We start from the raw sequence: 117,500 nt of genomic DNA, 5'->3' as shown, positions 1-117,500 counted from the left end.
AAACCACAGCACATGTCACAGCATAGACTATAGCCTGTCCCATAGTAAACCAGCACATGTCACAGCATATAGACTATAGCCTGTCCCATAGTAAACCAGCACATGTCACAGCATAGACTATAGCCTGTCCCATAGTAAACCAGAGCACATGTCACAGCATAGACTATAGCCTGTCCCATAGTAAACCAGCACATGTCACAGCATAGACTATAGCCTGTCCCATAGTAAACCACAGCACATGTCACAGCATAGACTATAGCCTGTCCCATAGTAAACCACAGCACATGTCACAGCATAGACTATAGCCTGTCCCATAGTAAACCACAGCACATGTCACAGCATAGACTATAGCCTGTCCCATAGTAAACAGCACATGTCACAGCATAGACTATAGCCTGTCCCATAGTAAACCACAGCACATGTCACAGCATAGACTATAGCCTGTCCCATAGTAAACCACAGCACATGTCACAGCATAGACTATAGCCTGTCCCATAGTAAACAGCACATGTCACAGCATAGACTATAGCCTGTCCCATAGTAAACCAGCACATGTCACAGCATAGACTATAGCCTGTCCCATAGTAAACCACAGCACATGTCACAGCATAGACTATAGCCTGTCCCATAGTAAACCACAGCACACGTCACAGCATAGACTATAGCCTGTCCCATAGTAAACCACAGCACACGTCACAGCATAGACTATAGCCTGTCCCATAGTAAACCACAGCACACGTCACAGCATAGACTATAGCCTGTCCCATAGTAAACCACAGCACATGTCACAGCATAGACTATAGCCTGTCCCATAGTAAACCACAGCACATGTCACAGCATAGACTATAGCCTGTCCCATAGTAAACCAGAGCACATGTCACAGCATAGACTATAGCCTGTCCCATAGTAAACCACAGCACACGTCACAGCATAGACTATAGCCTGTCCCATAGTAAACCTGCACTACCGCCACGGCCCACCAGTGGGCCGCGGCCCACACTTTGGGAATCACTGCATGAGACAAAAAGAACGTCAGCGACATACCAAACAGCATGAAGCCATTTTGATGATTTACAATAACACTAATATGCCTAAAGTGTTGGTTTGAAGCCTGGGGCTGATCACCGACACTGATCTGTTCATAGAAAAACAAGGATATGTGCAAAGCTAACATAAGCTGTGGGTCCCCATGTTCATTCTATTATAGTATTATTGTGTTTAAAAATAATATCCGTCAATCAAGATTACTCCAATTGCTGCTGTTAAATTCAAATCAAGCATTGATAGCACGATGTGAATCTCTGTCTATATCTCTGGCATCTGGCTTAACCAAATGGCCTGTCTCTGAGAGGAACATGTCTGTGTCCTTATCAGTGTTATTGCATTTATTAGATTGGCCACGCACGACGCACCTCCCTTCACACTTTACTTCTCGCTCATACCAAAGACCTAAGTGTTTCTGCTGGTGGTTCAGCTGTGTTGAGTCACTGATGCATGCTGGGGGAATTGGAATGCCATGGGGCATACCTGCACATTGACTCACTTGCCTCTGTCTACATGCAAGGCACTGAGCCGTATGCCGTAATGTGAGGGAGTTGTTGGTTCCACGCCCCTGCCTGTCTGAGCCATATCTTCCCCTGTCCTCCCTTCCTCCGCTCTCCTCCTTAACCACACAGCTTTCTGGATACTGGCACCACAGACCCCTACTAAGGTCATATTCAGGATAAGCATTATATTGTAATCGCAAATGTTCAAGAATGTACACACAGAACCAAGTTCAATGTCGATGCTTAATGTATATAGGACTGTGCAAGATGCTAAGGGGAATGTAAGTGGAATGTATATAGAGTGTACACAGAACAAACCTGACACTAGACACTTTTTACACTTTTTATTTTTATTTTTATTTTTATTTTTATTTTAATTTTATTACCTCATACTGTGATACACTAGACACTTTTACCCCTTATTACCTCGGTACTTGTATACCATTATCTTTATTACCTAACTTATTGTCTTGTCTAAACGCACATAGGGGATTGTTTCAATTTGGTTGTTCTTAAAACTTGTTTTTGTGACAATGACAAATAAAGCTCATTCATTCATTCATTCATTCATTCATTCACAAATACTTCATGTACCAAGTGACATGTCCCCAGCTGTCCTGAAAATACCTGAAAATGTCATTTAGAGTTACAACCCACATTGTGACCCTTTAACTGCTGTCCCAACTAACAATGATATATCTCAAAAGAGATACTGTCGATTAGATGTGTCGATAAAGTTCTAAGTCCGCATATTTTTAGAGACCATTTCCTAGCAGAGACCTCCATGACTCCCTGGGGCATGTCAGGTGCTAAGCAGAGCATAACGTAATGTGCACACTGATATGAAAACACTCAGGCACACTGATGTGAAAACACTCAGGCACACTGATGTGAAAACACTCAGGCACACTGATGTGAGAACACTCAGGCACACTGATGTGAAAACACTCAGGCACACTGATATGAAAACACTCAGACACACTGATGTGAGAACACTCAGACACACTGATGTGAAAACACTCAGGCACACTGATATGAAAACACTCAGACACACTGATGTGAGAACACTCATGCACACTGATGTGAGAACACTCAGGCACACTGATATGAAAACACTCAGGCACACTGATATGAAAACACTTAGGCACACTGATATGAAAACACTCAGGCACACTGATATGAAAACACTCAGGCACACTGATGTGAAAACACTCAGGCACACTGATATGAAAACACTCAGACACACTGATGTGAGAACACTCAGGCACACTGATATGAAAACACTCAGGCACACTGATATGAAAACACTCAGGCACACTGATATGAAAACACTCAGGCACACTGATGTGAGAACACTCAGGCACACTGATGTGAAAACACTCAGGCACACTGATATGAAAACACTCAGACACACTGATGTGAAAACACTCAGACACACTGATGTGAAAACACTCAGGCACACTGATGTGAGAACACTCAGGCACACTGATATGAAAACACTCAGACACACTGATATGAAAACACTTAGGCACACTGATATGAAAACACTCAGGCACACTGATATGAAAACACTCAGGCACACTGATGTGAAAACACTCAGGCACACTGATGTGAAAACACTCAGGCACACTGATATGAAAACACTCAGGCACACTGATGTGAAAACACTCAGGCACACTGATGTGAGAACACTCAGGCACACTGATGTGAAAACACTCAGGCACACTGATGTGAGAACACTCAGACACACTGATGTGAAAACACTCAGACACACTGATGTGAAAACACTCAGGCACACTGATGTGAGAACACTCAGGCACACTGATATGAAAACACTCAGACACACTGATATGAAAACACTCAGACACACTGATGTGAGAACACTCAGACACACTGACATGAAAACACTCAGACACACTGATATGAAAACACTCAGGCACACTGACATGAAAACACTCAGACACACTGATGTGAAAACACTCAGGCACACTGATATGAAAACACTCAGGCACACTGATATGAAAACACTCAGGCACACTGATGTGAAAACACTCAGGCACACTGATGTGAAAACACTCAGGCACACTGATATGAAAACACTCAGGCACACTGATGTGAAAACACTCAGACACACTGATGTGAAAACACTCAGACACACTGACATGAAAACACTCAGACACACTGATATGAAAACACTCAGGCACACTGATATGAAAACACTCAGGCACACTGATATGAAAACACTCAGGCACACTGATATGAAAACACTCAGGCACACTGATGTGAAAACACTCAGGCACACTGATATGAAAACACTCAGACACACTGATGTGAGAACACTCAGGCACACTGATATGAAAACACTCAGGCACACTGATATGAAAACACTCAGGCACACTGATATGAAAACACTCAGGCACACTGATGTGAGAACACTCAGGCACACTGATATGAAAACACTCAGGCACACTGATATGAAAACACTCAGACACACTGATGTGAAAACACTCAGGCACACTGATATGAAAACACTCAGACACACTGACATGAAAACACTCAGACACACTGATGTGAAAACACTCAGGCACACTGATATGAAAACACTCAGGCACACTGATATGAAAACACTCAGGCACACTGATGTGAAAACACTCAGACACACTGATGTGAAAACACTCAGACACACTGATGTGAAAACACTCAGGCACACTGATGTGAAAACACTCAGGCACACTGATATGAAAACACTCAGGCACTGATATGAAAACACTCAGGCACACTGATATGAAAACACTCAGGCACACTGATGTGAAAACACTCAGACACACTGATGTGAAAACACTCAGACACACTGATGTGAAAACACTCAGGCACACTGATATGAAAACACTCAGGCACACTGATATGAAAACACTCAGACATACTGATATGAAAACACTCAGACACACTGATGTGAAAACACTCAGGCACACTGATGTGAAAACACTCAGGCACACTGATATGAAAACACTCAGACATACTGATATGAAAACACTCAGGCACACTGAAATAACAATACGATTGAAAGTCTGACAAAAGCAAATGAAGGCTTCATGTTGACTGTGATGATTATCTCTCTGTGGGGAAGTGGTTTTTCATAATGGACAAGAATGAAGCAGCACATGGCTTCTTCTGAAGGGAGGAAAACAAACCCGATCTCCAACTATGACTGTGTTCAGACAGCAGCAAGAAGAATGTGAAGGAAACTAGACAATACAAACACCGGTATAATCCTTTAAAGGGGCATTAACCAATTTGTGACTTTTCACATTTTCACAATAATTAAGCTAATTAAAATTAAGCTTGCTAATTAGAGGTAGAAACCTAGTGAAAAGATTTGATGCTTATTTTGTGCTGTGGGACAGTAAATCGTATACTCAACGCACCTTTAGCTCAACCACTGCAACAAGATATGTATTTACATGCAACACGAAACAATACTACTACAGTATCCAGAATCACTTTAGAGTCATATGCATGACAACTCTCCGACAACAACAAAACGCTGCAGTACAATCACCCGAGGTGGAACAGTAGCACTAGATATTTTTCGTCAGTGCAAGTGCTATAATTATGGTTGTGGTTAAATCTGGTTTGGAAGCTGAGAACTGGCTGGAGATCAAATCTGAAGAAGTTGTTCACTGACAGACAGGCTAATGGGCTGCTGGCACATCTATCTGTGAGCACGTTTGATCTGACACTGGAGGGCAAACTGGTCCAGCACTGTGTGTGTGTGTCCTGTCGCTACATGTAACATCATCATCATCATCATAATAATAATAATAATAATAATAATAATAATAATAATAATAATAATAAAGGTAATAATAATAATAATAATAATAATAATAATAATAATATTAACTGCACTTCTCACTGAATCTCAAACAGAAGGGGGGAACATAACTGGTAAATAAAACAAATAAATAAAAAGAGTCCAAGGTAAGAATCCAATCCAGACTGTTTCATTAATGTGATAATCACACCTGATTTCCATATCAGTCACCTATAGGCTGCTTATAAAATCACATGTGATAATCACACCTGATTTCCATATCAGTCACCTATAGGCTGCTTATAAAATCACATGTGATAATCACACCTGATTTCCATATCAGTCACCTATAGGCTGCTTATAAAATCACATGTGATAATCACACCTGATTTCCATATCAGTCACCTATAGGCTGCTTATAAAATCACATGTGATAATCACACCTGATTTCCATATCAGTCACCTATAGGCTGCTTATAAAATCACATGTGATAATCACACCTGATTTCCATATCAGTCACCTATAGGCTGCTTAGAAAGTCCCGCCTTCCTCCATTGTGTTTGTGTAAACATGTGGAGGACGAGCAGCAGCAGGAGGAGGAGAGTGGTCCTCATTGGATGGGAGCCAGAGGTGGCTGCCCTGCAGGGATCAAAGTTTATTTAAGTCGGGTTACACCCATTTGCAACAACTTCTTTCTTCCTTCTGTCTTTCTCTCTCTCTCTCTCTCTCTCACACACACACACACACACACACACAAACACACACACGCACGCGCACGCAAACACACACGCACGCACGCACGCACACACACACACACACACACACACACACACACACACACACACACACACACACACACACTTGTCACTCCCTCTGACATGCATCCATAGCTCTCCACATACCTGCATCTGCAACATGCACAGACACACACACACACACACACACACACACACACGCATCTGCGCACACGCACACACACACACACACACACATTGGGACATGATGTGCAGGCATGGCGGTTCGTGTCTGTTTAGCATTCTCATATCATGAGCAGCATCTTTAATCTCCTGCTGTGTGTGTGTGTGTGTGTGTGTGTGTGTGTGTGTGTGTGTGTGTGTGTGTGTGTGTGTGTGTGTAGCCCTGCGAGGCGAAGCTAACAGGCTGTGGGATTACTGCCTTGTCTTCTTATCACACATGCCAGCAGCACGGCACACAGCAGCACTATCTGTCTCTGTCCTCACACAGCAGCACTATCTGTCTCTGTCCTCACACAGCAGCACTATCTGTCTCTGTCCTCACACAGCAGCACTATCTGTCTCTGTCCTCACACAGCAGCACTATCTGTCTCTGTCCTCACACAGCAGCACTGCTCCCTCTCTCTATCTGTCCTCACACAGCAGCACTATCTGTCTCTGTCCTCACACAGCAGCACTATCTGTCTCTGTCCTCACACAGCAGCACTATCTGTCTCTGTCCTCACACAGCAGCACTATCTGTCTCTGTCCTCACACAGCAGCACTATCTGTCTCTGTCCTCACACAGCAGCACTATCTGTCTCTGTCATCACACAGCAGCACTATCTGTCTCTGTCCTCACACAGCAGCACTATCTGTCTCTGTCCTCACACAGCAGCACTATCTGTCTCTGTCATCACACAGCAGCACTATCTGTCTCTGTTCACACACAGCAGCACTATCTGTCTCTTCCTCACACAGCAGCACTATCTGTCTCTGTCCTCACACAGCAGCACTATCTGTCTCTGTCCTCACACAGCAGCACTATCTGTCTCTGTCATCACACAGCAGCACTGCTCTCTCTATCTGTCATCACACAGCAGCACTGCTCTCTCTCTATCTGTCATCACACAGCAGCACTATCTGTCTCTGTCCTCACACAGCAGCACTATCTGTCTCTGTCCTCACACAGCAGCACTATCTGTCTCTGTCCTCACACAGCAGCACTGCTCTCTCTCTCTCTCTATCTGTCCTCACACAGCAGCACTATCTGTCTCTGTCCTCACACAGCAGCACTGCTCTCTCTCTCTCTATCTGTCCTCACACAGCAGCACTGCTCTCTCTCTCTATCTGTCCTCACACAGCAGCACTATCTGTCTCTGTCCTCACACAGCAGCACTGCTCTCTCTATCTGTCATCACACAGCAGCACTATCTGTCTCTGTCCTCACACAGCAGCACTGCTCTCTCTCTCTATCTGTCCTCACACAGCAGCACTATCTGTCTCTGTCCTCACACAGCAGCACTGCTCTCTCTCTCTCTATCTGTCCTCACACAGCAGCACTATCTGTCTCTGTCCTCACACAGCAGCACTGCTCTCTCTATCTGTCCTCACACAGCAGCACTATCTGTCTCTGTCCTCACACAGCAGCACTATCTGTCTCTGTCATCACACAGCACTATCTGTCTCTGTCCTCACACAGCAGCACTATCTGTCTCTGTCCTCACACAGCAGCACTGCTCTCTCTCTCTATCTGTCATCACACAGCAGCACTGCTCTCTCTATCTGCTCTCTCTCTCTATCTGTCTCTGTCCTCACACAGCAGCACTGCTCTCTCTCTATCTGTCTCTGTCCTCACACAGCAGCACTGGTCTCTCTCTCTATCTGTCTCTGTCCTCACACAGCAGCACTGCTCTCTCTCTCTCTCTATCTGTCTGTCTCTCTCTCTCTCTCTCTCTCTCTCTCTGTCTGTCTCTGTCCTCACTCTGCCTCTAGTCTTTCATCACTGTGCAAACAAATGACGCAAATAAGAAACTACTACAGCTAAACTGTGCAAAACACCTGTGTGTTATATTTGTGAAACTGCACACATACGCACATGTACACACACTGTACAGACAATGGGTGCGGGTGTACATGCATACCCACATACACACGCATGCATGCATGCGCGGGCGCACACACACACACACGCACACACACGCACGCACACACACACACACACGCACACACGCACACATTACACATACACACATTAGTTGTTTCAGACTTGGGATGTTTCCTTTTTTTCGGCCTCTGTGTTGCATAAAACAGTGCGTTGAGACAAAGAGGGATCGGATGTGCGGAGGAGTGCGTCCATCAAATCCAATCGCGCGCCGCTACAAAAGCAGCTAGCTGGCGGGAGGTAACCCACACCACTGTCCTCACCGCTCCCTCACAGCCCTCACAGCCCTAAGTCAGCATTATCAGCCTGACGCGGTGTGGTCATGCGCTCCTCTGCGTGTAATGAAGCCAGCCTGTCTGAAGCCTGGCATGCTGCAGCACAAATGATTAACCGGTGGCAAACAGACCTGATTAAGGAGATAAAGCTTGGCACACCATGGCCTCGGCGCTACACGTGTACCTGCACAACCAGAGCTTCCTCACGCAAGGGCATGATTCATCGCTATCTCTCTCCCCCATCGCTATCAGCGATAGAGATGAACTACAGAGGGAGGAACAGCTGTATAAACCTCTATTAGAGAGAGAGAGGCTGGCGGAATTGACACGCCGAGTCTGTCAAACGTCTTGTTTTGTTTTGTGACCTTACAACTCCACAGCACTAAGTGGCGCTCTATACAATTATAGCAATTAAAAGGTGGATTTTTTGGATCAGGTTCAAGGTAAATAAAACGAGTGAAAAGGACTGAAGGGCAGGAGAGCAGTCAAAGCCATCGGAAAAGTCGAAACAGGAGGAGCAGCGGAGCACGCGGTCGGGTCCTCCTACAAGGAGAGTTGACTTCAGACTATTCAGCCGCTCAGAGATGCCTGCAGGTCACTGAGGGCACTCCTGCATGCTGTTGATGGGAGAGCCAGGAACACTGGAGCCCCTATAGACGGTTTTCACCAGCTGCAACCCCACAGCACTTCCTTTTTCTCAGCTTCTTCTTCTGTGTTTTATGGCGGTTGGCATCCTTAAATGTTGCATTACCGCCAGCTGAATTGTATCATCTTCACAGTGCTAACTATTTACAGTGTCCACTTTCTCAGCTGTTCAGGGTAAAACACTGACATAGCCTACATTTCTATTTCTTATTTTTGCTCTACGTTTAAATGTAAAGATAGGCCTATGCGTGCAATAACGTACTGATAGTCAGCTTACTCTGTAACATGTAGCTTTTATTAGCCTCTCAGGCTAGCTCCGGACCAGACAACAACGCTTCCTACTACCCAGCGTGTGCACGTCTTTCCCACAGGGGTGGTTGTTATGGCAACTATCAACAACAACAACAACAGCTACTACTACTAACTACTACAAGACATAAAGACCGAAATAGGCTACGTTGTTACTGTGTCTGTCGGAGACACGGCCTAACGTTAACATTTAATATGAGCCGAATATCAGCCTTCGCTCAGCTATGTATACAGGAAGTAAACCGGATATTCAGGTGGGTTGTGGCGGTTGTTATTGTTGTCAAGTTAAAACCGTCTATAACGCATGTGAGGGACCCTGACACAATACGCTATGAAAGCAGATGACACATTCTTCAGGACAACCCTGCTTCAAAGTCATGCAGTTATGAACATTCAGACCTGGATGGCAATCCTCCACTGTTGTGACTCTGAGCAGCTCGGGAATGTCCTCAAGGCATGTGTGTATCAGCGTTAAATGTCCAATAATATATACGAGGGGCAAAACAAATGACCAACAGCATTCAAATCTGCAAAAACTTTATATTTATTGAAATCTGGTGATCTGTATGTCAACGTTACATAACGTTATAGAGCCCAAAGAATGCTTGAGCCCAAAGAATGCTGAGAATGCTTGTTGACCCCGGTCCTCAAAAATCAGATTTTGAAACAGGCGTTAGTTTGACAAACTGACCTCATAGCGGGAATCTATATTGTTACGTGTGTCTACTAAAATGATGAAAAGATCATAAAGATGCTGTTTCTGATCGTTTGCTAGGGCTCCCGCTGATTGCTAATGTTGCTAAGCTAGGCGTAGCAGTGGTACTATCGTCCCTTGGGTGATGCTACCCAAATCGTCCTGGAGGACGAGCCCGGGGGCGTGCTTGACCTTTGAACCCACAGCTGCGTGCTGCTCTACGGAGCGCGTTTCACAAAACACTCCAGGCTTCCCAACGCGTTAAGATGTTGCAAATACTGTACTGACAATTTGGGTCAGGAGCCCTTGGTTTCACTTCATAACGCATATGGGGTTATTGGGGTTATTGGTGTACCAGCCCCCTTTTTCATCCTTTTTCAACACCACTGGGATTCAAAGTGCCTGTATCATTTCCTGGATGATGCGTACAGACAGAGGGATGCTTCAGCCCCTATAGCAGAGGAGAGGAAAGCTGAAACAATATGCTGCTCAAGCTGATGCTCGCACTGTCCGGTGTGGGTTACACTCCTGGTGCTGGATTTCACTTGGACACCTCTGTGTTGTTGGCTCTAACACCATGGGACACTGCTGAGTCAACGTGGAGTCAGATAGACAGTGCGTGGAGTCATAGCAGGTTCATGGTGTCAGTGTTTCATGTGCCTGTATGTACAGTGGAGCCCGGAAACTGTCAACAAGTTGCAGCATCATTGTTTCCAAGACAGATTCTATAGTTATTACTCTTTGTGATTAAAAGTGATTGTGATTCTCACAAGGAAATAATTGAATGAGTAATAACTTCGCATCACGGAGGACATCACTGTCACTGATGATGTCACAATGACTATGACATCATCAGTGCCTATGACATCATCAGTCAGTGCTTTATGTTGACGATTTTCTTTTCAATTAATAATTGTTTTTGCTTGTGTTTGTTTTAAGTATATGTGTGGTTTAGAATTATTTTTCAACTAATCAGTTTATTGCATTATTTTTATTACCTTTTTCCACTAACATTGTAGAAGATTGTTTTCTGTCAAACTGAACATTAGAAAGCTGTTTTTGGCAAGTTTATTTTCTGTGTAATGTTTCTGGTTATTGTTGTATTACCGTATTTGATTTCATTATGTATTTTAATTTTAATTTTTTTGTTTCTTGAATTTTATATTGTAATTTCAGACCCCAGGAAGAATAATCGCTGCTTGAGGCAGTGGTTAATGGGGATCTTAAATAAATAAATAAATAAATCAGTGATGTCATAAGATGATTTTGGTCAATAATGATGTCACTGATGACATCACGGATGATGTCGTAGACCAGGGGTGCCCAATACGTCGGTCGATCGCGAAGGTAGTGTGGTCGATCGCATGGCATTGAGATTTTTTTTTTTTTTTTTTTACTGTTTTTCCACTGTTTCCACTGTTTTTCCACTGTTTTTCCACTGTTTCCACTGTTTTTCCACTGTTTTTCCACTGTTCCACTGTTTTCCACTGTATACTCAGTGTATATATATATAAATAAATATGTTTGGTAGATCACTTTGACTTGGTCATTTTAAAAGTAGCTCCCAAGCTGAAAAAGTGTGGGCACCCCTGTCGTAGACATTGTGACCTCATCATCAACAATTGGAACAGATATTGCCCACTTGCTCCCTTTTATATAAGGATGTTTAAAATAAGGTCTGTGGTTAACAAAGGTTTATGAAAATGTGACCTTTGTGTTCAGATCATCATCACAAATGAACACCGCTTTTCTGATTTTTGAAGCATTTTCTGATTTCTGAGCTTTTTGGCGATCACATGAGACTACTTGCACAGCTCCACTAGTTCCTGGAATGAGTAGGGCATCTTGGTTTCCTGTCCTACACTATTGGATGAACTGATTAATGTCAGGTGTGCCTGATCATCACTGTTGTTGTGACTGCAGCAGTCAGGCACACCTGACATTAATCAGTTCATCCAATAGTGTAGGACAGGAAACCAAGATGCCCTACTCATTTCAGGAAGTAGTGGAGTTGTGCAAGTAGAGCCTGCTGAACACAAAGGTCACAGTTTAATCAACTTTTGTTAACCACAGACCTTATTTCATGCATTGAGCCGAGCTAGCATGACTAGCTGAGTTAGCCTACAAAAACATCCCTGCCATCCTCTATAAACCTCTTTGTATTTTTATCTGACCTGCATATTAGGCCTGTCATTTTTTCTTCTCTTTTTTCTTTGTTATTATCAATATTGTATTACTTTTTTATCGCTTCTGCTCTATGTTTGAACTAAACTGACTCAATCACCCACACACACACATTTTAATTTCTTTATTGGATTTTCGATTAGAGACATTAATCGTATCAAAACCCAATAGTAGCAAGAGTCAATGCAATACAATACAAGATCATGCTCACAATGTTATCTGTAGGCTATAGACATGGGCAGATCAAAAAAGAAACATGAGGCTCTATGGGTATAAGTGACAGCGTCTTTTCCAAATGAAATGACTGCCAATGATGGCAGACACAGAGCAGTACTTGGCCAACTGTTTTGCAGCTTTTTTTGCCAGTCCAGCAAGTTGGAGTCCTCGCACACACATTTTATGAACATGCCCCAGACTACCAAATATCAAGACTATAATTTTACAATTATACCCACATGCAGAGATGGCATTTGCAAGTGTTTGATATTTTAGCCATTTATAACTGAAGCATGTATCCATGTACAAATCAAAGGAACATCCAATTTCACACACACACACACACACACACACACACACACACACACACGCACGCACGCACACACACACACACACACACACACACACACACACACACAGATTTTGGTTACTGTATGGTTATGTCTGCATACAAGCTCTCTCTCTCGCTCTCGCTCTCTCTGTCACCTGACAGCGCTGTCAGGTGGTGTGGGTTACACTCGTGGTTTTACATTTCCTCTGTGTTGTGGCACCTGACACCATGCTGAGTCACCATGCTGACACCATGCTGACACCATGCTGAGTCACCATGCTGACACCATGCTGACACCATGCTGAGTCACCATGCTGACACCATGCTGACACCATGCTGAGTCACCATGCTGACACCATGCTGACACCATGCTGAGTCAATGGAGAGTCGTGTCTAATGTGATGTCCATAGTATGTTCTGCAATGACCCTTTGCCCTTCTGCTTCATATGTACTGCCTGTATGTACTGTACTGCCTGTATGTACTGTACTGCCTGTATGTACTGTACTGCCTGTATGTACTGTACTGCCTGTATGTACTGTACTGCCTGTATGTACTGTACAGTCTGTATGTACTGTACTGCCTGTATGTACTGTACAGTCTGTATGTACTGTACTGCCTGTATGTACTGTACTGCCTGTATGTACTGTACAGTCTGTATGTACTGTACTGCCTGTATGTACTGTACTGCCTGTATGTACTGTACAGTCTGTATGTACTGTACTGCCTGTATGTACTGTACAGTCTGTATGTACTGTACTGCCTGTATGTACTGTACTGCCTGTATGTACTGTACAGTCTGTATGTACTGTACTGCCTGTATGTACTGTACTGCCTGTATGTACTGTACAGTCTGTATGTACTGTACTGCCTGTATGTACTGTACAGTCTGTATGTACTGTACTGCCTGTATGTACTGTACAGTCTGTATGTACTGTACAGTCTGTATGTACTGTACAGTCTGTATGTACTGTACAGTCTGTATGTACTGTACTGCCTGTATGTACTGTACTGCCTGTATGTACTGTACTGCCTGTATGTACTGTACAGTCTGTATGTACTGTACAGTCTGTATGTACTGTACTGCCTGTATGTACTGTACTGCCTGTATGCACTGTACAGTCTGTATGTACTGTACTGCCTGTATGTACTGTACAGTCTGTATGTACTGTACTGCCTGTATGTACTGTACTGCCTGTATGTACTGTACTGCCTGTATGTACTGTACAGTCTGTATGTACTGTACTGCCTGTATGTACTGTACTGCCTGTATGTACTGTACTGCCTGTATGTACTGTACAGTCTGTATGTACTGTACTGCCTGTATGTACTGTACAGCCTGTATGTACTGTACTGCCTGTATGCACTGTACAGTCTGTATGTACTGTACTGCCTGTATGTACTGTACAGTCTGTATGTACTGTACTGCCTGTATGTACTGTACTGCCTGTATGTACTGTACTGCCTGTATGTACTGTACAGTCTGTATGTACTGTACTGCCTGTATGTACTGTACTGCCTGTATGTACTGTACTGCCTGTATGTACTGTACAGTCTGTATGTACTGTACTGCCTGTATGTACTGTACAGCCTGTATGTACTGTACAGTCTGTATGTACTGTACAGTCTGTATGTACTGTACAGTCTGTATGTACTGTACAGTCTGTATGTACTGTACTGCCTGTATGTACTGTACAGTCTGTATGTACTGTACAGTCTGTATGTACTGTACAGTCTGTATGTACTGTACAGTCTGTATGTACTGTACAGTCTGTATGTACTGTACAGTCTGTATGTACTGTACTGCCTGTATGTACTGTACAGCCTGTATGTACTGTACTGCCTGTATGTACTGTACAGCCTGTATGTACTGTACAGCCTGTATGTACTGTACTGCCTGTATGTACTGTACTGCCTGTATGTACTGTACTGCCTGTATGTACTGTACAGTCTGTATGTACTGTACTGCCTGTATGTACTGTACTGCCTGTATGTACTGTACTGCCTGTATGTACTGTACAGTCTGTATGTACTGTACTGCCTGTATGTACTGTACAGCCTGTATGTACTGTACAGTCTGTATGTACTGTACAGTCTGTATGTACTGTACAGTCTGTATGTACTGTACAGTCTGTATGTACTGTACTGCCTGTATGTACTGTACAGTCTGTATGTACTGTACAGTCTGTATGTACTGTACAGTCTGTATACACTGTACAGTCTGTATGTACTGTACTGCCTGTATGTACTGTACTGCCTGTATGTACTGTACAGTCTGTATGTACTGTACAGTCTGTATACACTGTACAGTCTGTATGTACTGTACTGCCTGTATGTACTGTACTGCCTGTATGTACTGTACTGTACTGCCTGTATGTACTGTACAGTCTGTATGTACTGTACAGTCTGTATGTACTGTACAGTCTGTATGTACTGTACTGCCTGTATGTACTGTACAGTCTGTATGTACTGTACAGTCTGTATGTACTGTACTGTCTGTATGTACTGTACAGCCTGTATGTACTGTACAGTCTGTCTGTATGTACTGTACAGTCTGTATGTACTGTACTGTCTGTATGTACTGTACTGTCTGTATGTACTGTACAGCCTGTATGTACTGTACAGCCTGTATGTACTGTACAGCCTGTATGTACTGTACAGTCTGTATGTACTGTACAGTCTGTATGTACTGTACTGCCTGTATGTACTGTACAGTCTGTATGTACTGTACTGTCTGTATGTACTGTACAGTCTGTATGTACTGTACAGTCTGTATGTACTGTACTGCCTGTATGTACTGTACAGTCTGTATGTATGTACTGTACTGCCTGTATGTACTGTACTGCCTGTATGTACTGTACAGCCTGTATGTACTGTACTGCCTGTATGTACTGTACGGCCTGTATGTACTGTACTGCCTGTATGCACTTTGCAGTGGAAACTGTCAGATTCATTACTCTTGGTGATTAAAGTGATTGTGATTCTAATTTGCAGATTTTCATCCTTTGTGACACAAATTTTCATTTCAAACATCTGCCTTGATTTCTTTTTCTTTTCTTTTGTTTATGACTAATGACTAATTGTATGATGTCTTTATAAGCCCTTTCTGTTCCTATCTGACCCGCATCAATATTGTAAGGCTGTTTTATCACTTCTGCTCTATACGTTTGAACTAAACTGACCCACTCACACCTATAACTAACTGATATGCAGAGATGTATACAGATGTTGGTTACTGTACAGTTATTGCCTGCACGCAAGCTCTCTGCCTGTCTCTCTCTCTCTCCCTCTCTCTCTCTCTCCCTCTCTCTCAGACACACACACACACACACACACACACACACACACACACACACACACACACACACACACACACGCATACCAAAGCCCAGTAGCGAGTTGAGTGGGACATCCTGTCTCTGGAGGGTGAGGGTATTGTTATGCTTGAACTTGGTTAGGTCGATTACTCAACAGTGCCTTGGGGAGAGGCCTTCTGCAGTGTCCAAAAGAAACACTGCATGCTGCAGATAGATTCCTAGCCACAACACACACTCCTCCACAACACACACACACACACTCCTCCACAACACACACACACACACGCACGCATGCACGCATACACTCCTCCACAGCACACACTCATACAAAACACACACACTCCATCGAGGGATGTCACGCTACTAGAATGTCTCAATTCAATAGCGATACCCAGGGAACTATCGATACCCAGGGAACTATCGATACCCAGGGAACTATCGATACCCAGGGAACTATCGATACCCAGGGAACTATCGATACCCAGGGAACTATCGATACGCAATCCCACCATCAAGAGGCATACAAATAAAGGAAGACAGACAGACACACTTCTCCATAATCTAGGCCCGATAAAACTCATTAAAAACTTTGCACTTACACAGCAGATTAGCCCTGCTCTATCATCAGCCTATCACAACACAGCAGATCAGCCCTGCTCTATCATCAGCCTATCACAACACAGTAGATCAGCCCTGCTCTATCATCAGCCTATCACAACACAGCAGATTAGCCCTGCTCTATCATCAGCCTATCACAACACAGCAGATTAGCCCTGCTCTATCTTCAGCCTATCACAACACAGCAGATTAGCCCTGCTCTAGTCATCAGCCTATCACAACACAGCAGATCAGCCCTGCTCTAGTCATCAGCCTATCACAACACAGCAGATCAGCCCTGCTCTATCATCAGCCTATCACAACACAGCAGATTAGCCCTGCTCTAGTCATCAGCCTATCACAACACAGCAGATTAGCCCTGCTCTATCATCAGCCTATCACAACACAGCAGATTAGCTCTGCTCTATCATCAGCCTATCACAACACATTTAGCTTGTTGAAGCAACAGATACCCACCAAATGATAGGAAGGGGAAAATCACTATGTTTGATTTTTCATTAAGAAGCACTGCTGGTATCCATTCTGTTGCAAATGAGTCATGTATTGATTGTGTCAACCTATACTACTGTACAGAGCAAAATACCAACAGGCAGGAGGCTAAATGTGAGGAAGGAAACAGAGGGTTTTTCCATCCAAGTTCCCCCTGTGTCTCGACAAATATGTGTTGGAACAGAGGTGGACTCCAGATCGTTAAAGCGCCATTTATTGGTGTCATTTTTGTTGTAAAAATGAACGCTAAACCCTCTGCACCTTATTATGCATCCAACAATGTAGGCTACCGGTAGTTTCAAAATAGCCTACCTCAGAGGTTTTCAATGTCTGACACGGCGGGCCTCCCCTTGGCCCTCGGACAAGCCTGGAAGCCCCCCCCCCCACACACACACACTGTTAGATGATGTCATACCTACATCTCCCCATGAGTACGAACTGTTGGATGATGTCATGACTACATCACTATCTGACTACGTTACTGGACGCTGTTAGGTTGTCATCATTGGGATGTCGACAGTGATGATGTCATAATTCATGATCATGTCGTCTCTGATGGCCTCACTGATGATGTCACGATGCAGTGTGATGTCATAGTCGGGACCTATAAGGGTGTGCTCTGCTAGTCCTCTGTAGTTGTTCATAGATACTCAAATCAACTCTCAATAACTGTCAAACTAGATGACGGTTTTGAAGTCATTCATCTAGTTTGACAGTTATTGAGAGTTGATTTGAGTTAATGAGTTATTAATTTGAGTTAGTGTGGACCAGTGATGTCACTGGTCCACACTTTAACACTCAATAACTGTCAAATTAAGTGACAGACTTCAAAACAGTTTACAGTTTTCTCATATACTACTGATGTTCTAATGATACAAAGCTGGTTGAAAATGGGCGGAGTGTTCCTTTAAGTATCCGCACGTAAATCCACCAGTCTCACAGCACGCTTAACACACACACACACACCCCGCAGTTTACTTGTTTAGTTTTGCTTAATTCCTAGATGCCTATGGGATGGTGATTATGTTATTTGATCCCATAGCCACTCAATAATTGAGCCAAAATAGCCTGATATTGCTGTTTGACTTCAGACGACAAACTACATTTGACTTCAGACTACATCAAATACATAAAAAGGCATTTATTTATTTATTTATGTCTGACTCTGACTCATCTCCTTTTGTAATAACTAAAGTAATAGCCTATTTATTCACTTCCATTCACTGCGCCTCCCCTGAAACTGTTTGGAGCCCCCCTGGGGAGGCCCACCAACCACTTTGAAAACCTCCTGATGTGATTCTCTTTGCTGCTGCACTGCAAGATAACCTAACAGTGAATATAGAGAACAATGCACACGTGTCAATGTGTTCAATTCTATTGATTTTCCTATAGTCTAATTATAGTCTACTTTGCTCAGAGCATGATATTTCAACTTTTGTGTCCTTCTAAAAAAAGTCTAAAAGGATTCGTTTTTGTAGGCCAAGACAGTAGTTTTCACTTCTAGCCTATAGCCTACTCATCTGGTTTGAAGCAGTGTCGTGCGTGTTGGCAACTGTCACAAAAGTTTGACACAAGTTAGCGTGCTTTCTAAAAAAACCCGAGCGGTGATTGTTTTGATAGAAAAGGGTGACCGATGCCTCCCTCGGCTCTTTCTGTACACAACCTCCCGACCCTTGGCTCTGTCCGAGCAAACACAGTCTGCACGCAATGCACAATGATTAACCCGCAGATCGTCTATTGAGGCGAGGGATCACTCAACAGCTGGCTCTTGCAGTCTCCAGAAGTAGGCGTGAATAACAAACGGGCAACATGAACATGCGGATTACAGAGAAATTTGAATGAAAAAAATCCTTTCAGAATGATGCGCATGAGGAGGGGAGGAGACAAGAGAGCCCTGTTGCTTTGCTTGTAATTGAAGTTTGAGCAGTTAGAGACGTTTCTGCGCGCCACCAGCATATGATGTATATTGTTGTTTATGTAGCCTAGCCTATGATTTTACACAATTTGTTTTGATATAGCATAAATTCAGTCGTTATGCTAATGAGCCTTTTTCACAGCCGCCATTTTGTGTCTAAAAGGCAGGGTAAACACAGGTGCAACCAACTCACTAAGGGTCCTAGCACTGGAACACCTAAAGACTGGAAGTCGGACACCCTAATTAATGTTTTGGTGCACCTGTGCTACTTCCTGCCTTTTAGACACAAAATGGCTGCTGTGAAAAAGGCCTATTGTAGACTATTGTAATTTAAATCCGACATCCTGCATTTGGTTTACTATATTTTTGCCACAACTTGACATCTTGGGTTACCTTAGCCATAGCCACGTCATACCTTGCTAGTCTTATTGTTTTTCTCTTTTCCATACTTCAGGCATGCTTGGTCTTCTTGTGCAGCTGTGAGGATCCAGGATCCATGGCAAGGACAAAACTGATTTCTCACTTGGCTATAGCCTACCCATTAGGCCTATGTTATTTATTTATTTATTTATTTATTTATTTATTTATTTATTTATTTATTTATTTGTTTGTTTATTTGTTTATTTATTTATGTAAATGTGTGTTTTTGTAATTTGGCCTAAATTGTCTATTGAGAGCGGACCCTGGTTCGCTCTTTGTGGTTCCTGGAAATAGGAGCAGAGTGAGAGCTCTTTACTTTGTCACCCTCTCTGGATTAACCCGTAGATAATAGACCAGTTGACCGGCCCCATTGGCTTGCACCGCAGAAAGAATGAAGGTTGTGGCGTGTGTGTGTGTGTGTGTGTGTGTGTGTGTGTGTGTGTGTGTGTGTGTGTGTGTGTGTGTGTGTGTGTGTGTGTGTGTGTGTGCGTGTGTGTGTGTGTGTGTGTGTGTGTGTGTGTGTGTGCGTGTGTGAGGGGGCAGAAGAGGTTAATTTGTCTCATGCATGACTTGTTGTGCGTGCCAAGCTTATCCATATCTTCTTTCCTCAGAAAGTAAAGATATAGGCTACTGGGAGGTTTCTATAGAATGTCTCAGCAAAACTCCTATATATAAACATGCCAGGGATTGTATTATTGGGGTATTATTGTGATGCCATAAGCCTCTTATAATATAATACCCATACCGCAATAATAGCCATTTATTGTTTAGTTGCTAAACAATAAGGTCGCTAATCGCTATTAAATTATCTCACTATAATAAAATAAGTTCACCCAAAAATGAAAATGATGTCACCCCCATGCTGGTGGAAGGATGCATGAGTGGAGTATGAGAGCAAAACGCTGTTGCAGATTTGTCCTAAACAATTGAAGTGGACAGTGACCAACTTTCAAACATAAAAAAAGCCTCCATACTGGTCCCCTGGTGTAATCCAAGTCTCCAGAATATTTCCGCCTAAACAGGGTGTAAATCATATCTTTTCAAGTCAACTTGGCATCTCAGGGCTTGTGGAGACTTGGATTATACCAGATGGTTAGTAGGCTATGGGTTTTTTTTTTTTTTTTTTAAGTTGGTCACCATGCACTTCAAGTGTTCAGGAGAATGCTGCAACAGTGTTTTGCTGTGAAACTCCTGTTTTTTGGTCTAAAAAACGTCACCTGTCCTTCCATCGGCATGGGGATGAGTACATATTACATAATGACTCAATTTTCATTTTTGGGTGAACATTATCCTTGAAGTCCTTATAGGAATAGCCTATTACAGATATAGAGCATTTTTGTTAACACCCACCCCCATAAAAAAATAAATAAAATAAATAAAAATAAATAAATAAATAAATAAATAAATAAATAAATAAATAAATAAATAAATAAATAAATAAATAAATAAATAAATAAACGGGGCTACCTCTCACAGGCTATAGTAGCCTACTTAGCAGAATTAGGAACATGGACACACAAACACCTACTGATAACATTCACAGATAATAATATTCTGAGATACTAAATGATGTTACTATGTTGGACATGCATGCAGATAGTCTATGTTGTCAACTGCCCAAATATGCCTTGCATAAGGAGGGGGCGGATGACAGCGACCTTGAGAGCAGATGGGACACTGCCCATGTGAAGGGAGAGGTTGGCGGCTTGGGTGATCCAGGGGCTGAGAATGGGGGTGTATAACTTGAGTAACGCAGTGGGAATGGGGTCCAGCAGGGCACAGGTGCAGGGTTGAATTTTTCTGAGGAGTTCCTCAATGTGGCTCTGCTGAACACCAGTGAACTATGGGAGGGATGGCAAAGCTCCCAGACAGGGGGTCAATGGCAGGAGGACACAGAGAGGAAGAGCTGGACATCAGATAGTGGATGTTATTGACCCTGGCTCTGAAAAAGCCCATGAAGCCGTTACATTGCTCCTCTCTAGCCTCGGTTGGGGAAGATAATGGTGGTTTCAGGAGGTGCTTTATAGTAGAAAAAAAGATAGTTAGAGTTGCCAGGGTTGTTATTGATCAGGTTGGAGTAGAACTGTGATGGAGCATCTTTAAGGGACTTGTGGCTCATTTCCACCACATACAACAGCACAGTACAGCTCTACTCGACCTGGTCTTACTCGTCTCTACTTGATATAGACTCTGTTTCCATAGCAAGTTTACTCACCTCCGCCCACACCTGGTCGTCATAGCGACCCCATATCTGTCCTCCGCCCATAGCCGAAGTAGGCTATAACGTATAACGTTCAAATTAAATCCATACACGGAACTTTTAAACTGGTTATGAAATACTGGTGCCTCTAATGACCTACAGTGTACATGGGCAAATGTGACAATCGGCCCGGAGAATGGATATCACTTTGTTGTTACTTAAACTCACATGCATGCACTGCGCGGGGGACGGGAGTTGCGCTACAGGGAGAAGGGAAGCCTCTACCCCGGCGGCAACTCACCAGGCAAGACCACGGCTTCGCTAAACCCCCGCCTCCGGCCTAGCGGAGCTGACGTTACACACAACTACAAAGGGCTTCCAGAGGAGCGGACTTTATCTCTATCAAAACAATTGAAAACCACCGTCATGTTAAAGCTGAGCAAGGACATCGATTTTATTTCACCAGAGCCGAAGGGCAGGCAGCAACACAAAATAAATAACTTCTGGAAATAACAGAAAGAAGGTAAGCCCCACTAAACTGGTATCCAGCATTGACAGTAGATGCCTACAGTAAACACGATTCTGCCTGACCAATCAGTCGTCTGCAGTGTTTTCACGTCACCGTATGGTACCGGGTCCACAGCCCTAGAACCTCAACAGAGCAGGGACCAAAAGCAGCACGACTCAACCCCGACTCAACCCGGGCTGTCCACATTTTTGATCGGTGGAATGAGACAAAAAAGCGAGACGAGCTGTGCAGGGCAGTACGGAAGGCCAGTTTATGGACAGTGAGCCCAGTGTGCCTGGTGCATCATTCCAGGACACGCCCAGCTGTTTTTCTCTTCCGTAGATCATGTGTGAACCAACAGGGGGCAGAGCGTGAGAAACTGACCTCACCTGTCTTGACAGGGGCATGGAGGTCAAAGACACTGCTCAGAGGTGTGTTATAGTGCTCCACTAGTTCATCCATCCACATAATAGATACAGAGGCTGGGCAGGTGATGTACTGGAGGTCCCTAGTCATGGAGATACAGAGGCTGGGCAGGTGATGTACTGGAGGTCCCTAGTCATGGAGATACAGAGGCTGGGCAGGTGATGTACTGGTGGTCCCTAGTCATGGAGATACAGAGGCTGGGCAGGTGATGTATACTGGAGGTCCCTTGTCATGGCGGTTGGGTCAATGTTTTTCCAGTTCCAGAAAAACATTTGACGCTTAGGTCTAGTAGGTGGTGACAGGAATGTCAAGACCATTGAGACCACCTTGTGGTCAGAAAACACCTAGGTCAGAGACCTGTAGGTTGTTCATTGGGGCAGAGTCAGTGATGACCCGAGTTTTACCAGAGTTTTACCGCTCTCCCCATAGGAAACAACAGCACAGAGCTGTTTTAGCACGGATCATGTGTGGGGGGCTTAAGACACCTTCGTGCCCGACAGACAGAGGGAGAGCGAGAGATGTGACAGAAAGATGGATGACCGAGATATTTCTGCACGCAACTATTGTTAACTGCTGCCGAGCGCAAATAGTGGCTTGCATAAGGCCTGGAGTTTAGTGAGAGGGAGGGGAGAGCATTAGCTCAGTTACTAATATGGTATTCATGCCAGGTCAGGAGGAGACGATGATCCAATAACCCCCACTACCCCCCACCCCACCCCACCCTACACACACACACACACACACACACACACACACACACACATGTACACACACACACACACACACACACACACACACACACACACACACACACACACGCACACGCACACACACACGACAAAAGCATCTAGACCTTCGTGGGAGACTCTAACTCTCCACTGAAAGCTAATGAGATTGTTTCAGGTTGGATAGCTGCCTCGCCAAAAGTGGGGTGGAGAAAAAGTGGGGAACTCCGATACACACGCACCATTGACACGCACACACACACAGACACGCACGCACGCACACACACACACACACACACACACAGACACGCACGCACACACACACAGAGACACACACACACACACACACACACACACACACACACGCACACACGCACACACACACACACACACACGCACGCACACACACACACACACACACACACACACGCCATCCAATTCCTCCTTCTCTCTCCACCAAGCCTATTCAAGCAAATTGCACATTTTTCACAACATGATATTGAGTTATATTGTGGGCTGTGCAAGCAGGAGGAGACGGTTGCGGAATCCAACGGGATTTGCACACAACTGAACTATTGACATGATGCTAACTGAGCATGCAGCTAATACACATGTTGCCTGTTGAGCTTGCTTCACAGGTCTGAACCAATGACCTCAAAAATATGGACAGAGCTATCCCATTGATTTTGGGCTCCCGTTTTGAGTTGATTCGTTGGCCGTCGCCATCTTGATTTTTCGTCAGCAGAGTGGGAGGGAATGGGTTGAGTCCTCGCGCAGCTCACGTGAGATGGGGGTTTCCCAGAGCCGCAGCTCCGCCTGCTATTGGTCCGTGATCGGCAAGCTGCGTGATCGCTGGACAGGCGACCTGTCAATCAACCCCTTTTCTATTGTCTGTTTTACTCCAAACGGGCGAGTTATATAAAAAATTACCCCCCCTACAGTTGTTATGAAAAGGTGAAATGAGCTACAGTATATAGACCAAAACCATGTTAAGGTCCAGGCTGCAAAGATGCGTAATCACTGTTACAAAGTAGGGCATTTTAACATGGGGGGTGAACGGGAACGACGCGACTTCTGAGCCCTGCCTCAAGTGGCCATTCGAGGAATTACAGCTTTCAGGGTTACTTCCTGGTCCTCGTGGGGGAAAAAGTCGTGCCTTGCCCACTGGTCTGAACTAACCTGGAAACTACGGCAACTCACAAGATACGCGAGGCCCGCTAACTCTGCCTCTTAAAGGGCCGCGGTGGCAACTAGGTGAATGTCTCTGTTAGTCTCTGGTAATATCATATATCTGATAAGACATAGGCTATATGAGATATGGCTTTTCAATTCAAAAGTATTTTTTGTGTGTGTGTTGTGTGCGTGTGGCAAATGTACCAGTGCTGGTTGTTCAGCTGATCTTGGAGCCTGTGCTGAGCCATTGACCCTGTTATCTATATGATTCCCACTCTGTTTTGACCTTTGACCTGTTATCTATGGATTCACGCTCTGTTTTGACCTCAACTGACGACACTTTCGTTTGACCCTTCCCTCTAAAATAGTCACCTGTTGCCCCAGCCTGGATCTTTTGATCGACTATGGCCTCGACTATCTGTTTGTTTGTTTTTGGCTGGAACGCAAAAATGCGAATGTCTATCAGTGAGTGACTGACTGACTGACCCTTGTTTCATGTGTCCTCGGCGTTTGACCCATCCTGGCTCGTCCTCCTCCATGCTCAGGCCAGGAGCATCGATTGGGCAGCTGCAGTGAAGCACCAACCTTTTGGGGATTCATATTGATGTTATGGAGGAAACCCTTACCCTTATGGACTTAACAGCAATGTAGAGGTAAATAGAAAAAGTTGAGTGAACTACGACCTCCAGTAAGTGACTATACTGTATGATGAGGCAATCAACCACAGATTTAACCAAAACTCAATTATATTTTCAGAAAAGCATGAATTTATTATGTAATTTAATTTCTTGTACATATCTTAAACAATGGGTTGCATACTTGTTTTGTTTTTTGTTTATATACCATAAATAAAACATATCTAAATGAAGTCAACATTATGCCCCATATTACTTCATTTTGATATTATAATGAATGAGATATGATGTAAGTTTATCTTAGGTCACAGGCAACATTCATGTGAGGTGTCATGACCTGCAGTCTAAGATAATCCTATTAAGCTTTGCCCGATAGAGCACACGCAAGGCCAGGAGCCTGTGCACTGATGTACTACTGGTCAAGGCATTCCTCCCTTCAGCCAGGAGCCTGTGCACTGATGTACTACTGATCAAGGCATTCCTCCCTTCAGCCAGGAGCCTGTGCACTGATGTACTACTGGTCAAGGCATTCCTCCCTTCAGCCAGGAGCCTGTGCACTGATGTACTACTGGTCAAGGCATTCCTCCCTTCAGCCAGGAGCCTGTTCACTGATGGACTACTGGTCAAGGCATTCCTCCCTTCAGCCAGGAGCCTGTGCACTGATGTACTACTGGTCAAGGCATTCCTCCCTTCAGCCAGGAGCCTGTTCACTGATGTACTACTGGTCAAGGCATTCCTCCCTTCAGTCAGGAGCCTGTGCACTGATGTACTACTGGTCAAGGCATTCCTCCCTTCAGCCAGGAGCCTGTGCACTGATGTACTACTGGTCAAGGCATTCCTCCCTTCAGCCAGGAGCCTGTGCACTGATGTACTACTGGTCAAGGCATTCCTCCTCTGTCTTGCAGTTGCTGAGTAACAGAGAATAATTTCAGGTAGGAAAACCTGCCTCCATCAGTTCACTGTGCCTGGTCCAGACCTTATAATCCGCCCAGTCCACTGACTGACTGACTGACTGACTGACTGACTGACTGACTGACTGACTGACTGCCTGCCTGCCTGCCTGCCTGGGTCTAGACCAGGGGTGTCCACACCTTTTTGAATGGGGGCCAGTTTAGATCATGTGAAATTATCAGGGCCAGCTGCTTCTCGCATCATATGGGTTATTTAAAAAAGAAATCACATACAATACAATAACAATTGTACTGTAAGGATTTTGTTTACCATCTGAAAACATTAGTTCCATCTGCGTAGTTCCTACTTGGTGCTTGTCTACAAACTGTATGATAGTGCTGTCATCGTTAGGTGAATGGAAGAAACGCAAAGTGAACTTGCTTGATTAACCAATACTGAGGAGCCACATATAGTCTATTTTGAGAGACAAGCCGAGGGCCGTTCAAAATCGGTCCGCGGGCCGCAATTGGCCCCCGGGCCGGACTTTGGACATGCCTGGGTCTCTAGACCTTCCAATCCGCCCAGTCCACCCAGCTTTGGGTGCTTCTAGAAGATGGAAATGGAGTGTAACGAGTTGACAGTTCAGTCTGATATCATGGCAGTTCACTAATATAGCATAACAATAGCCAACCAAAGCAAGCAAGAATAAGCATGCACAGCCACATATACATTGAATATATGAACACACACACACACACACACACACACACACACTCAGGAGACAGCAGCACACACCTGCTCTGGAGGTGTGTGCGTGACAGGCCTTTGCGTGAGTTCAAGCTGGCTGCCTTCACAGTCATTAGACCTGCTTTCATCTCAGACGATGGGATTCTTTAGGAAGGCTGATGGCTGTGGGCAAAACACTTTTTCTGTCTCTTTTTTCCCTCCCTTCCTGGTCTGTGAAATGGACACCGACGACATAACACAGGCAGAATAACACCAAATATGTCCTGTGCGTGCGTTCTGTCACTTAGCTTTCCCTTTAAATATGCTTTCTCACTGCAGTCTTGCGCAGCAGAGCTACTCACCACTTTCCCAGTAGTAGTATGGTGAAATCCACTACGGGAATCTGTTGAATCCCCTGAAGAAGCACCTCACGTCACCCTCTGCGTGATCACTGGATCCCCTCCGTGCTCACCACATCCTCTCTCTCTCCTCTGCTTTTAGCTTTCAGTCTTTCTCACACGAATCTTCAGCCTGGCACTCCGGCCTGCTGTCCTGACAGTGATGCAAGAATTTAAGCTTATTCTGTTGTTGTATCTGTTGGTACATTAATTAAGGGTTAGTTAGCTTAATAATAAACATGAATTAAGCCTTAATTATGCATTACCCCAGTTTACATTGATTGATTGATTGATTGATTGATTGATTGATTGATTGATTGATTGATTGATTGATTGAAGTTTATTTCAAATATGCAACAACAACAAACAATAAGTACAGATATAGCCTTAATCCATTAAAATATATAAATGTATGAAAGAAACACAAAGATTAAACTCAATTTTGTCATTACATAATTTGAAAAGGAGTGGGAAGAAGTACACACTATTTATTATTATTATTTAATCCCACCCCTTTTTCTCAAATCATAATTTACTAATTTCAAAACTACCTGTTCCCTTTATGGTCAGACTTATAATGAATAATAAAAATGAACTTAGTTAACAAAACATTTTTGATTAATTCCTTATTAGTAATTGCTGCTCTTGTAAACAACTCATAGATCTCAAACCCCCTCTTCATCTCTATACCTCTGGAAAACCATTTGACTCTATTTTATTTTAAATACATGATTATTGTATTGTATTGTGCAAGACTAATCACATTATTGCTTATTGCTTATTGTTTACTGTTGACTTAATCTTGTTGCCTTACTATTATTATTTTGTATTTGGCTTGCTATTATTATTGTTTTTTTACTTAATTTGATCATTAATAATAATGCTGCTATGTCGAGGAGCCAAAACACAAGAGTTTGACTCTTGTGTACTTGTACGTAACAATAAAGAACCTTGAACCTTGAATTAACAGTGAGCTAATGTGTCTAGTAATCAAATGGTGTTCATGTTAATAAGCTACTAATTAAGACATGATTTCATGGTTAGGGTTAACTAAGCCAAGGGTTAGTTCAGTCAAGAGAGACAGTGAATCCTTTAAGTCAAATGATGTTTTAATATGTAGATGATATAATCAAATGCAGATGATATAATGCAATTTAATTATGCTCAACAAAGTGTTTGGCGCTCAGACTCTGCAGGGAGATTCTGTAATGGGAGACCATGGCCCTCAGCAGCATCTAGAGAGATATCCCCCGTAGAGTCTAGAGTAGACCCTGGTGCTGCTGATGGCTGATGGCTCTGCTGTGACTGATGAAGCTGGTGAATCTGCCAGGGTGGAGGGGAAGACTGGGTGGAGACAAGGAGGTGGAGAGGAAGACTGGGTGGAGATGGGGAGGTGGAGAGGAAGACTGGGTGGAGATGGGGAGGTGGAGGGGAAGACTGGGTGGAGATGGGGAGGTGGAGGGGTGCGCCTCGACAGCGGCATGAAGATTGAGCAGACTAGAGACACATTTAAACATCACACCCAGGTGTTCAGCTAAGCCGTGCAGTTTTGCGCATAATCCGACCTATGCGTGCGTCAGTGCGCACGCTCATCCATGCTGTGCGTTCATGCGTACGTGTGTGTGTGTGTGCATGTGTGTGTGTGTGCATGTGTGTGTGTGCATGTGCGTGCATTACTGGCTTGTGTGTGTTTCTTTTTTTGATTATAATTATTTTTATTTTTTATTTTCGACATTTATTGCGACATGACTCGTCTGTCTCTACGCCTGCCCTGTGCCTCTGTCTGTCTGTGCCCTCTGTGCAGACCGGGGGGCTGGGGTCAGGGGGGCCACACCCCCTTCCCTGTTGCCTCGAGCCTATAGTACCTGGAGTCAGTCTTCCCATCATCAGCCTACCATGGAGGTGTGCAATGGAGGTGTGTCGCTATGCTATTAGATAGAAGTGAGCAGCTGATGTGAGCAGCTGATGTCTCAATAGACGCCCCGGGAAATGACAGCAAGGAAATGATGAATGATGGATGATATGAGAAGTGAATATAGCATAACATGCAAAATATTGTCTCCCTGTCTGAACTTCCGCTAGAGCTTCATTTAATAAGCATTAACTGGAACAGTTAATGCTGCAGCCTGAACGCTCACCTGTTGTGACCTGACCACACACACACTCCTGTAGCCTGAACGCTCACCTGTTGTGACCTGACCACACACACACTCCTGCAGCCTGAACGCTCACCTGTTGTGACCTGACCACACACACACTCCTGCAGCCTGAACGCTCACCTGTTGTGACCTGACCACACACACACTCCTGCAGCCTGAACGCTCACCTGTTGTGACCTGACCACACACACACTCCTGCAGCCTGAACGCTCACCTGTTGTGACCTGACCACACACACACTCCTGCAGCCTGAACGCTCACCTGTTGTGACCTGACCACACACACACTCCTGCAGCCTGAACGCTCACCTGTTGTGACCTGACCACACACACACTCCTGCAGCCTGAACGCTCACCTGTTGTGACCTGACCACACACACTCCTGCAGCCTGAACGCTCACCTGTTGTGACCTGACCACACACACTCCTGCAGCCTGAACGCTCACCTGTTGTGACCTGACCACACACACTCCTGCAGCCTGGACGCTCACCTGTTGTGACCTGACCACACACACACTCCTGCAGCCTGAACGCTCACCTGTTGTGACCTGACCACACACACTCCTGCAGCCTGAACACTCACCTGTTGTGACGTGACCACACACACACTCCTGCAGCCTGAACACTCACCTGTTGTGACCTGACCACACACACACTCCTGCAGCCTGAACGCTCACCTGTTGTGACCTGACCACACACACACTCCTGCAGCCTGAACACTCACCTGTTGTGACCTGACCACACACACACTCCTGCAGCCTGAACGCTCACCTGTTGTGACCTGACCACACACACACTCCTGCAGCCTGAACACTCACCTGTTGTGACCTGACCACACACACACTCCTGCAGCCTGAACGCTCACCTGTTGTGACCTGACCACACACACTCCTGCAGCCTGAACACTCACCTGTTGTGACCTGACCACACACACACTCCTGCAGCCTGAACGCTCACCTGTTGTGACCTGACCACACACACTCCTGCAGCCTGAACGCTCACTGAGAATGCTGGTCTCACCTCGGCCTTTCCACAATCACACAGGAACTTTAATCTATGAATCAGGTTCACTTGCAGCATGAGGATCACTCCAATCATGAATGTTTCAACTTTCCACGTTGAAGATCACACTGATCACCACTCTGATTGCTGAATACACAAGAATCTGTCTTGGAGACACGGCTGCAGTTTCAAATTCATTCAGGTTTTCGATGCTTGATGCTCAAATTAGTGTGTACTGCCAAGTGTAATAGTGCAAGTCATGTTTTGTTGAAAATGTACTGATGATACCAAGACACCCCTCCCCCCCTCCCCCTCCATGCCCCCTGCACAACAACTAGCCCCCCCCCACATGGACATCATCCCATGGACACTTACATGACTTTTACTTGGTATCTTACATGACTTTTACTTAGTATCTTACATGGACACTATAGACCCCCCCCCCCCCCATTATATATCACTTAAAGGGTTTTTACTGGGACATTTACATGGACATTGTCCTACCCCCACCCCCATTATGTTGCTTCAAAAGCTTTTCATATTCTGCTATTGATGTGATCACCGCACTGCATACTCATTCTCTCTCACACACACACACACACACACACACCATCTCATGGACACACGTGTGTGTGTGTGTGTGTGTGTGTGTGTGTGTGAGAATGTTGTGAGCACTGTACGTCAGGTTAGAGGTTTTTCCCACATCACACCAACACACAGAGGCAGGTCATTGCAGTAATGGTTCAATTTAATCAGGGGTTGTTTAACAAAAGCGGGGGGGGGGGGGGGGGGGGGGAATAGTGCAACTGAAAGGTGAATTCCCTCCTTTTCCGTCTTCTTAGTTAAGAGGTTTAAGTCCACTGGGTTCTTCCTCTTCTTTCAGGAAGATACAAAATAAGTCATCAGATTGCCTACAGAGGACAAACAGGCAGTTAGTCTTTAGCTTCAACATCAATATATTGAGGAAAGAGTGGAGGGTCTAACTTACCGCCCGACCAGGTGCTTCGCTGAGGAGAGTGAGCCAGAGTGTGGGGGAGATGCCGCCCGGCTTTTATACCTGCCGGCAGCTGTATAACAAGCCAACACAGGTGTGGGTAATGCAAGCTGATTAGTGACACAGACTGGTACGTACCTCCCTTCAATCAGCTGTCCCAGAGGCTCACTGTGAGGCCGGCAATTCTCCCCTCTCCTAATCTCACCTTGTCGGGACGTAGACCCTCCACACATCTCCCCCCTAAGCTCCTCGCTAGGAGCAGGAGCTTCATGGCCAGGCACTCTTTTCCACCGTGGAGTAGTTCCGCTCGTGTTTCTGCAACTTCCTGCTGATGTATGTCACAGGGTGTTCCTCCCCCTCTGTTACCTGGGCTAAGACTGCTCCAATGCCGGTTCCGGAGGCATCGGTCTGAAGGAGGAAGGGCTGTGTGAAGTCAGGGGCAACCAGGACCGGTTCTTCACACAACGACAGCTTTAGCGTCTGGAAAGACTTCTCCGTCTCTTCTGTCCATCTCACGTGGTGTGGTAGGCTTTTCCGTGTCAGGTCATGTAGAGGGGCTGCAATAGTGGCAAAGTTCTGTATAAATTTATGATAATATGACACCAAGCCTATGAATGACTTTACCTGCCTTTTTGTGACCGGTCTGGGCCAGTTCCGTATCCGATCCAGCTTGCATGTCTGGGGCTTCACACAGCCTCTGCCGATCGTATGCCCCAAATAGTCTGTTTCCCTCAGCCCTAGACGGCACTTCTTTGGATTCGCGGTCAGCCCAGCCTGGCGAAGGGCCTCCAGAATGGTCTCCAGATGCCTCAGGTGGTCCCTCCATGTCGTGCTATGAATGACAATGTCATCTAAATAGGCCGCGGCGAAGGCACGGTGGGGCCGGAGGATCCTGTCCATCATTCTCTGGAATGTGGCAGGGGCTCCATGGACACCAAAGGGAAGGACCGTATATTGGTAGAGCCCGTCTGGAGTGGCAAAGGCGGTCTTCGGCTTTGTCTGCTCTGTTAGTGGCACCTGCCAGTATCCCTTGGTCAGGTCCAGGGTACTCACAAAGCGTGCCTTTCCCATCCTCTCAATCAGTTCATCTACGCGGGGCATTGGGTAGGCGTCGAAGCGGGCCACCTCATTCAGCTTTCTAAAGTCATTACAGAAGCGGAGGGTTCCGTCGGGTTTGGGCACGAGGACGATGGGGCTAGACCAGGGGCTGTAGGACTCTTCAATGATTCCCAGTTCTAACATTTTCTTCACCTCCTCCTGTACAGCCTTCCTCCTCGCCTCGGGGATGCGGTACGGCCTCTGTCTCACCACCTTTCCTGGCTCAGTTTGGATGTCGTGAGTGATCACGTGGGTCCGGCCAGGCAGGTCAGAGAAGACGTCCTGTGAGCGGTCGACAAGCTCCTTCAGGTCCTGGACCTGGGACGGGCCGAGTTCGGGGTCAATGGGCACAGGAGGAGAACTCTGGGGAGAGACAACAGTTAGCAGAGCCTGGCGAGGGAGTTCCTCCGCATCATGCCACTTCTTTAGGAGATTAATATGGTACAACTGGTAGCCTTTCCGCCGGCCCGGCTGCCTTACCCGGTAGTTTACCGCCCCCACTTTCTCTACCACCTCATAGGGTCCATGCCACTCAACTGGTGAATATCGAGACGTGTATGGAAGCTCTGCACAGCAGAGTGCACCATATCTGCATGAAGGCAACGGAGGACGACAAGGTTGATAGGAGTTGTAGACCCAGGCATGATATCGCTGGGCTCGAGCGGGGAGGCTGAACCCCTGTCGCGTCAGGATAGCTGCTTTTACTTTGGCATATACTGTAGCATCGGCCACAGACAAGTCACGGCACGCACGCTGGGCGTCGCCGCTCAGAAATGGTGCGAGGATACCAGCCCACTCAGCTGGTGGCCACCCCTCCCTCGTTGCGGTGCGCTCAAACAGTTCCAGGTATGCCTCGATGTCATCAGCTACCGTAAGCTTGGTCAGGCAGTCTCCAGGGCTTCGCGATATTGTCGCATCCTTCACGACTTTTTCACAAAGTTCTCTCACTGCTCTCTGCAATTCGGCCTGACTAACTAACAGGGCTGCGACCGCTTGCTCCATGTCAGTGTGTTTGGGAAAAACTCAAAGCGATCAGTGCTGTGCCTGCATTCTCCACCACTTGTGAGCACTGAACGTCAGGTTCGAGGTTTTTCCCACATCACACCAACACACAGAGGCAGGTCATTGCAGTAATGGTTCAATTTAATCAGGGGTTGTTTAACAAAAGCGGGGGGGGGGGGGGGGGGGGGGAATAGTGCAACTGAAAGGTGAATTCCCTCCTTTTCCGTCTTCTTAGTTAAGAGGTTTAAGTCCACTGGGTTCTTCCTCTTCTTTCAGGAAGATACAAAATAAGTCATCAGATTGCCTACAGAGGACAAACAGGCAGTTAGTCTTTAGCTTCAACATCAATATATTGAGGAAAGAGTGGAGGGTCTAACTTACCGCCCGACCAGGTGCTTCGCTGAGGAGAGTGAGCCAGAGTGTGGGGGAGATGCCGCCCGGCTTTTATACCTGCCGGCAGCTGTATAACAAGCCAACACAGGTGTGGGTAATGCAAGCTGATTAGTGACACAGACTGGTACGTACCTCCCTTCAATCAGCTGTCCCAGAGGCTCACTGTGAGGCCGGCAATTCTCCCCTCTGCACTCTCCTCTCCTAATCTCACCTTGTCGGGACGTAGACCCTCCACAATGTGAACAGGGCACTCCTGAAAAAGAGAGCATTGCTCTCAGTGAGCCCCCCCACCCCCCTGTATAAATAAAGGTAAAAAAAAAATACTGCACTAAGTCAAATTGTAATATGATTATTCAAATGAATCTTGAATATTTTAAGATATCCATGTCTGATTAAAACATATCATTTATCATCTTTATAGACCAGACCACAACCTCCTACAGTATAGCTGCTGCCTGATCAGATCTGTTTCCCTGCAAGTTGTTTGTTGTTTGATCTGGTACAGAAATGAGAGTGATGCTGAAGCCATCACTCAAAATAGCAAGCAGCCCCATATCAATCTCTCACTGTCTTCACAATGAATAGTGAAATTAACTCAACTGAAACCTCCTTGAGGAGGTTGACAAGTTGACAAGTTCGCTTTGTTATAAGCTCTAAACTTTTGTCTTTCTTTTATTTATTTTTTATTTTTTTTGCGTAGGCTACTTCACGAGCTGGTATTGTCACGACCCGTTCGATGGATTTCAGCTCGTAAGCTATACTCCGTGACGTGTTGCATGCCTGCATGAATGAAGCCTGAGTCAGTGGCAGATTGCATGACTCCAAAGCCCCAAGATCCTCGCATTTACACAGAAGCTATAGCGCGCAAATACGTGCGCCAGCAGCACCTCCGTGCGCAAGGAGGAGGTCTCACGACCTGCCTGCGGCTCTTTGTTCTGTGAGTTTAAGACCCTTGTGTCTTTTCCAGCGGCTGCAGCCTTCGCGTGACTTGACCAAGCAGATTTAGGATTGTCCAGAAGACCGAGACCCTCCCCTCTGGACGGCATGCTTCGCTTCTCACGCAACCTGCTGCACCAGAGGCGCAGCGCGCACCCACCGTGCGCCCGGCCACAGTCCCCGGAGAGCACAGCGCACACAACCCGGCCGGGTGCATCCACTGACTGCATATTATGAGCGCGCCTCTCGGGGATAATAAAGATAACATTGAGCAACGAGGATGAGGCAAAATACACAAACACATACATTTTAAGAGACAGGAGACAGTTGGTCTTCTCTTGACTCTAGCTTACTGGTTGGATGTGTTTAATTATAAAACGTGATTCGTTGAAAGAACTGCTGCCTGAAATTCATGAATGGATATTTCTGAAACACTTTCTCAATATAGCCAATAAAGAAGAATAGCAGCCAACCTCGTAGCCTATAGTGCCATATAGCCTAGCCCCATGGATTCATTTTGAGGGATGTCATCAAGGATCAGAAAAGAAAATATCTAATTTTGGAAACAAAAACTGTAGTTGGTTGATTTTCAAAAAAGACGAATCAATTCTCTCCACACATGACAAGAGAAACATTGTGGACAGTGGCAGTGGAAACACAAGCACTAGCCTATGTTCATTGTAACTCACATGTATGATAAAACAGAATAAAGGGGATTTGAGTATTGAATAAATCATAGAGAATGATATTCTAGTCTGGGTAACATTTTAAAAGTTAGACGAGGCAATTTCTTTCAGTTTATGCCTCCAACATACATCTTTGATTGTATGCATTATTAAGGAGGCCAAAGGCCAAACAGGAAGCACAAGTCCATGTTCTGTGAATTTTGTTCCACAAAAAAATGACAGAAATGTATAGAGTGATGTATTGAGTGGTGGATATATATATATATATATACATACAGTGTATATATATATATATATATATACATACATATATATATATATATATATATACATACACTGTATGTATATACTGTATATATATATATATATATATATATGTGTACACACACACACACACACACACACACACACACACACACACACACACACACACACACACACACACACACACACACACACACATCCTACACATACATAGCCTACATACATACACACACACACACACACACACACACACACACACACACACACACACACACACACACACACACACACACACACACACACACACACACACACACACACACACACACACACACACATACAGTACATACATACATACATACATACATAGGCTACATACAAAATCAGTCAGAGCAATTTATTGTAGCCTACTCCAGTAGTCTGTTCTTCTGCTCTTCTTAATCAGACCGATTCGATTTTTTTGGGGTAAAACAAACAAAAAACAAAACAAAAAACAACATTGATTGTTTTTGTTTTTGTTTTACACAAAAAGATAGACTGCGATCTGATTAAGAAAACAGCAGACTCTGGAGCAGGCTATAAATGACTGACCATGCCCCAAAAACTACTCCGCTTCACGTTCACATTTACCCTTCATTTACATGCGTTTCTCCACGATATTGACCCGCAAATGGCACGCATCATCTTTACACCACCTTTACAGGTATAGCTGCAATCAATTCCCTTGATCAACAAAGGCAGAAGAAGCAGAGAGGAGGAAGTGTATTGTACCCTGCCTGCACTCCAGCAGTGCTGACTGAGGACCCTCCCCTCCCTCCCCCCCCCTCTTCAAAGGGGAGGTGAGGTTTGATCACTGTGCGCTCTCACGCAACTGGTCAATCTTTAACTGCCGTGTGGAGCTAACAGGTACAAGGCACGCAATGGCATTTATTTGACTGTTGAATCAGGACTTATCTGCCTGGGTGGCTGTCACCCCGAACATTGATGTTATTATAGGAGGCAAACAGTTGAGGTGATTAACTACGTTAGTCGAGTAGAAAGTTATAGCAGTGCGTGCTTCAGCATATGCGTAAAGCACGCACCGATTATTTTTTATATTTTAGGTAGCCTATAGCCAGGCCTATATTTTCTATTTCCTTCAGTAGCAAATAAATATCCCTGCTATTCCAAATGACACTTGCATAATAATGCTACTTCTAAAATGTATTGATCTTGTTGCCTTTGGCCAATTAAACACCATTTCCCTTTATCACACTGACAACCAATAAGCTTCCCGCTTCCCCGATAGACCTGATGGACAGCCGATTAAAATGATCATATCATTGTGTCAAAGGATTAGATTGCACATCGTTTCTTTTGTGACATTGACGCTTGATTAGGCTACGCGTGATTAAGATCACAGCTTTTCGCTCTTTGTGTCACAGATTGATCAATAAAGGCAGATTAAATATGTTGTTTGCAATGAGTGTTGGAAATGGTGAACTCCAGTTCGAGGTAATTACATCACATAGGGAAAAAGGCAATACTTTTTGTCATTCAGTTCAAATGCACCTATAGGCTATAGGCTATATGCATACAATTGAACTGTCCGGTAGGCTACTCTGCACCATAATAGAGAAAGGTATTTATGGGTTAGTCTATTCACAGGTGGCTTTTGGCTATAGCCTATAGGCGTCATAAACTAATGAAACATAAAACGCAATTAGCCTATAGGCAATTAAAGTTAAACTACAAAAGGTTAAAAAAGCTTGAAACTTATAATCGAATAGCCATAGCCTATATTGTGGTTTTAAACAGATTGCAATATGGTCAGTTTAATTATTAATATTTCGTGCGCTGGATATTTTGTCCGATAGACACACGCCTAAACTTTATTGATGTCGAGCAAAGAGGGAGGGAGGGAGACGGTGAGAGAGAGAGAGAGAGAGAGAGAGAGAGAACGAGCGAGGGGGGGGGATTACGTCATGAACAGCAACCAATGAAGCTGTTGAGCGCACTATAAAGCAAGTGCCCATTCTGTCTTTTGGGTAGACTAAACTAAGGCAGCAAAGTCGCACAGTAACGATACTATATTTTTTTAAATCACTTTCAAAGTAGGCTATACTTTGGATCGCAGAAGAGCAGCAGACTGTTTCCTTGCACTGCAACACAGGTAAGCTTCATTTATGGGACTGTCACTGAATGATTGATAACTTAGCAGCAGAGTGGTGAGTGGAGATTATTCTGCAAACACCATTCTGCCTTTTGCAGGTAGGACTTGTATCTTTGCAGCTGCAGCTTAAAAAAAAAGTTGTCCCTGTCACCATTGTGTTTTATTCATGGATGTTCTAACTGCAATGCTTTGCATTTGAAGTTAAAGTTACCAAGTAGCCTCAACATGAAACACATGCTGTTATACAGTCCTAAACAAATCACTCCAGGCTATTGTGCATGTATTCAACATGTTGCACAACCGTTCTCCTCCCTCTCTTCACAACTCTAACGCTCCTCCTATTTCATTTCCAGGTTGTGTAGAAGCCAGGGGGGGAGAAAAAAAAAAAAGCAGTTGTCATGATGGCGCTAATGATACTACCCTTCATTGGCTCCGTGTCGGTATCTGAGAGTTTGGTTGCCATGGCGACGGTGTGTCTGGTCTACCTGCTGCTCAAGTTTCTGCACAGCACCGAGATCCCCGAGGGGCTGCGTCGCCTGCCGGGCCCCAAGCCCCTGCCCATCATCGGCAACGTGCTGGAGGTGGGCAGCAAGCCCTACCTGAGCCTGAGCGCCATGAGCCAGCGCTACGGCCCCGTGTTCCAGATCCAGATCGGCATGCGGCCCGTGGTGGTGCTGAGCGGCAACGACATCATCCGCCAGGCGCTCATCAAGCAAGGCGAGGAGTTCGCCGGCAGGCCCGACCTGTACAGCTTCCAGTTCATCAACGACGGCAAGAGTCTGGCGTTCAGCACGGACCAGGCCGGCGTGTGGCGCGCCCGCCGCAAGCTGGCGCTGAGCGCCCTGCGCTCCTTCTCCAGCCTGGAGGGCACCACCCCCGAGTACTCGTGCGTGCTGGAGGAGCACATCTGCAAAGAGGGGGACTACCTGATCAAGCAGCTGCAGAGCGTGATGGAGGCCGACGGCAGCTTCGACCCGTTCCGCCACATCGTGGTGTCCGTGGCCAACGTCATCTGCGGCATGTGCTTCGGCCGGCGCTACGACCACGACGACCAGGAGCTGATCAGCCTGGTGAACCTCAGCGACGATTTCGGCCAGGTGGTGGGGGCCGGGAACCCGGCGGACTTCATCCCCCTGCTTCGTTTCCTGCCCAGTGTCTCCATGAAGAAGTTCCTGGCCATCAACGAACGCTTCACCGCGTTCATCCAGAAGATCGTCAGCGAACACTACGCCACTTACGACAAGGTAAACCCGCACGGCGGATCATTTCTGACATCTCGTTCGAGTCGATTCTCCGGCCACGTTTTCCACCAACGATTAGAAACGTCATACTGAACGGCAAAGTATATCTGAAAGGTTCTTTCACTGAGATTTGTCCAATGATCTCTTTTCAGGACAATATTCGTGACATCACTGACTCCCTCATTGATCACTGTGAGGACAGGAAGTTGGATGAGAACTCCAATGTCCAGATGTCAGATGAGAAGATTGTGGGCATTGTCAATGACCTGTTTGGAGCTGGTAAGTTGAATTTCTCCACTCGTGAATGATCATATACATGAACATATAGCATAAACACATTCAATACAATGACAAGCGCTGTAACGGGGGTTATGATTATGTCCCAGGTTTTGACACCGTCAGCACCGCCCTGTCCTGGTCTGTGATGTACTTGGTCGCTTACCCAGAGATCCAGGAAAGGCTTTACCATGAACTGAGTAAGTAATGTAATGTAATGTAATGTAATGTAATGTAATGTAACTACGTGCTGCTGACTCTTTATTTTACTAGACTGAAATAAAACATTGGCTGCCTGCCTGTAGAGCTGGAAAGAGTACTGACAAATCCTACTCAAGTACAAGTTACTTTAGTACTTTAGTTACTTAAGTGAATGAAAGAAACTGAGATTTCTGAACTAATGTGACAATGGGGATCATTACAAATGTGTAGGTAGTCTACACCCGTCTAATTATGACACATTTGTGGAGAGTCTATGCCTGCCTGTCTAATTCAATTGGCCAGTCTTGAGCGCAACTGAATTTCATTGGCCGCTGCACTAACGAGCCACCAGTTTGGGTGCCCTATATGCGGAAGGGATTCTGGACCTGTTAGCGAGCAGGTCCAATGCTACGATGCTGTTTTCATAGTGTGGTGTGCAAAACAAAAATGTGAATTTACTCAGTAGTGAAGTGTAGAATGTCCATTAGTTATCTCAGCTGGCTTTAGGCTCAGAAGGATCCATTTATTTCCATTGAATTGTGTTTTACATGAGATCTCTCGTTATAAACACATCTGACAGGAGCAATACTCAGATAGCTGCAGGAACTCTGGATAGAAAGGGGTCATTTTTCACACTTTTTTGGTGGAAAACTTTGCAGATATGTCAATTAAAAGCTCTATTTTCATTCATGAAATCCTGACTATTTAGTCAAATACAATATCTGTGGCCTGAGAATCTATCATGGCCACAATGCAACGCTGCAATGCACCTGACTGCTGTGTTAACATGGAGCCTTTGTTTCCTACCAGAGGACCAAGTGGGACTGAAGCGCAGTCCTCTTCTCGCTGATAAACCCAAGCTACCTCTTCTGGACGCCTTCATCTTGGAGATCTTCCGTCACTCTTCGTTCCTGCCGTTCACCATCCCACACTGGTGAGAATCATCTGGAGGAGAAACACACACAACACGTGACATTTTGTGGATGCTGTGCTGTATAAGTGCCTTATATAACCAGAAGTATATACATTGTTATCTTATATAACCAGAAATACATACATTGTTGCAGGGAATAGCACGCACAACTCCTGGTTTTGAAGCAGCTTAATTGGTGCAGGTTGCAGGGAGATCACAGGAACAGGTAGGCAACAGCGCTCACGTTAGAAGTAGTTCTTGGGGTTTTAATAGGGGCAAAAACAGAGGCGTTTCAGCCTTAAACCATCATCAGTGTAAAACCACTAAATCAGTGTAAATACACTGATGATGGCTTAAGGCTGAAACCAGACTGACTCCTCTTTTTGCCCCTATTAAAACTTCAAGAACTACTTCTAATGTGAGTGCTGTTGCTCTGTTCCTGTATATACATTGTTACCTTATACAATCAGAAGTATAGACATTGTTACCTTATACAATCAGAAGTATATACATTATTAGCATGTGTGGCCCCAGTGGCAGTGTTAGTGGATCAGAAGAACATGTGTGAGTCATACAAATATGCAATGGACTGACTCTTCGACTGGTGTCTCTTTTTCAGCACCTCAAAAGACACATCTCTAGATGGCTACTTCATCCCCAAAAACACCTGCGTCTTCATCAATCAGTGGCAGAGCAACCATGACCCGTAAGTAGGATGTCTACAATGGCTTTTCCTTCCCCTTTTTCATCTTCATTTATGCAGAGGACGTTTCCAAACCCAAACACATTGACTCCTGGGAGCGGCCCAATACAACCACAATCAGTGGTCAGTGGAAGGTCAAGTCCCCTGTTCACGGGTGCTCCAGCTGGTAGAGAAGGAGAGGATAGCAGTCCTTATCATCCTGATTGATCATGGGATCAATTCTCTAATCATCGCTGGTGTATTTGTGCAGCTTATTTTATTCCTTGATTGTTTATTGTTTATTGTTGATTGTGGATCCCCATTAGTCTACACCAAGGGTGAGCCTACTCTTCCTGGGGTCCAAACACGTAAAATACAAACGTAAAAATCCAAAAGCATTGGAGTAAAAACAACACAACAAAAATAAATAAAAACAAACAAAAACAAAAACAAGTGAGTCAAGGCTCACTTAATATTCATGTCAGTCAAATATCAACCGTGTCAACTCTGCTCATAAACAAAAAGAAATGTCTCGGCCTTCCTGAGTAACAACTTATACTGACCTTGTGTTTACCATACTCACATTAGACCATCATATTATAATTGAAATACTTGATTACAATATATAATACATACTACATAATAATATAATACCGTAATACAAATGACTTCCATGTTACACAATTAACAAATCAATAAATCAAAGACCCAAATCTATCTTATTATTCATAACTGCAAGTTTTAACTTTTATTTTTTGAAACATTCTCCACACTTTGCAGTGAGCTGTGGAAAGACCCGAATTCCTTCATCCCAGAGCGTTTCCTGAGCGCCGACGGCGCCGAGCTCAACAGGTCAGAAGGCGAGAAGGTCATGGTCTTCGGCATGGGGAAGCGACGCTGCATCGGCGAGCTCATTGCACGAAATGAAGTCTACCTCTTCTTGGCGATCCTCGTCCAGAGGGTTCGCTTCCACGCCATGCCCGGCGAGCCGCTGGACATGACCCCAGAGTACGGCCTCACCATGAAGCACAAACGATGCCAGCTGAAAGCCACCATGCGGGCGAGGAACGAGGAGGAGTGAAAGAAGCACTGTAGATGGCACAGACTGACTTTCCAATGCTATGAGTCACGGTCAGATTAAAAGCCACAGGCCAGTGAAAGAGGATGCATCCTTCTCAGAACAGAAGACACTGGATGCTGAATTTGATCCACAGAATAGTGGCATTGAAGCAAATAACTGAAACACGTTTGTTGTCGCAAACTGTCAGACAATGAAATGTTGAGGTTTGATTGAACGCATCTTTTGCAACCTTGATGTTTTATGGTTTGCTAAGAGATTTGCATGTCTCTACAGGTAGTCGGTGTTTCTCTTTGAAGTATAGGAGAGACTAGATTAGGATCTACCTTATTGTCTGCTAGTAGACTAAACTGCTCCCATCCAGATGCTATAAAACTCTAGCCTGATAAAACACAGCACCTCATCCCTGGGGGGGCTGAGTTGACTTGGTTCCGCTTGGGGATATACATGTTATTGAATAGGCATTATTATATATGCCACCAAATGTTTTACGTGGATGACTTATACTAACAGAGATGTGCATCAAATTCTCTTTCACGTGATCACAGAACTCTGAACTGAACCGATAAAAAAGAATCTTACCTTATTGATACCATTTACACTTGTAAGCTAACTATTTTTATTCCATTATACTGTGGATAAGACACTGAAGCTATATTTGTATCCCAAAATGTGATTTTGTGTGTATATCAAGTACTTTTGTAAAGTCATTTTTATGTGCCTAAAATGTGTATATAGTTTTGCTGTGTGTGCAGTTATATCAGGATACCAAAAGACTTTCATTGATTCTTTGAATACATTAGTAAACAATTTTGTATTCCGATCTCTTGTGTAGCGATGATTTTGTAACATGCAACGAAGGATTTGTGTACAGTGCATCGTTTCATCTGTCACAGAAATAAAAGTCAAGAAAGATGTTATGATCACCTTGTCCTTATTTGTTCGCTTCATTTGAAAGATCTCTCTCATTCATTCTCTCATTCTCTCTCACAAACACGCACACACACACACGCAAAAACACACACACACACACACACACACACACACACACACACACACACACACACACACACACACACACACACACACACACACACACACACACACACGCACACACACACACACACACTGCTGCTGGTGTGTGTGTGTGTGTGTGTGTGTTTTATTTTATTTGATTTAACCTTTATTTATTGACGCTAACCTGGATAAATAAAGCTTAAATAAAATAAAATAAATAAAAACACACACACACACACACACACACACACACACACACAGACACACACACGCACGCACGCACACACGCACACACGCACGTACACACTGCTGCTGCTGGTGTGTGTGTGTGTGTGTGTGTGTGTTTTATTTATTTTATTTTATTTAACCTATATTTATTGACGCTAACCTGGATAAATAAAGCTTAAATAAAATAAAATAAATAAAAACACACACACACACACACACACACACACACACACACACACCCGCACGCACGCACACACACGCACACAAGCACACACACACTGCTGCTGCTGGTGTGTGTGTGTGTGTGTGTGTGTGTGTGTGTTTTATTTATTTTATTTTATTTAACCTATATTTATTGACGCTAACCTGGATAAATAAAGCTTAAATAAAGCTTAAATAAATAAACACACACACACACACACACACGCACGCACGCACGCGCACGCACACACACACACACACACACACACACACACACACACACACACACACACACACACACACACACGCACGCACACACACACACACGCACACACACACACGCACACACACACTAGCAGCAGCAGACCCACGTGGGAGGTAAAGGAAGTGACGTAGTGAAATAACCCGGAAAACAACACAAACAAACAGCTAGAGAGTTGGAGCAATAAACGTCAAATTGTAGCAAGCGATAGTTTGTCGGTTGGTTTGGGCTTTGACTTCGTCCCAAGATTGAACGACATCAACACGGTGGCGTCTCTTCATCTGTGCACGGCTCAGCTCCAGCGTGCTTTGCTGAAACAGTGAGCGCTTACCACAGGTTTGCAACAGTTCACCTACAAGTACCAATTAGCCAGCTAAGCTAACGTTAGCTGACAAGCTATCGCAGCTACTAGCGTTAATTGTGAGAATGATGGCAACGTTAAATGTACTTCGGGTTATTTTGGGAAATAATGTATCCCACCGTTTTCTGAATACTGCCGTCATATTGATATATCATTATGTTATCTTATTCTGGCCAGGTGTTAGCTAACGTTATTTGCCAGCTAACTGTTTACATTTTAAAAACTGCGACAGGTCACACAACTTTAACACGAGATGCATATATTATACATCAAACTCTTGCGCTACTTCTGCTCTCACTCAGAATGTCAAAATATAAGCGATGTCATGGATAGTTTTTTTGAGATATTAACGTTTGTTTGGCACAACTCATACTATTCCCTGCTGCGTTGTTCGCATTTCTGGGTGTCAAATGACGTCACGCTGATTCGTCCTATAGGATCCAGTCTTCAATTGGGCATACACTCAATACAATAATAAAATGTCTACTTTTAGCATAGCCCTCACTCTCTTTCCATCGTGATCTCAAGACTTCACTAATGATAGCCCCATATGTTCCGCTGTTCTCCGTTCCTCTGTGATGCCCTCTGAACCAGCGTCACACAGCATTCCATAATGAAATTGGGGGGGGGGGTCGAGCGTTCAAAACGCTCTCCTACCCGCCTCCGACGTCTGATTGCAGATCCGAAGATATAATAATCTCCCTACGGAAGCCAGTAGTTTAGGCGGGGGTGTTAAAATGATATTCCTGCGTGAAACAATCATTGAAAAGCAGTCTTTCCACTTACCCCGCTAGCCGGGCGCTTCTGGCTCATACTGAGCACATTAGCGCCCGGCGAACGTCACGCATTTCCCATTTTACACTGTGCCATTTTCACGTCTAGGTCTAAAAGCCGGGTCCTACCTGAGTCTTCACGTGAAGTAAAGACTCTATCCGATGCATAACATCCTCTTCTTTTAATGACACCTAGTTGTTGCATCCAAATTGTTGCATAAAATCCACTTTTCTGTCTTTCAAAAACCGAAAAGCATTTATCTGGAGCACCGCTTCTTCTTCTTCTCTGATCTCGAGGTGCTGCAGATAAATGCTTTTCGGTTTTTGAAAGACAGAAAAGTGGATTTTATGCAACAATTTGGATGCAACTACTAGGTGTCATTAAAAGAAGAGGATGTTTTGCATCGGATAGCGTCTTCACTTCACGTGAAGACTCAGGTAGGACCCGGCTTTTAGACCTAGACGTGAAAATGGCACAGTGTAAAATGGGAAATGCGTGACGTTCGCCGGGCGCTAATGTGCTCAGTATGAGCGAGAAGCGCCCGGCTAGCGGGGTAATCTTTCCACAGCTTGTGCCGAATTTACAGCAGGGTCAGGTGTGTTTGATCTCACTATCATGGCGCACCGCAAGCGAGCAAACAGCAGAATATATCTGACCTGAAGTAAGAATCTATGTGAAGGCTAACTTGATGCTGTTTCTAATATTGTTGATGTGAACTGTAGGAGCAGTGAGAGCAGAATGGCCACAGACTGGTTGGGGAGTGTTGTGTCTATAAACTGCGGGCTGGGCCTGGGAGTTTACCAGGGAGAGGTGGCGTCAGTGGATCAGGCCCGCCAGACCATCTCTCTGAGACAGCCCTACCACAACGGCATCAGGTTCCCTGTTCCGGAAGTGACTTTCAAGTAAGAAAGCTTTCAGATGATCGCTGATCATCGACGTGAATGTTTACCGCCTCACTAGTTGTTGAATGTGTATATTTCCCCGTGTTCCCCGCAGCATTTGATTGTAGCCACAAATCTTGGTTTGTTATTTGGTTTACCGAAGGAAAAAAGCTTTTGCACACCTGGGCTCAACAGGTGCGTCGGAGAAGGGCAAAACCCGACACAGTACAAGAATAAACTCCCGCACACTGTCTCCCCACGTGCAATCAAAAGTTTAATAAGAAAAAGAATAACGTTTCGGTCGTGAGACCTTCATCAGATTCTCTCAGATAAGACAATCTGATGAAGGTCTCACGACCGAAATGTTATTCTTTTTCTTATTAAACTTTTGATTGCATGTGGAGACAGTGTGCGGGAGTTTATTCTTGTATTATTTGGTTTACTATAATATGATTAGGAGGGGGGAGTGGACATGATTTTACGATTTTAACATTTACAGCAGTGATTATTCCAGGGCATCACCGTCATGCAGTTTCAGCTGGAGTTATGTCTGTTTTTTTGTCTCCCGCCCCCGTAGTGCCACAGACATCAAGGAGTTGAAGTTCGTAGACATCCAGGATAGTGCCAACAAGACCAGTGTTGGTCAAGGGGCTGTCACAGAACCCAGCTCCATGCCCTCAGGACACAGTGGGCAGAGTAACAAGAGCGCTCACCCTCATTCAACAAGCAACAGCACTGCTCCAGTGACCATCTTACGCAGAGGTAGGTAGATGGGTGATTTATTAGGGTGCAATCACACCTACAGTTATTTTTTCTTAGGTCCGAACCATAGTGGAAGTGCTTAGTTTGTTTACAGGTTCACACTGTCCAATTACAAGGTAACCTGGGCTTATAAACATTAGCCACGTGGGCTTCCAAATGCTTATTTATTGGATTCAAGAAAAAAACACAAGCAGCAGGAGAAACCGGACTGTGCGGGAAACTGACATTAGTTGGGTTTCCATCGAAATGTATCACACATTTTAACAAAACTTTAAAAAAATCTGCAAAAGAAAATGTGAAATTATGCGCGTTTCCACGTGTGTAAAAACCACGTGTGGTTCACGGAGATTCCAGGCGGACAGGCAGCACTCATGCATCGGATTGTCCGCTCCGCTCAACACAGAAGCAGCTGGCTGCCTGGTACTCTGCGGATCCCACTCGCGTAGCACCACAACACGCTGAATCCCACTCGATTTGAGGGCAGATTGGCCAAAGCCAAATCCAGTCCCCAAAATTGTCAAATCAAATCATCGACATGCTACTATGGCCCGCCTCTCAACCTTTCAACCATCTCAGGCAAGTTTTTTTTTTCAGTCTGAAACGTGACTCTGACCCACGCGCGATTTGGGCTCCGTTGGGTTCATCTCATCTTTAAAGCCGACACTAGAGCAGGCTCCGAGCAGTCTCCATCCATATTAGCTCATGCGAGAGGCACGCTACATGACGCTTCACATACACTGGGCATGCGCATGTCTCAATGTGTAGTACTGGAGTCCACAAGTCGAGAGGGCAGCAACTACGCCTACGGTCAAGGCAAAGAAGAAGAAGATAGCGGCAACGTAATTTAGCAAACTATCAGAAAACAGCGTTACCATTATGATCTTTTATAATGTTAGTAGACACGTAACTGTATAGATCCCCGTTATGAGTTCAGTCGATCAAAATGACGCCCGTTTCGAAATCGGATTTTTAAGGACAGGGGGTCCAGCCAGCACAGCGACCGTGCCAGCTGATGGAAGCCGACTTCAGAGCTGCTCGCCTGGACACATACGTTTGTGATACCGGGCGAAATGGCCTGATGAAGTGGTCTGTGGTGATTAGCTAATGTCTTTGTAGCATTTTGATTATTATTGAATTCATTATGGAAGATAAAATAGATGAAAAACATGAAAATAACAATTCCTTACATACATGTTAAGTGATGCTTATAATATGGGCAGACCATTTGGGCTCTATAACATTATGTAACGTGACATAAGATCACATTTCAATAAAAAAAAGTATGTATTTGCAGATTTGAATGCTGCTGGTCGTTTGTTTAATTTGCTCTTCTGTATGTTATTGGACATTTAAAGCTGATACACAATTGTCTTGAGGTAATTCCGCCAAGCTCAGTAAAAAATATGGCAATTTAATGTGTCATGATTATTGGAAAACATACTTTATCCATAGAACTCAACATAGCCTGATCTTGCACAAATAGGTCTTCTGGTAAATTGGGCATATATCCACCTAGCCCCTCCATCACTCTTGCAGGTAAACGACGTTCTCATCTCCACTCTGTAGGCGACATGATCAAATAGTAATCAGTCAAGCAATCAACCGCTGCAGGCAGTCTAAACCTTCAAATTGTGCCTAAATATGTGCTGCTTATTTACTGTACCTTACAACAGTATTTAGTGTAAGTGTATACCAACATGTAGAGTTCATCCTACTGATTCGTAACAAGCTTTGGCCATGTTGTTTTACGGTTGTGAGGTGTTTACTTTTGCCAGTACGCAAGACGACATGAAACTGTGCTTAAATGAGTGTTTGGTTAACCGAGACAAACGGAAGACTCGCTCAATCTCCACTGCACTTATTCACATTTACTGTTGATCAATAAACCCAACGTTTCCACCTCCCCAAACGTCAAAGCTTTTCTTTACGATACATTTTTTTCTCTCTCAGCGTTTCCACTCAGGTATTTTAATGCACAAAAATGTGGATGGACCCCACCTATACCTATTTAATCCAACCAAGAGACGACAACTGAATATAATTTAAAGAGTACATGGATGTACAGGTGAATGCTAGCATTTTGACATTTTTTTTCAAATGTTCTAAAAATACTTGGTTTGTAAAAAAAATGTATAGGTGAGGAAAGGCCTGTGTGTTGGAGGCTTGTGTTTCTCCACTGTGAAACAAGCATTTCCTAGTTATCATCAGTGTTGGGGGTAACTCATTACAAAAGTAACATATGTAATATATTCCTTTTAGCAGTAACTTAGTAATATAACTTATTACTTTTAGGATTTCAGTAATATTATATAGGCTACCAGTTACTTTGTCAAGTAACTCAAGTTACAAATTGAGTTAAAAAAAATGTAATCAAGGCACATATTTAAATAAAGATAGAATAATTTCCTAATCAAATTGTCTGTTTTTATGCCAATAACCACTATAGATGACGATAACAAAAGAAAAGAATAACATTTAGAATTTTGGATTGTTTACACTGACTTCAAGGCGGTTGACATTATTTTTCGGAATGGTTCAGGAGCAGCGATGTCATTCTGCTGCTGCTGTTGTTTTCGTGAAAGTAATGCAAAAGTAGTGTGATAAGTAATGAGTTACTCTAAACAGACAGTAATATTGTAAAGTAACTTATTACTTTGAAATGAGAGTAACTAGTAATATGTAGTATATATTACATTTTGAAAGTAACTTGCCCAACACTGGTTATCATAAAGAACAAGACTATTGTCTAAAGCCCTTTTCCCACATGCGCTTTGTACCGCAAAATGACCGGTACGTGGTCTAATGCCTGCATGTGAGAAAGACGCCGTGCCGGTATAAGCGCGACCCCGTCGTCCCCGACATTTCACCAGTTTCGTGCCAGTCAGAAGAGCGGTATGCTCTTAAGGAGACGCAAGTGGAAACGGTTCCAGTCATTTTCCGCGACAGCGGTCCTTCAATCATGGGCGAGGAGTAGCCTACACACGTTGCTTAATGTTCCAGCGGGCATAATCTAATCATTCGCGCACATTAAAGCAAACTGGCGAAATGATCTTGTGATAGCCTAATAAGAGCAGTATGTCAGCTTGCTGATTTCCGAAGGCAACCCCGGACACATCAAACAAAGCCAGTCTGTAAAAAGTGCTTCAACGCGACGCAGGTGAACGGATAAACATCGAACCAGCAACTATTTCTCTCAGACACGGATCCCAACTTCTTCAAAGTGCATCAACTAATCATTCGCGCACATCAAAGCAAACTACTTCCACATTTCGCTTGTGCATTTGCTGTGTCATTCGCTGTGTCTGTCCGTGGCTGCTGCTCTCGAGCAGAGAGGGGAGGGGGAAATCGGCTGTGTTGATTACGCTGGCGGCTTGACGCTGCTCTTAAGTCAAACGAGTGTGATTTATTGTGTGACAACTGACAAGCGAACTTATTTCGAGTTTTGCCGACCCCCCAAATAAGCTCCCCCCTCCCCCCGCCCCCCCAACATACAGGAAAATTCGCTGATAGATTCCCACATGCGCGAGCCGAAGTGTGAAGGGAAATGTCCGATATTGACTTACAGGTAATTTTCCGGTACGCATGTGGGAAAAGGGCTTAAGAGTATTGGGGGTTTTGCACTACAGGCAAGAATTGAGCACAGTCATGGCTATACAGTGCTCTTTTAGCACAGTCATGCTATACAGTGCTCTTCTGTTTGAAGAACAGAACATGGATATTGTTCATCGACTGAAGGAAATGCGACACACTTGTCACATTGTCACATTGCCTAACTCACCTCCTAATCCCTGGGCAGTTGCCACCGAAGATGAGCCAAAAGACGAGTCACTCAGCTCCACCGTTTTAGTAACACTGGTGTGTTGTAGCCTAGAATACAAATTGCAAGTCACTGTTCACTGAAGATCAAATGAAGTCATTCCAAAATGATCTGTATATATTATGCAATTTGTGGGGGAAAAGTTACCTAGTGTGCTCATTCCTAGATGTTCCTGAAATCGGATGATTGCACGCTCTAAAATGTTGCCGTGTTTGTTAAAGATATCAAATGATAACATGTCATTATGAATATTAAACACTTAGTTTTACTTTCATGCCATCAATCATTTGAGCATCAGATGATATGAACGGGGGAATTGGATACGTTTTGTCCTTTTGGACGGACCTCTCCATAACAGTCACATTCCCCGGCCCGGGCGTACAGTAATGAGCTGTGGAAGCACACTGATTGTGAAGAATGTATGTGCATTCTGCTGCTGTCCCAGGCTGTTGCTGCTGTGAATCAAGAATGTGTTCTTAGGTCAACTCTCCTGATTAGATAAGTCTTTAGTGAATCTCTGAGCAGGAAGTGCGCCGGGCGGCCCGGGACAGCTCCTGGGTCTCGTCCCACAGCAGAACGAGGCAGCTCACTTTCACACTCGGGATCGCCAAACAATGAGAAGGTCAGAGGTCAATAGAATTGTAATGACTATTGGACAATGTGTAATGTTCTCCACGCTGCTTTCTAAGAATTGCCGCTGCTACCTCTCTTTTTTTCGGTGCTTCTGTGATTTAGGACAGTGGTTCTCAAATGGGGGTCCGGGGACCCCCAGGGGTCCGTGGCACTTTGCCAGGGGGTCCGCGGAAAGTTTTCAGGAAAATACAAATAAATACTTTTTTGTTGTTGCAAAAGCTTCATAGTTCAACGAAAATATTTTATGCTTTAAATCTAAAATGGTTCATGGATTACATTCTCATCTAACAAACCTATCAATTTAAAAGTCAAGCATGTTACAGTGGAAACAATTAAGCTTAGCCCAAAATCACAAATCAGAATGAGGGGGTCCCCGGTATATATATATTTTTTTTATTTTCTATCTTGTAAGGGGTCCTTGGCTGAAAAACATTTGAGAACCTCTGATTTAGGATACAACCTGCGCAGTGGGATATCACTCATGTTTTTCTTTTCTTTTGTTTTTAGCCCAAATCTGTCACCTACGAGTAATAATGTGTGACTTTAGGCTCTTTCACACACAGATCGCGCAAAAATTGCCGTTTATGAGTCCCGCGAAGCCAGCAGCCTCGCCACAGAAATTGCTTTCACACAGAGCCAAGCAGCACGGCCACATTCCCGTGCTGCTGTGTACTTTCAGGTGAAATCCCAGGGCCGGCGCCAGGATGAAATGACTGAGGGGGCTGTTATAACTGGTGAGGGGGCTGATTTTTTTTTTTTCCGATTTATTTTTTATATTTTTTTTATATGATATTTTTATATCATAAAACATAGGTTATATACCCGCTATGCCTATTTCTGGACTTTTTAACCATAATAACCTCTGAAAAGCGCAATAACACAAGAAAGACTACTATTCAAAATCAATTAAAACATTTACCGTAAATTCCGGACTATAAGCCGCGGCTTTTTTCCCGTTTTTTGGCCCCTGCGGCTTATATAACGGTGCGTCTTATCTATGGATTTTTTCAGAAAAAAAAAAAAAAAAAAAAAAAAATCTCTCTTTTTTAGCACTCTTTCTAACTATAAATCCACTTCTGTTTTAATTTCCTCTCTTGCCCTCTTTTCACCACACCGCGGACACTGTGTGCACTGTAAAAATAAACAACGGTGGTGTTGTGTTATGTTGTTTTGTTGAAATGTTACGGTAATACGGTAAATGGGAGCTTCCTCAAACAGCCATCTCTTTCCCGACAATCCCCTCTGTGCGTGACCACTTACATATGGTAATTACGGTAAGCAAACGGCCACAAGCCCATCAACTCCCTCCCCCGACTACCAGGAGAAAATCACAAACTTCGGCGAATTCACACAAAGGAAGATCAAGGAATATTCCATCGAACCGGAGCAGATCATAAATATGGATGAAGTGCCTTTGACGTTCGACCTGCCACTCACTCGGACTGTTAACAAGAAGCGCCCTGGAGGATTCTTTCACCAAAAAAAAGCTTTGCTCGTTCTCGACAGCATGAGAACGAGCAGTAGATGATCATGAGGTGGTTTTTCAGACGTGTCGATATAGCAGTTTATCGCAAAAGTGTAATGGAAACACATTTTTCGCATTTGCACGTCATGTGACCCATATTATCCCTTGGAAAAGGAGCGGAAAATAAGTTTGGTAAGTAAGGTTCGATAGCCGTGTCAAAACCTCCGCAGCAAGTGGAAAACTTTGAAGCAACGCTACCTAGCAGAAAGACGAGTGTTGTGCAAAAGCGTAGCCGGGCAAATTAGATAATGTTTAATGGCAGAAATCGGTCCATGGTGACAGCAGGCTGCCTGTGTGCGCGCATTTGGCACAGCGGCGAGATGAGAGGATGAAAAGCACACACTGGTGCGGTGGTGCTGTCTGAAGTGAATACAGTGACTGTGAGTAGGCTAATACATTGCACACGTTTCAGGTGCAATTATAGAACCAAATCAGCCTTTTCCCCCCTCCATCTCTAAATCGGACCAGTTGTAGGCTATTAGGCTACCTTTTTTCCTCTGCCTGTCGCGCTGACTGCATTCACGCAGCCAGCAACATTTTGCGACTCATTTTCTTTTGAATTGATAATCAGGCTCGTTTATATGCATTGTAACTTCATGTTGGGATTTCCATTGACCATTGGTTGGATTTGAGCATGCAGGGGACGGGATATGGGGCAGATCCCCGTGCGTAATCACTGTGGCAGCTGCTGCAACGGGGAATCACTCAAACGCAACTTCAATGGAAACGCCTACAAGTCGCAATTGTACATTGTCGAAGTTGTAGAAATATCGCAATTCTTTTGCGAAAAACTGTAATGGAAACACAGCTATAGATGAAGAGGAGTTCGTTGGTTTTGAGTGACAATGAAGGAGAGAGGAGAGTGGTTGACGAAGCCACCCTGAACCTGTTCGTTTCCGACACTGAAGATGAGGACTTTGGTGGTTTCAGTACGCAGGAAGAAGAGGAAGACGAGCATTAGTGACTTGACTTCTCTGGTTACAGGTTTGCTGCACATATAGCCTATTGTTGTGTGATTTTGTCTGGGGATTAGTGACCTGACTTTTGTTTTGTTTTGTTGAAATGTTAATAAATGGGAGCTTCCCCAAACAGCCATCGCTTTCCCGACATTCCTCTCTGTGCACGAACCCTTTCATATGGTAATTAAACATCAAAACACCCGCGGCTTATAGACCGGTGCGGCTTATAGAAGAAAAAAATAGTCAATTTTGGTCCCGCGGCTTATACACCGGTGCGTCTTATAGTCCGGAATTTACGGTATTTCACAGCAGCAGATTAAGGCATTAATAGAGGTTCAAGGGTTCATAGGTTCAAATTTAATAAATAGCTACATCTCTGACACCTTGTGACAACCAAAGCACAGCAAATAGCGCTTCCCTGCCAATTCTGAAACAACAGAGCTATGTTTACAGGGGGTAGCCTACATCAACTTAAACTGATCAAATTTGATGAAGACTGCAGAAACAGCAGCCTAAACATGTCAGGTACAAACATTACCTAACTGGCCTTTATAGATGAACTATTCTTTATTTTTATTTTTTTAATTTATTTTTATTTTTCAAGTGAGGGGGGCGAAAATTGAACTGAGGGGGCTAAGCCCCCTGAGGCCCCCTCGTGGCGCCGGGCCTGGATCCCCTGCTCCCGGATTGAAAAGCGAGCGGAGGGATTTCCAGCTCCTCCTAGCCCAAATTAATATTTTCATAGGTTGGTGTAGCCTAGGCTACTGTATGATGAACGAATTCATTCAACAACAAGACTTCCCTCCTTCTCCTATGTCCGCTGAGCAGGGAGATAGGTGCACTCGCATGGTGGGCGGGCAGATCGATATGGTGTCCTACTAAAATTGGAACGATACACGACCGCCCGCATATCAAACAGCTGCAGTCTGCATAACGTTCGTCGGGGGAATAGTATAGGCTATAGATGCACATGACTACTTAACGTTAGTAGTTTTTGTAAGGGAATGCACAGAGCTGATTTTGAGAGGGAATAACCTCAGACCAACTCGCCACATACAGCTATAGCCCTCTGAAGCTTATTATTATATCCGTTAATTTTACCTACTAATGTCAACATCGTTTGAGCATAAAGCCTAACTGCACGGAGCATTCCTCCTGGCGTCCCTGCAGTCATGATTGTATAGGCTACTTTTTTTTACTTTCACTCGTGCACTTTCTTGATATGAGGTGATTTCCCCTGTAATTTTTTTATGAATGAGCTGACCATTCCCACCTTTTCCGGCTCGCTGCGACGACCTTTCAAATGGAGGCGGGTTGCCAGGTAACCCGGCGCTGTTACTACCTACCGTCGCGGGACAAAAGGCGTAAAAACAATTATCCACCAAATCGCGTTCACGACTTTCACATCGGAGGCGCGAATCCTATTTTCCGTGCATTTTTCGGCTTTCAAGGCCGGTGTGAAAGAGCCTTGTGTCACTAGCCTGAGAGCATGGGACCAGGCACTGTTTTGGCTGCTACTCAAGACTCCCATAGCGTGCTAACGGCTTGTAGCAAAGTTCCTCTTTACAATATGTGTGTGACTAAAGCTGCAAAAGAGGAGGTTCTTTTGTTTTTACCCCAAATCTGTCACCTAGGAGTAATAACGTGTGACTGTGTCACTAGCCCGAGCATGGGACCAGGCATTGTTTGGCTACTACTCCCTCAAGATTCCCATAGCGTGCTAACGGCTTGTAGCAAAGTTCCTCTTTACAATATGTGTGTGACTAAGATCAATAAACATCCCCCTCCCTCCCTCCCTCACCGTGTGTCTGCTGCTAAAGAGGAGGTTATGCAAAGGCTTGGCTTACGTGCCTCAGTGCCCTCTCGTCCTCCCTCACCCCGTCTCCTCCTCCCTCCGCTGCTCCCGCTCGGCACAGGAAACCAGCCCTCCCCAGACAGGAAGTAATGTTGTCCCCGGGTGCTCGGGAAAGGCCGACGCGACCTCAATTGTGGAAGCACTGTTTACCTTTGACTTTTTATTTTAATCTCCAGCTCTTTGGGCCGGTGGCCAGTGGAGCTAATGCCCAAATTCGCACGGGACCAAAGCGCTGAGTGGCTTGGGGCAGGGACCGACCCTTTCACACGCAATAATGCCATGGTCCCCCCGAAAAGCCTCCGCCCGGCCACAAAGGAGGGTCCACTGCTGCTTATACAAGATCACACACACTGCTGCTTATACAAGATCACACACACTGCTGCTTATACAAGATCACACACACTGCTGCTTATACAAGATCACACACACACTGCTGCTTATACAAGATCACACACACACTGCTGCTTATACAAGATCACACACACACTGCTGCTTATACAAGATCACACACACACTGCTGCTTATACAAGATCACACACACTGCTGCTTATACAAGATCATACACACTGCTGCTTATACAAGATCATACACACTGCAGCTTATACAAGATCATACACACTGCTGCTTATACAAGATCATACACACTGCAGCTTATACAAGATCACACACACTGCTGCTTATACAAGATCACACACACTGCTGCTTATACAAGATCACACACACACTGCTGCTTATACAAGATCACACACACTGCTGCTTATACAAGATCACACACACTGCTGCTTATACAAAATCACACACACACTGCTGCTTATACAAGATCACACACACTGCTGCTTATACAAGATCACACACACACTGCTGCTTATACAAGATCACACACACTGCTGCTTATACAAGATCACACACACTGCTGCTTATACAAGATCACACACACTGCTGCTTATACAAGATCACACACACTGCTGCTTATACAAGATCACACACACTGCTGCTTATACAAGATCACACACACTGCTGCTTATACAAGATCACACACACACTGCTGCTTATACAAGATCACACACACTGCTGCTTATACAAGATCACACACACTGCAGAAATGTGTTGTGAACGTTCTGCTGTTCATGGTTCTGGGAGAGGAGACTGGCTGCTTTTCTGGATGATGCATGGATGGACCTCCCGAATTGGAGCCCAATTAATCAGACCAAAACGGAGCCCATTAAGCGCGTCCTGGTGGCTCACCTGGTAGCACGCGTACCACGAAGGCTTGGTCCTTTGTACGGCTGACCCGGGTTCGAATCCGACCCACGGTCCTTTGCAGCATGTCATCCCCTCTCTCTCTCTCCCCACGTTTCCTGTCTGCCTACTGTCCTATCTAAATCAAAAATAAAGGCAAAATGTCCAAGAAATAATCTAAAAAACAAACGAAAAAAAACGAGCCCATTAACACGTTCACTGCCAATGACGAGATATCTCGTCTTACAGAATCCAACCGTTGACTGCCAAAGACGAGATATCTCGTCTTAAAAAAACTTTTTTTTTTTTGACGGTCGGGCGTGGATCAACGCTCCCCCCGTCTCCTATAAAAATATTGGAGTCAGCGAACGTGTACAACCCATTCCACGGACCCACTAAGTGGCGACAGTGCTCTCCACACTAGGAAAAGCAGAGCCAAAACTGTAGGGTAACGCGCGAGGAAACCATTCTCTACTGTAAAATGGATTGGCGAAAACGCTTTCACTTTAGCGCATTATCGCGCTGGGAGCTGGCGGTGGGGGATTCCAAAAATAGACTGGGTGGAAAACACAGTTTGAAACACGCAGCATAAAGCCTAGAATCGCACAAAGCTTCATCAAAGCTCTCAAACCCAAGAAACAAGTGAGCCCTATCCACACTCGCTGCCAGGGAGGGAGGCTGCTCAAACTCGCAGCAGCAGCAGCAGCAGCAGCAGAACACTCGCTTGTGACAAACGCAGGCTGAAAGCCACCAGACACGCCCACGGAGGGAGGAGTTTGAAGGAGAGGGCGTTCAGAACTATATTGTTTAGATGTCTGATCTCTCACTGATGCCAAAAATAAATGGTTAAAGTGACTGTTCTGCCTGTTTGATTGAATTTCACAAAACTGCGATTATCTCAGCTTTCACTCTCAGACGCTGAAACCATGCTGTACTCAACGGCTAATATCTACATAACTACTAACTCTACAAACTAACTCTTTTAGACAGAGAAAGCACACATTCTATTAGTACTTTTGTGAACTTTGTGTTCACAAACTCCAAGCAGAAAATAATCCTCGGCTCTTGTAAAATGAGCCAGAATCCTCAAAAAAACCCTCTGGCAGAACCTACCTACAGTAAAAAAAAAAAAGGCTGGCAGTGAATGTGTTAAAAGGGCATTTTTGAAGAAGAGCTCCTCCTATGAAACAATTCCAGAAACTCTTCCCATAAGAAGAGCTCTTCCTATGAAACGATCGCAGAAACGCTTCCCATAGGGGGGGCATGGTGGCGCAGTGGTAAGCGCTGTCGCCTCACAGCTAGAAGGTCCTGGGTTCGATTCCCACCTGGGACGCTGTGAGCGCTGAAGGAATGCGTGCCCGTCCGCATGTCCTCGAGTGCCCACCGCCCGGGTGGGGTCGTCAAAAGGGCCTTTCTGTGTGGAGTTTGCATGTTCTCCCCGTGCCCCCTGGGGGTTTCCTTCATATAGGAGCCCCCTTCACCAAAACATGCAATATCCTGGTTGCTGATGTGGTGCCTCCTCTGGTCGCGTTAGGGGGGCCTGTTCAGAGGGAGGGGAACTGGTTGGAATAGTGTGATCCTCCCACGTGCTATGTCCTACCGGTGAAGCTTCCTCTGTCAGGTGAAAAGAAGCGGCTGGCTAACTGCCCATGTCTCGGAGGAAGCATGGAGCCAGTTTCGGCTCTCCCCAGATCCGCAGAGGGTGGAGCAGCAACCAGGATAAATAAATTAAAATTTAGCACTAATGGGGGATAAAAATGGGATAAATAAATTAAAATTTAGCACTAATGGGGGATAAAAATGGGATAAATAAATTAAAATTTAGCACTAACGGGGGATAAAAATGGGGATAAAAAAATCTGGAAAAGAATAAAAAAAAAGAAAAAAGAATCGCTTCCCAGAAGAAGAGCTCCTCCCATGAAACGATCCCAGAAACGCTTCCCATAATCGGCATGCTACCGCAGTGTAATAGATTTGTGCACTCCCTACTCCCTAGGAGTTTCCCCCCTATACCACTGTCTCAGAATAGTTTTAAACCTGTATCTAGTGAAGGTTTTTGCTGGGCATACTTGACCTTTTTCAGCACGGCCATCTCATGCAGTTACACACATTCAGAATGTACCTGCGACATTGCTCAGAGGTCGCCGAGTGCCTTGCTGAAGGGCACTTGCAAGTAAAGCTCCTGTTTATCATCACCTCCTTCTGAACTCATTTATCATTTCTTGAAAGTGTTGGTCAACAGTAACGCTACAGGATTCAGGAATACATTGGAAACTATCCCAAACGAGATTTGGAAGGGTCATGGAAATGTGTTCCATATCAAATGTTTATCGAATGACAAGCGTATCTGATAGGAGATGTCGTCACTCTGAATAAATTATAACTGGCACATTTTCTGATCACATGGTTTGTCACCGTTTTATAGTTGTTTGTTTATTTAGCGTGTGTAATTTGAAGATGACTCATTCTGTCATTTGAAATGTATCCGGCCGGTGCCTCTCTGCTAATTTGTTGCCTGTAGGTTTGTCTCAGCTGAAATGAGTGAAGTGCAGCGTCTCCGTGTATCTCTATCTTGTTATTCATTAGCCTGCTTTGTTTGGAAACCTGCCCAGTTCATTCACACTTCTGACTCCCTGCATGACAAAACGCTTCCTTGTGAATAATGACATCGTAGTTATGCTAAAGGCTCTAACCTTTCATCCCTGACTTGTCCACACACAGTTTAACATGGTGCTAATTTGCAGGTGAATTGTAGCACTGGACTTATTCATGTTTTGAATGGGACGTTCTTAGTGCTGGTAACACTCGGAACGAGTGCAGAGGAAGCGCGGCTCAATCATCAGCGCTGTCTGTCACCTCGGGCTAGTTGTAAGGCCGTATATTGTGACATTGTGAGGTAGGTCTCCGAATCAGCTCGCGATTGGTTAGTTGCCTTTGTGTCAACAGCAGTGTACTGTGACCGAGGCTCGTGATTGGTTGGCGCCTTTGTATCAACAGCAGTGTACTGTGACGGAGTGTCCCGGTGTCTTGCGTGAGAGAGTCCAGAGCACCTTAGCTTGTCACACTGACATGAGCGTGCGACTGTGCCTCTCTTGTCTCCCTGGTTAGCGTGAGAGCTCTGCATGGTTGTGGTTGAAGGCCAGGTTTTTCCAGTTCTTTCCTTCTCATCTTGGTTCATTTTGTTTTTTTTTGTTTGTGCAGCATGCATGGATGTAAACTTTGTGGAGTACCGTGCACTCATTCATTGTATATTTTCTGTGTCAAGTGGTGTCATTTAGCCTAGTTTGTTTTGCTCTCATGGGGGTAATACTTGCTACTTGCTAATACTTGGTGCTTATTGTGTATGGATCACACTGTGACAGAGGGATGAAATTATTACAGGTTTAATGATAAACTGTGATCAAAGTCTTGATGGTTCGTGTTGCCATTTAAAAATTGTAATGTGTTTTATTATAGTGCTTTGGAAGAACACAGTAAATACTGTGCATCGTCAACCAAAGTTAGCAACAGTTTCCCAGAGTTTTCAATATAACTCAGTGAAATGATTTGAGTGAGTGTATCAGTACTTTTTGGATCTGGAGTTTTCAATAGAAAACCTAATGAAATTATTTCAGTGTGTATCAGTGCTTTTTGAAAAATGTCAGCACATTTGAACAATAACGCGATAACACTGATATAATAACCGTGATAATTTTGGTCACTATAATCGTGATGTGAAATTTCACCTCCAGACAGAACCCATAGCTTATTTGAGTGCTGATCCTGCAAAGAGAAGATTGCTGAGGAAAGTAGAGCTGATAGATAGGTGGCAATGGCATTCTGGGAAATGTATCCAGTGTACTTTGCTCTTGAGGCGAAAGCCAAGATTGGCCTGTGGTCGCCCCAAAGCAGTACTTTCCAAAGTAGGGACCTTGATTTCATCAGTATCAGGGGTGAAATTCAAGTGAAATAAGGAATAGTTAAACTGACATTTCTTCGTTTGCTAGAAGTGATCCCTTGGGAGAAAGTAATATAAGAATGAATATTATTATTATGATCAGAGGCTTCACTCTCTTCACTGTTATCTATACTAAATCACATCCAACAGCAAACAATCTCTTCAATGGCAGTGGGACAACATCTTGCAACAGAATTGTACCAAATAGGTAAACAGGCAGTGAACTCCTGAACATATCCAGACTTCACTCGAATGGCCTGCATGTTTATTAGCACCAAATGTTGTGAGCGCGCCCCCGCAAACACTCTGCCCACCCAAGCCCCAAGTGCCATGTCCATGTGGCTCGCAGAGCAGCTCTTGTTTAGCAGCTATCATGTTTAGCAGCTATCATGTTTAGCAGCTATCATGTTTAGCACCTAGCTATCATGTTTAGCACCTAGCTATCATGTTTAGCAGCTATCATGTTTAGCACCTAGCTATCATGTGTAGCAGCTATCATGTTTAGCACCTAGCTATCAGGTTTAGCAGCTATCATGTTTAGCAGCTATCATGTTTAGCACCTAGCTATCATGTTTAGCACCTAGCTATCATGTTTAGCAGCTATCATGTTTAGCAGCTATCATGTTTAGCAGCTATCATGTTTAGCAGCTATCATGTTTAGCAGCTATCATGTTTAGCAGCTATCATGTTTAGCAGCTATCATGTTTAGCAGCTGCGATCATGTTTAGCAGCAGCTATCATGTTTAGCAGCTATCAGGTTTAGCAGCTATCATGTTTAGCAGCTGCGATCATGTTTAGCAGCAGCTATCATGTTTAGCAGCTGCGATCATGTTTAGCAGCAGCTATCATGTTTAGCAGCTGCGATCATGTTTAGCAGCAGCTATCATGTTTAGCAGCTGCGATCATGTTTAGCAGCAGCTATCATGTTTAGCAGCTGCGATCATGTTTAGCAGCAGCTATCATGTTTAGCAGCTATCAGGTTTAGCAGCTATCATGTTTAGCAGCTATCATGTTTAGCAGCTATCAGGCTCATGTCCAGAGCGAGCGAGTGGGCGTGTGCTTACAAGCAAACGATTTGTACCACTTTTGACAACCAGTTTCTAAACATGAGGGAGAAGCTCTGTGGTTCAGCTCAGAACGAAAATGTGTTTCTGCTGAACGAATTTCCACTTTAAAGAGCATGCGCTCTGTAAGTTGATGGTAGCAGCTAGGGCAGTACACCAGACAGCTCCTCTGTACCTGCAATCTATGGTCAGGTTCCAAACCTCTCACCGCTCCCTTCGCTCCTCCACTAGCGCAGGTCGCCTCGCCCCTCACTCGCTACAGGGGCTAAAAAGTCGCTCATCCCGATCGTGACTCTTCTCGTCCCTGGCACCTCAATGGTGGAATGAGCTTCCACCTTCAGTCAGGACGGCTGAATCACTGCCGATCTTTCGGAAAAGACTAAAGACACACCTTTTCAGGCTCCATCTGGGCCCTTCTTGAACCAACTTCTTTCTCTCTCTTTAAAAAAAAATAAAAAAAAATAAAAAAATAACTTAACTTTACCACTATTCCTTCAGATGTTGTAGTTGTCATAGACTGTGTTGCATAGTTGATCGCTCTATTGCTGACAAAATGTGTTATTGTAAGTCGCTTTGGATAAAAGCGTCTGCCAAATGACGTAATGTAATGTAATGTAATGTAAAGTTCAGTCGTCCCCGTCCGTGGAGAGAGAGAGTGTGTGGTTTCTCTCCTCTCTCCCACCTGGCTGTGGCCGTCCTGCAGTGTCCTCACTCGCTGATCATGAGTTTGCTGTTTCATTCATTGATATGCCGAACGATTAATTAATATACATGAACTAGTGATGCGCTGGTCAGGGTTTTTTAACGCTCGCACTAGAGATGCGCGGATGAGCTTTTATGCCATCCTAATCCGTGTGTATGCATGAACCGTCCGCCCGCCATAAATCCGCGCAAATTATTTCATACTATTTATAGATCTGCGCCCGCCATGCACCCGACGCTATAAACGCTATAAAACGCTATAAAAGGAGAGAACTTACGGTTTCTGCTGCCGTTGGTGCGATCGCTGCAGTCCAAGACTCCAAATAAACTTCCATGCTGTATTATGTCCAGTCCACCACTTGCCCTCATGTAGCTTACTCGGCTAACGCTATAGCTTTAAGTTTAGTTTACTTGATTGCCTCATTGTATGGGAAAATACGAACGCGTCTTCTCTTCAAACACGTCTTCAGCGGAGATTCCTTTTTGAGGGTGACATCATTGACCATATATGGACGAAAAGTGTAGCCTTGCGACCTAGCACATGGCTATTGTTGTGTTTACGGCCGTGGGTCCTTTGGGGGGGATCTACAATAGGCGACTAAGAATGTGCCTGATGAAAAATGTAGCTTAAAATACGTTCATAGACTAGAGAACGTAATTAATATTTTTTTTCCTCATTAACTCATTCTCTGCCAGGGTCATTTCGGTCTGTGTGCTCCCAGTGCCAGGATTTTGAGCATATTTCCTGATCTTCCAGGACCCACAGAATATTCTGTGCTAGGAATAAAATTACACAACATATCTCACAATAAAGCAGAGACTCTCTTCTTACCCCTTGTAAAAAACTGAAACTCGACCATGTTTCCTTGTTTAGTTACAAGCAGTGGAAGTTAGCTTGTTTTCACGAAAAATGCCCTCCTTGGGACATAAATGGGAGAAAAAGAGGTTTTTAGTGAAGGGCACCGTTTCAAGCAGAACTCTCTTTTGAGCCTTTTATTTTTTGCCTCAGTGACACATCAGACATATACAGTATTTGTTTTCCCAAATAAATAAATAAAAAATAAAAAATAAGAGAATGTATTTGAGGGAGCTGTGTCGGTCTTAGCTTGATAAAAGCAGAAACAAATGGAACGAACCCTTATGTGGTCACACTCACACACTCTCTCTCTCTCACACTCTCACTCACACACACACACACACACACACACACACACACACAGGAATAACGAGTGCTGTAACGTTACCTGCTGTCACGTTACCTCTCATAACTAACGTTAGCACAGAAGATCACACAATAGCTACGTTAGTGCTGTAAACTTTGAAATGTTTATGTGACACATGTTTCGCCTTGGTTGCTGGGGACGGGTGTGTGACGCGGTTTGACGCGTTTGACGTATCCATGTGATTCCCCCTCCCTTGAGTGTGACAGAGAGCTCCCCTTGAGAGGGAGATCTGGCAAGAGGAAACGTGAAGCGAGTCATGCCGGCGGCATAAGTTATAAACAATGCGTGACAATTATACTCGAATGTTGTGTGTGTGATCATTTCATCTCAAACGCGATACAAAAAATAGGCTACTTTTTACCATCGTCATCGCTCTCTCCAAGTGGCACCCATTTCTCCTCCTCCGATTCATCTGTGTCACAGAACGCTGTGAAGGGGAGCCTTCGTCGCCATGGCGCTCCGTCGTGGAGCAATAACAAAAACGCTGGCGTCTTCCTCGCCATCGTCGCCAGCCGAGAACTCTGGATCGGACTCTGTTTCGACCACAGGCTCCACCCATAAATACTAAACTAGCGGGTTCCTTTTATCAGTTTGACTTGAAACAATGTCACAGGCTGGGAAAGTGTCTGATGTAATGTAAACAGCCAAAACATGAAAGTACGTCCGAGTACGTCTTTGGCACAGAACGCCATTGTAAAAAGTACGTCCGAGTACGTCTTTGGCAGAGAATGAGTTAATGATACATCGTTTCAACGGCCCGCTACCCATCCGCGATTAATCAGAATGTTTATTTTTATGATCTGGCCCGCCCGTGGAGCGGGATATCCGCGGTCAGCGCGGGTATAACTGCGGCCCGCGCATCACTAGCCCGCACCCAACCCAACCTGTCATTGGAGCCAGTCCGCACCAGCCGGCCCGTTAAAATATGTGAAAATGCTGAACCCAACCCAACCCAGCAGCCCGCAAACGGCCAATTATACAGTATGTCTCCGGACTCAAGATGAGCGCAGCAGAGCTCTCCAAGGTCTCTCCAAAACACACACATGCGTGTCGGTGCGCGATGACAGTTTTACTGCTCTGCTGTTGCTCTGCTGTCTTCATGTCATTGAGTTCTTTCTGCTTCGTCGGCGTTACAAACTCAGCTCTTATTATCGCTCTTTCTTCAATTAATCCAAGGTCTTCAAATGGAGGTAGCAGGTGGAGGTAGCAGGTGGAGGTAGGTTACAGAAACACTTCTTATTCTTTCTCATTTCTTTTCATTACCTCATGTTCTCGCAATTGGTCACGTTGTTGCACAAATAGATCACAGTCGAATCCACAACAGAAAATCTGCGGTGGGATTAGTTTTATGCACACTTCAAATCATTACAGCGAATAATGCTTCCAAAATGTTTGTTTTGAGAGCACATAGGCTAGCTCATTTGAAGCGTTTCTTTACTCCACCATGTAGGCTATAGTAGAGAGTGCAGCAGGTGCAGACGGCTTCAGACTCGCTGTCTTGACTGTGTGTGAGAGAGTCTTAATAAAGGGTTATTCTGCGTATTTCACTGCTCTTAACTAAATGATTTCATAATGTTGCTTTGTCACGTTCTGAGCCTGCCCCGCCCGCACCCGCCATATTTTCATCATTTGCCAACCCAGACCGCCTGCGGGGCGGGGCCACCTCGCGGGACCCGGCGATTTTTTTATTTTTTTTTATTTTTTTTTACGAAATCTAGATGGAAAAATGAATGGCAGATGAAATCCCTTGTTTCGTCTGCTGAACACGGAAGAGGGTGTGACTTTGGCTTGGGATAAATAAACAAATATTAAAGTATGCATATTGGCTATACAGTTCCTATACTATATAGCTATACAGGCGGAGCGCACTGTTGCAAGGGAAAGGTGTACGCTGGATTTACAACACAAGACAAAATGATCAGATGCTGAGTGGGAATGCGCCTGCAATGGAGTAGCATTTACTCATTGTAAAATAGCAGATAAATACTCACCAGTGACAGTATAACCACTGACTCAAAGCGCTACCATTATTACTAGCACTATATTGCTTTATGGAATCCCATTCAGTTAGAATTATTTTCAAATCATTACTGATAATAAATAAAACCATTCTTGAACATTTAAATTATTTTGTTAATCTCAATCATGTGTTATGTGTTGTGCCTAACAAAGCCTCTTGCGGCTGTTTCAGAAATAACTTAACGCATATAGACACTGCGTAACGCGTCATCATTCAGAAACCACGCCCAAGATGGGGGAAAACAGAACCCCCCCCTCCAATCCTGGCGTTCTCCTATGTCACGTGCATGGTTGCGTGTTGCACAAAAAGATCGTATATACGGAAGATGAAGACTCCAACTTACTTCCTTGACAGCTAGATCCACATTTTTCTTCTTGCCAATTATCAATGGCTTCCTTGTTATGCTAAAAACTTTAACTGGCGATTTTTTACATTTGTTGTCTGCGCAGCCCACCACACAACAGCTTTTAGCTATGTTTAATTCAAGGAAAATGATGCTGGTGTGTGGAAATGAACGGAGCCCGTGATGGGCGTGGCCTATTTCATGCAGTGTCTCTATAGCTTCATTTTGCTTTCTTTGGTGTTGAACGTCTTAACTCCTCCATTCTCCCTTGTCCCGCTCTGTGTTAACCCAGCACCCGCAGGTGTGTCGAGCAGCAGGGGGCCGACACAGCAGGGGGCCACAGCCAAGAAAGCGTCTGTGAGGAACGGCGGTGCTGCAGGAGGCATGAGGGTCAAGGATGACGAGTGCTTCGGAGACGGGACGGACGACAGCCTGGACACCGACTTTGACTTCGAGGGGAACCTGGCTCTGTTCGACAAGGCCGCCGTCTTCTCCCAGATCGACGGGGGCAGTCGCCACGGCAACAGGGCACAGCGCCCCCGCAGCACGCCCAACGAAAGGACGCCTTCGCGCTACCGCCACGACGAGAACATCCTGGAGGGCAAGCCTGTGGTGTATCGGCAGATAAAGGTGCCCCAGCATGGGGGCCAAGAGTATTGTACCGGTGAGACTTGGGCACACACACACACACACACACACACACACACACACACACCTACACACACACACACACACACACACACACACACACACACACACACACACACACACACACACACACACACACACACACACACACACACACACACACACACATATTCACATATGCTTGGAGAGCTGGGGCCTCATTATATAACTGTTATCTCTGGCCTTCTGCCTACAGCCTTGTCTGACCAGACATTGTAGGACCGACCCAAACATAGGCCTAAAAACAAACAGAGCAAGAAGCCATATCGCTCCCGGCTTCTAAGAGTGTGGATGTTGTTGTTGTTGTTGTTGTTGTTGTTGTTGTTGTTGTTGTTGTTGTTGTTGTTGTTGGGGGGGGGGGGGCAGTGCAAAGCAGGGGAGAAGTGACTGCCTCTCTCCCTGCCTCTCCCTGTCACCCCTCAGGACGGACACACCCATCCATGTACTCATACACATACATGTACATACTCTCTCCATTCATGCTGAGTTGTCCTCTTCACTACCCCTCCACCACTGGTACCAGCGCTGGAGGGGTAGAGGGTCACTTTTTTGGTTTGTTCCCAGTTAAGGTTATTGTGCTGGTTGTTGTGCTAAAGTGATTTGCATTATTTACCAGGATTTGAAAATATTTATTTCAAACAGTTAAAACAATACATACAAAACAAATAAAAAACAGGAACAAAACCAATAACAACCAAGAAGACTTCATCAAACATAAGTAAACTCCAGCAGAAAACAGTTTGAAAAGGGGTCGGAAGAAGCCGAGGCTTATCGAGTCCTGCTCCCAAACCATCCATATCTATCATCATATATCCACATCCACATGTGTTTACACACACACACACACACACACACACACACACACACACACACACACACACACACACACACACACACACACATATATCTATATATATATATATATATATATATATATATATATGTGTACAGATCCTTTCCAAAAAATTTGAATATCATGGAAATAACATTGGTGACGATGATTCAAAAATTTGGCGGAGATTCAGAGGGAGTGGACTGAGGCTGGAGTCAGTCATAACTGAGAAGTAACTGCTGATTTTCTTCACACTATAATAATTTCTTGAAATACTGTATTTGGGGTTTTCTGGAGCTGTAGGCCAAAATCATGAAAAATGAAACAAATAAAGGCTAGAAATATTTCGCTTTGTGCGTAATGAATCTATAATCTAGGAAAATTTCACTTTGAAAGGAATTATGGAAAAAACGAACTTCCATGATATTCTAATTTTTTGCAAAGGATTTGTCACAATGTTATGTCACAAATGTTATATGGTCTCCCCTGATTCTAAGGGTGCTTTGCTTTCTCACTGGCGCCCCGGTACCGTTCCCAAGCGCACTTTTTTTTTTTTGACCCCAGTTTCGGAACGTTTGATGAGTGTGAACGTGGTGTTGCGTTCTGTTCCGTTCCGCCCGGGCGCGCAACGTGGAACCGTGACAGGATCCACTTGAAAAGGTGGTCTGGGGAATGCTTTGGCGTGCCCGGGAACGGAACACTTGCGAATGTGAACGCCATCCGTTCCAAACCACACAGACAACACACGGGAAGCATTTTACACCAGGTCTCTGGAAAGATTAATTGCGGACAAGGAGAGGGGGTGACTTTGGCACTCTACTGACGTTCACAGACCCAGACTACGTTAGCCACATTAGCTTAGCTTCCCGAACCAAGCTGAGATGGCCCATGGAACAATAGACAGATTGTCAGCTTTTCTTCATGCAGTAACGAGCCTTGAAACCTTTTCCTTGTGGCTGTAAGTGTTGATGTAATGTTGACACCGTTTCTACCGTTTCTATCATGCAGCTGCTGGGTGCTGCTGTCGCTAAATGCTGCTTGCGTGAGTGCGTGCGTGCGTGAGTGAGTGCGTGCGTGCGCACTGCGTAGTGTGCAGCCAGCGGCTACGGCAACGTCACATGGACAAACTTGCTGCTCTTAAAGACACAGGCGCCAGTAAAAACAATGGAAAACGTACTTTTTAAGACAAGATTGTCAACAAACGATTTTCGAAATTGGTTGCCCCATCCCTACTACAAAGAGGATCACAGTGGATACAAGCTGTTTCATCCCTACTACAAAGAGGATCACAGTGGATACAAGCTGTTTCATCCCTACTACAAAGAGGATCACAGTGGATACAAGCTGTTTCATCCCTACTACAAAGAGGATCACAGTGGATACAAGCTGTTTCATCCCTACTACAAAGAGGTTCACAGTGGATACAAGCTGTTTCATCCCTACTACAAAGAGGTTCACAGTGGATACAAGCTGTTTCTTCCATAGGGCGGAGGACAGGCTGCCTGCGATCATATCCTCCTGGTTACTGTTTAGCATGGAGGTGACCTTTGCCCCCCCCCCCCCCCCCCCCCCCCTCCCTCACACTATGCAGCAACAGGCGTGTGAACATGATGACACTTCAGCAGCACACTGTCTGAATGTGTAGGTCGCTGTGCGTTACATAACTGATAAGGACATGGCATGCTAGTCCAAGGTGTGAGTGGAATGACTTGGTCTTACTATGACTCCACTCGTCCAGATGAACTGAAGCAATACGGCTGTGGGGCTGGAGGTGACCTTTGACCCCCCCCCCCCCTGTGGGGCTGGAGGTGACCTTTGACCCCCCCCCCCCCCTGTGGGGCTGGAGGTGCTGAGATAAGTGGCTCATGCAAACCAATCAAATCTGCTTTCACTTTTATGTTGACAGCAAAGATAAGGCTGAATCGTCGCCAAGTGGACACATGCAAAACTCATTTCTCCATCAACTATTAACAATATATGAACTCCCTTGATTTCATATGAACTGTCACCAAGACACATTCACATGTGCTTGGTGCATCTCTGTGAGCATTAGCATCTACTCTTTCTTTGTCCTTATCATTAATTCAGCCCAATAGAAAAGCAGCATGCATTCTAGGCTGACTGTGGACAGCACAGCCTACATCTTCCAACATCAGCCATTGGTTTGGGTGTCTGCAAGGTGACAGACCAGGTGTAGTGGTGACAGTGCATCTAGCATGTAAGATGACAGGCCAGGTGTAGTGGTGTCAGTGCATCTAGCATGTAAGATGACAGGCCAGGTGTAGTGGTGTCAGTGCATCTAGCATGTAAGATGACAGGTCAGGTGTAGTGGTGTCAGTGCATCTAGCATGTAAGGTGACAGGTCAGGTGTAGTGGTGACAGTGCATCTAGCATGTAAGGTGACAGGTCAGGTGTAGTGGTGTCAGTGCATCTAGCATGTAAGGTGACAGGCCAGGTGTATTGGTGACAGTGCATCTAGCATGCAAGGTGACAGACCAGTAGAGCTGGGTATTGGTTCAAATTTCAAGAATCGATTCGATTCCGATTCACAAGGTTGCGAATCGATTAATTTCGATTCGATTCGATTCGATTCGATTCGATTCCGATTCGATCGATTTTCAATATTGATTTGGTTAGTGATACCAAAACGTGGTTTTTGAGCTGTACCCTGAATTACATGACTGTCCAGTTATGTAACACAGGGGTTTCCAACCAGCCAAGTAGATACATGGGGAAAAAAAGTTGCAGACCTGTTGTCAATTTTAATGTTTTTAGTTACACATATATTTACTCACCAGGTGGTGACAAAGGGTAAATAACAGCCTTTTAATCTGTCAATAAAGACACTTTCACAATTATGCACAGTGATTTGATTTCAGCCTATATAATTTCTAAAAGTAGATATTAATAATGATCAAACATTTCCATTCATGTAGCCTACAGTATTTATGTTTTTGTTTCAACTACAAACATAATTAAACGTCAACTTGAAACTATGTTTCAACTACCACACACAGCATAATATTTTAGCCTGTTTATAAATTTTTTTTTTTTTTTTTTTTTTTTTTTTTTAATAAAAATAATAATCGATCTCTGGACATATGAATCGATAATCGAGGATTAAAATGAAAATCGATTAAAAATCGGAGAATCGATTTTTTGAACCCAGCCCTACAGACCAGGTGTAGTGGTGACAGTGCATCTAGCATGTAAGGTGACAGACCAGGTGTAGTGGTGACAGTGCATCTAGCATGTAAGGTGACAGGTCAGGTGTAGTGGTGACAGTGCATCTAGCATGCAAGGTGACAGACCAGGTGTAGTGGTGACAGTGCATCTAGCATGTAAGGTGACAGACCAGGTGTAGTGGTGACAGTGCATCTAGCATGCAAGGTGACAGACCAGGTGTAGTGGTGACAGTGCATCTAGCATGTAAGGTGACAGACCAGGTGTAGTGGTGACAGTGCATCTAGCATGCAAGGTGACAGACCAGGTGTAGTGGTGACAGTGCATCTAGCATGCAAGGTGACAGGCCAGGTGTAGTGGTGACAGTGCATCTAGCATGTAAGGTGACAGGCCAGGTGTAGTGGTGACAGTGCATCTAGCATGTAAGGTGACAGGCCAGGTGTAGTGGTGTCAGTGCATCTAGCATGCAAGATGACAGGTCAGGTGTAGTGGTGTCAGTGCATCTAGCATGCAAGATGACAGACCAGGTGTAGTGGTGACAGTGCATCTAGCATGCAAGGTGACAGACCAGGTGTAGTGGTGACAGTGCATCTAGCATGTAAGGTGACAGACCAGGTGTAGTGGTGACAGTGCATCTAGCATGTAAGGTGACAGGCCAGGTGTAGTGGTGTCAGTGCATCTAGCATGTAAGGTGACAGGCCAGGTGTAGTGGTGTCAGTGCATCTAGCATGTAAGGTGACAGGCCAGGTGTAGTGGTGTCAGTGCATCTAGCATGCAAGATGACAGGTCAGGTGTAGTGGTGTCAGTGCATCTAGCATGCAAGATGACAGACCAGGTGTAGTGGTGACAGTGCATCTAGCATGCAAGGTGACAGACCAGGTGTAGTGGTGACAGTGCATCTAGCATGCAAGGTGACAGGTCAGGTGTAGTGGTGACAGTGCATCTAGCATGCAAGGTGACAGGTCAGGTGTAGTGGTGACAGTGCATGGAGCATTGCCAACAACAGGCCAGTCTTGGTGACTGGCAGAACACGTAACCTGTCTGCCTTTCGGAAGCTGTGTCGAGCCTCCTCCTCTTACGGGACGGGCAGATCTGCTTCCCAGGCCTGTCATCTTAATCCCCATCCTCTGTACTCTGTCATTAAAGTGCCGCCCTGCAGCCTTTACATAAACAGCACCTCTCAGTGCTGTTGACCTGGAATCTGTGCCCGTAAACACATAAATCAACAATACCAGAGACAAGAATGAGGCAAGAAAAACAAACGTGCCCAGCTGTACGGATGCAATCGTCCCAATAATCCACTTGTGGAGGAGAGGAGGCGTTAGACAGACCTGTTTCTATAGAGGCCATTGTTTATTCTACAGGTTAGTCCTTGTAAGTTTAGTTCTGCCGTTGTCTCGCCTTCATGTGGTGTGATTGGCACCAGCAGTGCACTCAAATCTCTGCAGTGTAAACAAACCAAGCCACAGCACAGATCCTAGCCAAGGCAACTGTCAGTAGTTGCTTTTCCTCCCAGGTTTTCTTCTATTTTCTTTTACGATCTATCAAATTGGAGAAAAATGGAAACGGCAAAATTCAATAACATTTTGTAAATATAAAAAAAGTTTGCTTGCGGGGGGGCGGGGGGGGGGGCGGTGGGGGGGTCTTTGTCAAGTGAAGCGATACATAGTGAATGGTTCAGGTTCATTGTTGAAATGAACTCGAGAAACTCGAGCTTTATCAACATAAAATCCAAGGAAAACGGTTTCAGAGTACTGGACACTGTTTGAGTGAGCGGTACTCTCTCTGTGGGAAGAGCAGTGCACAAACACCCCAGCAATGAGCGCTGAGCAACAAACATGTTGCCACAATCACACTGGAAAAAGATTTTGCAGTTCACCGCAGTATTCTTTATTGAGAGATGGTGTAGTGGTCCATTGCACAGCACAACAGTTCAGTACAGTATTCTTTATTGAGAGATGGTGCAGTGGTCCATTGCACAGCACAACAGTTCAGTACAGTATTCTTTATTGAGAGATGGTGTAGTGGTCCATTGCACAGCACAATACAGTTCACCACAGTATTCTTTATTGAGAGATGGTGTAGTGGTCCATTGCACAGCACAATACAGTTCACCACAGTATTCTTTATTGAGAGATGGTGCAGTGGTCCATTGCACAGCACAATACAGTTCAGTACAGTATTCTTTATTGAGAGATGGTGTAGTGGTCCATTGCACAGCACAACAGTTCAGTACAGTATTCTTTATTGAGAGATGGTGCAGTGGTCCATTGCACAGCACAACAGTTCAGTACAGTATTCTTTATTGAGAGATGGTGTAGTGGTCCATTGCACAGCACAATACAGTTCACCACAGTATTCTTTATTGAGAGATGGTGTAGTGGTCCATTGCACAGCACAATACAGTTCACCACAGTATTCTTTATTGAGAGATGGTGCAGTGGTCCATTGCACAGCACAATACAGTTCAGTACAGTATTCTTTATTGAGAGATGGTGTAGTGGTCCATTGCACAGCACAACAGTTCAGTACAGTATTCTTTATTGAGAGATGGTGTAGTGGTCCATTGCACAGCACAATACAGTTCACCACAGTATTCTTTATTGAGAGATGGTGCAGTGGTCCATTGCACAGCACAATACAGTTCAGTACAGTATTCTTTATTGAGAGATGGTGTAGTGGTCCATTGAACAGCACAACAGTTCAGTACAGTATTCTTTATTGAGAGATGGTGTAGTGGTCCATTGCACAGCACAATACAGTTCACCACAGTATTCTTTATTGAGAGATGGTGCAGTGGTCCATTGCACAGCACAACAGTTCACCACAGTATTCTTTATTGAGAGATGGTGCAGTGGTCCATTGCACAGCACAACAGTTCACCACAGTATTCTTTATTGAGAGATGGTGCAGTGGTCCATTGCACAGCACAACAGTTCAGTACAGTATTCTTTATTGAGAGATGGTGTAGTGGTCCATTGCACAGCACAATACAGTTCACCACAGTATTCTTTATTGAGAGATTGTGCAGTGGTCCATTGCACAGCACAATACAGTTCACCACAGTATTCTTTATTGAGAGATGGTGTAGTGGTCCATTGCACAGCACAATACAGTTCACCACAGTATTCTTTATTGAGAGATGGTGTAGTGGTCCATTGCACAGCACAATACAGTTCACCACAGTATTCTTTATTGAGAGATGGTGCAGTGGTCCATTGCACAGCACAACAGTTCACCACAGTATCCTTTATTGAGAGATGGTGCAGTGGTCCATTGCACAGCACAACAGTTCAGTACAGTATTCTTTATTGAGAGATGGTGTAGTGGTCCATTGCACAGCACAATACAGTTCACCACAGTATTCTTTATTGAGAGATGGTGCAGTGGTCCATTGCACAGCACAATACAGTTCACCACAGTATTCTTTATTGAGAGATGGTGCAGTGGTCCATTGCACAGCACAATACAGTTCACCACAGTATTCTTTATTGAGAGATGGTGCAGTGGTCCATTGCACAGCACAATACAGTTCACCACAGTATTCTTTATTGAGAGATGGTGCAGTGGTCCATTGCACAGCACAATACACTTCACCACAGTATTCGTTATTGAGAGATGGTGCAGTGGTCCATTGCACAGCACAATACAGTTCACCACAGTATTCTTTATTGAGAGATGGTGCAGTGGTCCATTGCACAGCACAATACAGTTCACCACAGTATTCTTTATTGAGAGATGGTGCAGTGGTCCATTGCACAGCACAATACAGTTCAGTACAGTATTCTTTATTGAGAGATGGTGTAGTGGTCCATTGCACAGCACAACAGTTCAGTACAGTATTCTTTATTGAGAGATGGTGTAGTGGTCCATTGCACAGCACAATACAGTTCACCACAGTATTCTTTATTGAGAGATGGTGCAGTGGTCCATTGCACAGCACAATACAGTTCACCACAGTATTCTTTATTGAGAGATGGTGCAGTGGTCCATTGCACAGCACAATACAGTTCACCGCAGTATTCTTTATTGAGAGATGGTGCAGTGGTCCATTGCACAGCACAACAGTTCACCACACAACTTGGGGGAAGAACAGCTTTGTGTAACCCGTGCCTCCCTGCCTAGAACCCCCCCTCTCCTCTCCCACATCCCAGCACCAGTCTTAATCACACATGGCCCGCATCCAACCAGCGTGCCGTGTATTGCTTTCAGTCCCGTCATTCCTCTTGTCATGCTTGAAGGATTGCTTCCAGCTCAGTTTATTTTACTGCTGCGTGCAGCGTGCTCCTGGGTCCTGGCTACCCAGTTGAGCAGGTTGAGTGTTGCGTGTGTTTGCACCACAGCGTGGAGTGGGTGTGTGTGTGTGTGCGTGTGTGTGTGTGTGTGTGTGTGTGTGTGTGTGTGTGCGTGTGTGTGTGTATGCGTGATTGCATGTGTGTGTGAGAGAGAGTGAATAGTGACGAGGTGGGGCCAGAGGAGATGGAGAGGCGGTGGTGGAGGTGGTAGCAAAAACAATGGGATATGAAAGCAAGACACTTCAACTTCAAGTCACTTCCTGTATTTGTGTCACGTGGGTTTTGCCCGTGGTTTTTCGTGGACACGCCCACTTAGGAGACTTTCGGGCAGGTCTGAGTCTATCGGAGTCAATGGGAGAAGTGAACGTGATCTCAGATTATGACAGATTCTTTCGCCCCCATAGTCATCAAAGTAAATATTCGACCCATTTTCCGAAGCCACATATCTTCTGAACATTCTGACACTAAAATTGCATTTTTCAGACACACAGATCAGGAGAAAATGTAATTTGTCCATGACCTGTCTCTATCTCAGCGATACACTCTCGCCAGATTTGGCAACAGGAAATCATGTTAGCAGTGAGCGATTAGCTAAAGCTACATCTGGAGTTCGTTGATATAGTAGCTAAATCTGTGGTTGGATTTTTTTTTTTTTTTTTTTATATCTTAGTTACAACTATATTGAGGTTTGTGTTTCTATGTCTGGTTTGTTTGGAGTTTGGGAACTCACGATCTCTAGTTTAAGTTAGCTTGCTAGGTCTGCACTAACCCCGTGTCACCAGGCTCTCTCTCTCTCTCACAACACTTAAGGGGAGAAGTAACCACGTGACCATTTAGGAGACTTGCTCGTACCATTTCTTACAATTGGCGGAGCCTGTGGTGCCATATCTCTAGTAATATGGAAAATCTCTGGTGGTAGCGCTAATTTCAGCAGCCAGGGACTTACTTCGGCCTTGTTCAGACTGCCAGCCCAAATCTGTTTTTGGCATTCCAGATTGTATCCAGATTGACTTGAGAATGTCTGGACAGCATGATGGAATGCCATTTTTGTAAATTGGCTCCAAACCACATTTGGAGGTTGTTTGAAATGCGATGATAATCGTATTACTTCAGATGTGTCTCAGTTCGACTTCGAACGCTCTGGTCGCTCAAATAGAGTCCAAAGAGTCCAAAGTCCCTCCCCTTCCTGTCGGGCCCTATGCCCCTCCCCTTCCTGTCGGGCCCTATGCCAACCAGCTGCGGGAAAAATATGAATATGGTGGCTTAGAATACTAATAACAGTACAGACAGTCTGTCTTAAACATTTCCCTGCAGGTGTGAAAAAGCGCACCTGGTTGGGATGGTTGAGAAGCAGTTAATACATACTGTTTAGTAGTGTGTCCTCCCACTTCCTCTCAGCAGCAGCACTTTGCATGACAAGAGGCAGTTGACTTTTCTTGCTCTTATCACTGGCATGAGGATTATCACCTTGTGGATTCTTCTGGTAACACATGACCTGTCTTTGTGCTGCTGTGCCAATCAAAGAAGAGTGGGAGGAGCCCAGGCAGCCAGAAGATAAGCCAGCATTTCAGTCATGCAGGCACGCCATCATCAGTTACTAGCTGCGTTTACCTGCACACTTTTTACTCAATCTGATTGAAATCAATCTGATTGAAATCAATCGCTTTGAAGATTTCAGGTCAACTGTTTACATGGGATGTGATTTAATAGGATCTGGTGTTTACATGGGATGTGATTTAATATGATCTGGTGTTTGTTTACATGGGATGTGATTTAATAGGATCTGGTGTTTACATGGGATGTGATTTAATAGGATCTGGTGTTTACATGGGATGTGATTTAATAGGATCTGGTGTTTACATGCGCCCCAGAGCATGCATCGATATAAGTGAACAGCTGTGCGACGTGCACAAAATTGAATACAAGTTGACAGGTCTGCAAAGTGCAAGCTCTCGCGTTGACCGTGAGACTCGAGCAGTTGACACTTGTCACATACTGTAGGCCTACTTCTTCTCACACACTTCTTCAAGTAGGCTCCATTGTCTCACAGTGAAAAATCAATTCATATTGTAATCATACCGGTAGCCTAAAGCGTGAATTATGCCAGACACATGATGGACTGTCACACGGAAATGAGAGACACGGAATCTTGACGAGAAAACGTTTGGCGCTTAGCCTACTCCGTGCGGGTTTCCCCTCGCCGGGGTGTTGAAAATCTCCACTTTGTCCGCGTTGTAGAAGGTAACCAAAGAGCTCTCTGGCAGCCGCTCCTCTCCTCTCCTCTCCTGCTGCAGCAGGCAGGAGAGACAGAGGGTATCATGCTGCTGCAGCAGGTAGGAGAGACAGAGGGTATCATGCTGCTGCAGCAGGTAGGAGAGACAGAGGGTATCATGCTGCTGCAGCAGGTAGGAGAGACAGAGGGTATCATGCTGCTGCAGCAGGCAGGAGAGACAGAGGGTATCATGCTGCTGCAGCAGGTAGGAGAGACAGAGGGTATCATGCTGCTGCAGCAGGAGAGGAGAGACAGAGGGTATCATGCTGCTGCAGCAGGTAGGAGAGACAGAGGGTATCATGCTGCTGCAGCAGGTAGGAGAGACAGAGGGTATCATGCTGCTGCAGCAGGTAGGAGAGACAGAGGGTATCATGCTGCTGCAGCAGGCAGGAGAGGAGAGACAGAGGGTATCATGCTGCTGCAGCAGGCAGGAGAGACAGAGGGTATCATGCTGCTGCAGCAGACAGGAGAGACAGAGGGTATCATGCTGCTGCAGCAGACAGGAGAGACAGAGGGTATCATGCTGCTGCAGCAGGCAGGAGAGACAGAGGGTATCATGCTGCTGCAGCAGACAGGAGAGACAGAGGGTATCATGCTGCTGCAGCAGACAGGAGAGACAGAGGGTATCATGCTGCTGCAGCAGGTAGGAGAGACAGAGGGTATCATGCTGCTGCAGCAGACAGGAGAGACAGAGGGTATCATGCTGCTGCAGCAGACAGGAGAGACAGAGGGTATCATGCTGCTGCAGCAGACAGGAGAGACAGAGGGTATCATGCTGCTGCAGCAGACAGGAGAGACAGAGGGTATCATGCTGCTGCAGCAGACAGGAGAGACAGAGGGTATCATGCTGCTGCAGCAGACAGGAGAGACAGAGGGTATCATGCTGCTGCAGCAGGCAGGAGAGACAGAGGGTATCATGCTGCTGCAGCAGGCAGGAGAGACAGAGGGTATCATGCTGCTGCAGCAGGTAGGAGAGACAGAGGGTATCATGCTGCTGCAGCAGGTAGGAGAGACAGAGGGTATCATGCTGCTGCAGCAGACAGGAGAGACAGAGGGTATCATGCTGCTGCAGCAGACAGGAGAGACAGAGGGTATCATGCTGCTGCAGCAGGCAGGAGAGGAGAGACAGAGGGTATCATGCTGCTGCAGCAGGCAGGAGAGACAGAGGGTATCATGCTGCTGCAGCAGGCAGGAGAGACGGAGGGTATCATGCTGCTGCAGCAGGTAGGAGAGACAGAGGGTATCATGCTGCTGCAGCAGGTAGGAGAGACAGAGGGTATCATGCTGCTGCAGCAGACAGGAGAGACAGAGGGTATCATGCTGCTGCAGCAGGCAGGAGAGACAGAGGGTATCATGCTGCTGCAGCAGGCAGGAGAGACAGAGGGTATCATGCTGCTGCAGCAGACAGGAGAGACAGAGGGTATCATGCTGCTGCAGCAGGCAGGAGAGACGGAGGGTATCATGCTGCTGCAGCAGACAGGAGAGACAGAGGGTATCATGCTGCTGCAGCAGGCAGGAGAGACGGAGGGTATCATGCTGCTGCAGCAGACAGGAGAGACAGAGGGTATCATGCTGCTGCAGCAGGTAGGAGAGACAGAGGGTATCATGCTGCTGCAGCAGACAGGAGAGACAGAGGGTATCATGCTGCTGCAGCAGGCAGGAGAGACAGAGGGTATCATGCTGCTGCAGCAGACAGGAGAGACAGAGGGTATCATGCTGCTGCAGCAGGTAGGAGAGACAGAGGGTATCATGCTGCTGCAGCAGACAGGAGAGACAGAGGGTATCATGCTGCTGCAGCAGGCAGGAGAGACGGAGGGTATCATGCTGCTGCAGCAGGTAGGAGAGACAGAGGGTATCATGCTGCAGCAGCAGGTAGGAGAGACAGAGGGTATCATGCTGCTGCAGCAGGCAGGAGAGACAGAGGGTATCATGCTGCTGCAGCAGGTAGGAGAGACAGAGGGTATCATGCTGCTGCAGCAGGCAGGAGAGACAGAGGGTATCATGCTGCTGCAGCAGGCAGGAGAGACGGAGGGTATCATGCTGCTGCAGCAGGCAGGAGAGACAGAGGGTAGCATGCTGCTGCAGCAGGTAGGAGAGACAGAGGGTATCATGCTGCAGCAGGCAGAAGAGACAGAGGGTATCATGCTGCTGCAGCAGACAGGAGAGACAGAGGGTATCATGCTGCTGCAGCAGGTAGGAGAGACAGAGGGTATCATGCTGCTGCAGCAGGCAGGAGAGACAGAGGGTATCATGCTGCTGCAGCAGGTAGGAGAGACAGAGGGTATCATGCTGCTGCAGCAGGTAGGAGAGACAGAGGGTATCATGCTGCTGCAGCAGGAGAGACAGAGGGTATCATGCTGCTGCAGCAGACAGGAGAGACAGAGGGTAGCATGCTGCTGCAGCAGGTAGGAGAGACAGAGGGTATCATGCTGCAGCAGGCAGGAGAGACAGAGGGTATCATGCTGCTGCAGGCAGGAGAGACGGAGGGTATCATGCTGCTGCAGCAGGCAGGAGAGACGGAGGGTATCATGCTGCTGCAGCAGGCAGGAGAGACGGAGGGTATCATGCTGCTGCAGCAGGCAGGAGAGACAGAGGGTATCATGCTGCTGCAGCAGGTAGGAGAGACAGAGGGTATCATGCTGCTGCAGCAGGTAGGAGAGACAGAGGGTATCATGCTGCTGCAGCAGGTAGGAGAGACAGGGTATCATGCTGCTGCAGCAGGTAGGAGAGACAGAGGGTATCATGCTGCTGCAGCAGGCAGGAGAGACAGAGGGTATCATGCTGCAGCAGCAGGCAGGAGAGACAGAGGGTATCATGCTGCTGCAGCAGGCAGGAGAGACAGAGGGTATCATGCTGCTGCAGCAGACAGGAGAGACAGAGGGTATCATGCTGCTGCAGCAGGTAGGAGAGACAGAGGGTATCATGCTGCTGCAGCAGGTAGGAGAGACAGAGGGTATCATGCTGCTGCAGCAGGTAGGAGAGACAGAGGGTATCATGCTGCTGCAGCAGGTAGGAGAGACAGAGGGTATCATGCTGCTGCAGCAGGCAGGAGAGACAGAGGGTATCATGCTGCAGCAGCAGGAGAGACAGAGGGTATCATGCTGCTGCAGCAGACAGGAGAGACAGAGGGTATCATGCTGCTGCAGCAGGCAGGAGAGGAGAGACAGAGGGTATCATGCTGCTGCAGCAGGCAGGAGAGACAGAGGGTATCATGCTGCTGCAGCAGGCAGGAGAGACGGAGGGTATCATGCTGCTGCAGCAGGTAGGAGAGACAGAGGGTATCATGCTGCTGCAGCAGACAGGAGAGACAGAGGGTATCATGCTGCTGCAGCAGGCAGGAGAGACGGAGGGTATCATGCTGCTGCAGCAGGTAGGAGAGACAGAGGGTATCATGCTGCAGCAGCAGGTAGGAGAGACAGAGGGTATCATGCTGCTGCAGCAGGCAGGAGAGACAGAGGGTATCATGCTGCTGCAGCAGGTAGGAGAGACAGAGGGTATCATGCTGCTGCAGCAGGCAGGAGAGACAGAGGGTATCATGCTGCTGCAGCAGGTAGGAGAGACAGAGGGTATCATGCTGCTGCAGCAGGTAGGAGAGACAGAGGGTATCATGCTGCTGCAGCAGGCAGAAGAGACAGAGGGTATCATGCTGCTGCAGCAGACAGGAGAGACAGAGGGTATCATGCTGCTGCAGCAGGTAGGAGAGACAGAGGGTATCATGCTGCTGCAGCAGGCAGGAGAGACAGAGGGTATCATGCTGCTGCAGCAGGTAGGAGAGACAGAGGGTATCATGCTGCTGCAGCAGGTAGGAGAGACAGAGGGTATCATGCTGCTGCAGCAGGAGAGACAGAGGGTATCATGCTGCTGCAGCAGACAGGAGAGACAGAGGGTAGCATGCTGCTGCAGCAGGTAGGAGAGACAGAGGGTATCATGCTGCAGCAGGCAGGAGAGACAGAGGGTATCATGCTGCTGCAGGCAGGAGAGACGGAGGGTATCATGCTGCTGCAGCAGGCAGGAGAGACGGAGGGTATCATGCTGCTGCAGCAGGCAGGAGAGACGGAGGGTATCATGCTGCTGCAGCAGGCAGGAGAGACAGAGGGTATCATGCTGCTGCAGCAGGTAGGAGAGACAGAGGGTATCATGCTGCTGCAGCAGGTAGGAGAGACAGAGGGTATCATGCTGCTGCAGCAGGTAGGAGAGACAGAGGGTATCATGCTGCTGCAGCAGGTAGGAGAGACAGAGGGTATCATGCTGCTGCAGCAGGCAGGAGAGACAGAGGGTATCATGCTGCAGCAGCAGGCAGGAGAGACAGAGGGTATCATGCTGCTGCAGCAGGCAGGAGAGACAGAGGGTATCATGCTGCTGCAGCAGACAGGAGAGACAGAGGGTATCATGCTGCTGCAGCAGGTAGGAGAGACAGAGGGTATCATGCTGCTGCAGCAGGTAGGAGAGACAGAGGGTATCATGCTGCTGCAGCAGGTAGGAGAGACAGAGGGTATCATGCTGCTGCAGCAGGTAGGAGAGACAGAGGGTATCATGCTGCTGCAGCAGGCAGGAGAGACAGAGGGTATCATGCTGCAGCAGCAGGAGAGACAGAGGGTATCATGCTGCTGCAGCAGGCAGGAGAGACAGAGGGTATCATGCTGCTGCAGCAGACAGGAGAGACAGAGGGTATCATGCTGCTGCAGCAGGCAGGAGAGACAGAGGGTATCATGCTGCTGCAGCAGACAGGAGAGACAGAGGGTATCATGCTGCTGCAGCAGGTAGGAGAGACAGAGGGTATCATGCTGCTGCAGCAGACAGGAGAGACAGAGGGTATCATGCTGCTGCAGCAGGCAGGAGAGACAGAGGGTATCATGCTGCTGCAGCAGGTAGGAGAGACAGAGGGTATCATGCTGCTGCAGCAGACAGGAGAGACAGAGGGTATCATGCTGCTGCAGCAGGTAGGAGAGACAGAGGGTATCATGCTGCTGCAGCAGGCAGGAGAGACAGAGGGTAGCATGCTGCTGCAGCAGACAGGAGAGACAGAGGGTATCATGTGCAGCATGTGCAGAAAGAACACAGCCAGAGAGTGATCACTTTCATCAGTTTACATGAGGAACATTTTCCTTTTGATGAAAAAGGTTGAAACTACCCCCCTCGGCAACTGATTGAAATTGCAATCCGTTTGGGCCTGTTTCAGCTGATTGAGGTGTTGTTTATCGAGCATTTTTAATCGGTTTGAGCTTTTAAACCTATTTCAAGCCAATTACTACGGTTCATGTAAATGTGCCTACTGTCTGTGTTTACATCAGTTGCCGTGTGTGTGTGTGTGTGTGTGTGTGTGTGTGTGTGGGGGGGGGGGGGGGGGGGGGGGGGGGGGGGGGGGGGTTGTGTGTGGTCATGCGTGCCACCTTGTGTGTGTTGCATGCTCAGGTGTGTGAGTGAACCAGCATGTGTGTGTTGTGGGCTGAGGTATGTGCTAATTTGTGTGTGTGTGTGTGTGTGAGGCCACCAAAGTCCTCAGCTGCCAGGCCAGAGATCTGTAGGAGTCCATTAAGGACTTAAGTGCCTCCCAGCAGCTTTCTCTATCAAAGACATCCTGAGCTGAGCAGTTCAGTTCAGTTCCCCCTCAGCTTCACTTTGATGAGCTCCTCTAATGGGCCACAGGCAATAGACAGGTTGGGATTAGCACAGGCTCTTTAAAGGTTCCACGCACTTTAGTTTTATTTACTTTGCACAGAGCATTGAAATGAAGTGCTAAAAAAATGTCTGTGATTTACAAATAAATCTCCCCAAAGATGCGCAAGTTGGTTGGTTTGATTTAAAAAAAAAAAGGAAAATAATGAGCTCATAAAAGATCTTCCCCCAGAAGAAACAAGATGACAAGCATAAGCTTTCACACCGGCCTTGAAAGCGGTAAATGTTAGGGAATATGCAGTCTCTCTGGCCAGCCTCCTCTCCCTTCAGTCTCGCTGGCCAGCCTCCTCTCCCTTCAGCCTCCTCTCCCTTCAGCCTCCTCTCCCTTCAGCCTCCTCTCCCTTCAGCCTCCTCTCCCTTCAGCCTCCTCTCCCTTCAGTCTCGCTGGCCAGCCTCCTCTCCCTTCAGCCTCCTCTCCCTTCAGTCTCGCTGGCCAACCTCCTCTCCCTTCCGTCCGAGGAGTCTGGCGCCGCAGGTCTCCATAACTGGGATAAACCCTCCCCTGCTCTACTCTGCTCTCCCATTGGAGGCGTCGGTTTCAGACGCTGCCGGATTTCCGCTCCCCCCCCCGCCGCTTAAGAAGCTCTGTCATTGGCTCCGACCATGTCAATCAGAGCGGCTTCTGCTCCCTCCTCCCTGTGTGTCGCTGTAAATAGTGCCCTGCCGCCTCAGTGAAAACAACAACGCTAACTAGCTAGCAAGCTAACGGCAGAAACCTACACGCTAGCTCGTTGCTACACGCTGAAAACGGCAAGTTGGATTGTTTGAAACTATTTTCCAAGGGCACTGCCGCTAAGCGCCGCCCATCGCAATCCCACTATGGAGACCTGCGGCGCCACACTCCTCGGACGGAAGGAGTCTCTCGCTGGCCAGCGAGACTAGGTAATTATGTGATCCGCGTCTCCCATGTGAAAGTGATGAAAGCAGAGTCGTGGATAATTGTGTTATGTCTTTCGTTACGCCAGTGGAGGTACTCATAGCGCCGGGTCAGCCTCCACCTGAAAGGGTAGGAGCTGCAACACGGAACAGCCTACTAGAGAACCAAAGCATATCTGCAGTCTGTCTCGCCTGTTGTGCGTTAAATAGACTCCTCGGTTATAATAATAATCTCTCTGGCAATAGGTGCGCACAGAGAAATCCATCTGCAGCTGCTTTATGCACAGCTGCAAGATTATCTTCAACTCCCCAGAATATATTCATGCATCCGCACGCAGTACGTCCTCTCGTAATAATGCAGCTGGAATATGAAGATTTTTCGCTTTACATTAAACGATCGCTTAACACTTTAAATGATGACCAGTTTCTGCGTTGTTTGCATATTTGGCTGAGCTTACGGTTGTTGTCTGCAGACTCTGGCCTGGTGGTTCCCAGCGTGTCCTATGAGCTCCACCAGAGGCTGCTGGCAGCTGCAGAGCGGCAGGGCCTCTCTCTGGAGCGCAGGCTGGAGATGATCGGGGTTTGTTCCAGTCAGATGGCTCTCACTCTCCTGGGCGGCCCCAACAGGTGAGCACCGCCTCTAATACTGGAGCTATCCAATGATGTATCTGCATTTTGATCAAATGAGTTGTAATGTAGTATAATGTTCTACCACCAGGGCTTTTCAAAGTCTGAGACTAGAGCCCGACCGATTTATCCGCACACCGATATATCGGTACCGATATTGCCCTCATTTGGCGTTAAACGTCATATCTGTATCGGCTTAAATGTTTGCTGATATGCGGCGATATATATATTTTTTTTACTGAATATATATAATGCAGAAAATGTGCTTGGATCGAGCAGAGCGGCCTCTGGCATTGTTTACAATACTTTCAACACTGCAGCACAGATCTGGTTTAGCCAGCTATACTTTGTCACTTGGTCGGGGGGAGTCCGTGGGGGAAGTCCCTTGATAACGTCCATATTAATTAGCCATGTGCTTCAGCTGCGCTCACACTGGACATCAACACTAGCGGGAGACTTCTCCCACTCCCGCAAACATACACAGTAATGTTATGCGTAACGTTAACATGGACATATAACATCTTACCGAGAGGGAGAGACATCACTAACAGCTAAGCTAAGTAACTAGCCGATCAGAAAAGCATGTAAACAGCCGTGGGATTCGTGAGAAACTCTGTAAAAGAAGGAGAGAGAGCTGTGAGTGCTTGTGCAGAACTAGTCCACGTTTAAGTGTACAGCGGGTAATGAGCCGCTGTGATGAAGAATCTAGCGAGATGAACGGGGTTGAGGCAGACGATACACTATTGCAGATGCAGCAGCCATATCCTCCAGACTCCAGTAAGTAGCCTGCCTCCTGCACATATCCTCCAGACTCCAGTAAATAGCCTGCCTCCTGCACATATCCTCCAGACTCCAGTAAATAGCCTGCCTCCTGCACATATCCTCCAGACTCCAGTAAATAGCCTGCCTCCTGCACATATCCTCCAGACTCCAGTAAGTAGCCTGCCTCCTGCACATATCCTCCAGACTCCAGTAAATAGCCTGCCTCCTGCACATATCCTCCAGACTCCAGTAAATAGCCTGCCTCCTGCACATATCCTCCAGACTCCAGTAAATAGCCTGCCTCCTGCACATATCCTCCAGACTCCAGTAAATAGCCTGCCTCCTGCACATGACGCCTTCATGGTGCCTCGGTAAAGTCTGCACATGAGTGCAACCTTGCGTCCCAGCATGCTCTCGCTAAAAAAACAAAACAAGGGAGAAGGATCACGTGAGTGTGGCGTTTAAGGACATCTGTAAAATAAATAAATTGGGTGTGTATTACTCATTGTGTCACTGGACAGACATGCACGTAACTAACTTTGCAGTCTGAGCCATCTTAACCCTTGTACCCTCCTTATATTTTTTGCCTGTTGCACTCCCTCATCCAGCAGCTGGATATTGATAGTCAATAGTTATTTGTTATATTCATAATAATTATTATAATTATTATTATGATTTTTTTTATTGATTCTTATCCATTGGTAACTTCATCCCTCATACCTCATATCAACATGTCATGCTTACTCAGAATTTTAACCCCTCAAATGCCAGTTTACTGTACTTACTGTACAATCAAATTTACAGTAGAAAAGACAAAATATGATTTTTTTTGCATACCCATCAATGCCACCTGGATATCCCCCTGTGGGATTATTTTAGCCTGGGATTTCTCACATTTTTCGCGGAGGAATTATTTTCTTACCTTTTTCATCTGTTGAGAATTGCAATCCTTATCATCCATCCATATTTTTGCCTATCTGGCTGCTTGCCAGATATTGATCGATACACGACGAAACTGGCCGGCTCTATGACACGGAAGTCCACAGAAAGTATCTGGGAGACGACCCGGATGTTGTTCATGAGCGATCTTTGCCATCCGGGTGACTGGCCTGTGGTGACCTGCTCGCAGAGTAGCAGGGGGGAGCGAAGAAAGGCAGACCTCCAGGGAGACATCCACACCGAGGCGTCCAGCAACATTAGCCGAAAAAGAGCCTCGTTTCACGGCTTTGGATTTACTGTGCATCGGTGCTTTGAGCGCACCTCAAACGGGGAGCGATAGAAAGCTGCTACAACCACAAAACACGACGATGTTAGAGATCTATGGTCAAATTTCGACGGCGATTCCAGAAATGCTATCGGCGAGTCGCTACGATGAACGAGCGCGGAGATACCGACGTATTGTCAATGAAGGTGAGTTTCATAAAAAATCATGAAACTGCTAATTTTCGACTGCCAGCTAATTTTCACAAAAAACATAAGATAGCTTCATTGATCCATCAATCTTGGTCTAAAGGCTTCAAATCAGTAGTTTGCACTGGAAAATCCGGGTTCCCAGGTCATGTGACATGTTACCATGACAATCACTGTACTGTATATTTAATATCAAACTGCATGCAATTGGTTGCTGTGCCAACACTGATCAAATAGGGGGGTGGGGCCAAACACAATAGAAGCTACAAATTTGATGTATTGACTCTAGCTGAGAGGTGTAAGATCAGAAAAATAATTATTTTTGGGGAAAGTACGTGGGAGTCCAAAAAAAAATGTTTTTTTTTTGCTAAATTAACATTGAAATCAATGGGAAAAATATGCAATGGATTTTGAATGGTTGTAACTCCACCAAATGTTCAACCAACTCCAAGGTTAGATATTAAGGTCAAATTTAAAGGTGTTTGGTCCAGGATGCCCGCTGAAAAAAATAAAATAGATTAATTTTGTAAAAATTTCCTGGAGGTCTCAAAAAAGTGGTTTTAATGGTTTTAATACGATCCAGCTGCTGGATGATGGGGGTTAACGTGATTATAGCACTTACTTTTTGCCAGGAACACTTTTTTAGCATGGCGGAAGGGTGAATTACCATGATAAATCAAAAAAACATGATTTGGAAAGTTTCAGCCCTGAACTCCCAAAACTTTTTTTTCCACAGAAAAAAAAAATCACAAAATCCACCTTACGATCCATCTGCTGGATGAGGGGGGTACAAGGTTAAATAGCCTATGTGCTGTACCACAGTGCTGCAGTTTCTATTTTCCTTTTTCTATGTTTGAGACAGGCAAAGTAAACATAGACTGATATCACAGGATATTGTGAAGAGTACATGGCTATATAATTTGTAAAGATTTTACAGCATTATAAAAAATATATGTGCTGTATTCTGCTCTTAAAATGTTTTATATTTCTGAAAGATTATTTTATTTCAAATTGTTTTATTATTATTATTTTTAAACATATTTCATTAAATATTTCTTTAATAAGTGTATTTGCTTAAGAAAGCAGTCTTCTGAGTAGGCTACCCCTGCATGGTCATATTCACAGTGATTATATATAGATTATACCTGATTAGAACACGGCTCTCTCGAATACTCGATTCTGATTGGTCAATCAACAATATTCACCGGTCATTATTTCTCGACAACCGACCGCTGCTCTGCCACACCTGGATTAATCAGTTGATAAGAGCTTTTTGTCAGCAAGACACTACTAATTAGGCCAACCAGTTGCAGCTGTGGTGTCTTGTGTGCCAATTACGAATGAAACCGCTTTGTCGTTGAAAACGCTATTAAAAAATCTATTTGAATAATTATTTTTGTCAGATTATTGAATGATTTAGTTGTAGGCCGTGTTCTAAGCGGGATAATGTATATTGAGGCGGTGATTACTGGGAAATAATGACCTTCAGGTGAACGATTAAGCCCTCCGCTGGCGCGTCGGGCTCAATCCACCTGTCGGTCATTATTTCCCCCGTAATCACCGCCTCAATATACATTATCCCTTACGTAATGCACAGCCATGTTTTTAGTTGGACTAGCCCCAGAGTCGGCACCATGCAAATGTAGCTATTGTGAAGAACTGTTATCATGCAGTCTATTCATTTGCAAGCATGTACCGGTATTCAATATTCGCCCAGAAGGGCAATTTGTGTGCAAGCAGATATAAAAACATACAGAAATACATGTAAAACAAAACACGGACAAGTGAAACAACATGGAGCATCATCATTGCATGCATTTGTTCCACAAACAGACTTTTTGTTCGAGTTGTTCTGTCAATTTTTTGGTTGTTTTCTGGTTGTGTTTATTCCGTTTCCGTGGCGACCATCTTTACTACTGTGTTTCTACATGTGTGAGATGCTGTTAACCTTGACCCCACCTGTGGGCTTCCCCCCCCCCCTCTGTTAAGCACAACCCTTCTCACGGCAAGAACATCCAAACATTTCCTCTTTTCTATATTGCCTTAGGCTGTTTTTCTAAGTAGTTTTGCAGCACTAAAGGGTTTTTCCGCACACTCACTATACATTTTCATTGATGTAAGGCTTAATCCATGTAATACTCACAGAGCACAGAGTGCTGCTGCAGGCAGCCCTGTTTGCCATTGTTTAACCTGGGCCTTTATGAGCCGTGTAGTTCTTTTCAGATCAAAGACGCACAGCGCCGGGTCTCGTATAACAAACGGGTTTATTGTCTTCACAGATCCTTTTATCAATGCAGCACTGTAATACTTGTGTGTCTCAAATCTTCAGACTGGAGCTGCCGTGAGCTCAGATCAACTTCTATTTTGTTATGTGACACCAGGGTTGTTCACACTAGATGCCAGACTGGAGTTTCACTGTCTTTACCAGTGATGGGCAACAGGGCGGTCTGTGGACCACACCAGGTCCCTGCACTTAAAGCACTTAAATAAAATAAAGCCCCCAAATCAATTTCTTGTTCAGATATACATATATATATATATATATATATATATGTATATTTATACTGTAAGTTGAACACACCATGGACACGACAACTTTAAGTGGAGCATTGGCAACTTCATCGACATGTTCAGGTATTCAATTAGCGAGTTGGTTATGTTGTGGGAGATATTTTGGGGCATCACTGATGATGTCACAGTGACATCACAATTGCTCGAGCGACCATCACTGATGACATCATAGACATTGTGACATCACTGATGCATCGGTGACATCACAAATCGTACAATGTGCGCCAAAAACGTGACCGAAATCGCAGACAGAGCCACTTACTCCCTTTTTTTGTATATAAAAAGGATAAAGGAAGGGTTATTTAATACTTTATTTTATTAATTTATTTTTTATTGAATTAATATACGATGCTCTGCCAAGTACCAACTTCTGCATCACCAAAGTCCCCATAATACTACCATGCGCCTCTTCAACAAGATGTGAGAACCCTCACAAATAAGGACTTCATTTGATAAAGTTTTTGATAGTTTTTAAAGATGCCAGCATCAGAAATCATACATTACCTAGTCTCGCTGGCCAGACTCCTCTCCCTTCCGTCCGAGGAATCTGGCGCCGCAGGTCTCCATAGTGGGATTGCGATGGGCGGCGCTTAGCGGCAGTGCCCTTGGAAAATAGTTTCAAACAATCCAACTTGCCGTTTTCAGCGTGTAGCAACGAGCTAGCGTGTAGGTTTCTGCCGTTAGCTTGCTAGCTAGTTAGCGTTGTTGTTTTCCCTGAGGCGGCAGGGCACTATTTACAGCAACACACAGGGAGGAGGGAGCGGAAGCCCCTCTGATTGACATGGTCGGAGCCAATGACAGAGCTTCTTAACCGACGCCTCCAATGGGAGAGCAGAGTAGAGCAGGGGAGGGTTTATCCCAGTTATGGAGACCTGCGGCGCCAGACTCCTCGGACGGAAGGGAGAGGAGGCTGGCCAGCGAGACTATACATTACCACACTCCCAAGGACTTACTGAATATTATTGAAGCTATTTATGGGAATTATTATTCTCTTTTAGGAAAAGGCACTTTCCCAAGATGGTCTTTTCCCTCCTAAATGTGCTGTTTGATGATTTGGCATTGGTACAGTATCTATCAAATCTAATACAGATGATATGAAACGAGGGTTCAGGTAGCCATTGTACTGTATGACATGTTTATTGACGTCAATTCCCAGGCTCACGCCGAAGAACGTCCACCAGAGGCCCACGGTGGCCCTGCTGTGCGGGCCCCACGTGCAGGGCGCCCAGGGCATCAGCTGTGGCCGCCACCTGGCCAACCGCGAGGTGGAGGTCATCCTGTTCCTGCCCAACTTCGTCAAGATGCAGGAGTCCGTCACCAACGAGCTCAACATCTACAGCAAGACCAACAGCAAGCAGGTGGCCTGCATCAAAGGTAGCCCTCACAGACCAACAGCAAGCAGGTGGCCTGCATCAAAGGTAGCCCTCACAGACCAACAGCAAGCAGGTGGCCTGCATCAAAGGTAGCCCTCACAGACCAACAGCAAGCAGGTGGCCTGCATCAAAGGTAGCCCTCACAGACCAACAGCAAGCAGGTGGCCTGCATCAAAGGTAGCCCTCACAGACCAACAGCAAGCAGGTGGCCTGCATCAAAGGTAGCCCTCACAGACCAACAGCAAGCAGGTGGCCTGCATCAAAGGTAGCCCTCACAGACCAACAGCAAGCAGGTGGCCTGCATCAAAGGTAGCCCTCACAGACCAACAGCAAGCAGGTGGCCTGCATCAAAGGTAGCCCTCACAGACCAACAGCAAGCAGGTGGCCTGCATCAAAGGTAGCCCTCACAGACCAACATCAAGCAGGTGGCCTGCATCAAAGGTAGCCCTCACAGACCAACAGCAAGCAGGTGGCCTGCATCAAAGGTAGCCCTCACAGACCAACAGCAAGCAGGTGGCCTGCATCAAAGGTAGCCCTCACAGACCAACAGAAAGCAGTTGGCCTGCATCAAAGGTAGCCCTCACAGACCAACAGCAAGCAGGTGGCCTGCATCAAAGGTAGCCCTCACAGACCAACAGCAAGCAGGTGGCCTGCATCAAAGGTAGCCCTCACAGACCAACAGCAAGCAGGTGGCCTGCATCAAAGGTAGCACTCACAGACCAACAGCAAGCAGGTGGCCTGCATCAAAGGTAGCCCTCACAGACCAACAGCAAGCAGGTGGCCTGCATCAAAGGTAGCACTCACCAACAGAGATCATAGTTACATTTCCAAGTTTTACTTTTCCTCTGCCATCTCTGGCTGCATTTTTGAAATTTGAATTTATTTATTTATAAATACCTCACATTTTTAGCTTTGTGGAGCATTGAAAATCTGATCTGATTTGTATATAATCAGTTAAAAAGTTTTTTTTTTGCTACCAAATGTTTTTATTGAACAACAAAGTATACAACAGCTATTACAGTAATCGAAATACAAAACAAAACAAGTCAGACCATTCTATCTGGAAATAACATCCAAATACAGAAATCTAAAAGAACCCAAAGGCAAATTAACAAATAATACAATACAAAGAAAAGAAAAGAAAAGAAAAGAAAAGAAAACATTGTGACATTGCACACCATATTTCTGAAAGTTACATCTCAGTAATTTTAGGCAATAATATCACAATAGATTTACATTATCTTAGATAATGTAAATTATACATTATCTAAGATAATGTAAATTATCTTACATTATCTATTTAATTATCTAAGATAATGTAAATCGGTGCAAGGATCAGTCAGTGTCCTGTTGGAACAGACCCACACTGAGACGATGCTGCCCTCTAGTGGAGTTGCACCATGTAAAATCAGCCTGGCTTGCACCTGAAAACTCAAACTCTCAATGTTTCAAAATCACTCTAGCTCTGAGCATTTAGCAGTTTCATTCCTGTGAAATTCCAGGGAAATGAACCAAATGTGAGCCACAGCACTCCCAAACATGTGCCATGGAGAAATGTGTGCCATGGAGGCCACAAGTGTGCAGGGTTTCCTTCCAACCAAACATCAGTGCAGCTCCCTTCTACATGTAGCAGAAAGGGAGCAACTAACCAGTGAAAACAGCTGGTGTAATCTCTGTCTCACCTGGTGTAGTTTCACCTGGTGTAGTTTCACCTGGTGTAAAACACGATTTTAGACGGACAAGCCCGTCTTTATTGTCACACGGTTACACATCAACACATGCACGGACGGCCACAAACACACACATGCTGACGGTGGCCGGTGAAATTTGTCCTCTGCATTTAACCCATCCTGGCTTTGTCCTTTCCTCCGGGGGGCAGGCCAGGAGCAGTGGTCGCTTTCTCGTACAGCGCCCGGGGACCGACTTCGGATGTTGTCGTCACTGGTCGGATGACGATGACGATCTGATCTTCTGCATGTTTTTAATGGGGGGGGGGGGTTATGTACGGAGGAACCCCCCTGGGGGAGCACGGGGAGAACATGCAAACTCCACACAGACAGAAAGGCCCTTACGACGAGATACCCCACCTGGGCAGTAGGCACTGAAGATATGGGGGGAACACAACCACAGCGCCCGCAGTGTCCCAGGCGAGAATCGAACTCAGGACCTTCTGACTGCGAGGCGACAGCTCTACCACTGAGCCACCGTGTAGTCTCACCTGGTGTAGTTTCACCTGGTGTAGTCTCACCTGGTGTAGTTTCACCTGGTGTAGTCTCACCTGGTGTCGTCTTTGATTGAGGGGGGGAAATGTATATACACATTATTCCAATTGCTCACTATTTAGCACATGTCTGTGAAGTCTGGAGTCATAGGGATTATGTGTTACACCTTTTACTATGTTTTTACTACACACTAGCTGCCGGCTATTTAGTAGGTAGTATGTTTAGTATGTACTCTAAGTTTTCAGACAGCGCCTGCCTAGCCCAGGGTAGTACCAGCCCTAGTAAGGTCCTGGGTTCCATTTCCACTAGGGGTGTCAAAAATAATCGATTATAAGATACATCGCGATGCGGACGTGCACGATTCTGCATCGATTCACAAATGTCAAAAATCGATTATTAAAAAAAAAAATAATAATAATAATTTTAATCAAATAAAATATAATGGAAGTACATGCAGTTGTTTATTTTAATTATGGATCATAATACAATGCAATTCCAAATGCACTTTTATTTTAAAAGTAGCCACACAGTGAGAAAAAAGAAAGTGAGAAAAAATAAATCATGTATTGCGGAAAAAAGTGATGCATCGATTTAAGATGCATCGAGATGCATCGATAATCGTACTCGAATCGAATCGTAGCCCTCTGAATCGTAATCGAATCGTGAGGCCAGTGAAGATTCACAGCCCTAATTTCCACCCAGATCAATTCCACCAAATATGTCTCCACTTGTGGCATAATCGGCCAACTTTGGATCAGTGTGTTGTTCTTGTCTTCCTGTGTCTCAGACCTGCCTGCCAGCCCCGTCGACCTGGTCATCAACTGCCTGGACTGCCACGAGAACCCGCTGCTGAGAGAGCAGGCCTGGTACCAGTCAGCCGCCGACTGGGCCAACCAGAACCGCGCCCCGGTCCTCAGCATCGACCCTCCGGTCAGCGGGCAGCACCAGGCCATCGAGGCCAAGTGGACCCTCTCTCTAGGCCTGCCCCTGCCTCTGGCCGAGAGCGAGGCCCGGGTCTACCTATGTGACATTGGCATCCCCAAGCTGGTGTTCCAACAAGTCGGAATCAGCTACCACTCACCCTTTGGATGTAAATTTGTCATCCCTCTCCACTCGGCGTAGCAGGGCACCCCACAGGCTCCACGGGCCCCAGAGCAGGGGCCAGTTGGGACTGCACCGCAGCACAATAGGACAATAGGAGGGATTGCTATGTTTCCCCACAAGGGGGATCAGGCGCCATTGTGTCAGTGGCAACAGTGTGAGAGTGACAGCGAGGCCAACACAACACTCTGCTCCTCTATGTGTTGCATAATGTTTTTGAAAGGGAAAGGTTTCCTGTTCTTCTGGCTGTTTTGATAAAGAGCTCCGTGTTGCTCTTTGCTCACCCGGCGTGAATATGTTTACAAAATGCTGACCACTCGGAGTCTCTATCTTTGACCCCTGACCCCCCCGTGGCCAGTCAGAGGGCCACACAGACACACTTCCTGTTTCCTCCTTTGGATCGCGTGTGGATACTGGTCCTGAGCCAGCGACCCTGCCTGAGTGCCAATACAAGTCTGTCATTCATCTGCCCCCATGTCCAGTGTCTTTCAATGTAATGCGATTGTCTTAACTACCCCAAAGCGCTGCCTTTTGGCTAGTAATGGTTGTCGCGATTTTCGCTGAAAAAGTGACATTATCATTAAGTATATAATACTGTTTCCCCCCCCCCCCCCCCAATACGCCTCAGGAAAAATGTGTGAATTTGTCTTTTGAAGAAAAAATGGGAAAACATTCGATTTACAATTCTGCACTGAAACTGAGAACAACTTTGTGTAGCTCCTCTGGAAGGTGCTGCCGAGAACAACTAGGAGCACAGAAGATCTTGGTGCATGTTCATATCCAGTGATCTTAAATCTAATTCACTTCAACATAGATCCATGTTCATATCCAGTGATCTTAAATCTAATTCACTTCAACATAGATCCATGTTCATATCCAGTGATCTTAAATCTAATTCACTTCAACATAGATCCATGTTCATATCCAGTGATCTTAAATCTAATTCACTTCAACATAGATCCATGTTCATATCCAGTGATCTTAAATCTAATTCACTTCAACATAGATCCATGTTCATATCCAGTGATCTTAACACATTGACTGCCAGACGTTTTTCTTTGCTGTAGTTAGCTTCTGCCAAGCCGTTTTTTGAGGATTATGGCTCATTTTATAAGAGCCGAGGATTCGTTTCAGCTTGGAGTTTGTGAACATACAATATCTCAAAAGTACTAATAGAATGTGTACTTTCTCTGTCTAAAAGAGTTAGTTTGTAGAGTTAGTAGTTATGTAAGCATTAGCAGTTGAATACAGCATGGTTTTAGCGTGAAAAATAATATTCAGAGATAAACGGCTTTTTGTGAAATTGGATGGAAGGGTCACTTTAACCATTCATTTTTGGCTCTCTCTCTCTCTCTCTCCCTCCCCCTCTCGCTCTCTCTCTCTCTCTCCCTCCCTCTCGCTCTCCCTCCCTCTCTCTCTCTCTCTCTCTCTCTCTCTCTCTCCCTCCCTCTCGAGTTGCTTCAACTCCGCCCTCCGTGGGCGGACAAGCTTGTCACCAGTCAGTGCTTTGCTGTGCCTGCATGTCTGGGCCGCTGTTTGAGGAAGTCGGGAGGGACTCGCTCGTTTGGAGTTTTGGTTGAGAGAAGCTTTTGCGATTCTGGTCATATTTATGCTGCGTGTTTCAAAGTGTGTTCCTGCACCTGTAATCTATCACCCGATCATAGTAGATCGGCTGAATCTATTATGTAAATTTGCAATCCCGCATCGCCAGCAATCAGCGCGAAAAGGAGAATGGCTGGGCTGAGAATGGCTTGACAAGTTAAAAAAATGCTTTCCTTCCTCTAGCAAGGAGAGCACTGTTGCCACTTAGTGGGTCGGTGGAATGGGTTGTAAACGTTCGGTGGCTCCAATAATTATATAAGAGATGTAAAAGGCTTAGATGCACAACCCACCGTCAAAAAAAAAAAATCGATGCCAAAAACGTGTAAACACGTTGTTGGCAGGGAACAGCTGGATTCTGAAAACGTGTTCATACGTTGTTGGCAGTGAATGAGTTAAATCTAATTCACTTCAACATAGATCCATGTTCATATCCAGTGATCTTAAATCTAGTTCACTTCAACATAGATCCCATTCAGCCACTCACTTTGTTCAGCATAGGGATCTGTTCAGTGATCTGTTCTGATTTGTTCAGCATCGTGATCTTGTTGCATGACAACGTTCCATCAGTGAACAGGAAGTTAAAATACAGATTAGCAACTATGCATTTGTGAAATGATACAAGGCGTTTTCAAAGGATCGTTAAACCCAAGGGGCATACAGTTCTTTCAACCTCCAGAGCAGGAGAGGGATGGGCAACTTTGATGATAGAGAGGGCCACAGTGTTTACTCCCAGAGGGCCAGATGAATGTGACCGTGCACTTCCACCAGTAGGATGCGGTGTAACCACATTACCCCATTATAGCTACTACAGTCATTAGATGAAAAGAACACAATACTGCTAATCACAGTTTATTATACCAACATTTATTTTCTTTTGCCCATATTCAAATGCATTTAGTAAGGGTTCAAGTAAAAACATGAATATTTAGCGACTGTGGCAAACATGACAGCTTTGATTGAGTGTGCAGTTTGCAGGCTTCTTATTTCAGTCATCAGTCATTTGTGGTCTGAGCTCAAGCACTCTGATTACAGTAAGACGTGCCATTTCCTGGGAAATCAGGGTGGTCTTGAGAATTGGATCCTCAAAAGGTACCTCACCCAACAGCATTCTGTAAACAAAATGTACCTCACCCAACAGCATTCTGTAAACAAAATGTACCTCACCCAACAGCATTCTGTAAACAAAATACCTCATCCAACAGCATTCTGTAAACGCTAAACACATCAAAATGTACCTCACCCAACAGCATTCTGTAAACACTAAACACATCAAAATGTACCTCACCCAACAGCATTCTGTAAACGCTAAACACATCAAAATGTACCTCACCCAACAGCATTCTGTAAACAAAATGTACCTCACCCAACAGCATTCTGTAAACAAAATGTACCTCATCCAACAGCATTCTGTAAACGCTAAACACATCAAAATGTACCTCACCCAACAGCATTCTGTAAACGCTAAACACATCAAAATGTACCTCACCCAACAGCATTCTGTAAACGCTAAACACATCAAAATGTACCTCATCCAACAGCATTCTGTAAACAAAATGTACCTCACCCAACAGCATTCTGTAAACAAAATGTACCTCACCCAACAGCATTCTGTAAACAAAATGTACCTCACCCAACAGCATTCTGTAAACCAAATGTACCTTATCCAACAGCATTCTGTAAACGCTAAACACATCAAAATGTACCTCACCCAACAGCATTCTGTAAACACTAAACACATCAAAATGTACCTCACCCAACAACAGCATTCTGTAAACAAAATGTACCTCACCCAACAGCATTCTGTAAACACTAAACACATCAAAATGTACCTCACCCAACAGCATTCTGTAAACAAAATGTACCTCACCCAACAGCATTCTGTAAACGCTAAACACATCAAAATGTACCTCACCCAACAGCATTCTGTAAACAAAATGTACCTCATCCAACAGCATTCTGTAAACGCTAAACACATCCGCGATTGCAAGTCCTTTTGCTCATGAGCTACCCACAATGTCTGCAATGAATTGGGTTTGAAAATTAACAGATTACTTCCAAACATGCTTGTCAGTCTTGGCTTCAGTCATGGCCTGGGTCAGACATCGCATGAAGGGAGTTTTGGGGTTGGGTGTTCCTCTTTCAGCCCCATTCTCCCAGAGCGTACTGCCTATTCTGAGCTCTTAAGGTCCTTACACATCAAGAGCGATGCGAATATACAGCATGAAATACATACATGAAATTGCCATGCGAGTTTTGACCCACCTGTCAATCACAGATGTGTACACGTCGGAAGCGAATTTCTGACGCCGCAATGACGCTCAGCGAAACTTCGCCGTTGGTACGCACGGTTGCATTGACTGATATAGGTTCGGAAAATATGATTGACGTGCAAATTAATCGCACGAAAAAAACGCTCCCGATGTGTAAGGTCCTTTACAATGAGCAAAGGAATGATTTTAGAGGATGTAATCATTATAACATTGAGCAATTATGATATTTGCTGGATGCTTTTCTACACACTACTAGCACCATGAGTTCATAGGTGAGCCCAGTGAGAGGTGAGCACCTTACTGTGTTCTCTTATCGCCATGCTTTCCCTATTGAGACACACTGGGCTGTAATGTTTGATGCCTCCATTTGTGGGTTCATCATCTTTGTTCTCATCATCTCTGTTCTATAGAGCTGAACAGTCACGTGACATGTCTTGTCCCGGAAGAGAGTTCCCCATTCATTTCTCCATAGACAAAACAAAAGTTCGAATGCTCGAACTGAAATGTTTTATGGTCACTCACGATTCAGTAGGTCACGGGTTAGCTTGGTTCCAGCCTTAAAACTCATAAGGATTTTTCGAAATGTCTATGGAGAAATGAATGGGGAAGTCTCTTCCGGGTCAATAAATGTCACGTGATTGTTCAGCTCGATGAGATGTGGATTCATCATCTCTACAATCTGTGTGAGTGCTGCTCGACACTGCTGTCATTTGATGACCTTTTTACACTTTTCTCCATACTTTTTTTTTGGTTGCTCACGTTATTGGCCAAGGTTTAATGGTCGGTCTGTCAAAATTCAAATTCAAATTCAAATGGCTTTATTAGCATGACGTAACACTGTACATATTGCCAAAGCAAGCGATTAGACATGAACAGCTAAACATTCATTAGAAAACTCACTATATCAAACTAACATACTACAAGACTAACGAATGATCTGTTGTCCGATATAGTAGCAACATCAAATAACAAGCTTTGAATAGCAAAGAAACTACAAGAAAAAATGATGTGTTGTCAGATATAGCAGCAACGTCCTTTGAATAGCAAAGAAACTACAAGACAAATGAATGATGTGTTGTCAGATATAGCAGCAACATCCTTTGAATAGCAAAGAAACTACAAGACAAATGAATGATGTGTTGTCATATAGGCTATAGAGAGCTGTCGCTCTCTCTCTAGCTACCACTTACTACATGTTTGCTGTCCATAGTGAGCATGCATGCCATGTGTGCTGTGCCTTCATTGGACGAGGACCTGATCAGTTTAATTGGATGAGGACCTGATCAGTTTAATTGGATGATCAGTTAGTGTCACATGAGTTCATGAGATTTTGTGAAAACTAAAGTTGTCTGTATCCGAGATGTTCTCATTCCTCTGTGTTACACATCACATCTGTTACAATGCAAACTATATTGTTCATGTGCAGCAACTGCACAATGGAATATTCTGTACACAGAGGGCGGCTGCTGATGGCAACACTATTTCCAAAGGTTGTCCACCAGGTGGCACTGTGGGGCGACTTGTGGATGTAAATCATATCATGGAAGTGGTACAAATCTTCTGTATCTGTAAATGACTGCAAAGTTACTGAGAAATGACCTTTACATGCTCCTTAATCTGTTACATTTTGCGTTATATTTGATTTTTCTTTGTATTTGTTTTTCCCGGGACTTTCTGTTAATGGATGACATTATGAACAATAGAGCACTTAATATGATGACATGAAAAATAGAGCACTTAATTTTCAGCTGAGGCCAGAGGCTTCCTCAGGGTTGATGAACCTGTGAATTATCCAGCTATGAGAAGCGTACCTGGTGAGTGTATGTTTACACTTCATTGTAGCACAAAACCAAGCAGGTTTATAAGCTGTAAGTAACTAAGGTATTAAAACATTTGCAAGAGTATGATTTACTTGTTTTTTTCTTCCCAAATGAACCTGACATGAGCATTTCTTCCATCAGCAGCTTGGAGCTAAAATCTGATTGACTTTGTTTGCTAACCGAATGAATGAGTCCCGAGTGGTATTTACGAGTGAGTATGCTGTTGATTAAACTCATCCCCCGCAGCTCGGCTGCTGTGTGGCCTCACCAGTCGAGTGACATCACTGATGATGTCATAGACATTGTGACATCATCAGTGACATCACAATTGCTCATCACTGATGACGTGATCGAATGCTCAAGTGACATCACTGATGATGTCATAGACATTGTGACATCAGTGACATCACAATTTGCCATCACGCATGACAATCGAATGCTCAAGTGACATCACTGATGATGTCATTGACATTGTGACATCATCAGTGACATCATTACTGACAAAAATCATCACAAATCTCACAATGTGGGACCAGAAGCGCAGACAGAAAGACACCACGTTGGCAATTTTATACTACCATAGGTTATTGGCCTTTGGGGCCGAAACCCTAGGCTCACCCGCTACGCTGCGCGGGCTCGCCTGGTCGATTTGAAAATGGCCCCTCCTCTCGTCGCTGCCGTCCATTGCTTATCACCTTGCAAAGCATGCTGGGATACCTGGCGTCAGGACAAGATGAGAAGAGGGGACAAATTTAAAATAGACCAACTGAAGATGGAAATACAGCAAGGGAGGCAGCCAAGCTGCAGCAGCGGCCCGGGGCAGGGCTTGACAATGACGGGGCGAAGGTTAGACGATCGCGCTGTATCACTTTTGGTGGGCAGGAACCCTGACAGTTCACGTCCACCGAAAGCAGCAGCGCGACAGAGCTGGCAGGGCGAAGGCGAGTACATCGCCCTCTATCGCTTTCGGTGGGCATGGGTTCTCTGCTCGCATCCTACTCGCTGCTCGCCTCTCTGCGCATGCGTGTTCCCGAGCGATTTCCTCCAGGCAGCTAGCAGGCCTCCCTGCGCTCCTCGGAGAGCTGCTTTAACACACACACACACACGCACACACACACATAACAGACACAGGACAGCATATTATGGCCGTGCGTCTAAAAGCCTTCTTTAGGACTGTCTGATCTCTGGATGCCCCCCTGAGGCCACAGGAGTTCATCCTCATGGACCTGCAGCGCTAATTTACAACAACAACTCCTGCTCGACACGAAGCGTCTCTTTACGGTGAGTTGTTGCCACAGCAGCCAGTGTTTTGTCTCGCGCTGCTGCAGCGTGTTGGTTAGCACGGACAGCTTCAGGGTAACGGAGGGGACATGTCATCTCTTCTGCTGTTTATTTGGCTACGTCACACTCTACACGCATCGCATGCCTGTGTCAGTTGAGAGGTAACTATATTAAACACACACACACGGTTTTAATTGTGCGGAGCTGAAGTGAACATGAGAGCGTTCTAAGCGTTAGCTAGCTGCTAGTTAAAGTGCATTGTGACAACACGAGATCCATTCTCGGACACAAGTCATGCTAGCTCCGGGGGGAGATTTCAGCCTTCCCTTAGTCACTTTTCTCAGTAAAAGCAGCAAACAAATCACCGCTAACAACAAGGCCGTTCATGTTACCAAGGGCCATGTTTTAATGTGATGGACGAGTTATGCTGCGACGCAGAACACCTCAGATAACCCCTACAACTAGTTCCATAACCGGACAGCCTGTTTAGTTGTTGTTCCCGTTGTTGTTTTGGCCTTTTCCTTGGAATCACTTCAAAAAAAATTCCCCACATTTGCTGACGAGACGTGTTGCAGTGCCCACGCGCCACGGCCATGCACGGCCACGGTTCTTCAGAATCAGCAGCCTGGCTGCTGGGAAACAAGGCTCCGTCCAGCGCGAGCTTGGCGGATGTGCCTTTTGAAGCAAGCAGAGATGAAACTGACTAACTTACTTTACTCGTGGAGATTAATGGAACGTTACGAAATTTGCAAGATGCTTTTGCAACCTTGTAACGTTACAAATATCTGTGTGTGTGTGTGTGTGTGTGTGTGTGTGTGTGTGTGTGTGTGTGTGTGTGTGTGTGTGTGTGTGTGTGCGCGCGCGCTAGGGGGGGATTGGTCATCCTCCATGTTTTGCGGGAAAGGGAGCACATCAGACGGGGATCTGTCCGATAATGGAGGCATTGTTAGCCACCAGGTTCAGCCCAATGCACTGATGAAACATGGCTCTGCTGTCATTATTCAGTGTTTTTCGTCTGTTTTCCTCCGGTTCATAATTGCGCAGAACGAATTAGTGCTTTAAATGTAAATGACTTGTCCTGTAAATAATGTCAGCAGATAATGGAAATAATAATAACGATAGGCAAATGAAATGTCTTTCTCTGGAGTCTGGCCCCCTCCCCTCCACAGGGTTGTGCAGTGCTCCTGTATCAGGTGGTGTTGTGCAGTGCTGCTGCATCAGGTGGTGTTGTGGGTTGTGCAGTGCTCCTCCTGCATCAGGTGGTGTTGTGCAGTGCTCCTGTATCAGGTGGTGTTGTGCAGTGCTGCTGCATCAGGTGGTGTTGTGCAGTGCTGCTGCATCAGGTGGTGTTGTGGGTTGTGCAGTGCTGCTGCATCAGGTGGTGTTGTGCAGTGCTGCTGTATCAGGTGGTGTTGTGCAGTGCTCCTCCTGCATCAGGTGGTGTTGTGCAGTGCTCCTGTATCAGGTGGTGTTGTGCAGTGCTGCTGCATCAGGTGGTGTTGTGGGTTGTGCAGTGCTCCTCCTGCATCAGGTGGTGTTGTGCAGTGCTGCTGTATCAGGTGGTGTTGTGCAGTGCTGCTGCATCAGGTGGTGTTGTGCAGTGCTCCTGCATCAGGTGGTGTTGTGCAGTGCTCCTGCATCAGCTGGTGTTGTGCAGTGCTCCTGCATCAGCTGGTGTTGTGCAGTGCTCCTGCATCAGCTGGTGTTGTGCAGTGCTGCTGCATCAGGTGGTGTTGTGCAGTGCTCCTGCATCAGGTGGTGTTGTGCAGTGCTGCTGCATCAGGTGGTGTTGTGCAGTGCTGCTGCATCAGGTGGTGTTGTGCAGTGCTCCTGCATCAGGTGGTGTTGTGCAGTGCTGCTGCATCAGGTGGTGTTGTGCAGTGCTGCTGTATCAGTTGGTGTTGTGCAGTGCTGCTGTATCAGGTGGTGTTGTGCAGTGCTGCTGTATCAGGTGGTGTTGTGCAGTGCTGCTGTATCAGGTGGTGTTGTGCAGTGCTCCTGCATCAGGTGGTGTTGTGCAGTGCTCCTCCTGCATCAGGTGGTGTTGTGCAGTGCTGCTGCATCAGGTGGTGTTGTGCAGTGCTCCTCCTGCATCAGGTGGTGTTGTGCAGTGCTGCTGCATCAGGTGGTGTTGTGCAGTGCTCCTCCTGCATCAGGTGGTGTTGTGCAGTGCTCCTCCTGCATCAGGTGGTGGGGGTGTTGTGCAGTGCTCCTGCATCAGGTGGTGTTGTGCAGTGCTCCTGCATCAGGTGGTGTTGTGCAGTGCTGCTGTATCAGGTGGTGTTGTGCAGTGCTCCTCCTGCATCAGGTGGTGTTGTGCAGTGCTGCTGTATCAGGTGGTGTTGTGCAGTGCTCCTCCTGCATCAGGTGGTGTTGTGCAGTGCTGCTGTATCAGGTGGTGTTGTGCAGTGCTCCTGCATCAGGTGGTGTTGTGCAGTGCTGCTGTATCAGGTGGTGTTGTGCAGTGCTCCTCCTGCATCAGGTGGTGTTGTGCAGTGCTCCTGTATCAGGTGGTGTTGTGCAGTGCTCCTACTGCATCAGGTGGTGTTGTGCAGTGCTCCTGTATCAGGTGGTGTTGTGCAGTGCTCCTGTATCAGGTGGTGTTGTGCAGTGCTCCTACTGCATCAGGTGGTGTTGTGCAGTGCTCCTGCATCAGGTGGTGTTGTGCAGTGCTGCTGCATCAGGTGGTGTTGTGCAGTGCTGCTGCATCAGGTGGTGTTGTTGGTATAGAGAGGCAAAGTGAACGTCACTTCCTGCTTCTGTACCAGAGATTTTCATCCACCATTTATTTTCCCATAGACATTTAGTAAAATCCGTATAAAAATAGTTTTACTTACTGACAAAAATGTTGAGCTATACGTTTTCATGCTGCGGCACGACGTCCTCTTATCTCTTCTGATTAGCACACTCTCTCGCTGCTTATCTGTATTATTGTCTCCAAATCTGAAGTTTCATTCATCCACATCTTTTTGAACCATTTTTATGAATGGATTGTCTCTACTAGGTTTCAGGCTGTTGGTGATTTCCCCTCTGCCTTATCATTTGGATAGAGGCATTGAAAGAGGACTATTATACTTCGTGCTTTATGTTTGTCTGCCAAATGTCCTTTCTTGGATTGTTCTCTAAATGAAATTAGAGATGCTGCGATCCGATCATGTGATCGGATATCGGCGCGATATCAGCCAAAAAACATGGATCGGATCGGATCGGATTCCAGCGAAAATGACCGATCCAAGGCTCCGATATAAGCACTCCATTCCATGACTCCGCTCCAGGATTTCTATCCAGCATGCAGCAGCAGCAGCAGCTGGGTTAGCCTAGGATGGCCAGGGCCAAAACGTCAGACACACCCGTCCTTAACCTATGTGCGATTCGAAATCACGCGTCCGCACCAGTTTGACAGTTTCAAATTATAACAAAACAACCACTATTGCAATTTGCAATACATGTCCCGCAAGGTTTCTGAGATTAGGGGAAAGTCTGAGCTGGCGTTACGCTAAACCAAACGTGGGGATGAGGCAGCGGATTTGTTTTGGCGTTAACGTTAGCTGTTGTGATGATGGCTAACGTTAGCTAGCTGGTTAGGCTATCTATTGCAGGGCAGCGCTCCACAAGCTTGTTGTGACCAAAACCCCCGCATTTAAAGCATTTCATACTCCCAGAGCTGGCGTAAACCATAGAGAACCTCATGCATTAGCCTACTCAAAATGAAACGTCCAGGGTTTGTGTCTCCAAAATCAACTAACGCTAAACGTTACATGCAAGCTAACATAGCTAGCTGCGGAGCACTCATGATCTATAAGGAAAACGAATGCGCACATAGCCTACATAATTGTCAACATCATATACATGTATTTTCTTTAATCTAGACTACAGGCATCATTTTTCAGTCAAAAGTGAAACGACACAGATATGATGGCGTATAGTGAGGCTTTCCATGCCTCACTATAGAACTGGCCCCATGCAAAATTCAGACCGCTTATATGTTGCCGTCATGCCAATAAGAGTCTAAATGTAATTTTTTATGTTTTATCTGCAGACTAAGCAGCTAGGCTTTCGGTTCTATAAAAGCCATTATTTTTTGTATTGACTATTGAGTGATACACTTTACTAAAAAAAATATTATATCACAATAGTGATGTCAGATTTGCTTAGGTCAGAGCTATGGAATATTAAATCATCCATCTCGCCCAGCCCTAATTTGATTGTTATGTTTTAGTTTTACATCAAATGAATTAGATGAACTAAATCGTTTACATACTATATTACCAAAGCACACACATACATACCTAACCCTAAAAATGTTTGTTGCCTGCTAGCTATCAGACAGCATAGAGAGACTTAAATATGTGCTGTATCGGTATCGGATCGAAATCGGTATCGAATCGGGTATCGAAATTTGATCGGAATCGGATCGGTTTTGAGCTAAAATATCGAAATCGGATCGGAATTGAAAAATCTCGATCGCAGCATCTCTAAATGAAATGTGAATGGAAGGCAGCACATTTACAGCTTGATTCTGAAACACTATCTATTTAGAATCTTAGAAATAGAGTGCATCAGGGAATACGATGTAAAGTCCTTGAAATTGCTGCTACTTTGCCAGCAAAGGTCTTAAAGATGCCCCCTCCTAACTTGTAATATGCCAGCAATTATTTAGTAAGAGTGGCTGTATTTTTTTCAAATGGTTGATATCTCGTTTTGATGCCCGGCTGTCTGACTGACTGACTGACTGTCTGACTGACTGTCTGTCTGACTGACTGACTGACTGACTGACTGACTGCAGTGAGTGCAGCCAGGTCATCAAGCAGCATGCCGGTTTTGGGTGGGAGGTGGGAGTTAGACTGGGTGGGAGGTGGGTGTTAGACTGGGCGGGAGGTGGGAGTTAGACTGGGCGGGAGGTGGGTGTTAGACTGGGCGGGAGGTGGGAGTTAGACTGGGCTGGAGGTGGGAGTTAGACTGGGTGGGAGGTGGGAGTTAGACTGGGCTGGAGGTGGGAGTTAGACTGGGCGGGAGGTGGGAGTTAGACTGGGCGGGAGGTGGGAGTTAGACTGGGCTGGAGGTGGGAGTTAGACTGGGCTGGAGGTGGGTGTTAGACTGGGCGGGAGGTGGGAGTTAGACTGGGCTGGAGGTGGGAGTTAGACTGGGCTGGAGGTGGGTGTTAGACTGGGCGGGAGGTGGGAGTTAGACTGGGCTGGAGGTGGGAGTTAGACTGGACGGGAGGTGGGAGTTAGACTGGGCTGGAGGTGGGAGTTAGACTGGGCTGGAGGTGGGTGTTAGACTGGGCGGGAGGTGGGAGTTAGACTGGGCTGGAGGTGGGAGTTAGACTGGGTGGGAGGTGGGTGTTAGACTGGGCGGGAGGTGGGAGTTAGACTGGGCTGGAGGTGGGAGTTAGACTGGGCGGGAGGTGGGAGTTAGGCTGGGCTGGAGGTGGGTGTTAGACTGTCCATTATCTCCAGAGGTATTTGGTAAACCAGACTGCAACATGTTTGTATGTTGTGTCTGTCTGTCTGTGTGTCTGTCTGTCTGTGTGTCTGTCTGTCTGTCTGTCTGTCTGTCTGTTTGTCTGCCTGTCTGTCTGTCTGTCTGTCTGTCTGTCTGTCTGGGCTCACCTTGTCCAAGATCGTCCAACATGGTGCCTCCGGTGTCTGCAGGGCTCATTCCACATGACAAAATCTGCCGTGCCGTCACCTTGGAAGAACATGAAGAACATGAAGAACATGAAGAACATGAAGAACATGAAGAACATGGCTTATTTTGAATTCAGACTGGTGTTTCTCTTCCATGGCATGAAGGCAGTTTGCTGTGGCAATATTCCTCAACACATCGGCATGAATCAGCCTGGGACTGAGTGGTGGGACAGACAGCACAGCCATGGCTCCCTCTCTCACCCTGTGACGGCAGACTCAGCTAGTAGCTGAAGGTTGGCGAGTGGAAAAAGACCACACTAAGTCCTTCCCTCCCCTGTCTTCTCTTGGTCAATAGCTCTCTCTCTCTCTCTCTGTCCGTCACATTGATTGATCATTGACTGACTGATGGCTGGATTGGAATAGTCTCGTTGTGGTGCAGCTTGAAGAGGACTAGAGGTGACAGGCCGAGCCTAGAAGCCTAGCTGCATGTCGGCTAAGAGTTAAGAGGGCTCTCTGCTTAGAGCCGTGACAAACTGTTACTGGGCTGTAGCACTGTCTTCTAAGTTAAGCTCTGAGCTCGGCTTACTCTGAGTCCTGAGAGCCATGAAGAACTGTTACTGGGCTGTAGCGCTGTAGTATGTTAAAGGAACAGCTCACCCTAAAATCCAAAATATATATTTTCCCTCTCACCTGTAGTGCTATTTATCCATCTATATCGTTTTTGCCTGAGTTTTGGAGATATCTGCTGCAGAGTTTCTGCCTTCTCTCCAATACAATGGAACTGGATGGCACTCGGCTTGTGGTGCTCAAAGTGCCAAAGAAATACATTTGATGAACTCAACAGCAACGTCTCTTTCCAGAAATCATAACCCCGTTACTCAAGATAATCCACAGACCTCGTTATGAGCAGTTTCATGTAGGAACTATTTTCTTTTGACCGAACTACACCCGCTAGCTGCTAGCTAGTTCCTACAAAAGAAAATAGTTCCTACATGAAACTGCTCACAACAAGGTCTGTGGATTATCTTGAGTAGCCGGGTCATGATTTCTGGAAAGAGACATTGCTGTTGAGTTTTTCCAAATCTATTTCTTTGGCACTTTGAGCACCACAAGCCGAGTGCCGTCCATTTCCATTGTATTGGACAGAAGCCAGAAACTCTGCAGCAGATATCTCCAAAACTCAGGCAAAAACGATATAGATGGATAAATAGCACTACAGGTGAGAGGGAAAATATGTATTTAGGATTTTAGGGCGAGCTGTCCCTTTAAGCTCTGAGCTGGGCTTAGCGCTCAGCAGGGTTGTAATGGCTCCTCTGTCTGTACACTGACCATCTCATTGCACATTTGAAGCGTGTCCAAGAGCCCCTGCTGACCTGAACACAATGCCAAGCCTCTCCTCTCCTCTTCAATGTCCACTGTTCTTTTCATCACAATCAATCACTTTTATTACCAAATCACTGAAGAGGAGTTTGTCTTGGTGAATTTGGTGCAGCGTGCAGACATAGTGACAATGTGCAGAGTTGAACAGGATGCTACTATTGCATTTTACTATCGTCATTAGGGATGCACGATAATTATCGGACCGATAAATTATCGGCCAATATGGCCATTTGCGTTATTATTTATTATTCCGATAATGGCCTTTTTCCGATAAATTATCATCCGATAATAATCATGCTTTATTTTTTGCCTCGGAAGCGAAGCCTTTGTTGTCGCACACCCGTGACATCACAGCTGCGACGCAAACATGGCTGCTGCCAGTGTGTTGCTGTTTTTCAGTTTCACAATGATCAGAAAGCTACTGTAATTTGCAATCCATGTCCCACACAGGTTCCGAGAGGAGGGGAAACCTCTAAGCTGGCATTACGTTAAACCAAAGCTGGCGATGATGCAGCGGATATGTTTGTTGTTTTTGTTAGCGAGTTTTGTAGCTCGTAGCGCGGCCTACCCTGCAGGCTCGTCCGCTTGGCAGACAAACTGACATTTACAGTCTGTGGCTTGTGATCAAACAGTCCCACAAAAGCACTTAATACACAGAGCTGGCGTACACTTATAGAAACTAATGGAAACCCCTTTACCCGAAATGAAACATCCAGGGATTGTGTATTTAACTCTAAAAAACCACTCGCTAACGTTAAGCTAACCGCGCTAGTTAGCGTTAGCTACTGGACAGAGCCATCTAATAGCCAATAATGAAAACAAAGGCGCAGTAGTGCACATTAGGCTACATAAAAAGCATCAGTCAGTCAACATCACATACGTGTCTTTTCTTTAATCTGGTGGCAGCATTTTTCAGTCAAAAGTGAAACGACACAGATGGTTTATAGTGCCTGCCCCATTCATTGGGCTTCACTGAGAACTGGAACCAATGCAAAACAGATCAGTAACATGACAATAAGAGTCTAAATTACTATGCCTTTTGTCATTGTGTTTTATCTGCAGACTAAGCAGCTTGGCTTTCCGTTCTATAAAAGCCTTTATTTTTGTATTGACTATAATTGAGTGAGTACACTTTATTAAAACAATCATATTATATCAGAGGTTTTCTTTGTTTTGCGTTCACAGTGATGTCAGTTAGATTTGGTTAGGTCAGAGCTATGCTCGCTACATCCATACATCTACCCTAACCCTTTTTTAACCCCAGGTGTGCATAAAATACAGGTTAAAAACTAAAAAAAAATATATATATCTATTTTTATTATAATAATTATCGGTTATCGGCAGGAGAAGCAGATATTTATCGGTTATCGTATCGGCTGAAAAAATCCATATCGTGCATCCCTAATTGTCATGTAATGTGTAATGTGCTTGAACCCCAGGAAGACTAGACTGACGGCTCCTTTTAATAAACAAAACAAATCAATATACCAAACATAGGCAACAAGACCCACAGATGGTGTTGGAGTCGACATATTCTGCACCGTCAGTCAACCGTTTATAACACTCGACATCGATGCATTTAACATGATGTGCTACACGGCTGTCTGTCTGCATGAGTAGCCTTTTATGACAGTATGTTCGTAGCAGTGCAGTAAGTGACCAGTAGTGCATTCAGTGTACCAAGAGGACATAACACTGACTAGAATGTGAACGCACAACATATAGGATGTGTGTTGCTACAGTTCCATGCCTTAGAACAGGGGTTCCCAAACCTTTTCATCTTGGGACCCACAAGAAAAATTTTGCGTCTCCGTGGACCCAAACTCACAAAAAACATAATTATGGTAATGAGTTGCCATGACGACCAGTTGTCCAGACATTGCAATTAGGGATGCACGATATTGGATTTTTTTCAGCCGATACGATAACCGATAAATATCTGTTTCTTCTGGCCGATAACCGATAAATATCTGTTTCTTCTGGCCGATAACCGATAAATATCTGTTTCTTCTGGCCGATAACCGATACGATAACGATAAATATCTGTTTCTCCTGGCCGATAACCGATACGATAACGATAAACATCTGTTTCTCCTGGCCGATAACCGATAAATATCTGTTTCTTCTGGCCGATAACCGATACGATAACGATAAATATCTGTTTCTCCTGGCCGATAACCGATAAATATCTGTTTCTTCTGGCCGATAACCGATACGATAACGATAAATATCTGTTTCTCCTGGCCGATAACCGATACGATAACGATAAATATCTGTTTCTTCTGGCCGATAACCGATACGATAACGATAAATATCTGTTTCTCCTGGCCGATAACCGATAAATATCTGTTTCTTCTGGCGGATAACTGATACGATAACGATAAATATCTGTTTCTCTTGGCCGATAACCGATACGATAACGATAAACATCTGTTTCTCCTGGCCGATAACCGATAAATATCTGTTTCTTCTGGCCGATAACCGATATGATAACGATAAATATCTGTTTCTCCTGGCCGATAACCGATAAATATCTGTTTCTTCTGGCGGATAACTGATACGATAACGATAAATATCTGTTTCTCTTGGCCGATAACCGATACGATAACGATAAACATCTGTTTCTCCTGGCCGATAACCGATAAATATCTGTTTCTTCTGGCCGATAACCGATACGATAACGATAAATATCTGTTTCTCCTGGCCGATAACCGATAAATATCTGTTTCTTCTGGCCGATAACCGATACGATAATGATAAATATCTGTTTCTCAGGGGCACGGTGGCTCAGTGGTAGAGCTGTCGCCTCACAGCTAGAAGGTCCTGGGTTCGATTCCCCCCTGGGACACTGTGAGCGCTGAAGGAATGCGTGCCCGTCCGCATGTCCTCGAATGCCCACCGCCCGGGTGGGGTCGTCAAAATGGCCTTTCTGTGTGGAGTTTGCATGTTCTCCCCGTGCCTCCCGGGGGTTTCCTTCATATAGGAACCCCCTTCACCAAAACATGCAATATCCTGGTTGCTGATGTGGTGCCTCCTCTGGTCGTTAGGGGCGCGTTAGGGGCGCCTGTTCAGAGGGAGGGGAACTCGTTGGAATAGCGTGAACCTCCCACGTGCTATGTCCTACCAGGTGAAGCTTCCCCTGTCAGGTGAAAAGAAGCGGCTGGCTAACTGCATAATCACAATCAGTGGTTTATGCAAAACAAAGGAAGAGAGGGTCAGCAGCCCTGTCTTCTCCCTCTGTCACTCACATGGTGTCTTCTCCCTCTGTCACTCACATGGTGTCTTCTCCCTCTGTCACTCACATGGTGTCTTCTCCCTCTGTCACTCACATGGTGTCTTCTCCCTCTGTCACTCACATGGTGTCTTCTCCCTCTGTCACTCACATGGTGTCTTCTCCGTCCAGCAGCTGCTGGGCTGAGATGGAGGCAGCTCAGTAGAATAGCAGCATTGTGTGGTTTCAGTCTGAGGCACAAACACAGCGAGGCGTCTCTCTCCATCTGGCCAGCGGACGGTCGAGCAGGCAGCTCCTTGAACTGCCCCCCCCCCCCCCCCCACTGCACTGCCACGCCTGTTGGACAGCTACACGGTGGAGGGCAATGAGCAGTGCTGCGGCCCCGACACATGATGCCGCCCTCAGTGTCTTTCACTGTGCCACAGGCTCCAGAGACTCCCTACTGGGAAGCGTTTCACACCGAGCTAATAATGCTTATCGTGCATTCCTTTATAACTGGGGACTGGTAATCTTACGACTTCAAAGGTCATGAGCTGGGCGGTGACGTCATCAGAGCTGGTATGTCCCATTCCAAACTCGTAGGAGTCTCAGCAGCCCCAACCTCAAAAATCCAAGATGGCTGCGCCGCGCAACAACAGTAGTAGTATAATCGTAGTAATGTTGTTTAGCACTTCTGTTTTGTTTGTGTCTCATTAAATCAGCTGTACACACAGCACTGCCTAACTTCTATCTGTGTGGACATGAGGCTGCAGTGTTTGTATGCGCAAATTGCCGCGAAATGCCATGTTGTCAATTTTATTGCTAACAATGGCTAACAATGGCTAGCCTGGCTAGCGACTGGATGTGACCAATGAACAGTGAACTTCCCAGCTCAAGTTTTCTGCAAATGGAACGCTAACAAAACGGATGTGATGTCATTTAGCCTCCACATCCCAGTTATTTTGCGATAAAGGAACGCACCATTAGCCCTCGAGAAAATAGCAATGTAGCTATTTAGAATATCAAGAAGCGAGGTAGTGAAAGTACGTCCAATTTCTACTGCTGTGATGGCTGCCCTGCATACTGCACAAAGACAAGGTCCTCGTTTGTAATCTGATTACTCACACTATGGCTTTAAAAGTATCTTGAATCTTGAATCTCCCAAGAGGCATAACAATACAAAGAGAATTGGGCAGAATTGGTCCTACTGTAGTTGTTTTATGGAACAGGAACAGCAACTCAGTGTATAGGTACAGGATAGGAATGGGCATTTCTAGCAAGAACACTAGTCAAAAGTTGCTGGGCCAAAGTCGACTTTTAGTCGAAATTCTATGGAAAAGGAATGGTGGATGAAATCCCATGACAGGAAGAGGGGGTGACTTTGGCACTGTTCTTGTCAGCAGAGGGCGCTGCAGCACCCCCACCTCCGGCTGGCTCCAGTGCGCACTGTGCAGCCCTGGAGCGCAGCTCCTACGGAATGTCACATCGACAAACGGAGTCATACTCAAAGAGACAGGCACGGGTAAAACATCTTTTTTATAAATAATAAATGATTTTTTACTTTCAATACTAAAAGTTGATCTTGATGATAAAAACGATTATTCGGAAATTTGTTGCCCATTCCTAATACAGGATCATACACATCAACTCAGAGTATATATATTTGTAATAATGACTAGGGCTGGGTTCAAAAAATCGATTCTCAGATTTTTTATCGATTTTTATTTTAATCCTTTGATATCAATTCATATGTCCAGAGATCGATTTTTTTATTTTTTATTTTATTTTATTTTTTAATAAACAGGCTAAAATAATATGCTGTGTGTGGTAGTTAAACATAGTTTCAAGTTGACGATTATTTATGTTTGTAGTTTAAACAAAAACATAAATACTGTAGGCTACATAAATGGAAATGTTTCATCATTAATATCTACTTTTAGAAATTATATAGGCTGAAATCAAATCACTGTACATAATTGTGAAAGTGTCTTTATTGACAGATGAAAAGGCTGTTATTTACCCTTTGTCACCACCTGGTGAGTAAATATATGTGCAACTAAAACCATTAAAATTGACAACCGGTCCGCAACTTTTTTCCCCATCTATCTACTTGGCGCAAAAAAGGTTGGGAACCCCTGTGTTACATAACTGGACAGACATGTAATTCAGGTTACAGCTCAAAAAACACATTTTGGTATCACTAACCAAATCGACATTGAAATTAATCTAATCGGAATTGAATCGAATCGGGATTAATCGATTCGCAACCTTGTGAATCGGAATCAAATCGATTCTTGAAATTTGAACCAATACCCAGCTCTAATAATGACCACATACTGTATATTATACAGCCATTTCTGCTGACACTGGCCATGTTTTTACCAAGTTGGCACAGAAAATGACCCAGGCGGCTACAACGCAGAAAGAACCCTGCAACGGGTTACCGCCGTCCTCCTCTGCTTCTGCCGGGAAGTCGTCACTTGGCCTCTGGAGGCGGACTGCCTTTGTACGCGGAGTGTGCCACTTCACTTCCTGGTTTCTGTACGCGGAGTGTGCCACTTCACTTCCTGGTTTCTGTACGCGGAGTGTGCCACTTCACTTCCTGGTTTCTGTACGCGGAGTGTGCCACTTCACTTCCTGGTTTCTGTACGCGGAGTGTGCCACTTCACTTCCTGGTTTCTGTACGCGGAGTGTGCCACTTCACTTCCTGGTTTCTGTACGCGGAGTGTGCCACTTCACTTCCTGGTTTCTGTACACGGAGTGTGCCACTTCACTTCCTGGTTTCTGTACGCGGAGTGTGCCACTTCACTTCCTGGTTTCTGTACGCGGAGTGTGCCACTTCACTTCCTGGTTTCTGTACGCGGAGTTTGCCACTTCACTTCCTGGTTTCTGTACGCAGTGTGCCACTTCACTTCCTGGTTTCTGTACGCAGTGTGCCACTTCACTTCCTGGTTTCTGTACGCAGTGTGCCACTTCACTTCCTGGTTTCTGTACGCAGTGTGCCACTTCACTTCCTGGTTTCTGTACGCAGTGTGCCACTTCACTTCCTGGTTTCTGTACGCGGAGTGTGCCACTTCACTTCCTGGTTTCTGTACGCAGTGGGCCACTTCACTTCCTGGTTTCTGTATGCGGAGTGTGCCACTTCACTTCCTGGTTTCTGTACGCGGAGTGTGCCACTTCACTTCCTGGTTTCTGTACGCGGAGTGTGCCACTTCACTTCCTGGTTTCTAAACATAGCGCCAGTCGATTGAGGAAATGGTATTACTGCAGTCGAGTGTGTGTTTGTAGTCCACCGCTGCTGCCCAGAAGTGACCCGTACACTCTCTCTCTCTCATTCCACTTGGTCTCGCTCGCTCGCTCACACACACACACACACACACACACACACACACACACACACATACAGTCACACACGCACACACGCACACACACACACACACACACACACACACACATACAGTCACGCACGCACGCACACACACACACACACACACATACAGTCACACACACACGCACACACACACACACACACACACACTCTGTTGTGCTGACGTTGTGGGTAGACGGTGGGGTCAGTGCTGGAGGAAAATGAAGCCAGCCCTATCAGGTTTCAGAGAGCTCCTTCTTCAGTCTCCTGGGAGTGTAAGAATGTAGCAGCCATTTTGGATACGCTGACCCCTCCCAAGCAATTCTCTCAATTTGTCTCCGGCATGAACCTCATTGTGTCAAGCCGGGGTAGAGCTGGGATGAAATGTTTGGGCTGTAGATTGTTGTTGTAGTTGTTGACGAAATAGTGGTCACGCGAAAGGCGATTTTACGGCCAGGTTGACGACATGTCTCTCTGCCCCGTTTTCAATGCATTTCTCCAGACAAAAGTGATCTCTCAAATATATATAATGCAACACTTATCATCTTGTTGCGTTTTCACAAAACGAGACACACGGACAGGTAGACCAGCGGGAGGAAAAGGAAATAATCCAGCCACGTAACTATGTCCATTCATGAAATTAAATGGCACGAGAACATTAATGGTTTCATCATAATAATATGATGATAATAATATTTCATAATAATCGTTCATTAAAGTCGAGCTGAACCCAATAATGACTTTTCTTTTCTTTTAGTTCAAATACCTGGGTATGCAGTGCACCTATTTAATAATGTATGCAAAACAAATCACAAAAATCAAATTTCTTTAGTTTTTCACACTTTTTCACATCAAAAGTTCATTTTTCAAGATTTCATTGATAACAGTAATCTACAGTTTGCTGACGTCACCTAGTACTATCAAATTTCTACCCCATATCAACCAATCATATCACGACATGCAGCTGTCAATCAAATCTTAATTTCAGGATAATTTTCTCTTCCAAATGAAGGGGAAAATGGCGCCTAGTGCCTGTCATCTGGCAGAGTTTCTAGCCCATAAACTAACTACTAACTTGAGCAATTATGCAAACTAAATCAAACGGTAATATCTAAGAATGCAAAGAAATGTAACTGGCTCGTTAAAACACGCATTCCAGGAATATTATTTACATTTATAACGATAATGGCGCGCGCCTCCGAGCCTGACAGCCTCCCTGGCTGTCAGGGGTCGTCTCTCGGAGATTCCAGGCGGGCGGGCAGCACCCATGCATCGGATTGTCCGCTCGTTCCGCACAAAGCCGGTGGCTCCCTGGTACTCCGGGGATCCCACTCACGTAGCACGACAACACGCTGAATCCCACCCGATTTGGGGGTGGAACACGCCAGGATTGACCGATGCCAAAGCCAGTGCTCAGAATTGTCAAATCAAATAATCGACACCGTATATGGCCCGCCTCTCAATTTGTTTTCAGTCTGAAACGGACTCAGATGCACGTGACCAACGGGTTCACCTCCACTTTAAGGTCCTTACACACTTTTTATGCCTCCGCCGGCGAAGCCAGGCCGAAGGCATTATGGATCCGGGTTGTCCGTCCGTACGGCCGTACGGATGTCCGTACGGATGTCCGTCCGTACGGATGTTTGTTAACGCCATATCTGAGGAACGCCTTGACGGAATTTCATCAGATTCGCCTTAAACATTCACTTAGGCTCAAGGATGATCTGATTAGATTTTGGTGGTCAAAGGTCAAAGGTCAAGGTCACTGTGACCTCTCGAACGCCATTTTCAAGCTTGTTAACGCGATATCTGAGGAACGCCTGGACGGAATTTCATCAGATTCGCCTTAAACATTCACTTAGGCTCAAGGATGATTTGATTAGATTTTGGTGGTCAAAGGTCAAAGGTCAAGGTCACTGTGACCTCTCGAACGCCATTTTCAAGCTTGTTAACGCGATATCTGAGGAACGCCTGGACGGAATTTCATCAGATTCGCCTTAAACATTCACTTAGGCTCAAGGATGATCTGATTAGATTTTGGTGGTCAAAGGTCAAGGTCACTGTGACCTCTCCAACGCCATTTTCAAGCTTGTTAACGCGATATCTGAGGAACGCCTGGACGGAATTTCATCAGATTCGCCTTAAACATTCACTTAGGCTCAAGGATGATCTGATTAGATTTTGGTGGTCAAAGGTCAAAGGTCAAGGTCACTGTGACCTCTCGAACGCCATTTTCAAGCTTGTTAACGCGATATCTGAGGAACGCCTGGACGGAATTTCATCAGATTCGCCTTAAACATTCACTTAGGCTCAAGGATGATCTGATTAGATTTTGGTGGTCAAAGGTCAAGGTCACTGTGACCTCTCAAACGCCATTTTCAAGCTTGTTAACGCGATATCTGAGGAACGCCTGGACGGAATTTCATCAGATTCGCCTTAAACATTCACTTAGGCTCAAGGATGAACTGATTCCATTTTGGTTATCAAAGGTCAAAGGTCAAGGTCACAGTGACCTAACAAATGCCATTTTCAAGCTCGGTAACGCCATATCTCAGTAACACATTGACCAATATTCTTCACATTTGGCTCAAATATCCAATTCTGCACAGAAACGCCTTGATGCAATTTCTTCCAATTTGGCTCCAACATCCACTTGGACTCAAGAATGAACTAATGGCGGAGGCATAAGTCCGCCTTGCGGTCGTTCTAGTTTGTTTTTGTTTTATGCGATTAATTTGCACGTCAGTAATATTTTAGGGTTCCCTGCCTACCAACACGAGGGTCGCAGGTTCGCGCCCCCGTGTTGCCTCCAGCTTGGT

General features: G+C 45.5%; 3 protein-coding genes across 3 annotated transcripts in view; all 3 read left to right on the top strand.

Annotated features, from left to right (window-relative positions):
* Positions 1–37,930: 37,930 nt before the first annotated feature.
* Positions 37,931–43,316, top strand: cyp1a (cytochrome P450, family 1, subfamily A). The gene is made up of 7 exons (XM_083662482.1): positions 37,931–38,039; positions 38,393–39,283; positions 39,433–39,559; positions 39,667–39,756; positions 40,568–40,691; positions 41,290–41,376; positions 42,133–43,316. The coding sequence occupies exons 2-7, from the start codon at positions 38,438–38,440 to the stop codon at positions 42,431–42,433; spliced, it is 1,575 nt and encodes a 524-aa protein (XP_083518608.1). The 5' UTR covers positions 37,931–38,039; positions 38,393–38,437; the 3' UTR covers positions 42,434–43,316.
* A 1,029-nt stretch (positions 43,317–44,345) lies between these two features.
* Positions 44,346–94,141, top strand: LOC310799618 (enhancer of mRNA-decapping protein 3-like; the record flags this gene model as incomplete). The annotated part of the gene is made up of 7 exons (XM_083662207.1): positions 44,346–44,474; positions 45,996–46,175; positions 46,732–46,916; positions 66,526–66,897; positions 84,528–84,681; positions 90,581–90,798; positions 93,807–94,141. The coding sequence occupies exons 2-7, from the start codon at positions 46,012–46,014 to the stop codon at positions 94,139–94,141; spliced, it is 1,428 nt and encodes a 475-aa protein (XP_083518333.1). The 5' UTR covers positions 44,346–44,474; positions 45,996–46,011.
* A 19,571-nt stretch (positions 94,142–113,712) lies between these two features.
* cskl (c-src tyrosine kinase-like) overlaps positions 113,713–117,500 on the top strand; it is a gene marked incomplete at its 5' end in the record, with an annotated part of 38,981 nt that continues 35,193 nt past the window's right edge. Inside the window, 2 exons of the mRNA XM_083662184.1 lie at positions 113,713–114,100; positions 114,247–114,473. Of these exons, the coding sequence (XP_083518310.1) occupies positions 113,713–114,100; positions 114,247–114,473 (615 nt within the window). The remainder of the gene's footprint in view (positions 114,101–114,246; positions 114,474–117,500) is intronic.

The sequence above is a fragment of the Poromitra crassiceps genome (genome assembly GCF_964638095.1).
Source record: "Poromitra crassiceps genome assembly, chromosome: 28".
In the NCBI taxonomy this organism is placed as follows: Eukaryota; Metazoa; Chordata; class Actinopteri; order Beryciformes; family Melamphaidae; genus Poromitra; species Poromitra crassiceps.
This window is presented reverse-complemented; position numbering and strand designations above follow the sequence as displayed.

Coding starts and splice junctions, on each gene's coding strand:
- cyp1a (XM_083662482.1), top strand. CDS start 38,438: ATGATGGCGCTAATGATACTACCCTTCATTGGCTCCGTGTCGGTATCT. Junction 39,284..39,432: donor ACTACGCCACTTACGACAAG/GTAAACCCGCAC, acceptor ATCTCTTTTCAG/GACAATATTCGTGACATCAC. Junction 40,692..41,289: donor CCGTTCACCATCCCACACTG/GTGAGAATCATC, acceptor TCTCTTTTTCAG/CACCTCAAAAGACACATCTC.